This window comes from Salvia splendens, chromosome 5 (genome assembly GCF_004379255.2).
Source record: "Salvia splendens isolate huo1 chromosome 5, SspV2, whole genome shotgun sequence".
Taxonomy (NCBI): domain Eukaryota; kingdom Viridiplantae; phylum Streptophyta; class Magnoliopsida; order Lamiales; family Lamiaceae; genus Salvia; species Salvia splendens.
Genome location: NC_056036.1, coordinates 35,397,205 through 35,521,732, shown reverse-complemented (window position 1 = coordinate 35,521,732; position 124,528 = coordinate 35,397,205). Strand labels below are relative to the sequence as shown.

Here is a 124,528-nt window from a genome sequence, read left to right as displayed (position 1 = left end):
GTAGATAGACACACGGAATGACGGTTTTATCCTCGTTTATTTGTAAAAATTCCCAGTCTGCCCTCGTTCTCCCTAATTTGGGGCTGCCATATTTTGTAGCCGTCAAACCCTAGCTCCCGCCCACGCAATTAATTGAAAAGGTCTTCTCAAACATTGTGGAATCGCCGACGGTGACTGAAGGTAGAAGCTCCATCGAAGGTATCTCTACTCGGTTATCAGAGGTAGTATGCATTCCGTATGTGATGGTATCCAGCAATATGCACGTACTCGCCGTGCTGTTTTGAGCTTATGAACGATTTTGTTTTCCAATGGTTACATATGTATTCCTGTGTCATGACTATTGAAACCACTGGTCATCAATTCATGTCCTAAATGTGTATGCTTGTACGTATTCCTTTTTGTACTTTGATGTGGGTGAACACTGCGAAAGCTTATTCATGGTTTCGATATTGTTAACATGAGAGTTTAAATCAATCAAGTCTTCTTTGCCTTGGGTCCAACCGTTCAGGTTGAGTTATTTGTTGTGGCTTGGTTGGGTCAATCTGCATCCATACAATTTGACTTATTATTGTGTTTGTTAATTGCTTTCTTTGCTGCCTATAATACCAGGATCTTAGTATCACTATCGTTTGATCTAATGGCATCTCAACACCGTAGCGGTAATGACAATGATGGCAGTCCATTACCAGAGGGTAATGTCTTCATCTAAGCGCCATTCTTGTGCGTAGTAGCTACGGCCGTGATAGATAACTGCTTTTTCGGTGCAGGTAGCTCGGATATGGTTCCCAACAAAGGGGTATTTGCAGCTAGCGCAAGACGTTGTTGGACAGAACACGAGGAGACGATTCTTATGTCAGCTATGAAAGAGTTGGCTGCAACCGGTTGGAAGTCCGATAATGGGTTCCGTTCAGGTTATCTAACCCGTGCTCTGGAGGCACTGAAACGTGAATTTCCAAAAACTGATATTGTTGTTCACCCTCACATCAAGTCGAAAATCACCACCTGGAAAAAGAATTACTATTCTCTAATGCAAATACTTGACTGTAGTGGAGTTGGTTTCAATGCGGATGGTGACTACAAGATAGACATCGATGATGAACAATGGGCACAAGTTGTGGAGGTATAACTATTCAAATTTTGTAGGTTTATATAGTAGTATATGTTTATGTGTTGATTTTTACTTGCCCTTGTTTCGGGTGCACCAATAATATAGTTCATGTGCTTTGTTGATATTAGCATAGAATTTGTTATAATTGTCACATTTATAATTGGACGGTATGCTATTGGAGCATATTAGTAGTTATTATGGTGTTTGATTATCCACGATTATCTTCCATTTTTTGAGTCAATCAATAGTACGATGAGTAAACAAGTTTGGTAAATGTGGCTGACTATTAAATTTGCAACTTTAACTGGATTCGTTTAGATTTAATTTTCACCAATTAACACATAGAAGTTCACGAATGTAATGGTGCTAGTCAGTGGGGCAACGCACGTGCAAGCATACTATGTGGCACATTTACACATAATGTTCATGCTGCAGACTATCCCACTCATTCTTACCATATGCATGATCCAGTTGGCTGTACACTTTGTCATTGGTGTTTTTTGTTTAATGTGTTTTTAGAAAGACAGCAATGCCAAGTACATGAGGAATAAGTCGTGGCCAATGTTCAGTGACTGGAAGGAGATTTTCGGCAAGGACCGTGCGAATGGGCTTAAGGGCATGGACACCGGGGAGACTGTTCAAAAGATATATGGTTCTAAAGTTGTTGTTGGTGAAAGTTCATCTAAGTCTTCACCAATTACTTTAGATGAACTATTCCCCGATGAAGTTTTTCCTAGCGGTGTAGTGCCTGAGATGGTAGATGAGAGTACCTCGGCCCCGGCACCTGTGAGAGTACCTACGAGGGTACAAAACAAATTACCAAAAAAGAGGAAGGCCGAGGACAAGATGGATAGTGTCCTTGCTTTGATGAATCCCATCCATGAAGACACCAACGAGCGACTGAAGGACATATCTAACCGAATTGGTTATGAGTTTGATCTAAGCACAAAGAGAACCGAGGTCTTCAACCAGCTGAAAGGCATGCCCGGGCTGACCATCAAACAACAATTTTATGCGGTAAAAAAGTTAGTAAAGGAGCCCGAGCTTATGGATCTGTTTAGGGGATTGGATGACTGGGCACGCCCGGCGTTTGTGCTTGACCTCCTTGAGACAGATGGAATGATTTGAAATTGGTTAAGTATGTGGCTTTTGTGTGTATTTTGTTATCTATCGTGGTTACAACATTATGCTATGTAACTAATTAGGGTGGCTGCATAAGTATGTACTATGGTAACTACATTTTTTGGCGTTTCACTTTGGGATGCATAGCCATATTTTGTATAAATGGATTATGACTATTATCACTCCAATATTTGATAATTTGATTCCTATATAATCTGCACTTGATGATGTTAGGTGATGCGAACCATTTTTGGGCGCATTCTAAAATTATATCACACACTTGTGCCATGCAAAATACAAGTACATAATCCTCTTTGCGGCGTTGCATCTCACACTTGGGGTGCATTTCGTAACAACTCAAAAATTTTGACTTTCGAAACACCCTGTCGGGTGTGAATCGAGCGCGCGTGAGGAGACCAGAAGGGGCAGAATCTCTTCCACCCGGTCGGGTGAATTTGTTAGTTTAAACATACACCCGACCTGGTCATTCAATTCTACCTGAATTGGATTGCCTCAAACGATGTGATTTTGTGGTTTTACATATGGTATTAATTTTGTCTGACTTTGTAGCTAAATATGGCGTTGATTATTACATAACTAAGAAACATGAACCCAAAATACCAAACATTAAACCCATTGATCAAGCATTACAACTAGTTCGCATGAAAATTTGCCATGATCAAATGAGAGTAGACAAATCTCATTGTCACCTACTTTACGATAAGGAGGTTACTACTACTGCATATAGCTAACGTAATTAATTCCAACGATATTAAGGACGATCAAACCACACATGAAATTGGACATTAAAGGCATCAACGAGCTTGAAATGGCAACGCACCCCTTTCACCAGATTGTTCTCTTGTTTGAATCGAGCCCAGCCATGCTTCACCCATATCTTCCTCGAGTTGTGTTTGAGAGTACATAGCCACATCCCCCCATCGGTCACCAGATGCACGCCCGCTTGGATTGCCCCCATCGGGATATGGCGTTGCCAAAAGCCATATGGGATCTCAAGGCTGCGTTTGATGTTCGTCGGGGTGAGCGAAATGACGAATGTAGGGAAGCCGTCGATGTTTAGTACCCTACTGTCGTCCACGTAGTCGTCATCCACCGTTGTTTCAGATTCAATATCCGATGGCACGTAATCATCGGAAGTATCGATGTCCGCAGAGTAGCTACCTTCCACATCGTCGTTTTTAATAACTACAAAGAATATGAGTTTATGTATTAGCCTCGTATTAACAACGTAGATGATTACAAGTGAGTTTACCATCCACGTCTCCCTGCGGTGCACAATTCGTTGCCATATCAAACCGCCTAACATTGAAAATACCAACACCCACCAAAGTGAAGATGAGATGATCGTCGTGTACGACTCCGGTAGCACGAACAAAATCTCTACATCCAGAGGTGAAGTAGAACCCATTGTCAAGCTTCAGAATTCGCACCCTATATCGTATTCCATTCGGCCAAACGAGCCTACAGTCGAACGGTAGGTCATGCCCGTGAATCCCGACGAATTCGGGAGGTAGTCGCTGCAAGTTATTACTTGAAGTGAAAACAACAATCGGACCATTTCATATGTAATATATCAAAATAGAAATCCACATACCATGTCATCCTTGCATCGTTGCTGGTGGAACACCTTCATGAATGCAGGGAGTGTTTGGTAGTCCGGGTCCTCGTCCGCCATAGCTATCTGAGTTGAAGTTGCACTTGGCTTTGCATCGGCTAACACTTTTATAGGCATTCTTCCCCTGTCAACACCTACCCCATTTACTACTATGAAATAAAATTTTCCATTGCAAGGTCTGCAAAAACTGTGGAAGGGGTTGGTTTGGAATTGATGAATGCATTGAACCGAGGCGTGTATCTATACGCGTACATGGTGGTGGAAGAAGTGGGGTCTTTATGATATGGTTGTGCATTTACTACAATGAATGCGTTAGACTATGGCATATAATACAATGTGAGGGTTGTTTATATTGCAATACAACATAATGAATATTAGCATCTAATATAGCAGTTACAGTTGTGTCGGCTAAATCGGCTAATATGATATGATTGTTAGAACTAGGTTGATAATGTTCCTTACGAGGGAATCCTTCCATGTGCCCAAGAAATACCCAAACTAGTGTTTGATTCCAATTTTTAGTTAAGATTAACAAAGATAAGTTGAGCTAGCCACAAAAACTAGGCTCAAAATGGATTTTGATGGAGAGAAAAGAGGTGAGAAGAAAGTGTAAAGAGGGAGGAATCCTCTTTAGGAACCTATGACCTCCCTCAAAAAGATGAAGGCAATCCTAGGCTACTTTCACCCAAAGCAAATACTCCATTGGCTCCACATTCATGACTACACAACCATAAATGCATACCTATACTTGATCTAGTCTATTAAACATAAACCAAGAAACCTAACATGTAGGAATTTGGATAAAAAATCTCACAAGGGAGATGCTCTCAAAGGAGTCTTCATAATTTCATTCATCCAAGTCTGCCAAATAAAGTCTTACAAAATGGTATTTATACCTAGGGTTGGAATCCCAAGACAATGGGTTAAAACATAAGAAATTTGGCTACAAAAGTTGAATCGCCCGGCCGGGCGTTTTGGACATGTGAAATCGCCCGGTCGGGCGAATTCTCTGGACTCGTCGCGGCTTTGTCAAACGCCCGGTCGGGCGTTTTGGGAGGGTGCGTTCGCCCGACCGGGTGAACTCTCTGGAATGTGGATGACACTCAGCGCCCAAACGCCCGATCGGGCGTTTTGGAGGTGTGGATTCGCCCGGCCGGGCGTTCCGTTTGACTCCTCCATTGCTCTCCCGATGAAGCTTGAAACGCCATCCCGAAGCTTTTGTCTCATAGATCTCGTGACGGACCTCCCATGCAGCTTAAGGGGAGTCGTGCTCGGGCCAGCCCGGGCCTTGGACCTCTCGTTCGTGTCATAGGTGGTTACATAAAATAGTGGGAGTACATTAAAATAAACAAGTAGGCGGATTTCTAATGTTTTGGAGGATTACGAATAGTGGGAGGAATTTGACTACTTGGAGACTACTTGGTTGTTGTGAAGATGTAAACATATGGCTCAACCATTGTTTAGAATAGATAGTGCATAATATAAACAAGTCAAGACTCAATACTTATCTATTCCACAAAATACGTGTTATCGATAAAAGGACATTTGATAGAAACAACTACATTACATAAGCGGTGGCTTTACTACATAATGGAAAGGGCGCATACCACAGTAGATTTAAGGTACCAAACCATAGAAACTAATAACATCGGCGCATCACACGATCAAATTCACAAGTTCCTCTTCAAGGCCGATCAAACCACACATAGAACTGGATGTCTTGAGCATCGACGAGCTTAAAATGGCAACGAACACCCGGGAACAAAGCGTTAGCTTCTTTGAATCGACGCCATCCATGCTTGATCCATATCCTGCCCTGGCTATGCTTGAGAAACAGCCGCCATGTATGTCCATCCACCAGAAAATGCACCACATTCTGCTGAGGCGCAGCACTGGCGTGGAGATTCCAAAAGTCAGTCGGTATTTCTATTGTGCGCTTGATGTTTGATTTGGTCAGCTTCAAGGTCCATGTGGGATACTCATCGTCATCACGAGCACCCCGATCGTCGTCGTACTCACTGTCCTCCGCCGACTCCGGTTCCACGTCGGATGGGGCATAATCATCCGAAGAATCAAAGTCGGGGTTGTAGATCTCTTTGTCGTCATCCTCTTCGGCCAACTCTAATATACAAATATGAGTGAGGGGATTAAATACATGCGAAAGTATCGAACTGAAAAAAAACCGAAAAGGTTGACCAGATACAGACGGGCGAGATCGCCGCATGGTGGGCAATCGGTCCCCGACTTGTATCTTTTTACGTGGAAAATCCCCACGTCGACGAGGGTGAAGGTAAGTATCTCCCCATGGGAAATATTATTCCCACGCCAGAAGTCAGGCCATCCAACGCAAAAGTGGCATCCACTAGCTATTTTTAGTAAGCGGACTTGCCATCGCGATCCGTTTGGCATGACGAGACGACAATCAAACGGTAGGTCATCCCCGTGTTCCGCAACCCATTGCGGAGGAAGTCGCTACAAACAAGATGAACTTGTTAACATAGCTCAACATAGCCAACACGGTTGTGTGAAAAAGTTGGGTTAAAAGGAACCATACCAGCTCGTCTTTGTTGTGACCTCCGGAAAACACTTTGATGAATGAAGGTAGCCTATGGTATGCGGCCAATGGGTCGTCGTCTGCCATTGATATCTGCAATGAAGAAGAACTTCGTTTTGAAATTGACTACCACATTTATTGGCCAACTTCCCCTATAAACACCCACCCCATTTACAACCATGACAAGATACGTCCACTGCAAAGGCTGCAAAAAGTGAAATGTATTGGTTTGCAATTGATGCATGCATTAAACGTATGCGTGTATCCAGACGTAAACAAGGGGTGGTAGAAGGGTGGACTTTATGACTATGCTTGTCATTCACAAAAATCACGCAAATTTGGAGCTATCAAATAGTTCACCGTACAGTTAACATGTCGTCATCACATGTGGTGTGCCACCATATTTTTTCAATAATCTATGCGGGATGGGGGGCTACGTGCCAGTGGGAAAAAGGGATAGGAACGCACATTGATTCTTCATACATAAAATAATGGGAGTAGGACTTAGGAAAAAAATTAAAGGCTATGTAATATATTAGTCAATGTAAAAACTAGAGTTCTATTATTTAAGGATTATCTTATAGGCAAAATTAAAAGGATTACCTTAAATGGAAAAATATAAAGGGGTGTCGAATATTGTCGGCTCTGCATGTGCTTGGATTTTAGTAAATGTAAAAATAAGGTACATGAGCTCATATAATTCGGAACAAATTTAATTGACAACAGATGGTATGCAAATTCAAGGTTTTTTGTATTATTCCTCTCTTTAAATAAGCTATGAAACATACGATCATATATATTACTATTCCACAAGCTTTTTATAAAATTTTGAGTAAATAATAAAATTTCCACAGTTTACTATAAACATTGCACTAAGCAATGGATTTATACATGGTTATTGTCATTTGTTAGTCGACATCTATTGAAATGGACATCTAGCTCCAAATTAATAGATTTGGTTGATGCCTAGTAAGCTAGCAACCGAGATCGGCGGAGTAAGTCATAGTTTGCAGGATATGACCTTTATCTAACTTGTTGTAATTGGTATAGTAAAACCATTTATGAAGTTTTAGAAGCGGTTGTTGCCTGAGCTATTACATAAGGTGTAGTGTTGAGTAAGTGAATAATTCAACTTCAGAGCCTACCTCTAATCAGCTTTGAGCCATGAACCAGAACATCCCTCCGCAAGCGATCTTCTTCTACCGGGGAAAATGGACGGGTGCGATGGATACGTTGCTTCTCTCAACTTTGATCAAACTGCGAATTGGGAGCCGATCGAATGATGACTCGGTGACTGATGCGATGCTCAATAAGGCATGTGAGGTAATTAATATTCGCTTTGCCGCTGAATTAACCTGTGCGGATGTTGTCAGTCGCTTGGAACTACTCCGGGTACGCTACCAGACCTTCAACGAAGTTATTAGCACTCCGGGGGTGCGTTGGGACCTTGACGAAAAGCTGATCGTTGCGGACGACGCAACATGGAAGTTGATATTTCGGGTATGTCATTGGCGTGTGAACCGTGTTTTCATTATCAAAGCATGAAACATCGGGTAGAAGTAACAGAATCTAGCTGTTATCCATTATTTGCAGTCAAACCCGTTCGCCGGAGCATACTATTACCGTGACGAGGAAGAATATAGCCGCTTGACCACCATGTTTGGGCTGCAGGGGGGAAGACGGAGAAGTCGCGTGAAGTGATAACCATATCCGACACCACGGAGCTGATCGTGATTATTGATTCTCCAGTACCATATGCACCTACTCGAGGGAAGCATCGTCCTTCGACGGCTGATCCGGAAGAAGTGAATTCGCCCTTCGTCGATCCATGTACAATGGTTCGCCGGAAGCTTTTTAATGTGCCGTCGAACAATGTTGATCAAGGGTCGCCAAGCATGGCTGCTGGACTTGTTGGAAGCATGAATCCAAGTCTGATGTTGCCGGTGAAGCAGTTGTACTCATCGCCTAAAGGATCATCGTGCGCGTCGTGGAGTCCGGCAGCTCCATCGCGCGAATCAGCCCCTTAACCATCTACGTTGTCCCCCGATCAGTCTTGATATCGTATTTTGGCATAGTAATACGGTGTTTCGTATTTGTAGTTGCCGAAATGGTTTTCGAATGTAGATGCAGCTTGTGTTTCATGTTTTGTCGACGGGGGGATGTACAACCGAGACTGGTCTTTTTGGCTTATGTATGATGCCTATTTAATTGCAGATGAAATGCAATGTTACTTTAATATTAATCTTGGCCCAACAATGCATCAAATATCGAGCTTCATGTCCTAAGTTATCTCACAAATAAGAATTCAATATAAACCATTTTGGGGGCAAGCAAGTTATGCCACAGTTCAATTCAGTAATACATAGCTCACGGATTTCGGACGATTGATGAAAACCACGGCAATCAAACGTTTGGCCTATGAGCCCACATCGCAGCAGCAAGGTCGTCCCTCTTCTTCGTCCACATTGGTATTGGCGCGACGGTAGATATAGTGGGCACCAAAGGGTCATCGAGATCACTCTCATAACCGTCTTCATGTTGACCGAGAACCAATTCCTCGTACGGATCCACTTCCATATGAGTGCGTATAAAATTATGAAGCAAGAAACATGCAATTATCAAGCCCGTTTGGACCTCGATAGGATAGAAGCTTGGGCTGCGAAGTATCCCCCAACACATCTTGAGCACAGCAAACGAACGCTCAATCACGTTCCGAGCTTTAGAGTGCTTCAAGTTGAACAATTCGTCGGCTGTTTGCTGTGCTTGGGTTCCATGACCCCACTCCTTCAAATGGTACCGAAGGCCTTTGTACGGTGTGATGAATCCCTCACTGTTGGCATACGCATTGTCGCAGAGATAATAGCAATCTGAAAACGGGACAGAATGTGAGATGGTGAGGGTCAAGCCTTCCCACTTGACTAGGGCTGGCAAATCGTGCGGATTGGGTCATTATCGGGTCAACCTGATAATGACCCAACCCAATAAGGCATAACCTGAACCCGACCTGTTAAGGAAACTGTAAATCCGAATACGAACCCGACCTGCTACCTTCAAATCCGAACATGACCCGCACCCGACACGAACCCGTTATCGACACGATATAATATGGGTTGACACGACACGATAACAACCCGAACCTGATATTACACGATTAAAACCTAATATTACACGATTAAACCTTAATTTTAACCTAATTTACACAATTAAAATTCATTTTATACTATTTAAACCTAATTTATAAGAAATTAAAAAAATTAAATTAATATATATTTTTTTAAATAATAATAAAAATAATAATATTATTTCTTAATGGGTTACCCGTATCTGACCCACATCCGACCCGAACCCAACCCGAAATTATCGGGTTCTTAATGGGTCAACCCGATAAGGACACGAATCCAATAAGACTTGAGCCCAACCCAATAATTTCGTGCGGATTCGTGTCAGATTATCGTGTCGTGTCGAAAATTGCCAGCCCTACACTTGACTAAGATATATGTCAGAATGCTTTACCTTTGGGTACTTTCAGCCCGAGAGGCCGACTGATTGCATCGCGTAATACCCTCGAATCACCTGCTGAACCCTCCCATCCTGGCAGTACGTAAACGAACTGAAGCTGTCGATCACACACGGCAAGTGTGTTTGTTGATACTTGCCCCTTTCTATTACGATAACGTGGTGTGTCAGAAATGGGCACTCGTACGTGTATGTACGTCCCATCTAGCGCTCCTAGACAACCCTACAAGCATATTTTGGTAGAGGAGAAAGTTCATTGCTTGGAAAAACATAAAGAGTATAGCGATCTCGTGTATTTCACATACCTTAAACCACTTCCAACTTGAGTCCGTGCAGTCATCACCGACCGGTTCAGGTTTCACTAATAACAGCTCATGCAAATTGAGCACCCCACGGAGCACCAAATGTGTGTATTTAGACACTGTTTCAGAAGAACGCGTGAAATCATGGCCAACAACCCGAGTCTTTTTGTGGTGTGCTAGAATGGACAAGAACATAGCAACTTGTTCCTCCACAGTGACGAATTTTTGGTCTACTAATCCAGCCCGACAATGCAGAATGCGACATAATCTTCCGAAAGTGTTTCTATCCATCCGCAGATTGTCTATACAGGAACGATCAGAAACACGGACGAGCCTATCCAGCTGCTTGACATGAGCAGGGATGGAGTCAATCATTTCCTACGCCGTACCTCCTCCACCCCATTTTCTTTTATGTGCACTGGATCTGGCCAGTGTGATAACCATCATGATAAGAAGCATGTTCGACTGATGGTTTCTTAGTATTTCCTCAAGCAAAATCAGCAGCTCGGTTGTTTCCTTTTTATCGACCTATGAGCAATGTAAAATGTGACTGATCATATTGATTCGGACACTATAGCAGCATATCAAATGCCATATAATCATAGCATAAATCACTCTACAATGTCATCACAAAGACATAAAATAGATGCATAAATCAACTACACAAGCATACGGACTTCAATAGCATCAGTAGCAGCATCGAATCAATCAAATATATGCAACAAAATTCATGTCCTCATACCACATATGCATATAACAGCATACATCCGGGCACATTGGAACACATTGCAAATGCCATGGGTGCTGAGGAGCAAATTCATACAGAAGCTTAGTTACAAACCCACAAATTTATATATTCAATCGCTCTATTATGACCTCCAACATCGATTAACAAACTCACTTCAATCGCTTCACCAACAACATGGGAGATCGATTCTATATAAACAAAATCCTTTCACACTCGTATACATATTACACCCACCGGGATGCCATTTAGCAACAAATCGTGACCATAGATACTCAAGAGCATAATATTGTCACATCATACATACAAAACACCATATGTGTTTATGCATCGCGGTATACATTTCTCGAGTTCAAAGTGTTGACGAACTGACCTTCTGAGAAGTGCCTTGGTCGGCCATGGCTCCTCACCAATCGATTTACCCAGGTGTTTCGTTTGCGACCTATACGAATTAACACAAACGCAGTGAGAAATTCGAATTAGGTTAAACCCATCTCATTTGTTAAACAACGACGCAAGCAACAAAGCCACAAACGATTTTCGTGCTGCAGTGTCTCACCCAACGCGTCGCCGATCTGCACTTGACGGATGAATGTTGAAGTAGTAGATGGGAGGGTGTAAATGAAGGGTTATTCAAGTAATTTGGTTGAAATTCGAAATATTCAAATAGTTGATTGTGGACAATCGCACGATGAACTGCCGATTGAGTTATCTGGTTTTTTGTTTTCCATAACTCACTCTGTGTCGGGTATTGGGATTCTTGATGCGGGTCACAAAGATTGCTATCATGGAAACCAAACATGGAATGAAGGGTAGATAGAGATGACTAACTATGGCTAACATGGAAACCAAACGAACCCTAATAAGTAATAGGAGTAGTATAAGGATGAAACATAGTAGGAATCAATGAGTCAATAATAATACTAATATAAAACCCTCTATCTCATTAAAAATGAAAAGTGTTCTTTTTTGGATTGTCCCATTAAAACTGTAACGTTTTCTAAAATGAAAATAACATCTCTACTTTTTCATCTCTCTTATTCTATTCTCTTCTCATTAACTTACAAAACAACACTACAAAAAATCTCGTGCTGAAAAACAAATGTTCATTTCTAATGGGACGGGGGTGAATAATTTTGTACACATTTATACTCTAATTCATTATTGTTCATATTATATTTTATAAGTAAAACTATACAATTATATTGTTTTATATGGGAGTTGACCTATATATTAGAGTAGAAATTTCAGTATGGGGAATTTTGTACTAATTATTTTGCCAAGATTACGTAGATCGATCAAGATCAATATTTGAAAGATGTCAAATATCATGGGACATGTCCTTTTTTCTTCTGTCCAGAATCCATCATTTGTTTTCATAACAATCATTTGTCCCATCTGTTATTTTATATTTCACTTTATTTATTGTCATATTCTATTTAAATTAAACGTGCAATCTAATTAAAATATATAATTCCTAAAAATTAATTATAATTAAACAAAAAATAAAGAATATTTTTTAAATTACTATTCTAATTAATTTATTATCCTCCAATTTTACATCTCAGTCACAAATTTCAGCCAAAATCCACTCACAATTTATTTTTTTCATTTCATCATTTATATTATTCTCTAATATTTTAAAATAAAATATGCACTGTGGCCTCGGTTCATTCCACGAACAGCCCATCCATCCTTGTCTTGCAACCAAATTTTAGTGCCTCCGAGGCAGCCGCGGGCACAAATGCATTATTGATGCCCTTCAAATGTACAATATATTCGAGTTGTGAATATGAATGTTTATCCTTATTATATTAATTGAAATGTATTCCGCCTCATTAATCTATATTTACTAATATGATTCGCTCAATTGATTTTCTAAATACAAATGTAGTTGAATTTTCTAACTTCACAAGTTGTCCAAGTATTTGGTGAGGGCCACTTTTAATTCAGTTTACTTCCAACTAAAGTCTTATGAAATGTTTATAACGGCCCAACCCTGTAATCCTGTGAGGTCACTTCTACTCTTTATTATACTTTGGTGATAAAAAACGACATTCATCTGTTCAGTGGCGGACACAGGATTTTGACGTTAGGAGTCCAATATATTGATAACAATTGTTGGGTTTTTTTCTTGTCGGTGCAACCGAAAATTACAACAAAGATGCGCATGAGATGAGTAATGGGATAGAAATAATTAAATGATAGTATGAAAATTCGAGATATATATATGTTAATTTTTTAAAATTATGAGTAAATTTTGAAATAAGTTAAGTAATGAAGTATATATACTTTTTTGTGTGTAAGTTGTAGAAAAATAGAAAAAACATCACAAAAAATAGCAAAAAAAAAAGAAATAATCAATTATGAATAAATTTTGAAATAAGTTAATTAATGAATTAATATAAAACATAAAATGTTTTTATGAATAATAGTTGTAACTTGTAAGAACATCACAAAAAATTGCAAAAATACAAATTTAAAAACAAAGGAATGAAATAATAGTTGTAACTTACTTGTAAGCTCCATGGGAATCGAACACAACACAGGCTGATAACTTGGTAGGCCTTGAGGCTTACCACTTGGGATACTAAGTCAGTACATAATTTAAATGAATACATAATATATAGTGGCATTTAAAATTATTGGGGGTTTCATGGATCCCCAAGACCCTTAATAGGTCCGCCACTGCATCTGCATCTGTTATTTTATTTAACTCCAGAGAAAGAAGTATATATTTTTTTTGTTTTAGCAAGTCCTATACTTCTAGGTTTTACCTATCATTAGATCATTTTAAATAGAATTATTAAATCGAGTTAATTTGGTCATTAAATATATTTCATTTCATTAATTATTATTAAAATAAACTATATATCCTATCTTGTTTACAAAATAAAATCTACTTTTTATATTTTCCACTGTATGTTTTAATAAAAGATTTAATGATTAATCAAACATTATTACACCCTAGCAACACGTAAACCTCATTTAAATAAACCTCATTTAAATAAATTCCCTGTGTAGCCATCGTAAATAATTCTCCGAGGAAATCCCCCTTGTAGTTGCAATCCAATTCTTCGTCAAAATTTTGCTAAGAAACTTTTAAACACTAACTACATGAACACGATCTTATATCATATTGTCTTATAAAATTAAATCTCATTGTTGAAAAATTATATATCAAAAAGTTGGATAAGTCCACTAGAATATGAAAAACATGTTTGAAGGAATAATTTAGTTTGGAGGAAATATTTAAGAGGACAATTGGTGGAATTGGTGGAATATATGACATATAATTTGGTAGATGCTATGTGGGCAAACTAAGAAGCACTTTATTTTTCGAACTTTTCAACTTTTACAAAATGATATTTCCTCTCATTTGCGTTAGTAAAGTAATTTATTTTTGAAATATAGATTAAGAAAGATATATTAAATATATTAAGTAAAAAGATAATAAAGTAGGAACTAGAGAAAAGTGGAGAGAATAATGTTTGATTAATGCAAAAATGACTCAACTACGTAGAATAGAGGGAGTACAACTTACCCATATTTATAATCCTTACTTAATCTAGAATTCTCTACTCAATTCTAAAATATTCTATATATTTAGATTTTTCTCTATAAAAATTTAAATATTTAGGTGAGTGATCAATTGCTAACTCATCATTTAATTGCTAACTACAATAAATTTAAGACCATATGATTTTAGAAATCTTGTGGTCTACAATTTGACATGTGTAATTTCATTTTTCATTTTTTAATATTAAAAAGATAATAGCAACTATCAAATTTAGGGTTTAGAAACACAATGTCAATACAGTGTATGAAATACATCAACACAAAGACATGACAATGTCAATACAATTTCATATTAACATTGTACAAGCATTGTGTTGACATATTATATGTCGTGTATTGATATAAAGCTGTTAACGAAATTTATAAAAAATTTTGATTTTTTTTCAAATTTTGACATCGGAACATATGCAAGTGATATCTCGTTAGAATCCTTAAGAAATTATCTTTAATTTGATATATGTTGTGCGAAAAAATAATTTAAATCGAGAAAGTTATATGCGTTTTAAAGTTATGAGATAATTTTCAAAAGTTAGTTACAACTAGATTTTTTAAAATTGACCTTAATACCCTTATTGGCGTTTTTTTTATCGTATTGACATTCCGGACTGATGATCTAGGCCCTTGATTTGAATATCGAATGACTATTATTTAATTATAGTTAGCAATTAAATATGGAGTTAGCAATATAACACTCCCCTACTAGATAATATCTATATTCTAGAGAAATATATGTTTAGATAATTGTATTAAAGTATGTAGATATTCTAATACCTAATTCTAGAAAATTCTATTAAATCTAGCTAGATACTTATATTGGGGTATGATATATTGCTAACTCATTCTTAAATTGCTAACTACAACTAAATGATAGACATTAGATCTTTAAATCAATGGCCAAGATCATTCAACCCCGAGTATCAATATCATGCATAAAAATGTCAATTAGGGTAATAATATCAATTAACAACAAATTAGTTATAACTAAATTTGGAAAAATATCTCAAAATTTTAAATACATATAACTATCTCGATTTAAATTATTTTTTCGCACAGCTTATATCAAATTAAAGATAATTTTATAAGGATTCTAACGAAATCCTACGTGCATATGTTTTTATGTCAAAATTTAATAAAATTTTTGTGGATATTCATAAATTTCGTAAAGCAACTTTATGTAAATACACCTTACATAATATGTCAATATAGTGCTTGTACAATGTCATATGAAATTGTGTTGACATTGTCAGGTCATCATGTTGGTATATTTAATACACTATATTGATATTGTATTCTTAAACCCTAAATTGATAGTTGTAATTATCTTTTTAAAATTAAAAAATTAAAAATGAAATTACACATGATAATTTATAAACCATTAGATCTTTAAAATCCTATGATTTTAAATTAATTATAGTTAGCAATTAAGAGATGAGTTAGCAATTGATCACATCCATACAATAGCATATACATATACTTATTAAATTGTGGATCTTCAATGTCTAATGAGTTGTGGACTTTTTTATGTTTCTTAGGATGCATCAAAATACTAACATTATTAAGGATGACGATCAACAAGTTAAGGATAATGCAAATAATAGTAATAAAAAAAAGATTTTCAAAACAAAAAACAAAGTCGGATGCGGTATACCCGACTCGAGTATCGGGTAATACCCGACACAGTGCGAGGCGGGTATCGGGACAACAATTTCGTTCGAAATCGGGTGCGGGTACCCGTTTCGACACCCCTAGTATAACTCACTAAATCTTGTCAGAATTTTAATTTGGGTTGTTGATACCGTGTTGACATTTCCTATTAATGTTATTTTATAATCTGTTGACATCAAATCATAAAATCTGACGGTCTAGATCATAGTTTGAAGTTTGTACGATATAATAATAAAATCTAACGGTCTAAATCATGGTTTGAAGTTTGTACGATATTTAGAGTTTGCATTTGATACATCCATAATAACTTAATAGCCTAAATTTAAAATATTATTATAAATCTAGTTTAAACTTATCTCTATTGTCAATTTTAACTTTAATTCAACTTGTTAGCAATATAGCTCACTAAGTCTTGCCAGTATTTTAATTCGGGCTATAAAATAAATTCTTACTACTATATTATAGCGGTGAACTATAAAGTTACAATGTATTCAAAGTATGTTGTATTCTATTGAGAATAATAACTCTTTATAAAAACAAAATGAATGAATAGAGGAGTATTAAATTGGAAAGCTTGTGATAGAAGGTCGAGCACGTGGAATGGGCTAAGATATGGAGTACGTGTATAGCATTGAAGAAGAAGGAGCCTCCATTAATTAATTACTGCAACTCTCTTTAATATGATCCTCATATTAATTCCCTTCTCCATTTCTTTTTTTTTCTTCTTCTGCCGACACTTTATACACGCATGCATACTGCATTTTTTTCAATTTTATTTTCATTAATAGTATTTTCATAGTATATTCTTTATCAAAATTAATGTGCACCTTGAAATGCTGAATAATGTCAAACAATTTCACGGCATCTCCTTAAACTATAAATGTCCCACAAAATATGGAAGTGAATAAAGTCAAATGAGGATTCCCAGTAAAATAAATATATTAATTTATTGTTTAGAATAGTAGTAATAATTTCGGGGTAAACCCTCAAGTGAGAATTTTGTTTCTTCCATCGTCAATTTCACGTTTTCACTGCTATTTTATAAAGAACATTTATTAGGTAAAAATAAGAATGGTCGCATTTCAATTGATCCTATATATATTGCTGCTGTAAACTATATTTGTTCAGAATATGTTATAGTATTACTGTTTTGTTTACGTAAAGAACTAAAAAACATAGATTCTAAAATATATGTCGATTAAGTGATACTTCCTCCGTACGCGAATAGGAGTCCCGTTTTCCCATTTTAGTCCATCAGCGAATAGGAGTCCCGGCTCACTTTTACCACAAATGGTAATAGGGTCTCACCTTCCATTAACTCATTCCACTCACATTTCATTTAAAACTAATATAATAAGTGAGATCTCTATTCCACTAACTTTTTTCCACCCACTTTTCTTAACATTTCTTAAAACTTGTGCCGCCAAGAAATGAGACTCCTAATGACGGAAGGAGGGAGTAGCATGTTATCTATAGAATAAAAATGAAATATTCTTCTAGATATTTCAATCTAATTAATAATTCACGAGCTATCAACACATCTTGTAATTATGTACTGGAGCTTGTGAGATCTATATATTTATAAATCAAGCTTTAATTTGTTGTGATTGAAAATGAATCGATTTAGTGAATACCAGCGAGATTTAGATAAGTTTGAGGCGGACTCGAGTTTAGTTAATTCAATTCAACTAATTGTTTAAGATTTAATAGCAATTAAGGAATTGAAGAGTATCCACCGCCAAATTTAGTGACTATTTTATGTGCTAGTTTAAGGCACATCGAAAGATGGACATATGACCGATGACTGAAGTTAAAAAGCAGGAATCGAACCTCTGACGATTTAGTTAAAAATGAATGAGTCTCATATCACTCGATAACACTCCTTATAGATTTAGGGGTGCATTTTTTGATGAGTTACAATATGGTCAAAACAAAAAAGGTGGCGAAGAACAATAAGGTAACCGTTCATAGTATAAATAATGAAATTGACGTATTGACAAAAATAAACGTTCTATCAAAAATCACTATAGAAACACGGAAACAGAAGCAAGTAAACAAATTGTTATTTGAGTGTCTTTATTCACCGTAGAGAAGTAGTCCCACAACAACTTACAAAACAAGAATCGAATGGCTACTAGTACCACTTAGTGCTGAGCTTTATTTTGCATGTATAAAATGTTTGAAATCAATATTGAGATTTATTAAAAATTAATACTCCATGTTATAAGTACGGGGTAGTTGAAATTACAGCAAGAAGTCAATATTAGAATCTAAGCACTGTCATGTCCTTGGAAATGAAGAGGAAGATGGGATTATTGTTATAGTATGGAATGAGATACCATCTGTTTCTAAATTATTAGTAAATAATTAAGAGAATTGGTGGTGGTACTATTTTTGTGTAGGAGCATATATGTGTTAGTTATGAAAATATGTTAGTGACTTGTATAATTTGTGTATTTTTTATAACAACAATATATATAAGATTTAGGATATAATTATGTCGGTAGGATAAATTTGTAGATTATGCATATTATATAGTAGTATACAAATATTTTATACTTTATACTAGATGAATAGATGTCCGTCGGTGACTTCGTTGTATTATATACACCATTTAATTGAAATAAAACTATTTACAGTCTTGCAAAGAGGGGTATTGACATTTCATTTTACCAAAAATTTCCAGCATTAATGTGATTCGATGTTCTGATTTCTGAATCACATACACACGCATTTAATGTGCATCTTATTTGTTTTGATATAATTTTTGAGATGCAAGAAGTGAGCGAGATTCTATGCATTATCTGATTCTGATGTGATATTTGTCATTAAGGGCATCCACAATGGGACGGATATCCCAGTGAACATCCCGACGGACTTCCCTAAAACACCTTCTGTCACGTCATAAGGACATCCAACTGCACTGCTACGTCATAAGGACATCCCACTACACAATGACGGACATCCCCAAGGACATCCCGACGGACATCCACAAAAAACAATAAAAGATCAGGACGTCCGCCGGGACGTCCGTCGTGTCAACGCAATGGCGGATGTCCCGACGGACGTCCCGGAAAGCCTCGAAACTCCGGTGTCCGAAGCAGACGTCCGTATCCGTATGCATGCTGCCTAATGGCGGACGTCCAGCGCAGATGTCCGGCACGTCGGTCCGACGTCCGCCGGGATATCCGCCGTTGTGGATGCTCAAAGAGAGAATAGCAGCCTCTTCTTTCTCTGATCCTACCTATTTTACAAGGCATTCCTTATTCAACGAAACAACACATTTAAATAATATTGAAATATTAATACAAAGCACTGGATGTCTCCTCTTTATTAATTAGTTCATGGATTTAGACAGCTAAAACACTTAAGGACTAATTTTTTTCAACAAGACATTCATACTTCAACAACTTTCTCCTTTTTTTAGTATATGACTATTGACATTTAGGACTTTTTGTTGGGGAATAAAAAGAGTATACAACGAGTTCACATGATACCAATTTCTCCTTTTTTATGTTTTGCTTCATACTATCAAAACTGAATTAGACATGATTAATTTATATAGGTATTATTTCGTTTTGGATTCCTCACGATATTTTAATTTTTGAACAATACCAGTATGTATAATTAATCATAACTTATGAGCATTGGTCCTGTATGACAAAATTAATGTAAATTAATTCGATCTCATTTAACCTGATGTCAATTTAACGACGCCAATTTCTCCTCCTCCTTTTTCTCTCTCTTTCTTTTGCTTATTAAAAGTGACTTGATAGGTTTGCATGATTAACATGTAAATACTATTTGTCATAATATGTTATTGGGATAAATACACGTATGATTAGCTATGACTTATGAGCATTTGATATTATTATGATAAAATTAATCTCGATTAAATCGATCTCAGTTAATCTCGTATCAATTTAATGGCAACTTGACATGTACCGATTGTTCCTAATAGTAAAAAAAAATCAGAAAACATGATAATATTATTTGTGAATTAATTAAAGTAGAGGAAAATATATCCGTGCGGTCATAATCAGAATAAAGCGAGTTTAAAAGGGCAGAAAAAGTTGATAAAAGGCAAATGAAGGGTGTGGAGTTTGTACAGGATAAGCATATGAACCCTTTTTCTTTTCATAGCTAGATAAGATTCATATGGTTTTGTGCATTGTGTAATATGCATTATATATAAAATTACTGACATAGTATAACCATTACTATTACAATAAAACTTGTAATTCACATATTTTGTTTTACATGTATGCAGAAAAATTGACATGAAAAAATAAATCGAATAGCAAGTGAAAATGTAAATTTGTCAAATATTCTAGTTTGGGGCACTGAGTTTTCACATTGCATCTAAATTTATTGGCTAAAGCCAAAATACAGTATGTGCCACAAATGGTATATGGTTTTGTGAATGATAGTACTAAACATGTTCTCATTTACTCTCCAATAAATGCATTTGTCAGATTAATAATTTATGATTAATATAAATGGAGTGTGCAATGCAAATTATATATATGTTAATAATTGCTGTCTTTACCCTGTAAATGGGGAATTATTAACCTTTTCATGAAGACCACTCATCATCATATTGTGGAACCTTCCCTGTCTACTCCCTACAAACTTTGTCAAGTTAATAGCGGCAAATGTTTGGTGACGATAAAATTAACGTAAAATACATACCCATGGAAAAAGTATATCTCACTTTAAATACCCATTTATCAAAAATATCTCGATCATAAATTTATTTTAATTTTAAACTGTCAAATTCGTGTAAAAAACTAAAAAGTACTATGACATGTCCATTTTCAGCACAAATCTTAAACCTAAATTTTGCGTAAAATTTCATAACTTGGAAAATTTTCCTACTGTCGTCACGCAAAAACGTCGCCTAAGGCCATCCACAACGTTGTCACTTATACGTCCCTTAATCATCCCTTAATTACTATTCATGGGCCCCACTGTACTTTTTTACTCCATCTCTTAACTAAGGGACGGAACCTGCAACCCTCTGTCACTTATCCGTCCATTAAATTACTATTCATTCAATTTCATTTTTTTTAATTTTTTTTCCAACATATTCAATTAATAAAAAACACACTTCATTAAAAATAATATAACATTACAACATAGAATTAAAAAAAAATTAAAAAAACATAATTCAAAATCCTAAAAAAATACATAATTTAATTTCCTCCGCCAAAGTTTGCCCAAATGTACTCCATTAGATCATCTTGGAGTTGGGCGTGGGCGGTAGAGTCACGTGTCCTTACCCGAATAGACAATCGTTCTTGTATAGACGGATGCACTCCACTTCAAGGCGGACTACTTGCGGTTGAGCTTCCGGGGGCTTCAGGGTCGAACCAATTTCCCGCCTCGGGTAATTCGTCTTGGACAATCATGTTGTGCAAGATTATGCACGTATACATGATGTCGACCATGTTCTCCATGAACCACGTACGAGCCGGGGCTTTGATAATGTTGAAGCGCGCTTGGAGAACCCCGAACGCCCGCTCTACATCCTTCCGAGCAGCCTTCTGCTTCTGCGCAAAAAGCGTATGCTCATACAGATCCATGAGATCGATTAAATTTGGGGGAAGAATAAAAGAGAGATGATTTGAGATGAAAATTGGAGAGGAAATGAAGATGATTTTGGAAGAATAGATGTGTAGTTGTGTGTGAAACGAGGATGAATTAGGAGTATTTATAGAGTAAAAACAAGGAAAACGGCTATAAAAAGGTAATATTACTCTTTGCCAATTAAAATTTTTTTTTAATTTTAATTCGAATTTAAAAAAAATAATTTATTGCGTCAGCGTGACGAATCCTACTCGCGAGCCGGCGAGTGGGCGTCACGCATGGCCTGGGAGCTCGCCACGTCGCGGGAGCGCGTGGCGAGACGTCTCGCAATGGGTCTCGGAGGGACGGGCGATCCTGCGGGATGGTGACGGGACGAGACGCTGCAACGCGTCCCGCCACCGTTCCGTCACGAAGGAACGAAATACGGGCCACTCGCGTAATGCGTTGCGGGTGGCCTAAAACATTACAGGTTTGGTGAACATTTGTGAATAACAATGTTTATGACAAACAACTTTATCCAAAGAAAATAAGATAACACAGTGTTTTTTTTGGTCATATTTTTGTTTATTACTCCCTTCGTCCCATTAAATATGCAACATTTACTTGCTGGCACGGAATTTTATGTAGTATTGTTTTGTGAGTTAATGAAGAGAGAGTAAAGTAATTGAGAAAAAAAAAGTAGAAAGAATATTGTTTCCATCTAATTCGGAAAAATATAGGAAATGATAGAAAAAAGTAGCAAAAGGGGATATGATGATGAAAAATCACATGGGTTTGGGGGAATCATAAGAAATTGGGTTCAAATCTATAATCCCACATCAATTCGGGTCCAAGTCAAACCAAAAAGTAGCAATGAGTATCGGGAAAAGCAAGCCACATTATTAAAGCAAGATGAAGATGGTGCTCTCCACTATATCTCAAACTAACCAAAATAATAATAATCATCATATACTATACCTCATGCAAAACAGCTGTGTATGCATAATGTTTACAGTGGAAATGAAATTCCTTCAACTAATCAACAAACACAAATCTTGAAGAACCAACACCTAAGTATTACCATTTTCCGACTGCCAGTGCCGTTTAATCTAGGAGGCACAAAAACATCAAGTCGGTAAAATAAGAACAAAATCCCAATGGATTTGCCAATACTAATATTAAAGCTTTTCACCCTTTGAGATAAACTAACAAAAAAAATTAGCCTCCAACCAACCCCTCTAGTTGGATTCTGTTACAAACACAGATTTAATGGAGGAACAACCCACAACTACTACAAACCTAGTTTGTTATTTCCTGCTGTGTTAGTAAAAATTACAAACTGCACTACCCATATATCAACATTTACCACACTACTCCCTCATATCTCTACCTTCCACATTAGCTTATCAATGGTGGTAGTAGGCTGAGCCTTCTCCAGCGCTGCAACTTTCGCACGCTTACCCAGCTTCCCCCTCTCCTCTACCGGGAGCTCACACGTTTCGCTGATTGAGGCCGACCCCAAGTCAGCAGGCGGAATGAAGCAGTCCATCGACAGACCTGGGATGTTGAAGGCGACCTCCTCAATCGTCCAGGCTTCCTCCATCCTGGTTTTGGTGTGGCTCATCGCCATCTCCCCAAACCGGAAAAGGGTCACCACAGATTGCCCCGAGTGAGCTATCATGATCCCTTCAACGGGCCGATAGTCATCCAGGGACGAGTTGATAGTGGTCTCCCAGTAAACCGCATCGCCACCATTGGATTGGATGCGGGTGAGATGGGAATCCTCCATGTGAATCAGCAGCCCTGTCTTCTGGCTGAAGTAGCCGAACAGGACATGCCTTATGATCTCAGCAGGCCCCTCGCTCCTCGCCTTGAGCGTCCGAGGATCAGCAGCAACCTTCAGAATGAAGCAGTCTTCCCCATTGATGTTCTTCTCCCCAATGCAAATCGAATCAGCAAACATACTAGCAGTCGTTCTTGGATCAAGCCCCTGCATATGCAAACATCAAGGTCAGTAATGGAACACTCAGTGCGAATACGATCTGATGCCCACTATTTTCACCTGAAGGGAGCGGCGAAGGGGCCTAACCGGCCCCTTGGCCGTGTGAGCGCCGAGCCAGGGCGTGTGCCTCCAAACCAGCTTCCCATTGCAGCCAGCATGAACCTTGCTCCCTCCCACAGCAAGCTCAACATACCACATATCGGGGCTCATCTGCCATAGCACGAATCCGCCTGATTCAGCAGCTCTACTCACATTTCTGTTCTTCACTACTTTCGTCGCTGTTTCAAATTCAGAAGCCACCATCTTCACCTTCCCCATCGCGTAGGCATTCCTCACCGCGTTCTGCACTTTCTGCCCGCCTGAAGCAGCAGTATACTGCTGCACTATATACTGCGCCGATGAAGTTTCCTACCACATTGTCAAAACCTAATTAGAAAATTTTAGCACACCAAATTTTCAACTAAATCTCAACAATGTGCCAATTATTTCATCACCAGAGAAGATAAATCATAATTTCACAGAAATTGATGAAGGAGAACACGTACAATGGGTGTATCCTTGATGCTGAGATGAGGCAAAGCGTCCATGGCGCAAACGTGGACCGGAGCGAGCGGCGCCCCCATTACTCCGAGCAGCAGCCGCAAATCAGCCCTCCTGGCGACGCCGGTGCTCTCATCGACAGCTACGGACGGGTTCCGAGTGAGCTGGCCGCGCATCCACTGGCCTAGGGCGGAGCCGAGCCGTTTGGAGTCGCCGGTTTCGTCTCCGTCCGGATCCGGACCCTCCATTAGAGGCGTGAGCGTCTCCCCGACGGGCCTCAGGCTGCCCGATCTCGCAATCAAGGAGTCGGAGTAGCTGGAGCCGACTTTCCGGCGGAGGAGGCCAGACATCGGCGATCTGCTCCGGCCAGGACTCTTCCCCCGCGACCTCGCCGGAGATAGGCCGCGCACCACGTCCTCTAATGCCGAGAAGAATCCCTGGCTCTGCTTCCTCTCCATCTTCCTTGCCTTAAATCAAATATGTATATGAATAGTGTATGTAACGAAATCAGACCACGACTGCCATTTCGGCGTGAGATGTTTTTTTCTGTTAGCAGAAGATGGAATTTCGGCGGCAGTGAGAGAGAGAGAGAGTGATGACTGATGAGTGTGTGTTTTACTTTTTAGTAATTAGAGTAGAAGTTGGGAGTGATTGAATTGAGTAGAGAAGTGTGAGGGTTATTTAGAGAGAGAAAGTAGTGAGAAAGCGACTGGTGGAAGGAGTGCTGCTGCTTTTTCACACACACTGGTGATATGAGTGTGAAAGGTGAGGCGGCCTCAAATGTAAATTTACTAACATTCGAGGATCTCAATTCAAATATCTTATTCTTCTTAACAAAATTGCATAACTATGCAATTGGGTTATATAATTACCTAAATATATCTTATTTAAGAATTTTTTTGGTCGGATTTAATACTTGTTGTTTGATGCTATATTTATGTATAGACAAAAATATGTTTGATACCCAATCGTGATTTTGCCATTTTGTATTTAGATGATTCCATTAACCCCACTCAAAATAATAAATAAGTTTTAAATATTATACACGTGGACATAGAATATAGTTTTAGCATATGGATTGAGAAAATCATTAGATATGCACCACAATAAAACATATACTACTACATGTCATGATTTTTTTTTGCCTTTCGGTTCATATATATTTTGGCATGTCATAATATTCCAAAAAATTAGATAATTGAAATTTTATGAATATTTTATTTCAAATTGAACATAATTTTACTAATTTTTTTTATTTAAATGATTGTTTGTTAATGTTTAAATATCATTAAACGGAAATCTATAAACACGAGGTGTATTTTCACGTATATATTGTTTAAAATAAATATGCGAAGCTTGTTAGAGTATCTTTGTTTAGGAAATCATGTATTGCCGAACATTTGTTCATGACATTGTAAAAATGTGTCTGGAGATCAATTTCATTTTATGAATATATCATTTTAAACTAAGGTTGAGGTAGCTCAAAAAAATCTAAATCAAATTTGAGAGCATCTCCAATAAGCACGGACATCAAATAGCCATCAAATAGCCTTCACACTGCCACATCATCAGCACTACAATTCTCCTGCCACATCAACTGGACATCAAATAGCCCTCACATAGCCTTCACACTACCTATCCACATCACTAATAACAATTATATAATTTAATTTACACTTGTATCAACATACGGAATTTAATTTACGAGACAAATACGGGAAATTCGAATAATACTATTAAAATTTAGAAAGTATATTAATTTTAAAAAAAAATTACAATAATTTTAAAAAAGTACAAAAATTAAAAAGTACAATTAAAAAAGTACAATATTTCTATATGGAAACATAAAACATTCAAGGATATCTCTATAAAAGAGAGACAACCTAGAATGATTTTTGTCCCACATCGAATGTGAAACATAAAACATTCAAGGATGTCTCTATAAAAGAGATACAACCTAGAATGATTTTTGTCCCACATCGAATGTGGAACATAAAACATTCAAGGATATCTCTATAAAAGAGAGACAACCTAGAATGATTTTTGTCCCACATCGAATGTGCAACATAAAACATTCAAGAATATCTCTATAAAAGAGAGACAACCTAGAATGATTTTTTCCCACATCGAATGTGGAACATAAAACATTTAAAGATGTCTCTATAAAAGAGAGACAACCTAGAATGATTTTTGTCCCACATCGAATGTGAAACATAAAACATTCAAGGATGTCTCTATAAAAGAGAGACTACCTAGAGTGGTTTTTGTCCCACATCGAATGTGGAACATAAAACATTCAAGGATGTCTCTATAAAAGAGAGACAACCTAGAGTGGTTTTTGTCCCACATCGAATGTGGAACATAAAACATTCAAGGATGTCTCTATAAAAGAGAGACAACCTAAAATGATTTTTGTCCCACATCGAATGTGAAACATAAAACATTCAAGGATGTCTCTATAAAAGAGAGACTACCTAGAGAGGTTTTTGTCCCACATCGAATGTGGAACATAAAATATTCAAGGATGTCTCTATAAAAGAGAGACAACCTAAAATGGTTTCATAATTCGCAAGCCCATTAAATATATATGGGCTATTACGAATTTCTTGTATAAATTTATTTGTAAAAATTGTTTTTAAATATTAAAAACAATTTCCATAAATAAATAGTATTTTTAATTTTTTTTTTAAATTCGAATTTTTAAAATTCGAATTAAAAAAAAATTAAAAATTTGACGCCGGTTTGGCGCCGATCAGGGACTCACAATGGCGCCCGTGAGGATCGGCGTCGGAACCGGCGTCAGCGCGGGAATCGGCATGGCGACGCCGATTTTGACGCCGATTTCGCCCACGCCGGTTCCAATGGTTCGGCGTCAAACCGGCGTGGGCGAAAAATCGGCGTCGCGGTGGTGACGCCGGTTATTGGAGATGCTCTGATAGAGAAATAAATTTGGCAAGTTGTTATCTTGCACTGTAGATTTTAGTGGGAATAATTACATGTTCCGCCGTTTGTATTTTTGTTGTAGTCCACTCATTCCCACCTGAGTTAGATTTATATTCACATTTATGCAATTGCATATAAAATGGATTTTAACGTATAGTATCCTAAAATTGTGCTTTTTATTTGAATATATATAAAAGTACTCCAAAATTTCATTCTCTATTGTCTTATGTATTTTTACAATGTCATTTGGATCCAATTAGGATTTATGATTACCTTTTTATATTCAAACAGGATTTTGTTTAGTAATGAATTATTATGATTGATTATTTTAAATTGGATTTGTTCAAGCATTAACTTTTAGTAATGAATATGGAGTATTAATTAGTACTCTCTCCGTTCCACTATACGTGAGATGCCTTTTTTTATACTCGTTTTGAAAAAATGATATATTTAAAATAGTTTAAGTAGATAGAACGTAAAATAAGAGAGAGAATTATCTACTGTGCACAATCATATATTTATACATTAAAATTTACACATTAAAAACCTTGTTATTTATAAATTTATTTATTCTAGCAGCATATTTGAAGGGCGGTGAGAGTATTAATAATCTATACTACGCACAATTATATGTTTGCACATGGGTCAAGTCAAGTGTGTGTTGCTTGTTCATATAGTTAAGTACATTAGTATTAAAAAAGAGCATAGACAAAAGGTTCTATAAATTATAAGTTGCTTCCAAATGAAGGATCCTCAATTAGATTGTTTTATTTTGTTATTACATGTGAAAAGCAAAAGTGTCTACACGAATGGTACAATGATATGTTCGAATAAAGTCCTTCAACACACGTTACACAAGAATTTATTTCGAGACGATATTATCTACTAGTATAATATATTTTGATCTATCCCATAAAATAATGCATAGTAAAAATTAAGTATTTTATTTTATTTTTCTATAAAAGGGAAATTGCTCAAGTCATTCAAAGAGATGAACTTTAAGGGCATCAGCAGTGGGGCGCCCTATGGCGCGCCACGTCATCAGTTTTATCCTCCTATCTCCCCACTTGCAGTGGGACGCCCTAAGGCGCGCCCTATAACGCGCTACATCATATTTTTTTAATATTTATAAAATCCATACGAATTTAAAAAAACTAATAAATTAAAATACGAATTTCAAAAACTTCATTTCATTTAATAAAAATTAATACATTACAATGCGAATTAAAAAAAACGCAAACTCAGCGACGGCGGTTACTAGCCCACACTTCTTCAATCATGTCGCTCATGAGTTGCGCATGATCCTGTTGGTTGCGCATTGAGGTCTGTCTAGATAGAACCTCATTGAAGCCTAACGGTAACCCTCTATCGGGTGTCTCGGTCGACGTGCCGGACGAGCTAGATGCACGGTCATCTTCATTCCAATCGGTGATGCTTCCGCCTTCATTCTCGACTATCATGTTGTGCATGATTATGCACGCATATATGACATCGGCGATGACTTCCTTGTACCAGGAACGAGCCGGCCCTTTCACAATTGCCCACCGTGATTGGAGCACACCAAATGCCCGTTCGATATCCTTCCGCGCCGACTCCTGCTTTTGCGCAAATAAAACCGTCTTCTCACCAATTGGGCAGCTGATCGTCTTTAGGAAAACTGGCCACCGTGGGTAGATGTCATCGGCCAAGTAGAACCCCATATGGTATTGCGTCTGTTGGCAGTGAACTCGATGGTCGGGCCGTTGCTGTTACATTGCTCGGTGAAGAGGGTGGACGAGTTGAGGACGTTAATGTCGTTGTTCGACCCGGCTACGCCGAAGTAAGCATGCCAGATCCAGAGTCGATGGTCAGCGACGGCTTCGAGGATCATCGTCGGGTGGCTGCCCTTGTATCCACTTGTGAATTGGCCTCTCAACGCCGTCGGACAATTCTTCCACTGCCAGTGCATACAGTCGATGCTCCCGAGCATCCCAGGAAACCCGTGCGTCGTCTCGTGCATCTGCATCACACCCTGGCAATCAGTGGCAGTCGGCTTGCGCAAATATGCGCGCCATCGGGCGTGCCATCGTCCGCCCCATTGCGGATGGCCTAAGCACAATTCTCAATTTCTCATCCATAAGGAGAAAAGTCTCCGATCATATGGAGTCTATTACGTTACGATCCAAAATTTATAGTAATATTCAACAAAAATATGACCTTTCCAGTTGCGACGACTCCGAGTTCACAAATGGACTATGTTAAAGTTAATACTCATATGAAAATTGTGTGCCATTATTGAGATACTGGTGTGTCTAATATTATAAATATTTGACTAAAGTCTCAAAATGGTCCTTACATATTGCGATTTTTTGATTTTGGTCCAAAACATTATCTTATGAATTATTCGGTCCCTCACATTTGAAAACGGGTCACATTTGGTCCTTTTTGGACGGTTCCGTCAAATTTTTGACGGTTTTAATTACTGAGTCACAAATCCGTCACTAACGCCGCCTCCACCGGCCGCATGTCTGCCGGCGAGCTGAACACCGTTCGGGTCGGGCTGGGCCAAATCAATCACCTTCACCGGCGGAAAAATCTTCACCGCGCACCAGGATTGCAAAATTAGGGTTTGGACAGCTCCAATTTCCCCCAAATTGAAAAATCACCTATTGATTTCAACTGCCTATCCGCCAAAAACTACGTCAAAATCCGCCGCCACAACTATAATTTATGGATCCAGCACGCCGACGTTGTCTCCGGACTAGCCGTCGACGGCGATCGCGGCGAGCTCTACTCATTCTCATGGGATAAGAGCTTCAAAACGTGGAAAACATCTTCCGGTATGGCTTGCATTGACTCCATCGGTTCAGATCATTCCGACGTCGTGAACGTCGTCGCCTCCTTCGGCGGAACCGTCTACACCGGCTCCGCCGACGGGAAGATCAAGGTGTGGAGAGCCTCCGCCTCCAACGACAGGAGAAAACGGAGCTTGAAGACGACACTATTGAAGCACGATTCGAGCGTGAATGCTCTCGCGCTGACGCCGGATGGGGCAGGGTTGGCCTCCAGCGGCGGCAGAGTGATTCTGGTTTGGGAGAGGAGAGACGACGGCGGCGACGATGAAGAGATGGATTTCTTCGTTGCTTGCTGCTTGAAAGGGCATAAAGGGGCGGTGTTGAGCTTGGTTTGTGTTAGTGACGGATTTGTGACCCGATAATTAAAATCGTCAAAAATTTGACGGAACCGTCTAAAAAGGACCAAATGTGACCTGTTTTCAAATGTGATGGACCGAATAATTCAAAAGATAATGTTTTGGACCAAAATCAAAAAATCGTAATATGTTAAGGACCATTTGAGACTTTAGTCTAAATATTTTTAGATATGAGTTCAACAATAAAATTAATGTTGGAGACGAATATTTGTTTTGGTCGATCTACTAAATGTACTTGTTATTTTTTTTCACTTACGTAAGATAGCATAAAATCGCTGTACAAGACAAGACAAGACAACCAAACATCCAGTTTACAAATTAGATGATCTAGCTCATTGATCATCCAAATATCCAGTTCACAAATTAGATGACAACCAAACATACAGTTTACTAATCGATTACCAATTCTTAACTGTGTACGATTTCAATAATTTGATTATTTTTTCAATATTTAAATGACTAGATAGATAGTGCTTCAATTTGTGGGCCTAGGCCCAAAATCAATAAAATTCAGCGTTTTTTTAGTGATTATATTTTGGGGGTTTAGGGTTTATGTGAGTTCTGTGTTCAGGTTTTAGAGATTATAATTTGGCGTTTTAAGGTTTATTACTTCCTCTGTAAATCACAATATTCAGTTGTAGGCTGTACCGTATCTTTTGTATTCTATCTTTTTTTATTGATAAATGGAGATTGATTTGGAAAAGCTTCCATTTGATCTCGATTTTCATCCATCAACTAATCTCGTTGCCGCCGGTCTCATCACCGGCCACCTCCTACTGTGAGTTCAGTTGCACTATCCAATTCTCTATCATATGAATTTTGTTGCTGATGAATACTTTGTCTCTATGCATTAGGTACCGTTATGAGGCAGAAGCTACGCCTCAAAGGTACAATTTTATAATTGGCGAATCAATATTCTCAATTTCATGTGTTGGTTTAGTTAAATTTTTATGCTTCTGTTGATTATCAGGCTCCTGGAAGTGAATGCTCATACCGAATCATGTAGAGCTCTCCGTTTCGTCAACGAAGGGCGTGGTAATTTTTGTTCTCTAGTACTGATTGTTGATGTGTCACTTTTTTTCCGTACAGTTTCATCTACTGAAATTGAATTTCGTGCTCAGCTATAGTCACCGGCTCTCCAGATTTTTCCATTCTTGCAACAGATGTCGAAACTGGTGCGCCGATTTCACGCCTTGATAATTCTCATGAGTATGTTTTTATACAAATATTTTTTTTTCTCATTTATGAGTCTATTAACATCCATCAGAGATGTAGAGTCACTTTTTCTGAAACTAGAATGATCACTTGTCAAACATGTAGGTCTGCTGTAAATCGAATAGTTAACTTGACCGAATCTACCATTGCTTCCGGTGATGATGAAGGTTGTATCAAGGTGAAGTTCCATACACCTTATGACTCAAAAGTGTGTATTGTAGTTGTGTGCTATATTTGTTGGGTGTTTGACACTGCTAAATGAATTGTGCTTGTTTTAACTTATACTAAACTCTGTAAAACTCTAGGAGCAGCAATTGAGTGATGTATTTTGGTGGTTTTAAGTTCTCAAAGTTGATCAAATATTTTCAAAACATAAATGCTACTGTGTAGCTCCCTCAGACTGGACATACTTAAATGCATTGGAATTTATTATCCTATTTATTCTTGTCTGAGTCCAGTGAAATTTGCACCCTATTTTATTCCTAGTAAAATCACTTTTTGATCAGTCTGAGACTCTGAGTCCCTTCTAGCTTCAACCTGGAATATTTGTATGGACTGTGCATTGTTATTTAAAATGCAATCTGTCCCCTGGCACCAACTTTTACATCAAAATCAAGAATTCTGCTCCTAGTTCTTCTTTGTTCGAGTAAACAGAGTTTAGCCATTGATATGTTATTGTTAGATTCACTTTCTGTTTCAGTGATAGAATGTTGAGTCTCTATTTATTGGTAGGGAGAGTGTCATTTTTGCCAAGTAGCCAACTGCTGAGACATTCTCTTTTAACTGTCTCATGAGTAATGAAGATATTTTCATTCTTCTTCGTACTGCTATCGCAGGTATGGGATACCAGGCAACGTACTTGCTGCAACACTTTACATGTTCATGAAGAATATATTTCAGATATGACATTTGCATCGGACTCCATGAAGTTGATTGGGACAAGGTAGTCTTGTCCTCTGTATGTGTGCATGTGTGTGTTCTCACAAACTTTTGTCTGTTGAAGTCCTGCAAATGTTATTTTTTTCGCTAAAATATAGGCCCCCGTGTTTATCAAGTGTGTTCTAGTTGAACTTATTGTGATATAGGGCAGGGTCCTCCACATTTTTTGTCCTTTTATTCTTTCCTTTCGTGTTTTGGGAGGCAGGGAAGTAGAATCTATTGATTTCTGAAATTTTGTTACCATTTTCCTTCATTTCAGCATTCGGCTCTGAAACCAAATTTCATATGCTGGGTGTAGACAGCCCTATTTTCATGTTAAGAGAGAACATACTATCTATCTTCTATTTGCTTCATAGTTTGAATCTTTTGTTAGTTTGTTGCATTGATGCAAATTCATCACATGATAACATTTTTTCTACTACATCCAATGCATGGGATGCCGACCACTTAATGGCATTTCCACTTCTCTTATATATTCTTTTTCTTTTATGAAATCTCTTATAATAGTGGGGATGGCACTTTATCTGTTTGCAATTTAAGGAGCAATAAGGTATGTTCTTTAACTTCTTTTAGTATTTGGTCATTTTGATTGTATCTTGTTGTCAGTCCCTTTATCAATTACCATTTGTCAACAAATGAATATGGGTTATTATTGTACATCAGGTTCAAACTCGATCCGAGTTCTCTGAAGACGAGCTGCTTTCTGTTGTGATTATGAAGGTTGGTCTTAACTTCCTGTAGAAAGACACTCACTGATTTTGCTTTTATTATTATTTTAGTGAGCGATGAAACATATTTTTTATATCTTTCCAGATTAATTAATATTTTGATATGCTTAACTGTTGCATTTCACTTTCCCCTCTTTGGACTAGAACGGTAGAAAGGTTGTATGTGGAACACAAAGTGGAACATTGTTGTTGTACTCATGGGGATTTTTCAAGGATTGCAGGTATATTCTTTTCCTAGATGTCTATTTTTCTGTTTACATGTTTAAGTCTTAACCATATTTGTATGGAATAGAGGACCCTGCACGATCCTTTTTTACTTTGGTTTGCATTAATTATTTTAGGCTGATATTGATAATAGTTTTTTATAATTAGCGATCGTTTTGTTGATCTCTCTCCCAACTCTGTTGATGCCATGCTAAAGGTAAGTACTTTCATGATGATCTTTTTCCTTTTTGCAAGTTCTCTTCTGCTTCCTCAGTTTGTCTTATGAAATAATTCTAAATCTGAAGCTTGATGAAGAGAGATTGATAACTGGTTCAGAGAATGGAATAATCAGGTGAGGGTTTTGTATAAAACCAAACAATTGACATTTTTCAGTTTTAAGGTTAACTTATATTTTCTCTTATTGTCTTGATAGCCTGGTGGGTATACTGCCCAATAGAATAATTCAGCCAATTGCTGAGCATTCCGAATACCCTGTGGAACGTCTTGGTATGACTTCATTCCTTTTCCCAAACTGATAATTTGAAGTTTTAAGTTCTTGTAGTCAGAAGCAAACCAATTCGATAATTCTTTTGCATTTTTTGGTTATCTCTCACTGCTAATTAGTTGTCTTGAACTGCAGCTTTTTCTCATGATAAAAAGTTTCTTGGTAGCATATCCCATGATCAAACACTAAAGGTCAGGGTCTCTCTACATCACAACTGCTGTATTCATAAATGAAAATCTACGTTTGGTTTATCTATCTATTTTATCTGTATATAGCTTGTTTTAAATGTTGGATTGCATAATCTATGTTCTGAACCTACTATGTAATGTGAATAAATATAGCTTTGGGATCTGGATGAATTGCTGCAAGGATCTGAAACTATCATGGCAAATCGTTCTGCTGCTTCAGATAGTGATAGCGATGGGATGGACGTTGATGCAAGTATCCCAAAACCTTCTAAAGGTAAGCCCAATATCGTTTATTCGTATTTCATTTTTCAATTTATAGAGTGCAAGGTAAAGTTCTTGAATTTTTCATCTTTGGTAGAATTCGTTTTATTTGATCTTAGTTAGTGTTCTTGGAGCCACGCTACTCTGTGTGTGTTGTTGATGCATCTTATAATTAACTGCATCACTTTATTTGGATTGAGAATAGCTAATCTTGTTGAAAATAATTACTACAAATATCTTATGAACTAGTGTGCTCTTGGTAATGTTTGCAGGGACCAAGAGGAAAAATATAGGCAAGGGAAGCAAACTTGACAATTCAACCAATTTCTTTGCAGAAATGTAGAATTGTGGATTTTGTGACAATCTATTTCGAGAGTTTTTTAGTTTCATTTTCTTTTATGGATCTATTTTAGAGGGTATGTATGTTGAGGTTTGAGATGGCGCTCGGGATATGATTTTAAGTTTTGCACCTATAAAAAAATACCTTATTTACGATGTATTTTTTTAGTAATTATCTTATTTACAATATTGTTATGTATAAAAACAAGACACTGTTGTTTCCCTCCGTCTCATTATTATAAGCAGCTCATAATCGTTTTTGGGACCTTCCAACTAAACTGAGTCAAACTTTTTTGGCAAAATATAACACGATTACTCTTTCTTACTTGGTTATTTTGAGCTCATTTATTTTATTTTATCTACTATTTTATTTTCTTTCCAAAGTCTTTAAATATTAGTAGTATTTATTAAATTTTGTATCCAAAAGAACCTTCACTTATAGTGGGATAGAGAAGGTATTAACATGAGTATGTGATTCAAAACTGATGTATGTAGAGATTATCGACATTAAATTTATAGTTATACTCCCTCCATTCATGATTTATGGTCCAACTTTGACTTGGCACACAATTTTAAGTAGGGATATTGACCCCTAATGTCATGGAACTTTTAAAAAGTTAGTTTTTTCCATAAATTTTCAATTTGACAAATAATATCACGAACTTTACCCGAGTTTATTATTTATTACCAACGAAAAAATTCTGGCTATAATATACTTTGAATATCTTTGGTTTTGTTGTATTTCTCTAGTAGTAATATAAAAAGTATTAATAGTAATTTAAATTATAAAATTTAATTAAATTTTAGTCAATCTAGTAGGTCTAAAATTAAAATATTTAATTATATAGTAGTCCCTCCGTCCCCGCTAAGATGACACATTTCTTGGCCGGCACGGGATTTTAGGAGTTATTGATTAAAATCTTTAATTGGAGAGAGAAAATGTGAGTGTAAGTATTAAAATAGAGAGAAAGAAATATGAATATTTTAATAGGAGTGAGAAAAAGTGATTGGGTGTATTAATTGGAGAGAAAAAGTTTCTAAAGAAGGTAATGTGTCATTTTAGTTGGGACAATCTAAAAAGGAAAACGTGTCATCTTAAGGGGGCCGGAGGGAGTATATTTTTTAATTTTTTCAATTGTAAATATTGTTTAAAATTAGAATATTAAATTATGATTTTTAAAGTTTTTTCACTTATCTTATACGTGTACAAAATGCTCCATCGACTTAGGATGCTATTTAAAATGATGCATTTTATTAAAATTAATATTTTTCTTCTCTTATTTTAATGAAACAACATTGTTTTAAATATACCAAAATACGAAAATTAAAATTTCGTAATTTAATATTATATTTCAAATGTTATGTGATTATTTGACTAAACTTTGTGAAATAAGTAGGAAATGTACGATTTATGAAAATATCATTTATATGGCATTTTTAAAGAATTTTAGCAGCTTATATAAATTTCTATTTCCGTCCCTGGCACTACACAAAGGAACAAAATCCAAAATTTTAAATTTATAAACTCGTCCAAAATATATACTAATAAAGAAATTGTCAAGTTTTGAATTTTGTTTGAATAAGAGCTTAATTTAACGCTATATTTATGTAAATAATAATTTAAGCAATAGTATAAACACTCTTGTGTTGGTGAAAAAGGATACATGGTGGTGTTCACAATTAGGAACGGCGCATTTGGAAAATTTTGATGTATTTGTTGAAAAGATTTCATAAAGATAGGATATAATTATGTACATATAATGTGTGTGTATGCATGCAGACGATTAAAATCTTAAGTAAAACCCTAAAAACGATCGGTTTCATATTTTGTGGTAGAATCAAATCTTCTGCGATACAGCTTCCCATATATTATATATATAGCCGCCTTCCTCTAAACTTTAAATTTCACCATTAACTCTTAATCAAGAAATTGCCTTTGCTGCTCCATCGGTTACCATGGAACGTCATGATGATGTTGATTGGTTTCCCTCTCATGAATTCACCGCCATATGCCCGGAAACCTTCTGCCGCCGCCGGATGCCTTTTTCGCTAACCCCTATCTTCAATCGGATACTGGAAACCATTCTAATTCCACTTTTTTGCCCTTCGGAAACCCAAATTCTTCCCCTTTCCTCTCCCTCGGCAACTCCGATTTCCACATCAGGGAAGCTCTACTCGAATCCCAAATCGCCAGGCTCAGCCTCGGCCAGGCCGCCGCCCAGTCATCATATTATCAAGCGGCAAATTCGATGGGGATGGAGAGGTACTTCGGGGGACGTGGCGGCCGCGGCAGAGGGCGAGCCTGATCTGAGGGGTTTTTATATTTAGATTTAATTTTACATGGATCAAAACCTTTACTATAAATGAATAAATATATAGTATTTGGTATTGTTTGATTGGCATGACTCATTATAATTTAAGATTAAGTTATGGTTTTATTGTTTCTCTATTCGGCAACCGATAATATATTATGGAATTTGAAAATACATTCAAAATTTTCAATTTTCATTTTGCAATCCAGAAGTTGTCTAATGTTTATGTACTGTCTAGCAATCCCCTTAATCATAGTTTTAAAGTTAGATTCCCTCAAGTATAAATCCATTTGTTTAAAGTTGTTAAATAATTAAAGATGTTTTTATGATCGCTATCAACATCCATCTCTTTATCTTTTATCGATCGAAGATAATTATGACCATTTTCGTTGCCAAATTAAATCATTCTAAAGTCCAACTCAACTCGAAATTGACATTATCAATACAGTCTACTAAATGTGATTACGAATTAAGTAAAACATAGTATATACTCCTACAAAAGGCCAAAAACACCAAATTATTGTAATGATAAGTGGGGCATAAGCAATTTGACCCATCTCATATATAACCATAATCCAAGTACAATTTATGTTTTGTCTACGCACTATTGCGTGAATCTAATTACTAATTAACGAAACCTTATAACAGTCGCATATATTAATTCATCTCGTTATAAATAATTGTTCTTGTATATACACGGAATCAATAGTTTAAAATAGTTTTTGCGAAAACAGCTTATGTTTACATTCACGGACCAAAGCTGATTAAGATCTGTTTCCGAATTTATGTTTACATTATTATACTAGTTTATTTTTAATTCACCGATGTCATGATAAACCATTAATTTGACGCAGTTAATATACGAGACATCTATCTTTAGGAAAGTGGGGAAAATCATAGCCATTCACATGCAATACACGCCGATGACATTAGACATGCACAAACCGAACCGAACTGCTGGTTCGTAACCTGGAACAGGCGCTGCGGTTTGAACTGGCAAACGGTTCAGCGGTTCAGACGGTTCGGTTCAGGTTCAAGAATTTGAGAAACCGGAACCGTCGGTTCGCCGGTTCGAACCAGCAGTTCAACGGTTCAAGTAGGTTTTCCGGCTAGATCCTAGGCTTTGCATGCTTTTCAGGTGTAGTGTTGCATAGATGTGGTCAGAAACCGCCGATTTTTCATCAGAAACCGGCGGTTTTGGTCAGAAACTGTGGACTGAACCACCGGTTCAACCCTAAACCGCCGGTTTCAATTTTTTTTAAATCAAATTTTTTTTTTCAATTTTTCTCCTATAAATACTCCCTTCCCCATCATTTCTACTGTTAGGATTGGTATACTGAAAAAATATATTTCGAGCATGTTGTACGAATACAATTGCTTGTATACAATAAACTCTACAATCCATTTTTAACCTAAGATGAGAAGAAGTAATTTTATCGCATTGGTGTTTGCTTATGCATTTATAAGATGTTTCTCAAACATTTAAATGTATAAGAAGCAAACAAGTCTAATTCTTCTGCATAGTAGACTGGTCGTGAATGACGTTCACAGAAGGTGACGCAGTCAGTTCTTTGCAAAAGAGAAATAAAATTTCACAACTTAGATAGGCTTTGGCTACCTATCATGAAAGGTTGAAGTGTCAGTTCGCATGTTTCCTTACCTTAGGAAATAAACGACACTGGTGTAGTATAACACTGAAGGATCTAACAGTTGAGATAAGTCTTTCTTGCTATTTACTGAAAGACGAGGTCTCAGTGATTGTTATTTCTTAATCATTGTTGGCATAACATTGGGCATACGATATTGATTATGCACCACTTTGATTTATCAAATAGTGCAGATTTTTCGCAATCCAAGAATCCTGATATCTTGGGTAGTGGTGATCAATGTCTAGAGGTGCTAGTATTGTTTGAAGGGCTTGGCAGCAGAAGCACATACAAATAAATCACATAATAATTTCGATCAATTCAACGGATTATTTAGACAAAATCTATTCGCGTAATTATCACATGTAGCATGCTCATAACTTGAATTAAAACATGTTTTAAGATTAATTGAAACCTAAAACATGCTTTTCTACTGAATAGGAATTATACCTTCTTAATTCTCCAAAAAATCGTAGTTGGCTTGCTACTTCTCCATGTGAAGGCGTCGAGTACTAGACCACAGATCTTCTGACTGGTTCCCGAACTGTATTTCAATATCGATCTCACCGAGATACTAGGACTTGAATAAATAGCTAGTTTTTTTTTTAAGTGTTGTATTCCAAACGGGCAAGCAATGCAGCAATCAAACTTGCTGCATAATTTTTTTAAAAAATTTATAGTACTATTTCTAAGGCAGTATGAACACATTAGCCTATTTGACATAAAGGTATCTTAAGGTATCTTAAATCACCACATGCTCCGATCTCCAGACAATCTGACACGAGGCTCTCCTCTTTCTGCATCGACAAGCTTCACCAAATTCTAGGAAAAAGGCAAAGACTAGGAACCAACCAGTCTCATTTCTTTCAATAATGATTCCAACACTTGATGAACACTTTCAAACTCACAACACGATGCAGATCCAGCGACAAACTCGTGCACAATGCCACCAATCTTGATCCAACTACACCCTGGCTGCTTGGCGACGCCTTTCTCCCTCATAACCCCTCTCGTTTTCATGACACGACGCCATTGACAATCTGAGGCAAACGAGTTGGAAAGCATAATGTAACCAGCAGAATTCATGGGATCAACCTTGACAAGATCAGTGGAGAGAGCCTGAACCAGCTCCAACCTATTGTGGAGCACACAGCCAGCAAGCAGTGCGCCCCACACAAAGTTGTTAGGTTCGAAAGGCATGGAGGCGACCACACCAAGTGCTTCATCAATGAGACCAGACCGGGCCAAGATATCAACATAGCAAGCATAGTGCTCCAATTTAGGGATAACTGAATTGCTCCGGAGCATCCCTTCAAAAATTTCACGCCCTTTATCTAACAGACCAGAGTGGCTACACGCACACAACACTCCAAGTAGAGTTCCAGAATCAGGATGCAGAGAAAGCTCTTGCATCTTGGAGTAAAGCCTGAGAGCCTCATCACCCTTGCCATTGACAGCAAGGCCAATGATCATGGCGTTGAATGAGACCACATCCTTCATGCTCATCTGCTCAAACACCCCCCTTGCACCGTCCAAATCCCCACATTTTGAATACATATCAATCAATGCAGTAGCAAGATTGACATTTGATGATAGCACACCCTTCTGCCCTCCACTCCTCAAGTATTCATGAACCCACGAGCCAAGATCCAAATCACCGACCTCAGCACAAGCAGAGAGCACGTTAACCATGGTTACGTGGTTTGGACGACAGTTATAGTCCTCCATCATTGATTTGAAAACGTCCAAAGCCTCCAATGCACAACCATTTTGAACATAAGCACCTACGATAGAATTCCAGCAAAGAACAGTCTTTTTTCCATCATCAGATATCTCATCAAACGAATTTCTACTATTTTCCACATCTCCATATTTACCATACAAATAAACGAGTGCAGTATTCACAAAATCGCAGGCTAAATCACTCCAAGCTGCACTCTTTACTAACTGTGTCAATGAATTCACCCATTTCTCAACTTGATGAGCAGTGAGGCTTGAACACGCAGACAATACACTAACCATAGTATCACTTTCAGGGCACAAATTCTCCTTGAGCATAATCACAAAAAGCTCCAAGGCATCACCAGCCAACCCAATCTTAGCATACCCAGAAATCAAAGAAGTCCAACAAGAAACCAAATTTCTGTCAGGCATTTCATCGAACAGTTTGCGAGCAGAGCTCAAATCCTTCACCGCCTTGGCGTAAACCATCAGCAGTCCATTGCAGATTAAAGGATCACAAATGAAACCATATTTGAAGACATCAGAATGCACTAGCTTAACAGTATCCCCACCGATAGCGCCTCTAGAACACGCCTTGAATAGAAATGAAAATGTCAAATCATTGGGCGAAATTTGGCGGAATTTCAGCTGTTTATACATAACAAAAGCGTTCGAGGAAAAACCCTCCTCGGCTAACACTCTGATGATGGCGTTGAAGGGGAAGATATTAGGGTTCCGCAGATGATTGAAGACTTTGAGAGCGGAATTGGAGGGGTAGCGGCCGATGAGACGAGTGGCGATGAGGTCGTTCTGGTGTGCGTGGAGGAGGAAGACGCGAGCGTGAACTTGGAGAAGGTGAGCGCGAGGGATGGGGCCCTGCAGCAGGCGGGAGAGGTCGCTTGTGGGGTTATTTGAAGAGGCGGAGTGACTGAGTCGAGGTCGAGGATGATGGAGACAGAGCAAACGACGTCGCTTCAGGCAAAGCATAGTCACTCGGACGAGTATCGGATAGTATATTTCATTGTTGATTTAAACAAAGGTGAAAAACATTCATAACAATAATAACACATCATATATTAAATATTTAAATATATTCCACCTAATATCCTAGTTGGAAAATATCAACATAACATGAAGAAAAAGATAAAAACAAGAAAAAAAGTTATAAATATTTATTTTAAGTTTTACTATTTCCGAGGTCTTTTTTTTTGTTTTTTTTCTTTTATTTTTTCTTGTTTGATTTCTTTCTTCAAGTTATGCTAATATTTTCCAATTAGGATATTAGGTGGAATATATTTAAATAATTAATATATAATGTGTTATTTTATAACCGAAAAGTTAACGGTTCCGTTAAATAGGAATTAAAATATATCGAATATAAAAGTTGGAGTTACTAAAACGGAAAAATTGTATAAGGATCTATTCAAATAAACAATCAAAGTACAAGTACTTAAGGAGGTGTTTTGCCAAAATTTATTCTTTAATTTAGCCTTACTGTATAAAAAAAATTGTAAAGTTCTGTCGCGTTCCATAAAAAAAATTTGATATAAGATTTTGCTAGTACTTTTTTTTTCCAAAACTCTTTCATGGACTGATTATTTTATTGAATAAATTCGTGATTTCGTTACAAATTTTAAATTCCAATGTATGATAAGCAAATTCATAGTTTTCATAAGAGCATCCGCAATGGCGGCGAGCCCACCGGCTAGCCGATCCCTGGTGCTCGCCGGTCCGCTCGCCGAACCATTGCAGCTGGTGAGCGCCAAATCGGCGAGAAAAACGGCGAGCGCACGCCGGTCCTCGGGCGCTCGCCGATCGGCTGGCCGCCATTGCAGGCTCCCGATCGGCGAGCGATCGGCCAGCATATATTTTTTTAATTTTTCGAAACACTATATATACGCGATCTGTATATTTATATTTCGATCTCAAAATATTGCAAATTAGTCCTTCAACTTTTGGAAATTACGTTTCGACCCCAGAAGGGGCGCTGCCCCTTGGACCCCGCTACTCGGGGGCGCTGCCCTCGAACCCCCGTCTAATCATAACGAATTCAAATAAGTGTACACTCCGCACTTCCAACTTATTTGATGTCTCATTATGATCATATTGATCAATCAAGTTAATCCAATTACACTAAAATATCCAACAATTTGCACGTTATTTTCATTCGCATCACTTGTTTTAATGTACGCCTGTATTATCCTGCACAACATGATTGTTGAAGATGAAGGTGTACAACTGACTAGTTGGGCCAATGACGATGCTGATGAAGTCGGCCGCCTCAAGGCACATGCCGGCATGCGCCAAGTGGATGCTCATATTCGACTCCAAAAGGATTTAATTGAAGAGTTGTGGGCGCAGAGGACTGCACGTCGTTAGATTTTTTTTAATTAATGTAATTTTTTAAATTAATGTACTTTTTAAATTTTTAATATTATTATTGAATTTTCCCGTATCTGTGTCGTAAATTTAATTTCGTATTTTGTGTGATTGTTAATTATTTGTTTTTAATAATTTTGTTTATTGTGGCTGAGCTATGGCTGGGCTATTGTTTGTCCAGTTGCTTGTCCTGATGATATGAAATGAGGAGTTTTAGTGCTGATGATGTGGCATGAGGAGTTTGTGGCTGGACTATGACTGGGCTATTCTTATCGGAGATGCTCAAAGGGGAAATTTTCAATTTACACGTATGATAAGCGGATTCATAGAGATTTTATTTTACTGGTTCGGAAGCAATGCATTAAAAGCGCTTCATAGTTTCATTAGTTACAAAATCGACGTTTTTTAACTTGCGAAGTTAAGGGGTTGAAGATTCTGTAGCTAGAACTTGAAGTAAACAAAACCCCTACTTTGATATTATTCAGTCTTTTACACTTGAGAATTGAGATGTTGAATCCACCCAAGGGTTCGATACAAAAGAAGATGATTTACATAATGACATATACAGAGACATGAAGAAAATATTGAAGACAGTTATTGTAGATATCTTTTTTTTGATCAACGAGGTTTCCACCAGAAATCACGTGCTGATTTGCAGGCATCTTGAAAGATGGGACGGCTGACAACTGTTGATATCTCTTTAAACAAAGTGTTGGCCACTGGAAGTGTCGTTTGGTAATGAAAGGAGCTCCACAAGTTGGAGTCGGTATTCTAAGCCCCTCAAGTAATGTCCCAGCAGCATGCACCTAAAAACACACATATCACATTCCTATTGTTACTTCCCATAAACAAACACCATCTCTTGTTCAGGTCTATCATATTTTCAATTAGTAAGATTCATGAACATGTCTGCTTTTGAAAATGAGAAATGGATAGGAGTGAAATCATGGTCGAAAAGCTCTCCCAATATTCAACCTGAAACAGTGCGGGGGTTGTATATAACAAAGAATCCATTCATGTAAATAAATGAAAACAAACAAGTGTATATGTCCTTTGGATTTTAATGTCTTGATGTGGAAGTAGGAACAGGTAGAAAATATGTACTTACCAGAATAGTAAACGAGCGAGGTAATCACGTGGCAATGAGACAAGAGGCTGAAACTGAAGAGAGGTGTTCTCGACAAGGTCAATGCAATCTCCTTCGACTACACTATCTACGGTTCCTATAGTAGTGTTGTTAGCCAGATCAGGGCCTTTTGAGTGCATCTTTGGAGAAAGCGTAGCCAATAGACCATGTACTACTGAATGCATTGTATCTTTTAGTTCAGGCGACGTTGGTTCTGATAACTCTGCTACCTGTTCATTACCAAGATGGGGCAAGCACATATAACATCAAGAGAAGAAAGAAAAGGAAAAAAGAATGATGAAAGCAACCATGAAAATACTTTATGAAGCCTGTCTTTCTTCTATTTAAAAAGTGGGGGGTATATAGCTTTTTGACAATATTATGCAAGCAAGCAATAAATTTACATTAGAAGATCTCTAAAATGTATTTCTCTCTCCCAAGATTAATTTTTCTCTCTAAAATGATACTAATGATCAAGTACGAAGGTATAAATACATTAAACTTTACTGTAGGCCAACATACACTTGATTCTGATACATAAAAGAAAAGGCATGCATTGGAAGCATAAACGAACTACTAGCCAACAAAAAAGGTTGAAAAGTGATAGAAACTATAAAGTCTTCAATGAGGTGGAATGAGTTGCTTGCTGGAGATATTAAAGCTATGACGGCCATTGATATGCAATTTATCAAAACTAATTTAGTTCACTATCCTTCGAAAGTAATCGAAGCAAAACATGCACTAGTTCATAGTTAACAGTTGTTAGTTAGTATATGGAATAATGGAAGCCTCACCTTCTCAGGTTGCAATGATCTTAAATAATCCAACAAATCATTTTTTTCTTCCCCAACAAACTGCTGCATCTGAAGAGCTGAACTTTTCCTCTTGACTTCATGGAGTTCCTAAGATTGGTGAAATATCAAATAAAATTTCAGAAAACGAGAATAGGCCTCAAAATCTTCAATCAACAAAAAGGCATCAAAAGACATAAAGAAAACCAAAACTATTAATTTTATAACCCACAAACACAATGGAAACAATGATAAGACTAAAATAATTCAAATACATATATCATTGTGTCTTATATCTTAATGCATAATGAGGGAGATAACTTTAGAATACCAGAAGCAAGGACAACATGATTCAATCTATCTATCAAGTTATTACAAAAGCAATAGACGAAGATAAGTATATATTATTATATAAGTAATTAGATTCTATACCACAATATATTCATGTCAGAGGATGGACGTGGCATGGTATTCTACCTCTAATTCTTTACTCAAAGAAGGAAAAAAGAGGCGAAATGAATAATTACAATTTGAAATATTTGATGTTCCTGTCATGGACATTCAAAAGGTTTGATATGAACAAAACAAAAGGTTCAATGGTAGAGTAAAGACGGTTGAGATGATAAAACGAACGAAAGGACAGACCACGTTGTGCACTAGGGTCCAATTGGATACACAAGCACAGGAGCTGAGTGACCGCGGACCAGGTGAGATTGAGCATGAGGTGGTGACTCGTGACGGGGAGCACGGGTCGGGGTATGAGTGGTCGGTGAAATTAGGGTTTCTGAATTCTAATGCAGTGGGCAGTGGTGGAGCATGTGATGGCATGGCAGCTATACAGGAAACGGGGGCAGAATAGCAGGGTTTGAGGGAATCAAGGTTGTGCGTGAAACTAGGGTTTCATGTGATGCAGACTGTGGTGGACTGAGTGGCAGTGGAGAACAACTGGGGTGAACTGTACAATGAGGAAGTGAGGATGGAGGTTAGCAAATTGAGGGCAAGGTTGTTTTGATGGTGAGGGAAAAACAACCCCTTACTCTCTCTTACTTTATTCTCTCTTTACCTCACTACTTTATTCTCTGTCCAATTATCTCAATTAATATAATTTCTTAAATCTCGTGCCAAAAAGAAATTGATCACTTGAGATGGGACGGAGGGAGTATTTAGTTTTGTACCACCCCTTATATATGTGCCTTTTGTTCAAACAGGATACTTGTGCTTAAGGCTCCAGGAACCTTTGTGCCTCAGGTGTACCTTGCACCTTTAATAACTATGCTCCACCGATGCATCAAGAAAATAAGACAACAGGTTTCCAAATAAAGCTTAAATAATAGAAACATGCTACAAAATTATTCCTAAACATTTCCAGAGCAACCAAGCTGTGATGTAATGGTAAGACATATTCTGGAAATTGGAAATTATACTTCGTTGTTTTATAATGTTCAGAAAACTTTTGGTGCACATGCTCAACTATATTCTTCAGTTAATCCTAAAAGACCAGCTGTCAATGTTTCCAAGATGACAGCAAGTATCAACTAGAAGGTAGGTCAATCAGGGAACATGAACTATATCCATCACAAACTTCTAGAAACATACCTTTTTAACTGAAGACAAATGAGAATGCATCGTCAAAATGTATCTTCGAGCTTCAGGAGTCATCTCACCAAAACCCGGTATGTTACATGTCCACTCTTCAAACGCATCAGATGGTGACAATCTCTCTTGGGTGTGGTTTCCACACTTCCCCTCTTCGTTCAGTGCCTCCTCAGCTTCAAGTTGCAAATCTTCATTTTTCAAGTTATAGGTATTTCCTTCATATATCTCAAGATTCCTTTCAAGGCTGAGCCTATATTCAGCATTTCGAAGAGTGTACCTGCATGAAACAAGAGATAAATAGGTAACAACTAGAAGCATCACCTATTTATACATGCAAAGGCAGCTACCTTAGCAAGGGAAGTTTCAGCAATCAATCTATACATTCTCTTAAAATGAAACATAAGCCAGTACATAAATGATGTTTTAGATGCTAGATAAAGCCATTTTTTATATATAAAAAATTGTTCTGCAAACATAATGTATTCAATTTGAGCGTTTACTGTTTAGTTACTCAAGCACATAGCTTGCTTGCTTCATGTTTTTATTAAAGGGATATTGACACCTAATATCATGGAACTTTTAAAAAGTTGGGTTTTTCCCCCGAACTTTGAAATTGACAAATAATATCACGAACTTTACCCCGAGTTTGTTATTTCCACCAGTGAAAAAATTCCGGCTATATTAATAGATTGAAGAACAAATTTGGAGAGTGTGCTTCAAGAAAAACTATTCTCAAAGATTGACAATCTTGAAACACCCGAAGTTGTTGTCGAGAAATTATGAAAAAAATCCTTTATCATGATATTATTTTCTGGAATTTTTTCATTTGTGGAAATAAGAAACTCGGGGTAAAGTTCGTGATATTATTTGTCAATTTCAAAGTTCATGGAAAAAACCCAACTTTTTGAAAGTTCCATGATATTAGGTGTCAATATCCCTTTATTAAAATATGCCACAAAATTAAGGAATAAGCAGTTTCATAAATTGCATGAACAATGTCCTCGATATGAATGATGCAAATTTGGAGTGACAGAAACTATATGCATAAAGCACTATATCTTGGAATAGCACAAAGGGACTGTCAAGAAACTGGATACTAGGTACATCATTCCTCATTCTTTCATCAGTGTTAAGTATGCAAACTGCATTTTGAAGCATTTTTACAGCATTCCACACGTTTAAGGTTTTCAATTTTGTAGACAATAAGCTGATCAATATAACATCAACAAGAGTAAGCATACCCTGTCATCATTGAGGATATCAACAGCTTGGAAAGAGATTCCCACAAAGCATCAATCATCACTTGAAATTGCTCTGATGGCAGTAAACCCAACATGCCCGATATCGTCCTCTTCATAGCATCTATAGTGGTATTTGAAACATCCTTCTGAATAAGGCTCACGTCCAAGGGCTCTATATCTCGTATTAAATTAAAAAGGACTGATTTCTGAAAGGCACACCATCATTTAGGTTCGGTTCCAAGTTTTTCCCATTGCAAGGAAATCTCTAGCATACTAAAGTTTGAGTATATAATAGCAAAATGAAAATTATCTTCAATTTTACACCCTCATTACAAGCTTCTACATCAAGGAGAAAGCCTATTGCTAAAATACTAGTTCGCCGAGATCCCCGACGACTAACATACAACTTCGCAAGTAAAGAACTCTAAGTTATTTTTCGTATAAAATTACGCCAAGATATTCCAAATTGACAAAAAACTAAGCATACAAGAGGTGAAATTCAGAGTTTTGGTTACCTTCGAACCCGAACTCTCGTCACCGGCGTATAACCAATCAGACGAAGAAGGAGCTGAAGATGCAAACACTTGGATTCCCGATCGACGGAAATTACCAAATTTTGCGGTAGGGGTAAAACCTAGAAGAGACAGGGGAAGCGGTAGAATACGGCGGCGGAATGAAAGGGAGAGAGGATGAGGGGAAGGAGAACAGGAGAGAAAAGAGGCTAAAGTTGCCATGAACAACCGATCCACGTTTCTCACTCTTCTTCTCTTTCCCCGGGCCCTCTGGGCTGCAAGCCACAGTTTTTATATAAATCTCCGATAGAGTCAAAACGTCGAACAGGTTGTGGGCCTCATACGAAAGTGGCGGGCAGGACATGTGAGGTGGCGCAACGGCGGGATTCAGCCACACGTGTGCAATATTTGGGCCCGTTCGTCTCTTACCGCAAATATTCAGCCACGGTGTGATCGTGCTCCTGTCGGGCCCAATGGGCCGACTAACAACTCATAGTCAAACTTAAATAATGTATACGGTTGTATACCAATACCATATTAGATTGACAAGAGTTATTATTACTCCCTTCTGTCCGTCATTAAATGTCTCATTTTTTTTTTCATCTGTCCGCCAATAAATAGCTTATTTCATTTTTACTATATTCAATAAGTGGATCCTACAATCAACTAATTCATTTCACTCACATTTTAGTATAAAACCAATATACTATATAAAAATTAGGTCTCACATTTCATTTCTTAAAACTCATGCCAATCAAATATAAGACATTTAATCATCGACGAAGGGAGTATATGATTATCCATCTAAGACTAAATTGTTGGATTATTTTAGTTGGATAGAGTGACTATGACTAATTATTACTATTATGATTATTCATCTAGAATTATGTTGAGAGATTCAATCTTATGTACTATCAAACATAATACTTACTACATATCATGAGATGTAATTTTGCAAAATGCAAACTGAACGACCCATTTATATACTACGTCTGACAGCGATTAGTAGTTATGATGAGTTCCTACTAGTTTTAAGAAATTAAAAAAAATAGATAGAAAAAGATAGTTGAATGTGGTTTCATTTGTAATAAAAATATAAGTAAAATAAGTTAATAGAATGTGAGACCTACTTAGTACTCTATTTATTGTAAAAATGAACAAGAACTCCTAATCACGGACCGTACTAAAATTATAAACTGAGTTTTCACACCATCAAAACTTCACTGCAACCGATCATATATGGAATTTGAAAATACATTCAAAATTTTCAATGTTCATTTTGCACTCCAGAAGTAGTCTAAGACCATCCACAACGTTGTCACTAAACAGTCCCTTAAATTACTATTTGCGGGCCCCACTGTACTTTTTTACTCCATCCATTAACTAAGGGACGGAACCTACAACACCTCGTACCTTAACCGTCCCTTAAATTACTATTCATTCAATTTCATTTTTTATTTTTATTTTCAACCAAATTCAATTAAAAAAAACACACTTCATTAAAAATAAAATAAAATTACAACATAAAAAAATACAACTTAAAATTCAAAAAAATAAAAAAAGACATAATTAAAATCCTAAAAAATAAAAATGACATAATTTAAAATACAATTTTACAGAAAATAAAAAAAACTACTCCGCCGGCGAATCATCCCCAGGAGGCGGTGGAGGTGCACTGAAGCCGTGAGGAGGCGGAATGCCAAGTTGTGCCGCCATAAACGCAACTCCGTTAAGCCAGGCTTGGTATTGAGCGGGCGTAAAGCGGGAAGAGTCCGCCATTGTGGCGGTCATGTACATGGTCATAAGGGAGTTGGGGGGTCCCCCCGAGCCCGAGCCCGCCTGGCTTGATTCGGCTCTGCCCCTCCTCCCTCTAGTTGCCCCGGAATCCCCTCGGAATCGTCTGTCGGGGTCTCAACCTCCTGCGAGACAAACTCTTCTGGCCCGCTGCCCGAACGGCCCTCACCAGACGAGTATTGGCCACTCGCCGTGTGCTTCGTGCGCTTCGACGTCGAGCCCGTGCTGGACCGCACACCGTCGGCCCACCTTTCCTCGTCCTTGACGACCTCCCAAACATCGACATATTTGAATTGTTTGCCGGTGTCGTCGAAGTAGACTCGCAAAGCCGACCTCAGAATGTCGGCTCCCGTGGCTCCGCTTTGGTAATGAGCCACTTCATTCTTGTGGATGGCGCAGAATCGTTTGACCTCTCTGTCGACTCGGTCAAAGTGAGCGCGGAGCATCTTATAAGTGCGGCGGCGGGTCTTTTTCGGCTTAATCTCGTGGTAGACCTCGGTGACCTTTTCCCAGAAGCACTTCCGGGGTTGTTGATTTCCGACGATGGGATCGTACGAGACGCTGATCCAAGCGTTGTACACCGCCAGCGTTTCTTTGTGGCCGTACGGATGCCAGCCTAGATCCTCCTCCTCCACCTCCTCGGCCTCCGCCCTAGAGCTTCCCCGGCCTCGGTCTTCTTCCGGAGTGGGTTGAACCGGATAATCCTCCCGAATCTGGGATAATCCCTGCGAATACCGCGGGGCGGAGGGACGAGCGTATGCATCAACATCAAAATTGGGTGGTTGGTATCCCCCCGGCGTCGACGAACCCTGGGTGCCGGACGTCGACGAACCGGAACCACTCAATGTGTTGTACATGCTCCCCCAGTCGCCGAACGCGTTGACATCCCACCCGCCGGAGCCGCCACCGCCGGAGTTTCCGTCGCCGGACATTTTGTGATGAGATGTTAGATGAAAATTGGAGAGGAAATGGAGATGATTTGAGAAGAATAGATGTGTAGTTGTGTGTGAAATGAGGATGGATTAGGAGTATTTATAGAGTAAAAAAACAATAAAATAATAAAAAAAGGAAAAACGACTATTAACGGTAATATTACTGTTTCACATTTTTTTATTTAATTCGAATTTTTTTTTAAAAAAAGAATTATTGCGTCAGGGTGACGATTCCCACTCGCGGGACGACGTTGACATTCCCCCCAGTGACAGAATTTGTATTAGGCGTTGACATTGACATTTCCCCAAGTGACAGAATTTGTATTAGGCGTTGACATTCCCTAGTGACAGAATTTGTATTAGGCGTTGACATTGACATATGAATCACATTGCTAACCGTTGATTACTTACAAGGAGTGTGTAGGATTAAAGTTTGTAGTTTGTATTATAGATAGGGGTTTGTATTTGATCACACCTCTATGATCAAAGTATAACTAATATTAAGTGTATAAGTAGAGAATAAATCTCAACCACACATTATCTTAATCCAATGACTAAACTAAAATAAGTAAACATTTTTAGTTAATAAAAACTGCATGAGGTATTTTAAGAAATCAAATTTGTGCACCATTGTACCATTGTGCACGGGCAGCAGCAGCACCCCGCCTCACACTCCCCCGCCGTCTCCCCCATCCTGCTCGTCCGCTTGCTCCTTCTCACTCCACAATCTCTCCACGTCTCCGATGAAGTCGTCAGAAGCGGCTGCCTCCGCGTTGCCCCCGCCGATTCCACTGCCTCGACTCTCGACATTAACGGAATAATTCTCCGTCATCGCAGTTCAAAAGCGAATTTTTTCAGTCGTTTACAAACTCACGAAGGAGCATCGCCTACTGTTCATCATCGGCGAAGATCAAAAGGCGACTCCGATGGTCGACGTTCAGCGAAATTCAGAAAGTGACAAATTCGGTAACGGTATGGTTTTAGGTAAAGTTCGATTCATTTAGCTTACATCTTTAGCTTGAATTGGTTTATCTTTAGAAATTTAAATTGAATTTGTTTGCAAGTTGCGTTAAAATTTCGAGGAAGAGGCTCTGAGAGTGAAGAAAGAGATATTATTGTTTTAAGCAATCCTCAAGTAAGTATTCAGCATATATCTTGTTCTGCAATTGTATTCTTCCAAGTGTATACAGATCTTACTACGTTTTTTATATCTGCAAGGAATCTAAATATGTAAAAATACTAATTTTAGGATTTTCGCAAATTGCTTATATCTGCAGAGTTCTAATCACACCTAAAAATTGAAAAAGGACTTAAAATTCCAAAAAAGGTTAAGATTGTGCTGCGTGTGTCGATGAGCGACGAGAAATCCCGCTCCAAAGCCCTAAAAATCTGCGTGGGGACATGGGGAGTGGAATCAACGGCGTTGTCGGGGGCGGAGAAGGATCAGGTGGTGGTGGTGGTGGGAGAGAGCATCGACGCGGTTGAGCTCATGCGGCAGCTGAGGAAGGGCGTGGCCCACGCGGAGCTCGTGAGCGTCGGTGAGGATAAGAAAGAAGATACTAATAAGCCCGCCGCCGCGGTGGTGACGCCGGCGAATGTGACGCCTGTTGTCTGGTCGTACCCGCCGCACTACGTCGGGTACAACAACTACCCGATTTACGAGAGCTCGTCAAGCGACTCTTGCACGATTATGTGAATTGAATGATATTAGTGATGTATTTTGTTAACAACAGTGAAGTAAAATCATGCTAATAGTGATGTATTTTGTTAACAACAGGGAAGTAAAATCATGCTAATAGTGATGTGTTTTGTTAACAACAACGAAGTAAAATCATGCTAATAGTGATGTGTTTTATTAACAACAGTGAAGTAAAAGCATTCTAATAGTGATGTGTTTTGTTAACAAAAGTGAAGTAAAATCATATTAATAGTGATGTATTTTGTTAACAACAGCGAAGTAAAATCATGCTAATAGTGATGTGTTTGTTAACAACAGTGAAGTAAAATCATTCTAATAGTGATGTGTTTTGTTAACAACAGTGAAGTAAAATTTTACTAATAGTGATGTGTTTTGTTAACAACCGTGTAAATTAAATGGAAAAAGTGGTGTAATAGATATATTTTTGTAATAATTTTGTAATAAAGTATGAGTAAAATGAATTAATAGAAAATAATGTAAAGTCTATTTACCAAAAATAACATGAATAAAAGTATGAAATAAAGTTTTAAAACTCCCAATTAAAAATTAATAAGAATAAATAAAAGCTAAGAATCCAATTAGGAAGGTATGGGTAGTTAAAATAATCATAAGAAGATGAATATTTAAGCGATAATTAAGAAGGATGTCAATTCCAGTTGTTATCATATTATAGCTATGATTAGACTCCATCCATCCCCACCAACAACTGCCAAAATTATTTGCTACAATATTTTGTATATTAAAGCATACAACGAATCAAATAATAATCCTGAAATATTTATAAATCAAGTATATTGACAAAATTTTAGAAGTGTAATCTTAAATATGTTATTTTATCTATTTCACTTTTCAGAATGTAATGATGCTTAAACTAAGAATAATGTGTAAAAACATAACTGCAAAATTTGTTTAATACACATTATTTTACTTCACTGTTGTTTACAAAACACATCACTCTTAGCATTATTTTACTTCACTGTTGTTTACAAAACACATCACTATTAGAATGATTTTACTTCACTGTCGTTAACAAAACACATCACTCTTAGAATTATTTTACTTCACTGTTGTTTACAAAACACATCACTCTTAACATGATCTTACTTCACTGTTGTTTACAAAACACATCACTCTTAGCATGATCTTTCTTCACTGTTGTTTACAAAACACATCACTATTAGCATGATTTTACTTCACTGTTGTTTACAAAACACATCACTCTTAGCATTATTTTACTTCACTGTTGTTTACAAAACACATCACTCTTAGCATTATTTTACTTCACTGTTGTTTATAAAACACATCACTCTTAGCATTATTTTACTTCACTGTTGTTTATAAAACACATCACTCTTAGCATTATCTTACTTCACTGTTGTTTGCAAAACACATCACTCTTAGCATGATCTTACTTCACTGTTGTTTACAAAACACATTACTATTAGCATGATTTTACTTGTTTACGAACCCATCTATAATTGATTCAGAGCTTCTGGGACTCTGCGATGCATTAGGCCCTGAGGACGATGATGAGATCCGGAGGTAGGTGCATCGTGTCATTCTTGCTAATTGATTATGTGTTGCTGATTTTTGCCTATGTTTTCGCAAGTGTGGCTTCGACGATGAGGCTGCAATCTGAGGGAGGTGAGACTGCTCTCTTCTTTCAGCAAAATTCTTCCGCGGCCAACGTTTTCGCTTTCAAGATCCAAGACAAGAAAGGAAGAATGCATAGGTTCATTTCCGGTGAGTTTTTCAAAACTAGAAAATGTTTGCATAATGATGCAACATAGGATTCGGCTTAATTGCAAGTAGACAACTCTGATCATCGTCATCTTACTGATGATTCTCACATGTCGGAGCTCATGACGGCTATCCTTCAGAGAGTAGGAGCTGAGATTAATCGCAACAACCTTCCACAGATTCTGGTAAACTCACCACAGATTTGAAAGGCTACTCGGCTGGAAGGTAGCACCTCATCACGAAAAGAAAATTTAGTGACGACGCAGTGATTGTGAAGGTTTTGGGAGCTCTGGCGGCGGCGTAAATGGCGGTGGTGGCGGCGAAGGAAGAGCTGCAACAGCAATTCACCGCCATTTTGTGTGATACTAATTGATTTTGGAGAAGAGGGAAGAGGAGAAGAGGAGAAGATGAGACGCGGTTTCTTTCAAATGAATTGAATTTGCAATGATGTAACCTAATTTTGATGGTCAATGACCATTATACCCCCGCTTGGTTATTGTGGAGTAAATTTGTGAGAGGGTGAACTAATTTCTCCTTTAAATTCTAAAATTACATGTATTAATACTAGCCCTTGATTTTCTTAATCTTGTGGCTGTGATTTGTTATCTAGTTATGTAGTTAGTGGGCACTTGCCCTATATCTTGAATCAAATTTTAAATAAAATACTTATAATGAGAGAGAGAAAGAGGACATAATTTATCAATCTGTGGGTTCAGATTGTTTTGTTATTGGGCAGCTTTGACGGTCGTATATCAATAATCCAGACTTTACTTTCAAGAGGCCGAAGAACTCATGTTATAAAAAAAGACAAAACTAAATTCATTATTGGATATAATTAATAATATTGCTCGGATTTTCCACTGAAACGAAGGGCCTTTTAATTTTCTAGCTAGTCATGAAGCTGCTTGTTCTTTCAGAAAATGTGTATTAATTGCATTCACATGCTCTTTCTAATACTCTGTCTGCCAAGATCTAATGCATTTGAAAGCTTATACTTTAATGAATAAATAACAAAGGAATTACGAGTATATTATTTCAATATATTATATATCTATGCTGAAGAGGCAAAATGCATTTGCCAATTATCGGTCACAATATATTACTATTACTGATATAGTGTACAAATCAATTGCCTATGAAACTTAATTTGTTTCGACTAAATATTTCTTAATTATAATTAGTTTTAATTTTACCCAGCAGTCATTGACATAAACCTTTATTTTGCTTTGTCTGCAATTCACTGGTAAGTCAGTGGCTTGGTGAATCACATTTTGTATGTGCTTACTTATGAGATCTGTTTTACCTTGTACTTCATAAATTTATCCATAGTTTTTGGAATATCATTACATATTTGACAAAGTGAGGAGACTTATTATAGTGGCATAATTCCTAACTAATCATGAATGTCCAACACCATGTCAAGTCGAGAAATAAAAAAATTAAAGTTAGATGTGAAAGTCTAAACTATGGAGTAGTAGGTGACCCAAAGATGACTAGGAAATAATACTAGTAGAGTGCTACTCAATTATTAACAAATCAAATTTTAATTTCAATTTCAATAACAACCCATGTTGGGTGCACTAGTAGTCTAGTACTTATGCTACTAGCCTGGTATATATGCAGTACTCACAAATATGTTGGAAATTTAATACTATAAGTTCAATTAGAAGGTTTAATTTGGGTGTGTTCTGCAGAAGTTTCATGCTTAAATATGTAAAGTTATGCAACAATTTAAATGTAATGTAAATAAAAAACTTTACATGGTATATGTTTAATGCATGGCATGCACAAAGCCAATTTGATCAGCCCACAAAAAATTTATCTCATTTCATCCTTAAAATGCATATGCTATAATTCAATAGCCGTTTGCGACGTATAATTAATTAAAATCAATGGAGTACTACCCATAATGCATATAATTTATAACAATCTGAGTCAAATACCTTCAATAAATCTAATATTTAGATGACAATTAACAGTCTAAGGGCGTCGTTAATGGATGTTTTTGGAGGGGTGGCGGTGGGGAGGGGGCACTAGGAATCAAGATAGGCGAGAGGGATGGTTCCAGTTCCAGGTGGGGAGAACGACGTACGTGAGATGTGCAGTGGTTCCTGTCGCTCTTTATTTTATAAATTTAAATTTAAGATGTTTTTAAGTGAAAATTAATTTTTTAAATTGGACAAATTTCATTTACATTCCCCTCAATACACAAGGTTGGTGTTATATAAATAAAATGCAAGTCAAGAAGAAAATAGAGACAACATGTGAGTGAGTGAGTGGCTATTGTGATATCAACACAATAAAAATGCATTTGAACATTTGAGTTTTTGATAATAAAATCCCCATTTTGGGGAAAACTAAGAAATCCAGCTATACAATTTCATTCATGAAACGCAATTTAGTTAATAACATGTTCCATTTTTAATATAACAATAATGATAAGATAAATGAAGAACATTATTATTCGTGTATTGAAAAAGGAGTATCTAGGTCTCACCATAATTGTTGCTTGGACGGAAGAAACAGTTGAGTGCATTGAAGAAACCCAGATTACATCTCTTTCGCATGTTAACTGAACCATTACAAGACCTACCATCGCTTTCTACTTTACAAACCTAATCACAATTAGTACAAAAATCCCCAAAGAGAACGAAGAAACAAAGGAATCTTGCATTAATTGAGTTGTGATGGCCAGAATTAATAATTCCCCTACCCTACCGGCGTCGGTGTGGTCCCCAGTGCGGCAAGGAAAGGCTGAAGTGCGTGGAGACGACTCGCGAGTCGAGAAGCTCCATGATGGGCGTGAAGCTCACGCACCTCGGCACCTTGTACTGGTTGATCGACGCGCCCCTCGAGATTGCGTAGTCCATGAGCTCCTCAAACGTGCCGTTTCGCACTACTCTTATCTCCAGCGGCCCGATCGACCCGTCCGCCACCCTGCACTGCCGGTACACCGAGTTCATCGCCTCCTCCATCTCCAAACAGCACCTCTCCAGCACCCCTGCTTCGGGGGCCCGCCCCAGCAGCTCCCAATACACCACGTAGTGTCCCGGGATGGTGGCCGTGTCTGCGTAGCTCGTGTACTCCACCACGCTCGTCGTGTTCAGCAGCCTCGACGCCCTTTCCACCGCGGCCTGCAGCTCCGCCTCGTCCGTCTTGTCCGAGTCGATGCTCAGCAGCACGTTCTTCCTCCGCACGAACTGGAACTGCGGCGCCTCGTTGTGGAACCCCGTCACCCGCAGGATGTCTCCCACGCGGTACCTCGACAGCCCCGCGTACGTCGTGATCACCAGCTCGTACTCCCTCCCCACCTCCACGTCAGCCAGGTCCACCAGCCGCGCCGCCGCCGCCGAGCAGTTTTTGTTTTTGTTGTTGTCATGAGGCAGGAACTCGAAGTAGGCCATGTTTGGCATGATGGTGTAGGAGACCTCTGACGGGTTGCACATCGGGTTCAGGTTCAGCCCGAAGTAGCACTCCGACGATGCGTACATCGTGCACGCCTTCGGCAGCCCGCCGCTGTAATAATCCAGCGTCGGAATATACTGCGCCATGGCGCCGGTCACGATCACATCGAGGTATTTTGTGTTGGGCCAGATTCTCGTGATGATTCGCTCCCAGTTGTCCTCGGAGCACTCCGAGACGATGAAATCGGCGAGTTCCGGGTCGGGTCGGAGAATCCGGGTCATACAGTGGCGGATGGACGGGTCGGTGACCTTTGGGTTGAGTGACCCGGCCCGGATGTCGTCGGCAAGCTGTTTCCAGTTGAGCTGGAGGAAGCGGATGGCGCGGAGGAGGCCGGAGGCGAAGACGGCGCCGACGCGGAGGACCTGGTGGCGGTCGTAGAGGCCGCAGAGCATCTGGGTGTACATGCTTTGGAAGGAGTCGGGGCAGAGGATGGCCTCGTTGGGGCTGGTGTAGACATTGTAGGGGTCGTGGGGTCGGGTTTTGAAGTGGTCGCTCTTGTAGTAGCTGGTGAGGACGGGTCGGGCCACGAGCCCGCTCGGTGTCTTTGTCTCTGACTTGATGAACAAGAAGTAGAGCCCTTTGCCTTTGTCTAGTCCACTCACGTATCTGTTTCATTAACACATGCATTTCCTCATCAATTCATTATTCATCACCGAAAATATATTTAAAAAAAGGAAGTTGAAATTGTGGAAAATACTCACAGGTTCATAACAGGCATGAGAAGGCTGTAGAGAAGCTGGCGACGGTCCAATTCCTCTTTGATAGTCGGCATGAGTTTTCTCTCACCAGCTGAAGTTCCAGAGCTGGTGAGGAATTCGGAGACAGGGTGAGAAGATAGAATTTGGGAGCGATCTCCGTCGGCGATTCTCTGGATCAAGGGGTGGAGATCTTCGTAGGTGACCATGGGGATTTTGGATTTGAAGGTGTGACGATCGGTGGCTCCGTCGAGGTTGAAGCTCTTCAGATACTCGGTGTCGGCATTGCGGGCAAGGATCTGCGCCAGCACATTTTCCTGAACGGAGTCGGCGTTGCGTGTCATCTCCTCTATGAACTGAAGGGCCTTTGCGTCCTTTTCGCATGCCGGAGGGCCCAAGGGAGACGACAAAATCGAGTCAACCGCCATTACTTACTAATGTTTTTTTTTTAATTTCTAGAGAGAGAAAGTTTATGTTTTGTTGGGGGAGAGCTATTTCTTTTAATTTGTCAAGGAAAGATGGTGGTGGTGTACCCAGGATTGCGGATATATATAGGGGAGCAATGACGACACGTCAGCGCAGCAAATAAACGTGCATTGTAAGATGGCGCGGGCGGATTGAAATGTAAAAAACGGGGAGGGGACAAGGTGGGGCCCCGACACGTAGTCTCGGATGCAATGCTGGGGTGACAGTGGGGCCCAGGGGGGGCACGTCAGGCATCCAACCAAGCGGCCCTTTTCCGGTAAAGATGTTGGGTCCAGCGACGGTCTGCCGGCGGCTTCGGCAACTCCCACTGTTGCAGACAGCCTTCGTGACATTTGCATGTTTCTTTAATTAATTAACCGAAATTTATACTAACATTAACTAAGTATATATTGCTATTTGTTTATTTACTGCATTATAGAGGGTTGCCTCACATTAGACTACTACCCCTACCTTGCTTCCAAACTTGGACAAAGTAGTAGTTAGAGACTAATTAAATTATAGTAGTGATATCTTTTACTAAAGTCAGTTAGTAAGTGATTCACTAGCTCCTTCTGCTATATAATGAAACAATTCACATCACAATTGAATATTTGCACATATAATTATGTATGTGACTGGAGATGGACACGTATATAATGTTAACTTTTCTTAACTTGATAACTTCTTAATGCAGTGTATTAAAAATGTCAATACGAAATTCGTGTTAACATTTTGAATATCAATGTCAACACAATTTATTAAAATATGCTATCAACTAAGTTTATGTTGACATTTTTAATATACTGCGTTGATGAGTTAGCAGAGTTAACAATGTATCACACCTCTAAGATATTTTTATATGAAATGGACAAAGTAATAATGAGTGGGTTATAATATGTTTAATTTGGTTACATTAAGAGTTGGTGCAGCTAATGGTATGGAATAGAATACATTGATGCTCAGCCTAAAATGGCAGTGTGGGGATACGTATCTTATATCTACCCATTTGTATAGGTAAAGGTCAGAAATATCAATGGGGCAGAGTCATGTTCACCACATTTTATGTTACTCTCTCTAGCTAACTACTTAGAGTCACGCATTAATGCATATCTTAGACAGACGAGATGTGACAACTAATGCGTTTGTTAAGCAACAGAAAATTGCTTTATGCGCTTTAATTCGCTCATCACTCGTCCCACTAATCTACATGCTAATATCAACTGTTGGATTAAGTCTATATATCCTGCAACAAATGGATGGAATAGCCCTATAAATTGACTAAATCATTTTCACCTTAAAATTATCAAACATTTGTTTAAAAAACTTTAGTAGTTTCAGTTTTTCCTTTAGTTATCCAATGACATTGAGCTTGATTATTTCGCTATATATTCTCTTGATTATTTCGCTGTATAGCTTTTCGACCTTTGGTTATAGATGTAGTTTGGATTCGCTTTTAATTTGTGACTTAATTTTGTTGCGTTGCCATTTTAGTAATTATTTTATTTGTTTATTGTTATTGGAGGTCTTTTTGCTATCCCTTGTTGTTTTCTTGCGGTAGTAGTATAATTTTGTACTCCCTCCGTCCACTAATAAAAGATCAAGTGAGTGGAATAGTATTAGTTTTATAGTGAAATGTGAGTGAAATAAGGTTAGTGTAATGTGAAATCCATTACTAAAAGTATTTAAAAATAAATAAGGCATTTATTGGTGAACCAACAAAAATGACAAAATAAAACGTTTATTGGTGGACGGAGTGAGTATAATTCTCGCATAAGTAATTCTATTTATGGGTATTTTGGTTAAATTTTTGCAGTTTTATCTTATCTAAATTGTTTGTATTATTCAATATTCTTGGACTCACCAACCTTGAACCTTTCCATAAAGAAACCGCAAGGATAAACTTTGTTAATGCCATTGCGCAGGAACCGAGCTAAGAAAATTTAGATTAGTTAATTACTATAGGTTTTTTTTCCTGAAAAGGGGTAATAAATCATTATACGTGTAGTTTCTCTAATTTTATACTGATGGGGAAAATAAAATTAAATAAAAAATTAGGGCGTGATAACTGCATTCATGCATACATAGATTACACAAAGCAGGTGGCCGTCTATAGCGGTATCATTTGTTATGCGTTCCTTTAATTAGGTGGCGCTTTCTAACCAGCTTAAAAATTAATACAGTCTTAATCGCCAAACTAATTAAACACCACTTTTATAATCCAAAATCTTGAAACTCTGAAATTAATAAATATTAACCACTATTCCATTGACGTCTGACGAGACTCTAAACAGCGTGTAGTGCTGTTTAGAAAACACTGTAGTATATAAATATAGATTAATATTAATTTAAAATAATATAATACTAATAATATGTTATGATGAATTTCCAGCAGAGACAATCCACTAATTCGAATAAAGGTTTCATTTATTTTACTCAGATCTCGGGAGTAGATTGTTGCTTGAATAATTAGAGATTCGAGTTTATCGTTACACGACTTAATCTTTTTCATTTATAAGTAAAAAATAAAAAAATGGAAATAAAAGGATAAACAAGTGAGGAAGGCGAGTGATTATTAAAAAGAGTGGTGTCGATTGTACAACTACTAGTCTAAAACTAACTTAGACAAGACTAATTATAAATATTTAACAACTGCAATTATATATGTATGCGATTATTTAATAACCGCCCTAATAATGCAACCGACTAATCACAAAATAAAATTACAACATGTAATTGTAGCATGATCTTTGGCTTGGCCAAGAAATATATATACCTTTGAATCCGGGCTGCGCTTTAATGCACATGATTGTTAAATCTAGATGAAAGATAGTAGTAATAAATTTAATAACTGACAAAAGAGCCAAACTATTACTCAATTAATGCATTTAGAAATTGGGATTCAATTACAAGCTTGTTGTCCTTAATTTTTTATTTATCACTATATAAGAGTGAATATAACTCATAAATGGTATACAAGGGATATCAAATGAAGTTGTGCCGTAAATTTATAACCAGAACTTTTCGATGCGAGATCATTGACAAAATTCATATTCAAATACCAAATTCGACGTCTTTCAAATGCGGAATAGTTTTTTGGAAGGTTTATTAAAAATGAACATTGGTGGAAGATATTAAAGATGATGTGCTCGAGGAATATGTACATCTTGAAATTAGTTGGTTCTTGTTTATTTATCCTAATCTATAACTTAGTTTTTTTATGAGCTATAACTTAGTTGATGTGTGCTTAAGAAGCCACTGACTGAGGTACAAACTTTATTATTGAGTGATAATTCATGTATCATATGTAACTAAAATAAATAAATTTAGTACTACTACTTTATTTAATATGGTGATAATCCAAGCTTCAACTTAATTATATAACTCATGAATTAGTAACTAACCAATATTATTTCTATAATTCTTATATTGTCCATAAAAGTATGCATGTGACAATTCACAAAATTTAGTCGTTGGTTTTACATTTTATTTCCATGGGTAGATCGAAAAGAGTAGTACTCCCTCCGTCCCTTAAAATTTTGCACAATTTGACCCAACACGAGTTTTAAAAAATGTAATAGAAAGTGAGTCCTACTTTTATATATTAGTTTTAAAATAAAATGTGAGTGCGAATGAGTTAGTGGAATGTGGGGTATACTACCAAAAATGGTAAAAATGAAAGGTGATAAATTTTTTGGGACGAACGAAAAAAGAAATAAGTGAAGTGACAAATTTTTAGGGACGGATGGAGTACTACAAATTAACGAATGTGTTCGTCTTATTTTTAAAATCCACGTGGGCTGTGATGATCAATAAAATAAGTATTATGTAGTCTTCATGCTACCGTACAAAAAAGTTCTGGAAATACGATTGGATTATGTAATTCGTGGATATGAACAATGTCTAGCTTTACGTGGCATATAGTAATTCGGTTTTTTGTGACTTAACTATGATAAATTCAATAAAAATTGGTAGAAAAGTCAAATTAGATTTTGTCCATATTTCAATGCAAATCCCATTAAGGAAATACTTTCAACTTTTAGGTAATGAATATCAAAGCGTGCTTCAACGATTAATTACTCCTTCATGCACGCAAGAACCTTTCTTGTTCATATCAAACACGACAACATTTTAACCTTATGTTCATATGATAATATGATATGTTTACTAGTCAAATGTCAAATGCTCAACAAATTTAAATTTTCCACTATTACCTTAGTTTTCTTATGGTTAGGTTATGGGGGAAAAATGGTGCAGGTAATTTGGAAGTTTGACTTATAGTTCAAACAAAAAACTCAAACATATGTTTAATTTATGTATTTATTGTTTTATGCAGATAATGGGTATTATTGGGTAACATATTTTATCAGCTATCGCATGATTCGCATTTACGAATGATCGTCACATTCATAGATTTAAGAATTTACAATGTTTTTATCCACGGATATATTGGGAACAAATGACATTCAGATTATAAATTTTGATTTACTTTTGGACAATATCATGGTTTTGATCAAACCATGCAATGATGTGAATTGAACCATAACTATTAATTACATATAATTGTCCTATGACACTAATTTTCGGTGATTATGTGGTACTTGTTTAATGAGATGATACTTATGTGTCGCTGATGTGGATCAAAATAGAGTCACAAACCAAATTCCACATCGCGGTGAATTGCGAATCGCATCCGCAATCATGAATCGAAGTCTCGGACCCCAGATAAAAAAAAAGCCCTTAAAATTTAGATGTAAAAGATGCAAGAAAAAGTCCTAATATTGATAAAAAAAAATGATGAAAACGACATCTCAAGTCTACATAAACGCCATCATTTTGAAGAATCGGTATTTTGTGCACGCCAGAAGAAGATAAAGTAAGAAAGAGATAGAGTGTTGTTTTTTGACATAAAAGAAAACGTCTCACTTATAGTGGGACGACTTAAAAAGAAATACGTCCCACTTACGGTGGGATGGTGGGAGTACAAATGTACAATACAAGATGTTCTATGCACAAATTTGCATTCATATTTGGAGAATCCAAGTTTAATGGTAGAAGTGTCATTCAGCGTAAATAGTACTTTATGCTCATAACTACTTAATTATATGATCCATAAAGTGCACATTTTCTTTACACAAATTACTACAAAGTGCCGAATAAAGAATACTGATTTCTTGATGTTTGGCTGCTGAATCAAATTTGGATAGTTGACATATAATCGTAATCAAATGACCAAATTGGAACTAGCATTTAATGACACATTTTTATTGATCAGATGTCGATATCGATATAGGTCGTGTGGAGTTTTATTCGAAATTGTTAGAACATCAAACCAATTAAGTCATCGATGCTTATTATCACCTCTAATTCATTAATACGGAGTATAATATACACATGCTTCCATTATGTATGTTTAATCAATATAAAGCTTGTTTTCCCATGTTACAAATTTGAGCCGTGATGATGACTAGAAATATTAGGACCGAACCAAGTTATGCAAAATTAATTTACGGTTTAAACCCGTACAATATTTTAATTCTCATTTTACTCTACATATTTGTACGTGTATAGGCACTAGCATACTCTTAAAATTATTACTACTATTTTATTAATTCATTATGTATGCATAATAATCACGTTAAGAATATCTTAAAACTTGAAATTTACCATAACTCTTTAGATTTATACATATAAAAGTAGTAATTTAATGATAAACAACGAAAAAAAAGGATTGATTAGAGAACAAGAAAGGTGCCAGTGTTCGTTTTTGGCATTTTAATGTTTCCAATTAGTGTATAGAAAGTTCAAGTTGCCGAGATTAATCAACAACTAATTTAATTTTTTTTAAGTAAAACTTATCAATCAACATCATCTCCATAATTCATACTACTATCTTCGGTCACATGATATTCGCAGTTTTTATTCTCGGTCCGTGCGAACTACTTGCACCATTTAAATTTAAGTAAGAATATATTATAATAATGAATTCTATAAGATATTAGAATTAATTAAGTGTTTTCTTATTATAAAATGTTCTCTTATTATACTTAAAATATTAATTTAATTACGCTAATTATTTCTAATAATTATAGTAAAAAGAACAATTAATATTGACTTTTTAAATAAATAAATGACTATATAAATAAAAAAGTCCGTGTCAAACCCACACACGCAATTAATATAGCGTTTAGTACTAATAGATATATCTAGAATAGTGTACTTATAAATTTTATGAAGAATGACCAAACATTATAAAATTTTGTAATTCCAGTTGTGCCCCTATGGCACATCAAGGTCATTTTCATCTTTCCAAACGTGTAGACCAAAAGCCAGTTTCTACCGACAATTAGGTTTTCTTCCTCACAATAATTCCAGCAGTCGATATTTTAGGGCACACGAGTATGTGACAGATACATGCAACAAATAAATTGTGGACGGAGTATTTATTAATTAAAACACACCATATTCAATACAATTCCAATACTAAACTGCACTTCTTTCTTCTTCAAAAATCAAATCCAAATTATAAACTATATCTCCGTACAAATTCCAAAGCACATACTATGATATTTTTATATGCAAAAGCAAATTGTGTAAGCCAAAATTGGCCAACAACAAAAATAATAATAGTTCATAATTAAATACACAATAATAAAAAGCAAATGCACTATTTAAAATCACTGTACTAGAAAAGTAGCAGACAAATAAAGCATATAAGCAATACGCATTTCAGTGGCAACCAAATCCACAATAGAAGTAGTCGGATAACCACAAATAACAAAAAATATCCTAAAATCGGTAATGATAAATAATGACTAAATCATTGACGACAAGCACAATTTAGTTGGTTATATGTTTTTATTCTATATGATAGGCTGGGGGTTGAGTCATGATGAAGTTAAATTAGGAACAATTATCAATTCTCCTTAAAAAATCAATAATTATTTCATTGATGTTTTTATCGATATTGTGGATGCGACTATAGAATTTTAAGATAATCAATAGTTAATAATCGAATAGTAACAAAATTGACCTTGTCAGTTTTTTGAGGAAAAAAATTATCTAGACATATCGCTTTGCAAAAGAGATGAGAAATAATTATAATAGTAAATAAATAATGGTGAACCAAATTATTCGCTTTGAGAAAAAGATATACTTGTATCGTACTGTACTGCTGAGGAAAGGTGGAGCAATATAGAGTGGTCAATGGAAACTTCTCATCTCACCATTTTTAATGTAATTTAATCTTTTTTTGTAGTTATGTTTTTCGTTGTATCTTAGTAATAGTCAAAGGTCAAATGACGTTTTGCACTTGAAGGATTTGAGGGGCAGTAGGAAATATCGCAAGAGAGGAATGAGAATCCCTATTTTTCCTAATGTTGTGTGGAGATATTCCAATTATTACGGATTTAATCTAAAATATGTGGTATGATACGAGAATATCTCTACGAATATCCCATATATCTATTATTTAGTTTAGTATTGATTTAGCATATCTTTGCATATATTTTTAGTATCTTTATTTCTTATTCCCTAAGTCAGAGTAGTCTTATAAATAGGAGATATTGTATTCTTCTATTCCAATCAAGAAATATGAAATTATCTTTTTAGCTTTTATCGTATCTTATCTTTTTGCAATCCTAAATCTTAGTTTGATCGATCGGCAAAGCTCCGGCGACTGCCTTTTATCGTGTTAAGGGAACTTCACCCTTAACAATTGGTGCCTTTTATCGTATCTTATCTTTTTGCAATCCTAAATCTTGGTTTGATCGACCGGCAAAGCTCCGGCGACTGCCTTTTATCGTGTTAAGGGAACTTCACCCTTAACATGGTATGTCAGTTGTATATTATACAAAATCATTAGTATTATGTGAGATGCTTATTTTATTCTTATTAAAATATTTAACCATGATATTTTTCTCAATTATTTTTGTTGATTTAGATTTGAGATAAAATTATGTACGATTTATAAGTTTTTTTTGCAAATTCGTATATCACTAATGAAAGCCGTTAGAGCATCTCCAATGCACGGATGTCCCATTCGGACTTCCCAAAAACACCTACTGCCACGTCACTAGGACTTCTCATCCCACTGCCACGTCACTAGGACTTCCCCTGCACAATCCGCTCTTCTCATCGCCCTTCCCACTAGGACTTCCCGCAATTAAAAAAAATCACAAATTCACAAATAAAGCAATTTACGTTTACGGAAATAAAATTTCAACATGAATACGAACGGGAAAAATTAACAACTTCATTAAAAAAAACATACATGATTCGAAAAAAAATTACATAGTAATAAAACAAAAAAAAATAATCACATCAACGTCAACACCTCCGCGTCCAAACCTCTTCGATAATATCGTGCTGAAGTCGTATATATAGAGTTTTAAAAAAAAAATACCGGACGTCCGACCCACGCCACAATGGCGGACGTCCGCCCGCCCGTCGCCCGGACGTCCGAGGACATCCGACGTCCTTACGGGACGTCCGTATCCGAGTTGCTTCGTTACAATGGCGAACGTCCCGGTCGCCCGTCGCGGATGTCCGACCGGACGTCCGCCATTGGAGATGCTCTTATCCACTTTAATATGAAGAATATAGAGTATTAGTAGTATTTTAACTTCCAAATCATACATAATTTCCCCTCAAATTTAAATTAATGGTACAATTGAAAAATATATAAATTTATGCATACAATTGACTATTTTATAAAATTGCAAAGTTGACGAGAATTTGATTAAATTTTATAATTTTTTGAAAAATTATCTTTAATTTAATAGTTTTCAGGATGTTACAAGCCATCTACAAGTTAAGTGGATCCCGGATAACTAGTTCATCTGTTTTAACTTTCAATATAATGAATTGGAAATCATAGTTTTTTAAGCTAAATGTTTAACTTTATTATATCAAAATTTTCATTGTACTTAGTATAGAGAGCAATTGTATTAGTAAAATTTATAAAGTTAGGACTAATATTCAATCAGTGTCTAATAGTCTAACTCTCTGCCGCTACATCTGATATTAATTAGTACTACTATAATATTTATACGTATATAGTATATAGGTTCTAGATACCCTAAAAATAAGAACTAAAAAACATATCATTTAAGTAATAAAATATTAATTTTTAATTTGTTAATGTGATAATTAACTATTACTCCGTATGTTTTAAAATTATGGAATAAAACTTTATATTGATATGATGTGTGCCATTTACTGAAATTCGCACGTGTTTAAAACTTTATATTGTTATGATGTGTGCCATTATGGAATAAAACTTTATATTGATATGATGTGTGCCATATACTGAAAATCTTGTGTTTAATTAACAGTAAACTTTATTTTGATTTTGGTCAAAAACTATGGGTGAATTATTTGACATTCAAAAAGGATTTTCTTTCTCTTGTTTGCTAGGAAGCTTCTATGTCACTTCCGCCCCTCCCACTTTCTTTTATTAGTAGTGTCATCAAATTATTTTGTGCTTTTCTACGCCTCTACAATTGTAATAAAATAATCACCTTAAATTGTTAAATTTCTTAACTACTCAAGTATGGTAAATGATATTGTTCCCTTCGTTCTCGTCTAATTGAGACGATTCTATTTTGGCACGGATATTTAGACAGTGATATTTAATTAATTAATTTATTAATAATAAAATAAAAAAGAGAATAAAAAGAAAAAGAAAAAGAAAAAGAAAAAGAAAAAGAAAAAGAAAAAGAAAAAGAAAAAGAAAGTAAGAGTGAAAATAAAGTAAAAAAGAGAAAGAAAGAATAAAATAAGAAAGATGAGTGAGTTAATTATTGCCAAAACAGAAAATGTTTCAATTAAATGGTCAAAATAACTGGTGTGAGATTTATAGACCAAATTAGTCATATCTCCTAAGAAAAGTTATTACATGATCCATAAGGAAGTTCAAATTTGGTGGTGGTGGAATTACATATACACTTCACTAATAAGAGTCATCACTTTGTTGCAAAAGTAATTTAATTTACTCATTAATTTGTGTCGTTACAATAAACAATTTGGATTATAAATTGTCCGAACTTGATTATGTTATTCCATAAATAATTAAAACATTGATAAAGTAACAAATTAAATAAATATAAAGATTTTTGTAAAGTCACTGGACTTTATTGGGGTTATAGTTTAATATTTTTCATGTCAGTGATGCTTCGTTTTATACTAACACCAATGGCAGTGACCAATTATTACATACCTTTCAATGTAAAGCATGTTTGTGTGAAACATGAATTTTCTCATGAAATTTTATTAGTGTGATTCTTTTATCTATATAGTTGCTTTCAATCCCCAACAAAGACCGACAAGAATGCTTTTCTATTATCAATTTGAAATTGGTCATGCAAATTTTTTTAGTTCCATTCCATGCATCTTATAAAGTTTATTGTAGGTCATTTTACACATGTTACTGAAAAAGTGCAATGTCGTTATTAGAAATTTCCTGAATAGCAAAGATTTTTAATTTCATTTATTAACTATATATTTATTTAGCATTTTAATTTCAGTTATTAAATCATGTATTTATATTTTTTAATTTTAATTATTAATTTGTGTACTTTTATTGCATTTTAATTAAAATTAATAATTTATACATTTATTATTATTTTGAGTATTTAATTGTAATAGATTAATTAGTTATGCATTTATAATATGTATTTTGAATGAAATTGTAAATTAATGTGAGGGGCGTGAGGAGGTCGGAGGTGCTTGGGGAGCTAATGTCCATTCTGGAAGTTGTGGTCTTGACAGAAAAAGAAAAAAAAATAGTAACGTGGCGAGAGTTGTGACGTTACGGGAATCCCCTTATGTGAATTCTCCTTAAACCAATTACAATGAGACTAAACACAAGAACACACAATCTAAATATCTAACCACCAAACAACAAAACATATTTTTAGAATTATTATACTAAATATACATGATTATCAATATAGAATTTTCGAATATATATGTATAGAAAATGGATAATGACACAACTTTTCTTAACTATACCTGTTCGCAAATATATTGATATCAATTGACACCACAAAACATATCAGACTCAATATCAGTTCGTTGATTCATGAATCTGACTCAATATTAATAACCGTTATATTTTGTGATGCTTACCTGATATTAATGTATCAAAGAACTGATAGTTTGATAAAATTTCAGTTTTCAAAGTTCCTATTTAAAAAAATTCTCATTAGGACCACTCCTTATTTATTTAAAGATGTAAATCAACATTTACAAATATTTTGAATACAAAATTTCATATTCGTTTAATCAAATAAGAAATCCAAAATCATGAATCCCAAAATTGAATATATGAAAACCACGCCTGTAATGAAAAGGTGCAAAATGCCCGGGCCTAGTATTGGGCCTGACCAGGTATAAATCCTTAGTATTTGGGGCCTACGAATTTGTTCTTTAGTTGGCCCGATATCAGCACAATGAAGCCCAATAAAGTCGATGCAATCAGTTTCTGTATTTGGGCCACGGCCCACAGGTCATGTTTGCCCACTCTCTTTCTCTCTCTTTCTTCTTTGCGAGGGAACCTCCAACTTGATAGTGTTGCTGATTTGGAAGATTAAAGCGCGCATACGATCACACACACACACACACACCAAATTAAGAGAGAGAGAGAGAGAGAGAGAGAGAGAGAGGCGGTTTCACATTTTGTTTGCGGTGAGAAGCGTCTCTTCGGGTAAGCAAATTTTCCAAGCCATTAGCTTTATCTTCCGTTTCCTCTGTCTCCTTTTTTTTATAGGAGTATGTATTATAATTTTAATCTCACCTTGTTTCCTGGGAAAAAAATACGAAATCTTAGTAAAATTGGTTGAAAGATCCCTGGCTTCAACTTTCAGCTGTCTTCTTATATGTACTTTATATGAGGCGGAATGTTAGTGTACTGAATCCTTTTGAATTTGCGCGATTTGTTTGGATTCAAGCATTTGTCTGTGTTCATAACTTAGTTGTGGATTCGAAAGTAACGCTCTTATACCTTTTGTTCCTATTTTCAATTTCAGGAACTAGGGTAGTGGGAAGTTGCATGGGAAGTTTTGGTCTTCTTGTAGCTGTGTTCGGAATAGCAATCCTTGAAAAGTATTGTTTGCATTGAGATTTTTTGGCGACTTGTCAACATTGAGATCAAAACATTTTTTGTAGGAAGCTAAGTTCTACAAGTAGAGGGCTCAAAGTTTTGTAGCTATTGTGCGTATGCGAATTGGAGAATTTTAGTTGTAGTAGGCAATAAGTGCCAATTAGGGGTCAAAAGCTTTGTAATCTTAGAAGTTGTAATGGGTTTGATAGATAATGGGGCTGCACAACTTGAGTCTAACATGTGTGAACAGTCGAATTCTCCCAAAGATAAAAAATCTGATCCACCATACGACAGTCGAATGGATCAAGAGAGATGTGTCAGCGAACCAATGGAGCAAAAAGAGACTAATGAATCTCAACATATTGAAAAGATATTAGTTTCAGCACAAGAAAAATCACATGAGACTCGAGAAATAGGACTAGCTAATGGAGAGATTCCCCATAATGAGTATACAAATGACCAAGAACCAACATTGGAAAATATGAGGATACATTTAGATTCTAAATATTTGGAGGTTGCATCCCAAAATGTGCTCAGTTGTCTTGAAGATATAGGTATTCCTCCTGGAACAACTTCCATTAATCCTGGCTGTGGAGCGCAAGTACTGCTGAACATAGAAGCTACTAATGATTCTGTTCTCCTGGAAAATGGTGATAGAGGGTCTCTCCAGGAACATCCTGGCTGTGGAAAGCTAGTACCGCTGAAGGTGGAAGTTACTAATGTTAATGATTCTGTTATCCTGGAAAATGATGGTACAGGGTCTTCCACGCAGCAAATAAAGAGAAAAGCTAAATTAGAAGGTCCATCAAGTACCTCGTGGCTTTTGCGTTCAAGATCGCAAGAAAAACTAAAGGCTCCTGAGCCTGTTGCTGTTGAGACTGTCAACGAAGGCAGTGCTAATGTAGAAAAGAAAAAGAGGGGAAGAAAACCAAAGAATATGCAGAAAACTACTGTCAGTGAGTTCTCTAGGAAAAAAAACCATCTAAGATACTTGTTGCACAGGATAAACTATGAGAAAAACTTAATTGATGCTTATTCTGCTGAAGGCTGGAGAGGGCAAAGGTAATTGTTGTATTTATTTGTATACTTTTTTTTTGCATTATTTTGTTGAAGCTGTTTTCAACTGAAGATGTGGCCTTCGAAGCAATATATTGACAGTATCATGATTTAGTATCGAGATAAGATGAAGTTCTGTTGAATTTAGCCTCTATGGTTGGGAAATTTAAGATATAATACCACCACTATTCACTGGTTATTTACTCTTCACGGCAGACATGGTATTGTATGATACAATAGACAATAGTTAAAGGGAAATTTTGCAGATCAATAAATGATCCCTCCGTTCCCTCATAGTTGAGGCGAAACTTTTCGGCACGGAGTTTAAAAAAGGGATGTTGAGTGTGTTAAATAAATAGATAAACAAGTAAGAGAGGGAAAAAAGTGGAGAGAATAAAGTAAAAGATGAATAAAGTAGAGAGAATAAAGTAAGAGAGAGTAAAGTAAGAAAGAGAAAAAGGTTACTACATATGGAAACGACTCAACTATGAGGGAACTTTCCGAAATGGAAAAATGACTCAACTATAAGGGAACGGAGGGAGTACAACATCTGTGCGCCATTTTTCTGTATCTTTCTTTGCAGATCAATTGAAACTTAGGCAGATCATGTTTGCTTGTCAAATTTTATTTTACTTCTACACGACTTCTCTTTTTTAGACGAAATCTTAGTATCTTACTTCTCACTCTGGATTTGCAGCTTGGACAAATTAAAGCCGGAGAAGGAGCTCGAGAAGGCAAAATCCCGTATTTTGAATTACAAATTGAAGATAAGAGCCTTGTTTCAGAGCCTTGATCAGTCGCTCACTATGGGAAAGCTTCCAGAATCTCTATTTGATGCACAAGGAGAGATCGACAGTGAAGATGTATGGACGACGTAGAATACTTTGTTCCTTCTCTATATAACTTGCGCTAAACTGGAACTTGCTCGCATTGCTTAATTATAATGAAGTATGCAAATCTTGTCCATGCAAGATATATATATTGCACCAATTATGCAAACCTCTCTATTCTGTTTCTTGAAACCTTCCCAAAGAGTGCTTGAAACTGCTTACCAAATCATCTATGTAGAAAGTGTATAGAGAGTATCGGGCTTTGGGATTCAGTCTGGGAGTGGTAAAAATATATATAGGTTGTTACCTAGGTCATATGTAATCCATTCTTGGATTCTTCATGCTCTCTAAAGTATTTTTTGTACTGTAGATAGACTGGGAATAGTTCTTGTGCATATCATTACAGCCAAACAAAGGCAAAGATTAGAAAATCCTATTGTTACTCAAGATCCTTATTTGAGATTATATTGTGTTTGTTTCTGAACCTTTTGCTCTTGTTTTCCCATGAGTATGGGATGCTGATATGTACGGGTTTTGGTCTCATTAAATATATTGACACAAACTCTCTTGCTAAGAATTGCTATGCATGCCATTCCGCTTATGATACGAAAGTAGTACTATCTAAGGGCTGACACTTTGCTTAAGGAAAAGGGTACTTTTAGTTTTTTTCCTAGAGTAATGCTTCTTTTCATGGTTATACTTCTCTCAACATGAATCGGCGTCGATCTTTATTATTCAAAAGGGACCTATAAGAATCTTGTGCTGTACTTCTGGGTGCAGATTTTCTGTGCAAAATGTGGCTCTAAGGATCTGACTCTTGAGAATGATATCATTCTTTGTGATGGTGCCTGCGAACGAGGATTCCATCAGTTCTGCCTGGAACCACCTCTCTTAAAAACAGACAGTAATATGATGGCACTGAGTTGATTTTGTTTCTCTTATCATTTCCATATCAAGTTGTTGACTTTTATTTCGTTCACTTTTTTTGTGTGTGCATACATAGTTCCTCCAGGTGACGAAAGCTGGCTTTGCCCTGGATGTGATTGCAAAGCTGATTGCATTGACGTGCTTAAGGACTTCCATGAAACGAAAATTTCTATTATTGACAGTTGGGAGGTCTAGTCTGCCCCAGATATATTTTTCTGTAATTGTTGAAATTAGTTGCTCATTAGTCATTGCTCCGATTTACAGAAGATATTTCCTGAAGCTGCTGCATCAGGAGAGAAAATGGATGACGGTTTTGGGTCATCATCAGATGATTCTGAGGATGAAGAATATGATCCTGATAAGCCTGATAGTTCGGAGCAGGTTGAAGGAAATAAGTCAAGTCCAGATGAATCTAGCTACTTTTCTGCCTCTGATGATTTGGGTGCTTCTGATAATAATGAAAAGTATCTGGGGCTTCCTTCTGATGATTCAGAAGATGATGATTTCAATCCCTCTGCTCCAAATCAAGATAATCAGGTGAAGCAGGATAGTTCAAGTTCTGATTTTAGCTCTGATTCAGAGGATCTTAGAGCTCTGATTGAAGATGATGAGACTGCTACTAGTGAAGATCACAGGAAAACTTCGGAATCAGCACATCACAAACAAAAGTCCCAAGGCTTTGGTGAAGAAATTTCCTATGTGGGTAGGAAAAAGAGGCAATCACTAAAAGATGAGCTATCGTACCTTACAGAGGCTAGTGCAGAACCTCTATCCAGAAAAAGACATGTAGAAAGGCTGGACTACAAAAAATTAAATGATGTCAGTCTCTTATTTCTCCCACTTATATCTTTTATTATACACTTGCACTACGTTAGATGTTTACACTCTGTAGTGCGTCATTTTATTTGAGTCTTATGCAAGGTTGCTTGCATCTGCATCCATTTTCATTGGATAGTAAGGGGATTCTGAGCATTTATGGCATGAATTCAGATGAATCCATTTATTATTGCTTGGTAGAGTCTCCCTATAGAGTTATTCACGTATGTTTTTACAATACGAAACTTAGGACTTACTTAGATGTCATTCTAGTTGCATTTAATGATCATGCTAACCCAAATGGAAAAAGTGTTTTGGCCAGATATATGTTATTTCCTCTTTCATGAGGCTGGATGTTTAGACAATATTCAGAAAAAAATAGGACAGGTAAATCTAGTAAGTGTTGGGAAGGATATTCTCCTGGACAGTTTTAAGAATCTTAGTGTGAGACTACTATTTGTAACTTCACCAAGGAATATGCTACTCTACTTCTTTTAGCTTCTGCTTTCAGTACCTGCACCAACTATTGATTTTGGTTATCTAGTATATTTATTTGTTATCAGTAATACTTATGTAATTATTATTTTGGAGAATCTACTTCAGTATCTGACTATCTTTAACTTCTGAGTATCAACATCTGTTAAATGGTAATGTCGGTAGATATTTTATATGCATATTCCATATTAGCTATGAGAAAGCCCAGTATCTTGGTTGTATTCATCAAGAGGGAAAATTAAGTAACATCTTGCTACATGAGGTTTAAGGACGTACACTACCGACTATATTTCTCAAGATAATGGAGAAAGTTGGAATGTCAAGAAGATCTTCTTAATTTACCATTTATCAATTTCTCAACTCAATGCACCCATTATTTACACCTTTCTTGCTTTTTCTTGCTTTTTCTTAAGTCAAAGAAGCAACTTTTAAATGTTACCTTTCTCGTAAGTTGGAATTGGTAACCGTCAGTGGGAGAACATAGCACATAACCTAGTTATCCTGCATTTTCTTGATTTTTTTCACATATATTGAGGCTGGTTGGTATGTTGAATGCTGAGAAGTTTTTTAGACTCAGGTCTAGGCAGGTGGAGAATGTTAAAATGTCTGGTAAAAAGCCTCAAGTCTTTTCTTTTTTTGTTAGTTGTAATGTTGGAGGAGAAGGCTGTGCTTGATTAATAGTTATATCATGGTGAAGATGGAAAAAATAGATGCTGTCATATAATCAAGTAAACAACATGGATAAATTGGAAGATGGAAGTGAAGGAGGTTTAAATGGACAAAAAAAAAATGAATCCTTCCTAAACAGGGGAAGCCCATATCCAACCCTGCTCTTCACCATGAAAGACTGCAGCAAATATTAAAGGGATGCTTTATTTCAGTTTAGATTGACCAAATATGTCAAGTTCTATTTTCAGACTTTTAAGCATGCGCATAATGAATTGCTAAAAGGAGAACATCGGTTGATGCTAGAGGCAGGTTATTTGGTTATTGTTTTAGTTGATTCTCTGTGGGTCAAACAATAATTCACTATTACAATCTAGCTGGATGAGGCTGTATGTCATCTGATTGGGTTTGATAAAACTCCTAGAAAATACATAATGTTCTTCCATTCCCCTGATATGGAAGAAGTGTTTGCTATTGCCTATATGCGAAAATCCTCTTTTCCCCTTACAATTCTTTTCCTAAATCTCTTCTTTTTCTGATGCGCTTCGTTAATATATACTTCCTCTGTCCCATTAGAAATGAAACGTTTTCCTTTTTGGGTTGTCCCATTAAAAATGAAACGTTACCTTAGCGGATTAAAATTTTTGTCCTGCTCTTGCGTGGACTTTTGTAGTGATAAAGTAGTTTGTTTTTCATCTTGAAAAATAGATGGACCAAAGAGACCTTGCTTGCGAATTTGACTCACTAAAACACATGATATACATATGATGCAATGACACTTTTGTATGTGGAAATATCTTGAATGTGAATGCTAAGTGCTATTTTACATTAGTACCAAGTTAAAATCATTACGGGTTAACTGGTAAGTTGAAGTTGATTGTGGATAATTTTTGCAGGGAAGTAGATTTCTCATATCAGCCAGAGAAATTTTTTGGCATTACGTGATCTTAATCAGCTTCATATTAACTAAACAATTTTTTCTTTAGAATGGGTTTTTGTTTAATGATTCTCATTTTGAATTGTATGGTATTCCAATTTTATTAAATCTCTGACATTCTTTCTCTATTCCTTGCTACCTGCTGCGGCAAATGATGATTTGATTCTCAAAGGAAACATATGGTAATTCTTCTTCTGATTCAAGTGACGAGGATTTCGATGATGCTACCATCACTAGGAAGAGGACGAAAACTGATCATGATGAAGTGAAGTTTTCTGTTGAAACTGTTGTTACAGCGAGTAACACAAACAAAGAGGATGAAAACCAAACAGTGAAGAAGCGTAATTCTAAAGGGACCCGGAGAAATAATTCTGATGGTTGTGCTAGTGCGAGTGCTAAAAAACCAACTCCTAAACGGCTAGGAGAAGCTGCAACACAGGTAGTTATTTAATACACTAATGCTTCTCTAAGCATTAATAATGTCACAGCCCATCTAATTATAGCATATGTAATTTGTTCTATATTTCGAGCATTTTCCCTCTCTACCCCTAGGGTAGGTAAAATGTAATCAACTACCCATCTGCATATGATGAATTGTTCCAGCCATGGATGAACCTAGAGGGAAGTCCAACTGCCAAGGCGGAAGTTGGGACTCACTTAACTTTGACCAAGTAGAGGGGTTTTTAGTATTCCACAATAAATTAAGGGAAAAAATTCTACATAAAATTTATATCCAATACATTGTTTTTAAGATTTGTGCTAGCCTTCATTATTTTTTCATTCTTAATCTTCGCTGAATGCATTTAGAAACTTATCAAGATTGACTTTAAATCTATGTATACTCAATTTAAGTTTTTTTTAAACACTGCTGTAATATCTTGCATTTCACATATCTTTATTTTTCTTTAGTTTTAGGGATTTCTGACGGTGATTTTCGATAATGGATCTGTGTTGTTACAGAGATTACTTGCATCCTTCAATGAGAACCAATACCCTGACAGAGCTACGAAAGAAAACCTGGCAAAAGAACTAGGGCTTGAAGTCCGACAGGTCTGTCCATGTTTTTATAGCCTGTATTGGTTTCTAGTTAAAGCAGGTTTGTGTTATTATTATGCTTCTTTGTTATATTTAAGCTGAATTTCTGCTTTGAAGGTTGGTAAATGGTTTGAGAATGCACGTTGGAGCTTTAATCACAGACCACGAGTGGAGTCGGATTCAGCTGAGAGACCACCTACTGGTACTGATGGCACACACTCCCATCAAAACACAGAATCAAGTGAGATCTCAGCGCAGAACCATATTGCAAAACTGAGAGAGGAAAATTTGGTAAATGATACCAGTGGAGATTCTTCAGGAAAGCAGGCAACTGAAAAAGAAGAAAGGTAATTTAGATCTGGCTCCAGGTGACGAGAAGAATGGGCTAGGTGATACGCAGAGTGCGCAACTTCATAGCAGCAACGCTGTTTCTTGATTGTGCAATGTTTCTTGCAAAATATCTTCAACTTCCATAGAACTCATCACATGATCTTGTTGCTTTGTGTCTAAACAAGTGCATTGTATCTCCCGTTTAATGTTCAATGCTCATCACCCCGAAATCGAAAATGGTGCTACAGTTCAGCAGCTGGGCCCTGGTGATCCTCCTGCCTCATGGATCCGAGCAAGTTGAGGTTGTTCTCAACCCAGTGAATTGTGGACTTCGTCCGGCAGTAAGGAGTTGAAGCTTCACCCGGTGGTACGAGGTGGTGATGAATCTCAAGTTAAAGCTCAACTTATCTTTTCTATTTATGCGTTAGTAAAATGGTTATTAACTATTCCAATTTTGTTATATAAAAAATTAATATCAGCATTGATAAGGCATGTAAAACTTATTACGGACTGGGAGTGGAGGTGAATGAATAATTATATTTGTTTATCTCATTCAATAGAAAAATAGATATAAATGGCAATTTATTTGTTTATTCACCTCGGAGGTGAATGAACAATTTATTTTCTATTTAGTCCTCCTTCAATCCTCAGTTAGTAGAAGAAACACATTTAATTGTTTGAAATACATATAAAAGGCATATTGACCCCTAATATCATGAAACTTTCAAAAGTTAGGTTTTTTTCACGAACTTTTAATTTGATGAGCAATATTACGAACTTTATCAGAGTATTATTTTCCACTGGCAAAAAATTTTTGAATAATATCATGATACTGATTTTTTATTTCTAATTTTTCAACAACTTCGAGAGCTTCAAGTTCGTCAATATTTGAGGATAGTTTTTTGTGTTGTACATCCTCCAAAATTGTTCTTTAGTCTATTAATATAGTCGGAAATTTTTCGCTGGTGAGAAATAACTAACTCGGGTAAAGTTATTTTCCAAGTTGAAAGTTCGTGAGAAAAACTCATGATATTAGAGGCCAATATCCGTATATAAAATTGTTCTTTTTACGCATATTTATTGCCCTATGTATTATTTTCAAAATCACATAGGAGCAATACAATTCCAGTTAGAAATTTGACTGAATTTATATAGTGAAATACTTCCTCCGTCTCATAAAATTTGTCTTAGTTTGACCCGGCGTGGATTTTAAAAAATTGTTTAACTTTGTATTAAATGGAAGTGTGTAGAGGAATAAGATCCCATATTAAGAAGATTAAGGGGTGTATTTAATGTTTTTCAATTAGGACAAACTTCATGATACAGAGGGGGAGGGAGTATAATTTAATTGGTAATTAGTAAGTCGATTTCTCTCTAATTAATAGGAGTACGTAGGAAGTTGGAGTCAGCTCTTCTAATTTCATAGTATCTTTAATTAGGAATTTTTTCTCTTTAATTAGGAATTTTTTCTCGATCTTCTAAATTTAATTATTCAAACACTTTGAGGACTTGGAAGAGTGTGTTGTTTGTACTGAAAGCGCGTGTGCTGTTTGTACTGAAAGCGCGAGTCATGGAAAAGTCAAAATAGTAGTTTTTTTATTTTTTTATTTCTCTAAGTAGTGTTTTCAAGTTTCAACTTGGAAGAGTAAAAACAAGCATTCATCTTCTTGTAAAAAACACAAAAAATTAATCGGGAATGGAGTGGGAAAGTGACGAGCGGGAGCTGAAGGCCGCCGGCGCTGTGCCGCTCGGAGGCGGACGCGTCGGATTCCTCATTGGCGGTTGGGAGATCGAGACAGCCAAGCGTTCAATTCTCAACTCCTCTCTTGTCCAGCAGTACTGTCTTATTACCCTTCTTTATTGAGACTTGCTTGAAACTATGATAATTTATCTCTCAGTGAACTGCGGCAATTTATCCAAAAAACAGTTCACAGGCCCAAATATTTATCACGAAATAAGTTGTTCTTGTGTAGAATGATTCCATTGTTGTCTTTGCTTTTATGCGGATGAATTGTAAATGTTGTGACATAATTTTAGTTTTTTGATCGAGCTGGAAACCCTAACACGTTTAATTCGATAAGTTATACAACTTTGATCTTCAAATTCTGGTGCAAGATGCCATCTTTATGCGATTTTTCTCTAATTGAGCTAGTGCAGCATTTTCTAGTAATGGTGCGTTCTCTATGATTGAAAAGGTCATCATTTTTACATTCTTTTCACATGTTCAGTACAGTAGCATACATAATTTCTCCGGATAGAATGGAATTTTTTTTCACGGGAAGCCCTCTTTCTCTCATATTCACTCCATTTCATGAGAATATTATCATGGGGTATTGGTGTGATAACATGTTCCTCCCTTTTCCCATGTTTTACATCCTAATTCCTAAAGAACAAGTATTAAAAAATTGTGGGACCACTAAAATATGATAAAAATTTCCAATCTTTTCTTATGATTAATTTACAACTAAAGAGAACACAACATCCTAAGGTGAAACCATCAGAGTGGAAAATATATTCTGTCGGTGGCCAGCTAGATATGAACTATCGCTTCCTGATGAACTGTAGTATACTTTTTCTAAGACATAACTTATTTGCCTCAAACATTTACAAGCTTGTGTACCCGCAGATGGGAAGAGAAACTTCAGACAACCCATTTGCCAGAGATGGTTTTTGGTGAGAGTTGTTTGATTCTTAAGCACATCAACAGTGGCATTACACTTCATTTTAATGCATATGATGCTCTATGTGGTTGGAAGCTGGAAGCTTTGCCTCCAGTTGAAGTTCCCGCAGCTGCTCTTTGGAAATTCCGGTGGTATGCATTTTCATATGCGGAGTATTAATTTAATCTTTGTACTATGATGATATATTGACTTTGTCATAAACTGCGATATACTTATATATTAAAATGTTATGACCTTGTTTGACGTTTGAGTTGGCTAGAGAACGATTGTAGATTTAAACTGCGATGTACTTATATATGAAAATGTTATGACCTTGTTTGAAATCTGAGTTGGCTAGAGACCGATTGTAGATTCAGGAGAAGTATTGTTGGGTCAATTCCTATAATTCTATCTCCCTACTTCCAAATTTGAAACCTTTGACTTATTTGGTGTACTCAAGAATGACCTAGTGAATGTGTCCTCCTGGAAAATATATCTATTTAGTCTTTTTGTTTGATCACTTGAGCTAGGAGTGATCCTAGATAGATTTGAAACTTGTCTCCATATTAGAAGATTTTGATTGTTATGAACAATGTACTCCCTCCGTCCCAAGATAAGTGACTCACATTCCTTTTTGGGACGTCCTAAGATAAGGGAGCAATTTCCTTTTTTGGTATTCTCTCTCTTACTTTTTCTCTCTACTTTATTAACTCCCTTACTTTATTCACTTTCCACTTTACTAACACCCCATTTCCTTAAATCCCGAGCCGAAAAGTTTGTGCTCACTTATCTTGGGACGGAGGGAGTATTTGATTGATTTTTAATATAAAAAGAAAGTGTCTTGGCTGAAAACTGATCACTGAGATGATCATCTTCAATTCTTCAGACAATTCAGAAAACCTAGTTTCAGTAGTTTCCTCATCTGGTCTGCTCAAATTTGATGAGCTTGGTGGAAAGGTTGATTAGTAAGACCTTGAATGACTAGAATATTGCTCAATTTCTATAGCAGTGTGCTATGTTAATTCATAAATTGTTCGAAAGAGAATAAAAAATCTAACAATCCTAAAAGACAGTGTTAAGCTGGATCATTTTGCTAGAAAAATTTGTTGTTAATGCAGTTGTAACTTTTTAGTCAGTCCGTGGTAAGCATTTAGTTACCTGGAAGGCCCAGGGGGAGTGTCCCAATATGTTTTCCTTTTGGTGGATGGTTCAAGTGTTCTCACTATCCTCTTAAATTTTTCTTTTAGTCCAACTGTCCAAGAATGTTAACTTGTCCAGTGTTCTTTTTTGAAATAATTCTATCCACTAAAGCAGTTCTAAAACCTCTCCTGATAAATGACTTTTTAAATGATCGAAGGCAGAATAGAAATCAATACTTGTTTGCTAATTGGTTAGGGTATTGAATGAGGGGAGTTCTCTTTTTGGATTGGTCCTAACCTATTCTGTATCCATATCTTTAGCTTTACGTACTTGCATTCTTAAAATTTGGGCAATGGTTTGTTGTTGGGACAAGCCTTTATTATTACTTGTTTAATGTAGTACTATTAATTATTAGGAAAAATCTCACATCGTCAAGCATTGCAGTGCTATGACTTCCATATTTGGATAATTGGATTAGATATTATACAGCCCATTCTGGAAATATTTAATGTGAGAATCAGTCTATGAGGTTGAGACTTAAGGATGGTAGTTTATCCCTTGGTACCACTTCAAAGATGATTATCATGACTTTGGCCAGTTACATGTGCACGTGCTCTACAAATATTTGGTTGACATGTCTCATTTTTGATGTGGTTAATACCATTTATAGGTCAAAACAGTTCAGGCAGCATATTGAATGTCAATCTTTATCTCTGCATTGAGGAATAAAAAACCCAGACTAGGGCCCGACTTAGCTGTTCAGCTGAACAGCCTGAACTGATTGCCACTTTAACTTTATGATTTCTCTCACTATTCCTCTTATCATTATTTGTTCTAAATCCAACAGCCAGCCTAATGATCAGGTGATACTGGATTATGACTATACGTTCACAACTCCATACTCTGGTAGTGCTGGTGTTGAAAAAGGTCCCGAGGTGTGCCTTCTTCTCTGATGCATCTGTGCTTTGTTTTCTTCAGTAGAGGATTCATAGATTTATTGGGTTTTGATGCTGTCATTGATTTTGAGATAGCAAAGGAATCAGTCATTTTAGCCACTTTATCTCTAATTCTTAGCTGCTTACTTTTCCTCCTAACATGCCTGGGTGCAACTTTATATGAACTCCCTAGGAAATGGAAGGCCTTGCGTTTTATTATTCATGTATATGTTGCAGTCTGCATACATTACTTCATTTTCTCAATTAAATCCTTTGAGGCTGTGTTTTCGTTGATTAGTCTGGAAGAGGATCTCCTGGAGAAAGTATCTGCAGTCCTCATTGGGAAGATTGCGAGGAACAAATTGATATGGTTGCATTATCAGCTAAAGAATCCATTCTATTCTATGATGAGGTATGTAATAAGTTGGTGTGTTCTTCCAGGAGCTTTTACACCAGACTCTAAATAAAATTCATTTCTGATATAGAATTTCACTAGCTATGGCCAACACATTTAATTTATCAACAGGTCGTATTGTATGAAGATGAATTGGCTGATAATGGCATCTCTCTTTTGACGGTGAAAGTGGTAAATACTTGTCTTTAGTAAATTGTTGTTTTCTTTATTCCCGTATGAATGGACTGATGGGTTAATATTGCAGAGAGTTATGCCAAGTGGATGGTTTCTTCTCCTGCGCTTCTGGGTGAGCCTGTTTAAGATCTCTCACGTGTCCTTGAGCAGACATCATATTAATTGCTAAAAGTTCTCTTTTATTTCTGAGTTCCCAGAAGTGCTAAACAAACTTACTTTAAATACTTCCCTTTTCCTTTAGTTCTGATCTATGCTAGGGTGGTATATTTTTTAGATCTATGCTCGGCAGTATATTTTTAGACTCAAGTATATAGATCATGTGTGTTACAACTCTTTTTTCTGTGATTATTCACTCTTAAGCATTGTCTTACAGCTCAGAGTTGATGGGGTGCTCATGAGATTGAGGGACACTCGTATGCATTGTAGTTTCAAGGAGAGTACAGAACCAGTTATTCTACGAGAAATATGCTGGAGAGAAGCCACCTTTAAAGCCTTGTCATCTGTGAGTGTTATTCTATTTTAGTTAATCAGTTCAGAAATACTACCTCCGTCCACAAAAAATTGACAATGTTGTAAATGGCACGAGTTTTAATGCAATATTGGTAAAGTAAGAGAGGGAAGGAAAATGTGGTGGAAGTAGTGTAAGTGGATTGTGGGGCCCACATTTAGAATGATGTGTATGATTAGGATTGGTTCAAAACTTTTTATTTTTAGAATTAGTCTAATTTTGGTGGATGGCCCAAAATGGTAAAACTTGTCTATTTTTTGTAGACGGAGGTGGTAATGTTTTCTCTTAGTTGACTCTTAAATTCTGGAAAATTTTCTTGAACTTTTTTATCGCCTTTCTTGGGTCTAAATTTTGAGTTTGACTCATGACATTCGTTAATGCATTACTTCTTAATCTGGATTTTAGCTTATACGTCCTCAAATTTTAAAAAAAATTGATATTCTAAACTAGTTTTGCACTCATATTTATAAGTTCATTCCTTTACCGTTTCCTTTTTCTCATTTTGATGTTACTCTATGTCTATTGTTGCAGAAAGGATACCCTACAGATTCTTCTGCATACAGTGATCCTGGTACCATCAGTGAGAGGCTCCCAGTGGCCATGCGCAAAACCCAAAAGCTTATAGTAAAATAAATACTGTAAGCTATATCAAGACTTTAGCTTTATTTAAAATTTTAAATAATAACTTAAGAAATACTTGTCTATCTTCTTGAAGAATTAAGAGCAATGTGTAATGTAGATTTCGAACTTGTTTTGAGGAAACTATACCTATTTGATGTGAAAGTTTCGCTTTTAATTATTCTGCTATGGTTTTATGCTCTTCTTTTATTTTTAAATGATCTCTTCAATATTTGGTAAAGGCATAGGAGTCACTAGTCAGTGGGTAATTGAAAGAAATCAGAGTCTGTGTTGCATGTGTGTGGTTTTCTGATAGAAGTAAAGGCTAGAGACTGACGAACAAGAACATATACGAACATATACTGGAAATAAAGAATTGAAAGAACATGATCTGGAAATAACTGAATGGAATTAACCTAATGAAAGAAATACAAGAAACTAATCCTCATGAAGGAGGCCACGGTCTGGAACCGCCCAGATTAATGATCTCTCCAAAGATACGCTGCTCTCATTCTTAAGTGCTTTTTATAATAATCCTATATCCCTAAAATATCAAATCAAATCCTAACTAATTAAGTAAAATAAAACCTAATCAAATCCTAACTAATTATTAAGTCTCTCTGTATCCAAATCTTATTCTCTATCATTTTCTTGTTAGGAAACATTACATAAAAAGGACAAATATAGTGAGGCATGTAGATAGTAGTCTGGATAGGAACATGACTAGACTGTAAGAGAGAAGATGAGAGCTCTGCCTGTTTTAGGCGCTCAGGAATGGAAGCCCTAACTTCACCCAAAAAGCTAGCTCAAAAGTGGAGGCTTTTTACTTAAGTACCCACCCATAATTGCTTATGGGTTCAATGTGGATTGTAACAAGCATTAAATGCCAGATATCCAAGGATGGCTCACACTTCGGGGAGCCTTCTATCAACCCAGGCAGGTCGCTTTTGGGTGATTGAACCAAATTGTTAGCTCTCAAGAATGGATTCCCTAACACCACTCAAAGAGGGAGGATTGGTTGCCACTTAAGTACCCACCCATATTTGTTTATGAGTTTGATTGGGATCATAACAGCCTGGCTATGTAAAAGTCTAACAGATGTTGATGTACGTCTTCTGTAATATCTTTAGTTAATCACATCAGCCATTGCACATAAGAGGAATGGTTGGTTGTTTACAGCTTAGCTAATCATGAAAGATACTGATGACACTTGCTGGTGGAGCCAATAATTGGCGTATTAGTAATACCTAGAGCCCTGGATGTTAATTTTTGTTGACATCATTAGAAAAGTGAGATGGTATTAAGTCCTGACTTTCCATATTCATTTACTCCCTGGAAGATGACAGACTCATCAGCGAGGCTTTAGAAACTTAAGTGCGGATAACAGTATGCCTTGACGGATGAGAAGGAAAAAGGAGCCAATTAAGAAATCCTCTCGGCAAACCCTCACAGCTCTTCAGTTCTCCAAAATATCTTCAAATGATCAGATCTATCAACTGAGTTTCTGAATTGGGGACTAAGTTTTGGTTATATATTTTCTATAATGTCTCCATAATAAATTAAGGATACACATTCCATTTGGATGGGTCAATTATTGGTGGTTCTGTAGGGGAACCTGCACAAATAAGGGGAGGTTGTTCTATACCAATTCTTATAGTGCTGTTCAAGGAGTTGATAAACCAACCCCATGTATTTATCATCTAGAATGATCTAGCTTCTCATTTCTATGGCAATCTCATAATTTTGTGGTTAGGGATCCACTGTTGGCTTGCTTTGCCGCTTCTCTAGCTGTAAATTTGATTTTCTCACGTTCAGTCTCCTAAGAACAATCCTTTTTTATTTATCCTGATAATTGCTATCCACCTGCATTACGCTTGATCTTTAGACTATCATTATTGTGGCTCAGAGAGGCTAAAGATTGATGAGTGTATTCATTGTTATCGATTTCCACGATATATTCTCTCCCCTAAAATATGTTTTGGGTTAATGTCATAACTTGCAAGTTTGTGTGTAATCATCAATTAAAGTTTTACTGTATTTAGATCTTTCTAACCCAATTTTCAGTCGTCTGAGGGTGTAGTTAAGGGGGCATATGGCAGATTACCTGTGTATATTATTATGTAAGAAACATAGAGAAAAGTAACAGTATATACTTGGATTATAGAACGTTCAGTGGTGTTTTATGTTTGGAACTATTCAGAGTCTTTTAGAAATGCAAAATTTAAGTGGATATTTGATCAAATTAAATGAGTTTCTGGAATTTATGTGATCAATTATGGAAACAACTGCTGCACCTAGAATTTTCAATCGGATGCTTTAAAGAAACAATTGTAACAAGGAAACAAGGACGCTGATATGGCTAAACAGATGAGGCTGCTAACACTCTTCTTTCATTATTTCACACACCCAGTAGAACATAGTGGACGTTTGACAGGGAAACATGCAGTGCAAGACGTGCTTAGGGAATAGGATACAGGTTTTAGGTGTCTACTATCAGATTTGCAGTCTGTAATTTATTGTTATACTCACTAGATTACAAATAAAGAGCAGGAAACTAAAAATATTGAACTTCAGCAATTTCACATTGAGCTTTAAGTAGTCACTCGTATCTTCTGGAAAATATCTAGAAAGCATAGGTTACAATAAAATCTATAATACTTGCCCTCGCCGAAACATAATTTTTAAAGTTTGAGATTTAAGTCGAGCATAGTTGAGTTGGATGATTTCTGCTCTGGTTGTTGAGGTTCCGGTCTGAAGCTTCCAGGCCACATCAAATCTGCTGCTACTTCCAGTGTGCCATGCTGCTGTGCTATTCCAAATCTCGTGTTAGCCTCACCATATCTGGCTACAGTCATATTTTCATCTCTGCCAGGTTTGTGCACATGGGAATGGGTTTGGACCCCAAGTGATCTTAACATGGAAGTGCGGATAGTCATGGGCAGGGCCATCATTGCCATCTTTTTGTGCAACTGATAATGTCGTACTGCGCCTCTTTCCCTTTTGTGAGCATTTTGGTGTCCACCCAATGCCTGTGAGCTGTAGAACTTTCGCATGCAGAAGTTGCATGAGAAAACCTTGGCTGAAGCAAGTCTTGATTGTACCTCAGATTCTCTGGATGCTCGTGATGGTTCCCCTCTGAGGCTCATATTCAACTCCTCTCCTGGATTCAGTTGTGGTGTGCCTTGATCACTAGTTTCTTCAGTTGGCATCTTAGTTTGTTGTAGCAGTGAATTTCTTCCTTGCAGAAATCTCCTCTTCTCATGCTCAGTTCACTTGTTGGTGTTGATTGCGAAAGCACAGTGTTGAATGGATGTAATCTGTTGAATCCTTCTCTTGATTCTCAAATGGTTCTATAAATGAGGGATGGAATAATTTGAGACTGACTAGATGAAGCATAGTTGTATAAGACATCTTAGATCTATCATATGTCTCATCACTGTCCCCACTAGGTGATGCTTGGGTCTTCCGATGGGGGATGATTATGTCATCTTTAATTGTTGCTTCTGTCAAGTTTGTGATTCCCCACTCACCATTTTTTCTCCTTATCTGTTAAAAGCACTTCAACTTTAGTTGGTTTATATTGGATCAGTTAAAAGTAAACTAATATTACCACTCCTATGACATTTCCACTTACGGTCAAGTCAAATCCTTAGATTTTCTTTTATGCCTTCCATGATATGATAACGTCAAATTTATTACTACAACTTTATACGATTATGGTAAAGAATTCCTGTATGATGTTATCTTGATCAGCTTTAGAAAATCTGATCTTAAACCAAAAGTCATTGGAATCGATATCAGCTATTATTCTGATCTCTTGTGGTAGCTTTTCTTCCATGTTTTTCACTTAGGTTGACGTTAGTTTCTAAAAGCTCCTAGGTCAGGTAGGTATGCAATATAATAGAGATGAAACCCACCTATAAAATGTGTTCCCTCCATAATGGAAGTGTGAGTGAATAATAAGATCGATATAGTATATAGATGTGGGGTTCTAGTGGCTGCGGAGTTATATTGCACTCTGTGTTTTTTATTTTTTATCCATGAAAGTCTCGTTGAAGGTGGTGGGCATGGAAACTTGGCAATAATGTTTGCAACAGTAGGAAAAAAAGAGATTTGTGGGTATCTGAAGCAGTAGCTGTTTAGTTTTATATGAGAACATGAGTATCAAGGTGGGTGTGCCTCGATTCTGGGGCTTCTTGGCAGGTCTTGCGCCTTTCTGGCATTTACTGTGCACTACTGTGTCCTTTGAACTAAAACTTTTGACCTTGTTTGTTAGATAAACTTTATTTCCCATCTTCGAATGGCTGATCACTCAACTTTATGGTGTGGTGAGTGTGTCTTATGCTACTCGAGCCTCTAATCACACACACACACACACACAACATATCTTTCTTATCCAATGCCGAGATGGTGTCCACTTACTATGTGACTTGAGTTCTAGGTTGTTAGTTTTTTAGTACCATTGGGTTATGAAACTAGTGGTCTAACATGCCACTTACAAGCAAAGTTTATGTTCTTGGCTTGAAAATTGAAAATTTTGACTGTTTAGCAATTTGCTTTGTGATTCTTGTTACTGCATTTGGGAAGGATCGGAAATTTTATGTACCGCAAGTGTCTGAGGGGGGTTCGATGGTCCTATTATGGCAGGTCCTATTTTGCCTCTACAAGGCAAAAAGTTGCGTGCATTAATGAAATTTTACTTGTGGTATTGTAATATCAAAGTTTATTAATCTTCGATTATGGCTTATTGTGTGCCACTCCCTCCTTTACAAATTGAGATGTTGATTTGAGGGGCATGATACAGATGCCGTTGAACTAGTTGTCTTAGCTTTCCAGACTTGAAAAGCTAACCAGAAAGAAAAAAGGAGAGATTAGATTCTATGAACTATTATGTGGAAGGAAATGAGATTATTAGGTTTTGATTACGTCGAATAAAATAGGGATATACTATTGAACATAAATCTGGATATGGTTTTGCAAAGTCATCCCAATTCCTTTTGTAGTTCCATGACTTGATGATAAGGTTGCTTTGCACAGTTGAAAGATCTGAAAATCGACCTCGAGCATGAAGAATCTTGAGTTACCCCTGAAACACACAGATCCTATGCAATGTACCAGTTTGAAAAGGATGCTTAAAGTACTTGTGTTTGGCCAACTTAAGCCTCTTCTCATAGAATAAGTTTGATGCTTTTAATTACTATACCAACTCGTGGCATGTTACATAGGTTTTGTGTGGTCCCGATATTATTGGTCATTCAAGGACCACTTACACATGTTGTAGCTCCACTCGAACAATATGTTGAACGATATGTGACGCAACATGATATTTTTCTTCTTAACTCGATGGATTCAATGGCATTCCTTCATGTGCAGAAGATGTTATTTGTTATTGTTATGAACTCAGGGCTACTCGTCTCTTTTCTTCAGTATGTGTTGCATCCAGCACAATGCTGTTACGCGTAAGATGTGATGAAATGAAATACGACTGATGGAAGAATTCGGGCGACCAAGGAAATATCATAGTCCATTTGGGAAACTATTTTCTTGATCAAATCCTCGTCCCAATCGTGAATGAATCAAGTGGAATGCTTTGACAGTAGTAGTCCACACTGCCTCTAATTGGATTTTTAATAATCTTGACATCATTCAATATAGTTTTCAAGACCAACAAATAGACCAAAATTGTTACAGCATAGTATAGGGATAAAGGTAGTGAAAATTGAGTGTGCGGGCAACTACCAGTAAAACACTATTCAGCTGCCTAAAAATGTCTTTAATTTAGACTCTACTTGAAATAGGCTAAACTGGGAAAAATGCAAATTATTAATTTAATTTCAATTTTTCCCCAAAGGGGAAATTCCTGCAAAACAACCTATTAACCAAGTCCAAGATTTGAGCGCACTGGCATTTCCGGTCCAAATATGTTCAGGTACCTGCAACAATGTAAAACTTGATATATTAGTGGGAATGACAAGTGCAGGAACTTCAGGGTTTACCTAAAATAATTGATATTAGGTTAGAAGAACATGAAGATGTCTGCTTAGAATAAGCTTGTTAAGTCATTAGTCACTTCAAGAATCATTAGGGTGTTTTCCATCACTAATGCAGTAGAGCTGAACAGACATCCTAAAGGCGACAAACTAAGCAACAAATCCCAAAGTACTTTATTAGTTCTATAAAAAGGGCTCCATGTCATGCAAAAGTCCTACAAGCAGACAAGCCCATGTCTCATTTCTTTGCCCAATTTTCTCTGATCTACAATTGCTAAAACAATAACCCATCACACAAGGAGTTTGCCAAACTAACGTTCATTCACAGGTTTTTACTAATACGTATATCTTAAATAGGTACACAATGTGGGGCATATATAATTGGTAAGTACTAATGATAAGTCTAAATAAAAAACCAAATAATACTCGATTCTCATGACAAAATCAATAAATGCAGCCTATAAGAAAAGCACAGAAACACACAATTCTATACCTAAGCTCTACATAGAAAATTATGATTATGTACATGTCTGACTAACCATAGCCCCCCATGGGCAAAAGCATAATTGGGTAAATAACCGATACGATAATGGAAGTTAATATTCTTTCATTTATTGATACTTCACTATTCATTCTAGTTCCTAGTTCCTAGTTCCTACCACTTTTCTACTTACCGTTTATGTGGTTTTGACTAGTCAAAGATATAAACATTAATCATGAATTACACAGGTCCAACAATGAACAAATAGATAATATCCACATATAGCCACTGCATTTCAGATTCAGCTATCACAATCCTAAAATGAAAGTGAACAGAAATGTTTCACGGAGACCACACAATCTTTCTTTGAACAATGGAAGCTAGAACCAGGGCCCAGGGGAGCTTCCATTAATTCGTATCAGATAAGAAAGAAAAGGTTGTAAATTGTAATCTTGATCTACTGACATTACCAACTGAGAGTAGATGAGGAAGTAAAATAGATTATCACCTTGCGGCAACCGAAGAATTGCTTCTATGCACAACCAATTAGTATTGAGAATGTTATAACTTAGAGCATTGTAGCCTTTTTGGGCAACTCAAATTACAGACTTAAATCAATAAAATAATTTCTGAAAAACCTATATATATAAACCAAGAAAATTAAAATAAAACATTTTCGAGCAAGGGATGACTAATCGTCCTACATATATCAGTAATAATTTCCTTATACACTAAAAGATGCAATTTAAATGATCATATTCAGGTCTACATTCTTGGGTATATCCTTATTATTTTCCCAAAATCCTCATGATACTTATGTAACAGTTAATTACAACTGAAATATATCTTCAATCCCAAAAGACTTAATACTAACTAGATCACAACATGCATATGTTAAAATAAGTAAAAAAGGAAAAAAAGAGGGATAGATGCATAGTAGTAGAAAATGCATGTAAAGTGTAAACTTAACTAGATCTATTAAATATCAGCTACTACTGGATATGTTTATGTTGCATAGTCAGTTTGCATAACTGGATATGTTATTATGTTTATGATACACTATGCTACTATTGAACAATAAATGGTTCTTGAAATAGTATATTCCAATTTATTCAAGTCCGGCCTTCTTTTAATGAAATATCAGCTAACCTTACCCTTATTCAACTCCTGTGACCATCATTAAATTTCAATTACTGAACTTCTTATCAACTAAAACTTTATAACGTGAAACTAAATGATAATTACACCATTTAGTTCGGTAAAACATTCACATATAGCACCATCTGTTGGGCAACTAGAGCAACACAAGTTTTTCAGTTTATCCACATGCATCTACCACAAGCACACAGTAGCATTAGACTCACAAAGAAACTATTAGCGATCCTGACAAGAACGGCAGAGGGTACCATGGGACAGCTCACAGAAAGCTCGCACATTGTCAGCCAAATGAGATGTCAACCGTGTTCCTGCCACTGTCCTATGCAGTGACAATAGCGACTGGGTGCATCCCAGTTCCCCCAGTGTGCTGCATCAAATTATCAAACTAAAAGCATTAGCAAAAGAGTAAGCGAGTAGATAAATCCCCACACCACAATGAGATGTGAATAAAGAATAATCACATTCCAAGGACAACCTTCAGCAGGCACTGAAGTTCAACTAGTAATAATTCAATGCGGCATTTTCTCGCTGATTGTGAAATCCTAGCAACTAAGGCTTCAAATTGGTTAGAAAGTCTGGCAAATTGATGTTTCTCCCGGAAAATGAAACGAAATTCTCGTCTAGGAAAGCGGAAAAATCATACAAAGATGTGAGAAATATTTCTTCATTTATCCAAACTTAGAAAACGTGCGAGAACATATGCAACGCCGGATTGAGAGACTGCTCCCTTAAAATTCGAAGATACAATTAATTAATGTGGGAAAGGACAAAATTTAAACCTGGGATTGGAGAAGGAGAGGCGACGTGAATTGAGGCGAGAGGAAGAAACAGGAGGAGAACGCAGGGTGGCGTGTGGCAGCGATGAGCGGGGAGTGGAAGCCCTAGCGGCGGACATCAGCGATCGGGAAAGCGAACCGCGCCAAGCCATTGTTGCTGCTTCCTTCGTGTGGGGGAAATGCGAGGGTTTTAGAAAATGATACAGTGCTGTTCAATGCACGGGTATACGGAAAAATCGGGTTTCTGGGGCAGTTTACATTAAAGATAACGTAAATGTACCCATTTTGTTATCTATTCCACATATGGGAAAAACGCCAATGCAATTGGCGTGTCTTTAAGTAAAAACGCCAATATTAATGGCGTGTTTACACGTTAAGACGCCAACGTAGGTGGCGTTTTATACTTGTGTCGTATTTTGGGCGTATTCTCTCCAATTGCAATTACGTTGAAAAACGCCAACTTGGTTGGCGTGTATTCCTGAAAAAACGCCTTTGTAATTGGCGTGTGTATTGTAGTAGAAACGCCAACTTGGTTGGCGTGTATTCCTGAAAAAAACGCCTTTGTAATTGGCGTGTGTATTGTTGTAGAAACGCCGAGCAGATTGGCGTGCTTAAGGAAAGACGCAAACACGAGTAGCGTGTTTACTGAAGTCGCGAAAAACGCCAACCTGAGTGGCGTGTTTACTTGTTTTGCGAAAAACGCCAACCTGAGTGGCGTGTTCACCTAGTCGCGAAAAACGCCAACCTGAGTGGCGTGTTTTCACAGGCTGATATACCAGCCGTGCCTCCCCCAAATCGCGAAAATCTCACAATACACACACTTCGCGATTTCTCCAAGCTGCGCGCCTCCTCTCCGCGAAATCGCCCCCCTCTCCGTGATTTCGTCCTACATTCATCAATCGGTGCTATTCTTCCCCAAATTCATCTATTTTCTTCGGTTAGTATGCTTACATTTTACATTATTAGAGTAAGTGGTGGATAGTTAGCTAGGGTTTGTAATGTGTTGTGAATTGAGTAGAAATATTATGCATTTTGGATTGGTTGAATGACATTATTGTTGATTATTATGTCGGATTGTTTGGGTTTAAGTGAATTTGTGTATAAATTTGATTATAAACCTAAACCCTAGGGTTGTTATAGCTAAAAAATTGGGCAAATTGTTTTGGTTTATGTGGGTTTTGGTTGATGTATGTTGATTAGTTTGAATTGTTAAATTTGTTTATATTGTTAGGTTTGTCAAATTGAAATTGGACAAATTGAAATTGTTAGGTTAGACAAAATTGAAATTGGGCAAATTGAAATTGTTAGGTTAGGCAAAATTGAAATTGGGCAAATTGAAATTGTTAGGTTGGACGAATTGTTAATTTAAATTGTTAATTTTGTGTAGGTGAATTGGATTATGATTTTGAATGTGCAATGTTGTGTAGGTGAATTATTTGATGTTGGTGTTCAATTTTGTGATATTGGATTAAATTGTATCTAATTATTGAAATGGTGTATGGTTGGTTATTGTTGAATTTGGATTATGAATGTTGTGTAGGTAAATTATGGCATCATCTTCAACCTCTCGTCGTCGGCTTGCATGTGGTCCTGCGGATCCATCTGTATTATATTTTCAGAGACAACACGTCTCTAACAACATATGGGCAGGAGTTCCATCCGAATATGTACGCTGCCGACGATATGAAGGAATAATTTGGGATGTTCCCATCCATCAATATGTCTTGGCAATAGTGGACCAGATGGGGTTTGGGGGTATATTAAGGTGTGGTAAACCAAAAGACATTGACCACCATCTTATCACAGCTTTGATTGAACGTTGGAGGCCAGAGACTCACACGTTTCACTTTCCAGTCGGTGAAGCTACTGTGACACTGGAAGACGTGGAGGTCTTATGGGGCCTGAAAGTTGATGGAGAGGCTCTGACAGATTACATCCCCCGACGGAAGTGGGATATTGGAAGGACAGGTGTTTGGATTTTCTAGGATTCATACCGGACGCATCCGAGTTGAAGGAAATGGCTTTTAAGCAGACAAGCTTATCGCGTCAATTGAGGATTGAGCTGTCTGGTGACCACGAACACAACATATATGCTCAGCGGGCTCGTATCTATTGTCTGCTATTACTTGGTGGTCTGATGATCCCCAACGGCTCCGAAAATAAAATTCCGTTCTTCTACCTACACTTTTTCTTGGATATAGAACGATGTTCTACATATAGCTGGGGTGGTGCGACGCTTGCTTGCTTGTACCACAATTTGTGTGAAGCGGCCGTTGCTAAGAGGACGGATGTAGGGGGAGCCTTAACTCTATTACAGCTTTGGGCTTGGGAGAGAATCCCAAATATTAGACCGAGGATGCTAGATCCCGTGCATACAGACTATCTACCATGTGCAAGCGCGTAAGTTGTTCACTAATTCATTTTTTAAGCTTAATGTTCATCAATCTTCGTGTTCTTCGCTCATAATTTAAATTTTTTAGATGGAATGGTCCGGCGTCATATGTAAAAGCACCCGGACATTGTATTGAAAATTTCCGAGATCAGTTCTCCTTGATGCATCCTAATCAGGTACTTCATATACTTATAAATTGTTTTTTGTTTTTATTGAAATTATTTTGAAAAATTTGTATCACATGTAGTTTATTTGGAGGCCTTATCTCCACCGAGAGTTGCCGGAAAGTTGTGATGCCGGTCGTCCTATATGGATGTCGATAACAACGCTTATTTGTTGGAATCTGGCTGAGCCACACCTGCCACACCGAGTGTTGCGCCAATTCAGGATTGTCCAACCGTATATCCCGGATCTCCCCCGGTTCCACGGTTCTGATTTTTTGAAACAAGATCACCGTGGAAAATCTGGTCGGAATTGGGTTCAATGGCACGCCAATTATATACAGGAGTGGGACAACATGCACTTTACGACATGGACTGATCTGGAGGACAATACTGAGCCTGTTGCAACGGAAGAATATATGAATTGGTTTCGCGACTCATTCTGAACAAAAACGCCAGTCCCGTTGGCGTCTATTGAAGCACGCCACTCCCATAGGCGTGTTTCAATAAAAAACGCCACCCAAGTTAGCATTTTTAGCTGATCATTTGATACTTAAAACGCAATTTTACTCAATATATAAGTAAATACAAATATTACCCAATACATAAGTCCAAATATTACTAAACACAGAAATCCAATATTACACAATGCATAAGTTCAATTGTCTCGCCTTTTCCGCATAAAAAAGCTACGGATACCCTTCCCGATTCTAGCGGTTGAGAGTCTAGACGGAGGAGTATCTTGCACAACTACATTCTCTAAATCAACCCCGAAAAAATCGTCTCGCACAGAAGACCGAGGTGGAGAATGTGGGACATCACTGAGACCGATGTCTTCGCCTGTACCACCAGTGTGGCTGACAGAATGACGACCTCGAACTGCAGATCTTGGTGGAGGTGGAGGCATAAAATCGTGATCGGCATCATCAGTATGACTGACAGAATGACGACCTCGAACTGCATATCTTGGTGGAGGTGGAGGCATAAAATCGTCAGCGGCATCATTTACCAACTGAGTATCCATCCTTGAAAGAGCATTCGGGCAGTTGCGCCTGTCGTGACCTGGTTGGCGACAATGTTTACATCGGCGTCGGGCTCGTGGCTGGTCAGCTTCACGGACATCCATCTGATTAGGAATCCTAGTAGCACGGTATCGACCGCGACTTTTAGGCATTAACTGAGCTCGTGAACATTGCAAAGTCCATTCAGGCACGACCCAATAATCTTGGTGTCTGGGTGGATTGAACACCGTAGAATATTGGTGTACCCAAACACTTGTGCGGTATACGTGATCAACAAGCGACAACATGTTGTCGTTTCTAAACCGCGCAACTGCCGCTGCATGTGAACATGGAAGTCTCCACATCTGCCACTTTTGACATTTGCAGTGCGACTCCAAGTACTTTACCTTCCACTTATTAGCGCCCTTTCCACCAATTCGACGCTTTGTTTGAACCACATAATGGCCTGCAATTGTGTTGGGTGCTCTCACATTATGTAATTGACCTTTTGCATCATTTTTGCATACCTTTTCATGCGCCCACGGGGTAAGTGGTGTGGCACACTGTGTTGATGCAATTGACCGGTCATTGAACCATTCTATTGTCCTCCAGAATATCATATCAATGCAAGCTTTAATTTCCAATAGGCCCAAAAATTGCCATTTTCACAAGGAGACCATTTTCCCATCGAATTTCAAAATTTCGGTAAATCATTTAAAAGTCGCCAAAATATTCTTACCTCTTCTTTCGTGGTTGGGCGTGACGAGTTGTGGTGTTGAGCCTTCGATGTTTAACACTTTAGCCAATTAATGCAATGATAGATTTTGACTCCAAAAGACTCTTGGGTCCAGAGCAGAAAGAAACTGAGGCTCTGATACCAAACTGTCACGACCGCCCTTTGGGGTTAATAAATACGGGCGATCGTGATTAGAAGAACTTAGTAAACAGACGAAGGAAACTAGGGTTTCAATAATGAGTTTGACCAATAATTAATATTTAATAAAAATGGGCCAAGAGGTTGACATTATCCAAATAAATTAGGTTCAAAGCTAAAAGATTGATGAGTAAAAACAATGTCTCAGCGGAAGGGTTCAAGAGAAAGAGTGACGTCATGTGTGGAGACACAACGACACTCGTAGATCACAACTAACCACCAATTGCTCGTCGCCGCTCAACCTGCACATAGGGAAAACACATGCAGGGCTGAGTACTATAAAAATACTCAATGGGCTCATGCCGAAAACATTTTAAATAAAAATTGGTATTTTATCATGCCATACTTAAGTAACCATCGGGGTTTAGCTTTAGAAAGGCCCGAGGCACTAAAATCATTTCCCATAGTAAAAGTCGACTGATCAGTCATTTTCCCATAGACGTTAGCCATATCTGCCAATACATGACTTGGAATGTGGCCACAAACCAAGCCACTAGACCGGCCAGCCCGTACGCTAGCACACGATCTACCATAGGTGTACACTAGTCCAAGTAGGGTTTGCGGCCCTACGAGGACCCGAATTCGATTTATATAACAATGGCGCATAGCCATATCAGATAGGCACGTTAAAACACAAATCACGGCATGATAAATACAGTTTCATTTCCATCGATAAAATATTTAGGACGTTGTCCTTATTTAAAAGAAAGCCCACCTCGAGTGCTTAATTTGAAATTATGTTCTTTCCCTTGCGATCACGATTCCCTTGCGATGATTCACCTTTAACAATTTATATAACACATAAATCAACACACTTTCAAATTAAATAAATAGATGCATGCCTCCTAAGCAAAGTTATTTAACTCGTTTTAACTCGGTTTTCGATTATTCGGCGGCCGCTTACGCCCCTAATTCCTCCGTTGGCTCCTCGTATTTTCCTCAACGATATCAAAATAAAATCCCCAAAAATATAAAGGTGTGTAATTAAATTAACGCAACCACTTCCCTCGTATTATATTTATTTCGAACTTATGTTATAATTATTCATTCGTTGAAATATTCTGGAATTAATTAAATAATTCCCCACAATTAATTTAATTATTACTCAAAGATTCAATTAGTTATTGGCCCAAGGATTTAATTAAAAGCCCAAGACTTAATTATTTTCTCCATCTTATATCTTCAATTACAAATTAAACCCAACAATTAAAAGGAGCCCACCTTTACTAATTCATCCAATTCTAATTAATGAGGCCCAATCATTTTAAACCCAAAGCCCCAAATCTTAAAAGAACCAAGGCCCAAATCTTATTAAGACAAAAGAGCCATTTATTCACCATCATCTCCACGCCTTTTTTTTTTTCTTTCTCTCTCCCCATCTCTCTTCTTCCCCCCTTCTTCTTCTTCTCTCGACGAAAAAAAGATTTGCAAAAGCTCGACGCCTCCTCCGACTCGCCGTCGCGCCATCGCGCCGCTGCTGTCGTCGTTCGTCCAGCCAGGAGATGCCGCCGCCGTCGTCGTGCAGCCGTCGCCGGGAGGGGCCGCTGCCCGCCGCCGCAAGGAGCTGCGACGCCAGCCCCGGCTTCGCCTCCGCCATCGTCGCTGCTCCAGCCGCCCCAGCTCGCCGCCGCTGTTGTCGGCTGATACCGCACCTGCCCGGCAGCCTCCGAATAGCCCCGACCGACTCCGATGCAAACCCAAACCAACCCGATTCGCCCCGACGTAAGTTGTTCATTGATTTCATGAATTAAAGTCTGATTCTTTGATTCAGTTTGCTTCGGTTTATGCGATTTGAAGATTGAATTCAGATCGTGGTTATTGGTTTGATTGTGCGATTTGATTGAGTGAAAACATGCTATGCTGTTCATGGATTGAAAAAAAATAGATTGGGGAAAAGAGATTTACCGATTGTGAATGAAACAAGGACGAAACGACGTAGGGCCTTCTCTCCTAAATTTGGCTTTTCTCAGTTTCTGCCGGAAGGAAAAATAAGTGAGTTGATTTCAATCATGAAAAAATAGAGGAAATTTGTAAGATTACCTTGAGTAGAAGTTGAAAGAATGAATGCTTGTTTTCTTTGTTGCACAGAACGGATAGAAGAAAGAAGATAAACTGTTTTGGTGATTTAAATTAAAGGGAGAGGTAGTTAAAGATGTGGGAGAGATTTAGGGAGTGAGGAGAGAGGGGAGAAACGGTTTAGACGTGTGAAATAGGGTAGAATTCGATTTCTTCCTTATTTTGATTTAATTGAATTTATTTGGCATTTGTTTGCAGATCACGGAGGAGGATAATATCTGTAGAATCTTTAATTAAAAAAAATTAAAGCCGATTGATGGCCAAATCAACCGGGAAAATAAATTAAGTTGGTTTAATTCACGGTCCTTTGTATTTTATTTTAATTTGTGCAGTCCGCAATTTATTTATCACGGACTGGATTTTATGTTATTTATTTAATTTATCGGATCCAACACGGAATTGAGTCCAATAAATATTCCTCACGGACAGGAATTAATTAAATTCGCGCAGTCATTTATTTCTCAAATCTCTAGTCCAGCAACAATTAATTCACCGACAATTAATTCACAGACTTTGCAAAATAGCATTAAAAAAGTAATTTAGGGTTCACAAATTAGGTTTAGAAAAATGGGGCGTTACAAATAAGGTGATTGTGGATCAAGAAAGTCGGCTTTATCAGGATCTATTACGTCCTCAACCGCATCACAATTGTCACTTTCCCCTAAATGCACGCCTCCAGCTTCAAAATCTTGTGTTGCAGCAAAATATGGTTCTTGGGCTCTCGTAGACGTACTAACATCAAAATCTTGTGTTGCAGCAAAATATGGTTCTTGGGCTCTCGTAGACGTACCAACATCATAACTTATGACATGATGACTATGATGTTGAGTAATTGCCGAATACTCAACATATAATTCAATTAGACCTCCAATAACCATACTCTCACTAAACATTACTTGCATGCATACTTCGTCTAGTAGAACACCTACAAACGTGACTCCGGCTCCAAAGCATATTGTACGTTTCCATATTATTTGAATGTTGTTTTCATATATGATTATCCCCATCCTTTCAGAAATTTTTTCCACAAGCTCATCGTACGAAATTGTTTCATCCAACATAATGAATCCTTTAGCAAATGGAGGATCATACGAAATAACTGCTCCGGGAATTATCTTTCCACCCCAATATAAATTGACACACCACGTCATACTATCTGCAATAATGTAAAACACAAATAAATATGTATTATTTTTATATTCATCATTATGTAGAGTGAGCCAAATATGCTAAATAATAATTCTACACAATAATAATTCTGCACAATATTTCAACTCAATTCACAACCAATTACAAACCCTAGCTAACTATCCAACAATTACTCAAATAATGTAAAAGATAAGCATACTAACCGAAAACAATATACAAATTTGGGGAAAAATAGCACCGATAGATGGATGGAGGGCGAATTCGCGTGGAGCAGTCTACCTTGGATAAGAGTGTGTGGGCTGAGTTTTTTGCGATTTGGGGGAGGAGAAGGGGATATATCAGATCTGTATAAAGCCGCCAATGACAGTGGCGTTTTCTTTGAAACACGCCGACCACGTTGGCGTATTTTATCAAAACGACATTCTACCCGGCGTTTTTAATTGAATAAACACGCCAACGAAAAAGGCGTTTTCTATTATACACGCCAATGCGAATGGCGTTTTATACTCAATACTGTATTTATAAAAAATACGACTAAAATACGTTGCAATTAAAAGACGCCAACGTAGTTGGCATTTTAAACTAAAACCCGCAATTGTTGTTGGCGTTTTTACTTATAGAAACGCCAATGCGGTTGGCGTTTTTCCCATATATGGAACAGATAACAAAACGGGTACATTTTCGGGTATACATTATACTTCTACACCATTTTTCAATATTAAAATAATTTAATTTCAGATTTTGATTATGGAATCATTAGTTTGATAATTATACCCAATGTTGCTCCAATACAAGATACCATCTACTCTATAATAAAAAAATGAAACAATGTATAATTACATACTTTCTCTTTGGACATATTTTGAGATACACATAAATTTTAATACATACTAATTAATAAATATAAATAGAGATAAAAAGAAAAGGCGATTAAAGTATTATAAGTGGAAAATGAGTTTATCACATTCAATAGAGAAAAAATTATCAAAAATAAAAATATCTTTTTTATAGGACCAATCAAAGAGGCAACATAATACGGGAAGCACAAATGAACAACAAGAAGAGGAAGAGGACGATGTGCAACAAGAATTACAAGAGACTGAGTGGAGGGTCGCAGCCGGAGCGCGAACCATCCCCAATGCAAGATGATTCAGTTGCTCTCCGAACACAGCGTCACACTCAACGCCTAAAACATCTTCAAGATTAGAGCATCCACAACCGTGCTCTTGCCAGCGGCACGGTTGTGGGCCAAACCCCACTTTTTCTGTCTGCTCTCTGGAAATAGCACAACAACCACAGCTGTGCTCTTCCGCAAGGACGAGCACAATTCAATTTAAAATTCAATTAAACAAAAACATTTCCATAATATGAAAATTCATTAAAAAACCGAAATAACATTACAAATTACAAATAAATTTAAAAAGACATAATTAAAAGCCTAAAAATTTAAAATTACATAATTAAAATCCTAAAAATTAAAAATTACATAATTAAAATCCTAAAATAAAAAAAACCACTATGCGTTGCTGAATTTCGCCCACATGTGTTTGATTAGGTCTTCTTGTAGCTCAATGTGGGTTCGGGTATCGCGCATTGTGTGCCTTGTCTCGATCCTCTGGCCCACCGTCGTATGCACACCTTGGCGTGGGGGAGACCTCGGGTTGAGCTTCCGGCTTCATCCTCATCGTAGAAGCTAGCCGCCCTCGGTCCTTCGTCGGTTATAATCATGTTGTGTAAGATAATACACGTGAACATGATGTCGGCGATATTATTGACGTACCACAGCCGAGCTGGGGCCTTCACAATGTTGAATCGGGCTTGAAGGACCTCGAAGGCTCTTTCGATGTCTTTCCACGCGGACTCTTGACGCTGCGCAAAAAGAACCCGTCTCGGGTCGTGCGGGTTGCTGAGCGTCTTCACGAAAGTCGACCACCTTGGGTAGATACCATCGGCGAGATAGTAACCCATGTGGTATGCATTTCCGTTGACGGTGAAGTTGATCGCCGGTGCTACACCATTCATCACATCATTGAAGAGTGGTGAAGAATAGAGCACGTTCAAGTCGTTGTTGGATCCGGCAACGCCAAAATATGCATGCCAAATCCATAGGCGGTAGTCGACGACCGTCTTAAGGATAAGTGTTGGGCCTCCGCCTTTGTGACCGCTTAAGTGTTGCCCCCTCCAAGCAATCGGGCAATTCTTCCACCTCCAATGCATGCAGCCAATGCTGCCAAGCATGCCGGGAAAGCCATGGACTGATTCGAGAAGATGAAGCAACCTTTGACAATCATCGGTGGTGGGTACCTGATAGGCTAGTTTTTGTCACTCTGAAACGATCACTTTTTCGCACTTATTAGTTGAATATTTGCATGAAAAAGATGCTTTTTGGCAGGAAATGAATGGAATGGTCCGACTAGCATGCTAATGGAATGGATTCTGGATTACATGCAAAAGTAGAGGCAAATTGGATGCAAATTTAGTAGTTTGAGAAGGAAGGAATCCACAAGACACAAACTGCCCAGTTTGATGGATTGGCCAGTGTCCGAGCAATGTTGACATTTATTCAAAGTCGCATTTGAAAGCAAAGTTGACGATTCCTTGTGCTACCAACGCCCACAAGCGACACTTTTGAAGACAAAAGAAGCCAACTACCATCATGGGGAGTGGATAAGACTTCTACAACAGATTGGTTGGAAGATGTGTAACAAAATCAACAAAACTTATCTTTTGGCCTAACTTTTCAACCACCCACTTTATCACTTTAGCTTTAGTTAGTTTTAGTTTTCTCTCTCTAAGCTTAGTTTTCTCTCATCCTTGAAGGAAATTTCGGACCAAGGCAGCCATTGCCACTTTTGCTCACCATGGGGTGAAGCTTGTAGTTATGTAGTGTTTTAATGCTTTGAATGATCTAGTTCCTTGTTTGTACTCATTTTCCAGCATCTTAACTCTCTAGTTAATGGTTGTTGGAGGCTGATCTTTAAGAGCTTTGGTGTATTTATTTCTCTAGTTTGAAAGCATTTACTCTTAGTTCTTGTGTTCTTGTGTTCTTGTTTAGAGTTTAAATCACCTAGATTAATTAGTTTAGCATGTTTTAAGTTTAATATTTGTTGCTTAATTTCATGTATTGTTATTCATCCTCCATTGTTGTTGTTTTTAAGTTTATTTCATCATGTTTAAGTGCTTTAATTTTCAGCTTTTCATTTGGTGTTTTCAAGGCATAATTAGGTAGTTAACTTGTTGATTGTGTTTCTCTAGCATAGTTAAGTGTTTAGCAGCCTTCTACTTAGTTCCTTTTGCTTCTTTTACTTAGTAATTTCCGTGACAAAAGCTGGTTTCTTTCCCCTTGTTCCTTTTATTCTCGAAAATGTTATTTTACAGAGTTCTCGCCACTGTCCTGATCTTGCTGCCAAACTGCCCAGTTTATCAACTTGCCCAGTCTGCGTTCCAGTTTAAATGCTTTCTTTTACTTGTATATTATTTTCCCTTTTAGTTCTCAATCTTAGCTTAAGTGTTTTTGCATTCCGTAGTTTAGTTCCCACCCCCAATTTAGAGCGTGGCGGCATCGCCAAAACCAACTCCTAAGTGTGGAAATACATAGCGGATGCTACCGTTCCTCGTGGGTTCGACACCCTAACTTACCATATGCTAATTAATAGTATTTTGGAAAGTGGGAACTTATAAATCTTGTTGAATAGGAATGGACGCGCGCCTACGACACGCGTGTAAAATTCCTTCCTCTCAAATGGCGCCGTTGCCGGGGAACGGTGTTGTTGTCTTGTTATGTTTTTCTACACTTAGTGTATATAGTTTTTGACTTGTTTTTGTTGTTGTTGTTTTTTCTCTTTTTCTTATTTTATTTTTTAGTTTCAAGCAGGTCCTCTTCCCCAAATTTTCTGTTCGATATCAAAATTGTGAAGACGACGAAGAGACTGCGTGAGGAAGGTGGTTTGAGAAGATAAGCAGGGCAGTTCTTCGAATTGTCCAGTTCCACAGAATGGCCAGTTTGAAGAGTCAGAAGGTTTGGAGGAAATCAATTCAAGAGACAATGATGAGAGTGGTGAGCCATTAAAGGGCAACATGGATTATTTCACAGATCCTTACGATCATGGATGGGGTGATTACTCCTATTTTGAATGGACCAATCCGAACCAACAATATGAAGGTCCAACACCACAAGTACATCACCAAGCTTTCCAAGAGTCCGATGGAAATCATGTTTATTGGCCTCCGGATCAAAGTGATTTCTCTCCGTGTTTCCAGCCACAAGAATTCGACCAATATCAATCAAATCATCAGCCAATTCCACCAAAGTGCTTAGAAGAAATGATGGAGGATCTAATCACATCCCAACAACTCATGCAAAGAAACTTGATGGACAATTACAGTGTGGTGCATGAGATGCAAGATGAACAATATGAGCAAATGATTAGTCTTGATCATCTTGCACACCAAATGACACAATTGGCGACATCCATCAATGATATGCGTGGGAATGGTGGAGGAATTCCGGCTCAAGTGCAACCACCAAGGAAGGAGATTCTTAATCAGATTACCTTTAGGTCCAAGAAAGAGTTGAAAGCTTCATTCGACAATAACTCAAATAGCGGACCAAGGGAATCATTGGAACAGGGGCTCAGATTGCCCAGTGCAACACACTGCCCAAGTCAGGAGACTGCTTGGTTTGAAGATGAAGAGGATAGCGATGAGGAGATTGAAGTGAACATCATCATTCAACCCGATGGGCCGACACCCATGCATTTGAGACCAGAGGCGGCCATCATGAAGTGGTGCAACAAATTGGAACGTGCAAAATCTGCCAGTAACCTGCCCAATCCAGACGAACTGCCCAGTCAGTGCAACCTGCCTAGTTTGAGGGCAGAAGAGGAATTGGTACCGTTGGAAGTTCGGTTACCTAAATTGGAGTTGACGCCACTGCCCACTAACCTCAAACATGTCTGCTTTGGGAAAAATGACACTCCACCCGTTATCATCAATAGTAAGTTGGAAAATGGCCAATGTGAGAAGTTGATCAAAGAGTTGAAAGGTCCTGACTTTTTTGAAGCCGAGTTGTTGCAAGATATGTATCAATTGCCCTTCATTGAAGAACAAGTTGAGATCGAAGAACTTAATAAATGCAAGTTGTTCAGCACTCAAAGGCTTAGTAGTGAGGAGATAGAGGCTGAAATAATGACTTGGTGCAAGAAGAGGAATCACACGAACCCACCTGAGAGATGTAAACTCTCCGATCCAAAGAAAATGCCCAGTCAGAATGAACTGCCCAGTCCAAGAGTGGAGAAAGAGTTGCTACATTTGGAGATTCATCTACCTAAATTGGAGCTGAATGCATTTCCTTCCAAACTCAAATATTTGGAAGAAAAGGAGATCATTCCCATGATCAGCAATAGTAGCCTGGACGAGAGTCGAGAGGACAAGCCAATCAAAGCTTTGAAGAGGCATAAGGAGGTGATCGGTTGGACCTCGATCGACAATATGTTGTGTATAAGCCCCAATGTTTCGATGATTTACATGAGTTCAGAGAAGAGTTCCGAACTCTATAGGGATCCTAAAAGAAAGTTGAATGCATCTACTTGGAAGGATTGGAAAGCAAGATTCGACGATGCTTTTTCGGAAGAACACATGTATCCTGCCCAGTTTGTTGAGCTGGGCAGTCTGGATGCCATAGTGGGTAAAGTAGTCGAACCTGAAGGAACCGCCAAGCCAGCACATGAGCCTAGGATCGAAATCCAAGGAGGCAGCTGCACTAGCTCCGCTACCACCTGTCACATCAGCCCTTACCCCCCGCTTTGTACGGGGGAGGTGATTTCTATCCAACCCTCTCTTTTATTTGTTGTATATATGCGTTATGTGTGTGATGTATGTGTTTACTTAAAGTTTTATGTTTTTATGGCCTTGCCGGCCTTGTTTTGCATGTTTTGTGGCTTGTCGGCCATTATGAATGTTTTGTGTTGTTAGTAATCTCTCTCTAAACACTTGGTCTACTTACTCTCGAGCAAGCAACGCCCAAGTGTGAGGAGGGGGTTTGTTTTGTGTTGTTCTTGGTTTTCTAAGTTTTATGTGATGTGTTTCTTTTTCCAACACTTTAGCCAAACTTGCTTGAGGGCAATCAAGGTCTAAGTGTGAGGAGGGGTTTGTTTTGTTATTTGGTCGTGTTGTATTGTGTGGTTTTTGTAAAGTGTTGTATTTTATCTTATTTGTAAGCCTTGATGCATGATTTGGTAATGATCCCCCTATTGAATCGTAAAAAAAAATATGACTTGCTTTGTTTTGAAAATCTATTCATGAACTTGTGGTTTTGATTGAATGAAGTTGAGTACGATGGAAATGTGAAGCACTATCACTTGCATAAAAGCCCATAAATGGTAAGGTTCAAAGCCTCAAAGTAGAACACTTTCTACATGTTTTCGAGCGTGGAATGACATTGCATTGCATGATAGTTGATATCCCTTGGTCACTATGGCATAAATAGAGGGCACTAGAAAAAGCCAAATTGAGCTTTATTCTTTGTGATTACATCAACCAAAAAGAGCTACCCCTAGTTGTCATTTTGAAACCTTGAGCCTACATTTCTTTTCAAGTTAGAAAATGGTTTCCCCTCTTGTGCAAAATAAATGTTCTTAGTTACTCCTACATGATGACCCCCTTTTAGAAAAGAGATTGCATTTGTGAACATCCAAACAAATCTGCCTCCCCCACAAAAAAAAATAGTGGCTATCATGAAAAGAAAAAGAGGAAGAAAAAAGAAGAAGAAATGAAAACAGAAGAAGAAAGAAAAAGAAGAAACAAAAAAAGAAGAAAAAAAGGAAAGAAGATAAACAAAGAGAAAATGGCAAGGAAAGAGTGGGAAGGTAGATCGAAGAAGAAAATGAAAAAAAAAAGATAAAAAAGAAGAAGAAGAAGAAGAAAGTGAAGTGCATCTCTAGTTTTGGTTTGATAATAGGTGATTATGTTTGGAGTTTCTAAGTACCCTTTTGGAGAATAAGCACAAGTTTTTGTTGAATACACTCAATAGCTTAGGACCCCTAGGATCTAACCGACAATATTTAAATGGTCCAAAGCCCCATTACATCCCGTAAAAGACCCTCTTGAGCTACATGTGATAAAGTGATATCTCCTTGATTGCATTTTCATCATTATTCTTGAGAGAATTGTCCTTACAATTAGAGAGGGCTAGAGAGTGAATCTTTTGCTTGTGATATGTGCTTAACTATCTTGATGAGACCGACGGTTGGAACCACATTGTTCGATGAAGATAATTATGTTTTAAAATCTGTTTCAGCTTGGTTCTTGGGGGTATCATTACGCTTTTCATACAACTTGCTTGGTTTGTCTTTCATGTGTTTCTCGAGTCGTTGTGTGTGTTTGTGTTTAGTAAATGTCTTAGTGTATGTGTGTGTCTAGAAAGTAGAGGGGAGTGACTAAAACTAGCAGTTGAATGAAAAGTCCAACTATATACTTGGGACAAGTATGATCCAAGTGTGAGGAGGTTTGATAGGCTAGTTTTTGTCACTCTGAAACGATCACTTTTTCGCACTTATTAGTTGAATATTTGCATAAAAAAGATGCTTTTTGGCAGGAAATGAATGGAATGGTCCGACTAGCATGCTAATGGAATGGATTCTGGATTACATGCAAAAGTAGAGGCAAATTGGATGCAAATTTAGTAGTTTGAGAAGGAAGGAATCCACAAGACACAAACTGCCCAGTTTGATGGATTGGCCAGTGTCCGAGCAATGTTGACATTTATTCAAAGTCGCATTTGAAAGCAAAGTTGACGATTCCTTGTGCTACCAACGCCCACAAGCGACACTTTTGAAGACAAAAGAAGCCAACTACCATCATGGGGAGTGGATAAGACTTCTACAACAGATTGGTTGGAAGATGTGTAACAAAATCAACAAAACTTATCTTTTGGCCTAACTTTTCAACCACCCACTTTATCACTTTAGCTTTAGTTAGTTTTAGTTTTCTCTCTCTAAGCTTAGTTTTCTCTCATCCTTGAAGGAAATTTCGGACCAAGGCAGCCATTGCCACTTTTGCTCACCATGGGGTGAAGCTTGTAGTTATGTAGTGTTTTAATGCTTTGAATGATCTAGTTCCTTGTTTGTACTCATTTTCCAGCATCTTAACTCTCTAGTTAATGGTTGTTGGAGGCTGATCTTTAAGAGCTTTGGTGTATTTATTTCTCTAGTTTGAAAGCATTTACTCTTAGTTCTTGTGTTCTTGTGTTCTTGTTTAGAGTTTAAATCACCTAGATTAATTAGTTTAGCATGTTTTAAGTTTAATATTTGTTGCTTAATTTCATGTATTGTTATTCATCCTCCATTGTTGTTGTTTTTAAGTTTATTTCATCATGTTTAAGTGCTTTAATTTTCAGCTTTTCATTTGGTGTTTTCAAGGCATAATTAGGTAGTTAACTTGTTGATTGTGTTTCTCTAGCATAGTTAAGTGTTTAGCAGCCTTCTACTTAGTTCCTTTTGCTTCTTTTACTTAGTAATTTCCGTGACAAAAGCTGGTTTCTTTCCCCTTGTTCCTTTTATTCTCGAAAATGTTATTTTACAGAGTTCTCGCCACTGTCCTGATCTTGCTGCCAAACTGCCCAGTTTATCAACTTGCCCAGTCTGCGTTCCAGTTTAAATGCTTTCTTTTACTTGTATATTATTTTCCCTTTTAGTTCTCAATCTTAGCTTAAGTGTTTTTGCATTCCGTAGTTTAGTTCCCACCCCCAATTTAGAGCGTGGCGGCATCGCCAAAACCAACTCCTAAGTGTGGAAATACATAGCAGATGCTACCGTTCCTCGTGGGTTCGACACCCTAACTTACCATATGCTAATTAATAGTATTTTGGAAAGTGGGAACTTATAAATCTTGTTGAATAGGAAGGGACGCGCGCCTACGACACGCGTGTAAAATTCCTTCCTCTCAGTACCCGAAGGAATTCATCACCGAAGGCTGAACGAACGCCATCGCAAAAATTTTTTAGACAAAGGATTCCAGTGGACTCACCGATATGCAAATACTCGTCGAAGAGGTCAGGTGAAATCCATTTGAGGTTTTGAGTGAGAGATGAAGGTGTAGATAGTTTGTATGAGAATTATGAATGAGAGATGATTTGAAGTGATAAATGGATGATGAATGTGTGTATTTATAGATGATTTTGGGGGGAAAAAATAAAAAAAAATTCAGAAAAACGGGCAAAAAAACGGCCATATTTTTGAGATTCGGAAAATATATTTTTTATTTTTTTATCATTTTTAAAAATTAAATACCGAATTTTTAATAAAATTGTTTTTCAAAGGCAACAGCTATGTCGTTGCCCAAACACGTGCCGCCTCGTTGCCTGCTAGCTGGCACGGACGTGCTCTTCGCAGCGAGCAGCGCGTGGCACGGACGGACGGACGCCGTCCGTCCACCGCTGCGCATGCTCTTATGTTTAGTTTATTTTATTAGTTAGTTATCACTTTTAGATCTTATTTTGGAGGTCGAATCACTAGGGCAAGTTTAAATGGAACGTTTTGTCTCATTAACACGTAAGAAATCTAATAAAACAATTTTTATTTTTCTCCTCGACAACTAGGGTTTGCTCCAAAACTCTAGTTTTAATTCTCATTGATCGCCGCTCTCAATCTATACCGCTTTCACGGGCTTGAATTCTCTCGTTCAATCTTTCAATCCCGCTTCGTAGCCGCGAAGCATGAATCGATACAAGTAATCTTGTATTACAAAACTAGTGATGTTTTCAGAGTGAGTAACATTGTATTGTTGTTCTCTTGTAACCTTCAGAGTTATTTATAAATGCATTTTCAGTTATTCTTTATGTATTCAAAATTTTAAAATAATCGTTTCCTTCATTTACATACGAAAACTACAGTTGGAATGCAAAACTATTCTTTTACTTTCAAAGTTAGGCGAGTATCTCGTAATTTATAAAATACCTAATAGTTAAAGAAAATAATCAATATACATAAAGTTTTCAACTTTTTGTATGTAGTTATAATATTTTGTCATGAGAGCGTTTGTGTATCAAGTTGTCAACTTTTCAATTTTTAATATTAAGTCCAAAATTCGAGCTCAATAGGGCTACGGGCCAACCTACATTTATTGCTTAATGGGTTTCAAAATTCGAGCTTAAATTATTTCTCATAATAATGGATCATGCATTTTTGTTTGAGCAGAGTTTTAATGCATAATTGGTAAAAATAAGAGAATTTTTTTTTAAATATTGTTAGTGAAGAATGAATTTCACCTCATTAGAAGGAAAAAAGTTTTAGTTAAAGTTTTACAAACTAAAAGTGCATACTCTTGTGCGACTGATAAAGTATTGTATAAGAGTATTTCCAAGGAAAGGTAAATGAAAAGGTATAAAGATAATTACTGTCATATTTATCTTTTTTTATATAAAAACATATTCTACGATAGGAAAGGTATTTGAAACGTATTATAACAAAAATACCAAACTTATTTGGGAAGGGTATTTTTTAGAAGGTATACCGAAAATCACGGTATACCAGGTATTTTTTCGATACAATAAGGCCGATATTTCGGTATTCCAATGTTTTCCCACCCCTAATTCGAACATAATACAAATTACATTAGTTATTATTACTTGTAGAGTTAGAAATTGCTCTACCAGTATTTCGCTAAATGTATGTAGAAGTACTATATACAAAATCATACATCATGCAAATAACATTAATAATTATTTCAATATACATAGTTTCCCATATTCTTCTTAGAAAATGCATGTTACAACTAATTAACAATTATTTGCAATTATAGATGGCAGATTGACAATTACTCATTGAAGGTATGCAGATTAAATTATATTGACTGCATAATCAACAAGTAAATTATAAATGGAATTATGCTTTGAAGGTATGCAAATCTCTCATCTTTAAACCACCCACACTCTTCAAGTTCTATATATTCCGTATATATTACTAACATGTACACCGCAAAATAGAAGGATAAGAAAATAATAACTCTATGAATTCAGCCATGAAATTGCCCCATTTCATCCTTGTCCTAATCATCCTCCAAACCCTCCACCATCTTCCGGCCATCCTGGCCGTGAAATACGTGGCGATCAACGACGCAAAGAACTATCCGGGAGGGAAGCGGTTCGAGAATGAGATCGGAATCCCATACACCCTAAAGATCATGGAAGAGATCAACAACTACATCTATAAAATTTTCCAGCAAAAAAATGAATCCGACAGGAAACCGGTGGGAGTCGCCACAGTTTTCATCCGGCAATACAACGGGGCAGAGGCCATAACCTACGGTGAGACCGTCAACGTCAGTGCACTCTACTTACAAGGGTACCAAGGCAACCTCAAATGGGAGTACACATCTCTCCTCTACCACGAGCTCACGCATGTTTTCCAGTGGAACGGCGAGGGGCAGGCGCCGATAGGCCTCGTTGAGGGGATGGCCGATTACATGATACTTGTGTCCAACTATTATCCCAAGGGATTCGCAAGTCGCGGGATGGGGCAGAGGTGGGATCAGGGCTATGATTTCACCGCGAGGTTCTTGGAGTATTGTGAGGGGCTTAAACCAGGGTTTGTGGCGGCGTTGAATAAGAAGATGAGGTATAATTTTTCAGAGAATTTCTTTGTGGAGTTGTTGGGGAAGCCGGTGGCGCAGCTCTGGTCTGAGTATAAGGCTAAATATGGGAATATCAAATAATTATATCATTCAACTGTTTTAAAGGAGAATAAATTGAATAATTGAAGACCGAGGAATTATATTTACATGGATATATATTGATCCTGAGTTTTGAAAGGTGATGATAGGCTTCGCGAATATAATTGATGTCAAATATATATAGATAAACAAACAAATTATATTGTGCTTAAAAATGTTAAACATGAAAAATATATCAAGAGAGATATTTATGTAAAAGATCCATAACACCTTTATCTTGCCGGAACCACTACATAGCTGCAAATACAAAAAGTCAGTGAGAGTTGCTTCTTTCTTAATTCACGCAATATGATAAACAAAATATCGCAGACTGATCAAGAGGACATCGATCGAATGATCAAAACGATTCCTAAGCTCTATCTACGCGTCGTCGGGTGTGCGATCTAGAATGGAGAACCTTCAAAGCCTTAACCCACGATACTATTAAATCCAAGCCCCTTAGCTCAAGTGGTTGAGGAGGGAGGCAATGATACCGCGCCATCCTAGAGGTCACGAGTTCGACCCCTGGGAGGCGCATCTTGGGGATTAATTTCCCCTGGGGGGTTCTTGAGTCCTGGCCTGGACCCAGGCCCTGGGGGAGATAGGTTAACGACGTCCCCTTGATTGGGTTGATAGGTTAACTGGTCTGGACCCGTGCTTGGGGAAAGGTTGGCTGACTCGTTCCTTCCCATCCCGACAACGAAGCGCGTCTCGATGGTAAGACGCTTCACCTCGGTTAACGACGTCCCCTTGATTGGGTTGATAGGTTAACTGGTCTGGACCCGTGCTTGGGGAAAGGTTGGCTGACTCGTTCCTTCCCATCCCGACAACGAAGCGCGTCTCGATGGTAAGACGCTTCACCTCCGACCGTTAGGCCGGGGGTCCGAGTCACTTCTGGGGGTAGATGGGGAACCATCGTCGATCCTCCTTTAAAAAAAACCCACGATACTATTAATTAATAAAGGGAAGTAAGGGTCGAATCCCACAAAGATGAAGTTGTTTCGGCATATGTTGTTGACATTTTGGGGATGACTGCTGCCACGCATACAAAGTGGGTTAAGATTTATCCTACTTGACTTGGTGAACTGAAAAGAACTTATCTAACTGATCAACTGGACTTAACTACGGGGAAACATGACTGAACTACTAGCACTCCTAACTAGACCTGCCCAAGGTTTATCGAACCGACGGTTAAAACTAAAACGATAACCGCCGGTTACGGTTTCAAACCGAAACCGTGAAAATTTACCCGAACCGAAACCGTCGATTTTTGAACCGTGGTTCGGTTCAGGTTCAAAAAATTTTGAACCGAAACCGTGCCGGAACCGCCGGTTCTAAACTGGAACCGTGAAAAACCGCTGGAAAACCGTGAAACCAAGCTGAAACCGTAAAAAATTGCCGGTTCGGAATGGTGAAAAACCGTAAAAAACCGTCGGTTCGGAACCGAAACCAAAACCGACGGTTTTGGAACCGTAACCATAACTACGAAACACCCTCGCGGTTCGGTAGTTTCTAAAATCAGAACCGGCGGTTCCGGAACCGTGGGCACCTCTACTTCTGACTGATCAATCGAATCTGACAGAAAAAAATGAAAAGTATACTGCAGCAGCGAAAAAGGAACTGGACCACTACCTATTTAAAGTGATGCAAATAAAGCTGAAAGGAAACGCTAAAGGTGACAGAGACCTACTACACTAACTAACTACGACGTCTTTTTCCCCAAACAAACAAGCTAAACTAACAAATCAACAATGGCATATCCGAAACAGAACATGTAGCGAAAAAGAGGAAAACTACAAATTAACACAAGATCCATGCAATTCAACCGACTAAACAGCAGATGAAACAGTAACTACCATATTTCCATGCTAAGGTAACGCACGTAAACTTAGATCTAACGTAAATCAAACAATAAACCACTAAATCTAAGAATTCAAACGACGATTAAAACAATACGAACCTATATCCAAGAAATCTAACGATAGGCGAAAACAGTAACCATGAACGAAACGAAATCAAACTCTGAAACTCTAGATCTAACCAAGCATCCGACAGAAAACTTCATTGCACCAAACATTTCACAGAAATTCCAAATCAAAACAGAAAATCGGATTCAGATTTAAAGATTCAACCACAAACAAACTTGCAACAGAGATTTAACTAAGAAACTTAAAAATAACAGTAGATTCAGCACGTGTATCTCGAAAACAAAACTGAAACAAGATGAAATAAGTGTAGCGGCTCCTCGGAGCTTATGAACATCAAACGAACAGCTGACTCTCGCTAACTAGGCTCTCTCCCTCCAAGTTAGGATGTAGAGAGTGTGCTTCTGGTGGAACTCCTTCTACCTAGCTTCCTTTCTCCATGACTGTATCTCTCTGGTGCAGAATTCTGGAACTGAGTGTGTGTGTGTCGAGAGTTTTGACTCTCGATGATCGATCATGATTTTCCTTCAGGTTCCTCCTCCTTTTATAGGACGGCTTCAGCTCCAATCCCTAGGGCATACCCTTCATGATTCAGCATTAATGCCCTTGCAGAAGAGGACAACTTTGCATTCTCTCTCCTCTGACTCATCTTTTTTGCAGCTCCATCGTGAATTGATCCTCTTGATCAATCGACACGGTTGCTTGACATGGCCACTTCATCTTTCGCCCTCTTGGTCAGCTTGCTCCACTTCTGGTCCATTTTTCCTTCTGTTTCGACTTGATCAAGGCGCATATGTACTTAGTAGATTTTCCATCCTGCACACTAAAACTCAACATTTTCTAACATCATCTCCCCAACTCAGTACATTAACCACCATCAAAACTATGCATGAAACGAGCTTTATCAGTCAGATATAAATGAAATCTTAGAAACTTCAGATGAGCTTACCATACCGCCTACGGGCCTAGCCATCATGGTCGGAAGCGGATCATACATCTATAGGAAAGTTCTATAAAGCAGAGAGGTGAAACATTAGATTCACTATGGGGAAGAGTCCAATAAATATGGATGACAATTGCAGACAAGAGCCAAATCCTATATCTTCAAAAACGTTTTCACTTCTACTTTTTCTAATTATCACAAATAGAAATAAATTTTTTTCGCTTCCCTAATTTATCATTAGAAAATTCATAATAGCATTATTGTTATTTTTTTCCAAAAGTCATTTTTTTTGGGTAAATGAACATATATTTAAAGGCTAAGCTACGGAGAACATAAAAAATATTTTTTATTTTTATATATGTATAGATTTAATCCAAAGTTCTTACTATTCATGGCTTTAAATGCAATTCCCCCTATAACAGTTTGCGCCAACATAAAAAACAATTGAGATTTTTCATTCAATTTTTTGATGTGCTAGTATTCCACGTTCTCAATTCTTTTTTTCGATTTTCTCTGCTCTTTATTTTTCGATTTCAGTCCCTTGTATGTAGTTATATTCTAGTTAATATTTTAAACATTTAATAATCAATTATCTCATAAATAATATGATTATTTGTTAATAAATATTAGTATTAATATATTATTGAATTTATAGCAAGACACTTGTATAAAATGAACATAAATTAGGAATGAATATTCGTTAATCTATTATCGGTTAACCAATAATTGAAATAAAAAGTCGACTTTTAGCTACCGATAACTGAATTATTCAGTTTCATTTCGATTCCAACTATAACTGATCTCATTTGGTTCCAATTATCTACCTAGGGAGTAGGGCAGTGGCGGATCCAAGATTTTAGATTTGGGGTAAGATAAATAGTTATATCAATTTAGACTTTCAAAATTCATTTGATCTTTTAATCACAATTTATATCTATATTTTTAATATACTTAATTATATACTATAAAAATGGAAGTTCTTATATATTTATATTTTATGGATGATTTATTTCAACTTTTGCAGTATATATTATTTTTGCAAAAAATATGTCAATTATTTAAGCAAAGTTTTAGTCTGTCTTTTAAAAAGTAGTAGAAAAGATACAAATTTAAATTGATTAGAATGAGCAGAAATTTTAAAAATGCATTAAAATGTTTACAAGTGATCAAGAAATAATAAAGATAAAAAAATGTATTATAGAGAATCAAATAATATTTTATAAGAGAAAATTAAATACATTAGATATTTTGGATGTGAAAGAAACGAAAAGATAAAATTATTACATTAGTAAAAATATTAATACTACAAGAGATGTATTATAGTAAATCAAAAGGAGAAAAAAAATAATTGAATAGAGTGGTAGTAAATAAAAAGAGAGAACAATTCAAAGAAAATAAAAACCATTCATGAAATATAACACGGGAAAGAAAAAATAGTGACTGAATAAATGCATATACATTAAAAAATTAGTGACTGAACAAATGTATAGTACTATATTGAAAAGAATAATGTGCTGGTGTTCAGGGGAATCAATCTCGAGTCTCCCGAATGGCAAGGCAATAAGTCTACAACTGGGCCACTACTCATACTTTATTTTGGGTGTACACTCGTACCCCTTTGTACCAACGTAGATCCGTCACTGGAGTAGGGTGTGACTGAATATGGCTAACCGATCAATTAATAAGCTCTAATATAAACACTGTATGATCGACCATGCTAAGTACTCCATCCATCCCTTAATAATAGACCACATTTGCCATTTTGGGATGTCCTATAAAAATAGATCAATTTTATTTAAAGAAACTTTTTTCTCAAAAATAAGGTGAGTCTCATTCTCCACTAACAACACTCCAATCACTTTTTGTCTCTATCTATCTTACTTTAACCAATTGTGCATTAAAATCTGTGTCGTTTCAAATGTCGTCTACTTTTAGAGACGAAGGGAGTATATACTATTACTACTCTTTCCGTCCCTGAAAATTTGTCACCTTTCACTTTTACCATTTTTAGTAGTGGACTAACTCATTCACACTCACATTTTATTATAAAACTAATACATAAAAGTAGGACCCACATGCCACTAACTTTTTCAACTCATTTTCTGTTACATTTCTTAAAACCCGTGCCGGGTCAAATGGTGACAAATTATAAGGAACAGAGAGAGTACTATATATAAACACAAATAGGTAAACTACATTGAATTTTTTTTTTACATTTTCCTCATATACATCTCCTAAATATTCAAGAATTAACTACCATTTACATGTGCACATACATGGATGCTTGTCAATTTCCACATTTTGACTACACAATCAACACCATATTGTATGCAATCTATCACATTCAAACTTTCAAACCACACCCTCCTATATACTCTCCTCAAAATATATCCCACAAAATAATACACAAAACTCCGCCATGAAAGTCCCCTATTTCCTCCTCCTAGTCCTCCTCGTTCTCCCTCGCTGTGAAATACAAGGCGATGAACGATGCGTTAAGCTACCCAGGAGGGAAGCGGTTCGAAAAGGAGATCGGAATCCCATACACACTAGAGATCATGAAAGACATCAACTACTTCATCTGGGACATCTTCCAGCAATACAACCAATCCGACCGGAAATAAGTCGAAGTAGCCACGGTTTTTATCCGACAATACGACGGCGCGGAGACTATAACTTACGGCGAACAAGTCAACGTCAGCGCCCTCTTCTTACAAGGCTACCAAGGCAACCTGAAATGGGAGTACACATCTATCCTCCACCACGAGCTCACGCATGTTTTCCAGTGGGATGGCGAGGGGAAGGCGCCTGTGGGGCTGGTGGAGGGGATGGCCGATTACATGAAACTGGTGTCGAACTATAATCAAAAGGGATTCGCGTCGCGGGGGATGGGAGAGAGGTGGGACCAAGGGTATGATTTCACGGCGAGGTTTTTGGAGTACTGTGAAGAGCTGAGGTCAGGGTTTGTGGCAGCGTTGAATAAGAAGATGAGGCATAACTTTTATGAGAATTTCTTTGTGGAGTTGATGGGGAAGCCGGTGGCGCAGCTCTGGTCGGAGTATAAGGCTAAATATGGAAATATCAAATAGAGTGACTAATAATTGTTTTGTATTGCAAAATATCATAGTAAATGGTTACACATCCAAAAAGCTTTCAATATGACCTAGATGTTCAATATTGCAACAACAAATTAATTATAGCATAATATTTGAATTCAAATGCTAAATATTATCCACACTTCACCATTTATACATGAAGGGTCCTCTGCGAGAACTGTGTGCGCTTTTGTGCTATGTCAAGCTTCGCAAATCCAGAGAATCCATTAGATCACGAGGTCTAGGAACTCAGAGGATCTCAGAAGTCTCGGTCGTCGGACACACAAATTCCGCCTTCAAAACCCTCAACCCGCTATACTATAAATTAGTACAAGGAAATAGGGATCGATCCCACGAAGATGGATGCGTATGAATGCACTTAGGTGATTCTGGAAAGGTGAATTGGCTGCTGCAACGCAATTTTGGGTTGAGGAAAGCTATTACTAGACTTAGGAATAAAATATAACACTAGACCTAGGAAGCTGAAAACTACGTGCAAACACGGATCATCATCTCAATTTCAACACCTCGAGTAAACTTCCTTGACCTAGTAAACGACTACCTAATTTAGCTAGACAGAAAGTAACATGCCGTGGGGACCATCTTCCAAAAAACAGCAAAATACGGATTAAAAGCTGTAAATAACAAACTATGAATTTAACTAACAACGACCTGCTTCTTGTTACCTGAATTAAACGCGAACATGGAGAAAACAGAGTAATAATCTAGATTCAAACAAAACATACAGATTCGGTCGTCGGAAACTGACTATTAATCGGAAACAACAGATCTACTTCTACTAGACGAAGTAAACAGAAAACAGAAATGAAACATCAAACTCATGCACAATCAACCCACTCTGCTTCAGATCCAAATGTCGGGCGCTTAATCCACTCCGGATCCAAGCAATCCGAACCCGATTACGACTAAAATCAACTCCATAAACTCCGATCCAGCAAATCTGCTCCGATCAACGATAATCCATCCACGATTCTATCTCAACTCCACAGATCAAGTGCGAAAAGCATCCATTCAAGCAAATAACTATAAACTCAGAAACAAACATCATCCATACTCGAAATCAACATCGCCTTAACAGAAAATAGAAATTGCATAGAAAGGTTCAACAGTAATTCGACAGTCAAACAAGTCGAGCTTCGAACAGCGAAGCTCGGTGAAATTCGCAGCAACAAACGGAAATGAAAGCAGTAATTATTTCTTTGCGCTACGTGAGGATGGTGTTACACAACAACTAACTGAAAGTAAAACCCAAACCCTCCCGAATTCCGAAAACCAAATGTGTAGAAGTGTGCGAGTGAACTGAGAGCCGAAAAAAGATAAGATCAAAATATCCTTTACGAGTTGCATGCTCTCTCCCTTATATAGATGCAGAGTTGATCTTCTAGAAGCCTTCGCAGAAATCTCTGTTCTGCCCTTCAGCTTTAGCGATCTCCTCCGTCTAGTCATTTTTTCTTCATAATGTTCACTTTATCGTCGTATCTCCTTCGCCTTGTAATTATCTTCCTTCTTCATAGGTCTGGCGATACCTTCTACACACCTGGCTCAAAAAGATGTGTTAGACCCCGTAAATGCACGGAATTAATCCCTTAACCAATGCATGAAATTAGACTTATCAAACTGCTCACACTTAAACCATACTTGTACTCAAGCCTGAACGACAAGAAAAAGAAATAAGGCGAATTTTGATGCATGATTATCCTATGACCGACTCTACAGACACAAACAAGACACAAACTCCTAGACCTAGAGACACTACAGACTCACAAAGAGAAAACAAACTCTTAAAGAAAACAAAAACAACAAAGCATGAACTAGTTGCAACTTTTGGGCAGTCGTCCCCACAAGCTTAAGGTCTATCCGATTCGTCTACAGTCTTCAAATCCTCCCCTTTCCTTCTTCTACCTAATCGGTCTGTCAGTTTGTCAAGATAGCCTATTGACTTCCCAATTGTTGGATTCACTCGATCTCTCATTCCTCACCAGGGATGTTAGGATCGATTCACTCTTAAGTTAATGCCACACCACTGATGCTTCGGGTTATGAGAGTTTCTCCTTCCTACAGTCCCCTTTTTCTTTTAATTACTAGGTCAGGTTACTATTGCTTCCTGCCCTTAGATTTCTTTCACTTTTCTTTTTTTTTTCTCTATACATTTTTTTATCCCCTGGACTTCGTCCAGCTTATACCTTCGAATTTAATTTTATTTTTCCCCTGGACTTCGTCTAGCTTATACCTCCTTTTCCTGGACTTCGTCCAGCTTATACCTCATTTTCCCTTTTTGTTTTCTTTTTTCTCCTTCAGACTCTTCTCCCTAAGCACTCAGTGGCGACCCCCCTTGTTTTTTTTGTTTTTGTTAGCTCAAAGTGTTTAGGCTTATAACTCACTCTTATAGTGGGGCTTCACAACTAGGTTATCTAAGGCATCCTCTATCGTTCTTACTTCATTCAAACCGATGTCAGTTTATTAAGGAAAAATACCTCAAAGTTGACATGCATCCTATCTTCAATTGCTCTTACTAAGGGAATCATGCCTTATTGTATTCACTAGCTCATGCGACACACAAATAACACACAAAAACCTAGACCTAAAGACTCCTATTCACATTAACACAAACTCCACACTCCCTCCCCCTCCCACTTCACTCAAGCTTGTCCCCAAGCGATCCCAGTGGAAGGGGGGAAACATGGAAGTATGAACAGACCGACAAACACAAAAAGCACAACGCACAAAAAAAAACAAACATGTATAAGCAAAACAAACTTCTCACACTTAGACCGAGCAATGGGCTAAGTGGGAGAAACTACAACAGAACAAAAAGCCAAAACATGCCTTAAAAGAAACACAAACTTCTCACACTTAGACCAAAGATTGGGCTAAGTGGGAGAATGCACATATAACGCAGACATATATATACATCATGAGGCATGCTGGAAAAACAAACGCAAAAACACTAGTTCAAAACAGCAAATATATAAACATATACAAACGGAAAAAAATGAAAAAAATAAAAACTGAAAAGTAAAAGTTACTTGGTCATTAGGGGGTCTCAATTCGGGGTCTGGCCCCCGCGGGAGCCAAACTGGGGTGGAACATAGGGGCGGGTCACCTTCACTTTATTCCTAGCCGGCGACGCCGGCTTTTCCTCTTCCTTCTCACTCTGTTTCAACACATTCTTCTTCACAGACAAGGGCTTAGATGCGGACGGGGCTAACATGGGCTTGGAAACTGGTGGGGGCTGCTGGAGGGATGAGCTCTCCTGCCCTAGTTGCTTGGACACGCTGCTGGGTCCAAAGGGCAATTTCTTTTGGGGCTCGGGAAACTTCTTCTCCATCCACTGGGTCATCATCATCATCAACTTAACGGCTTTCGCCATACGATCATTCTAAGCGGATGACCTCACCACCAGATCAATAATACTGTCCCTGAGGGCCTTTATCTCTTCCCGGTCTCCGCCGAGTTCTTTCCTTATCTCGCCCATCTCCTTTTTCATTTCTTCATAATCCACACTGGCTACCGTTTCAACACCATCATGCTCCGTCTTCACCTGGGGTTCCATTCGTCCCACCTCATAGAAACACACATCCTTCTCGTGCATGTAGAGTAAGCCCTTGTTGAAGAAATAACCAACGCTGAATATCTCTGGGGGCTCGCACATGACTCTCTCGGGCGCGGACTTGGCTATCTTCATTATCGTGTTGCGTTGGAGGCTCCGAGAAGATGACATGTATACATGTGGCGGGAGGGATTGGCGGCCATTTGATGACAAGCCTGAGCCAGCCAATAGCCCAAGTGTACCTTTACTTCTTTCGCCATGCACCATGTAAAATAGAGGTCAGCAGTGGTTAAGGCAGAATTGGAAGTCCCCATCAGGTTGTAGCTTATAAACGTCTGGGCAAATCATAGGATGCGGTTCTCAATATGGAAGCTTTTTGAATAGCTGGTCTTGAATTGCCCCACCTTAGGATGGGTGACAAACTCCCAAGCAGACTATGGCTTAAACCCGGGGGTGAACTTCGGAGCTCCTGCCATGCGTTCGTTCCAAATGCCCTCATCATCCTCGGCGCGAGTGAACAACCCCATCCGTAGGGACCACTCCCTGATACTCATCTCGTGCTCCTCAGTAAACAGCCGAAAGGTGATCGAGTCCGCGTCAAGATCGGTGGTGGGTTTCAGCCTGAATGTCGAGAAAAACTTCCGTGCTAACACTGTCGGCACTTCCGCAGTGCTATGTTTCAATAACCACTCAAACCCAATAGCACCAATGTATTGACGGAACTTTTCGTCTGAGTCAATCTCCTGCAATTCTTCCGAATCGTACTGTTTCCCAGATTTCGCTATCTTACCGCTACCGCTGCGCTCCTTGTAGGTTGCTGCCCTCTTTGGATCCTCAAACTTCTCCTTCGCTTCGAGTAGCCCTTTTGTCAACCAGACCTCCGCTGGCTCGAAGTTCAACTCTTCCTTTTGCTCATCCATATCCTCTTCCTCGGACTCACTAGCCGGAGTAGGGCCGACCTGTTCCTTAGCGAAAAGAACTTTTGTTGGGGCTGGGAGTGGAGTTTCAACAGACTTGTCCGTGGCGGTCTTCTTGGACTTCTTGGTCTGGGTGGTAGCCGCATGCTTTCCTTTCCTTTTACGTTCCTCTGCCAAGCGGGGTTCTTCTACCTCATGCTCCTCCTTGCTAGACCCCGGGACCTGCTCCTCTTGTCCGCCTCCTGTCTCTGGCGCAAGGGATTCCTCTGCTGTATGTCGGGCGAGATCATCGATCTCGTCCCTCAAGCTCCTTCTGGCCCTAAGTCTGGCCTCTCTCTGATCCACCGGTGAGTCTTTATCCTCTTGATTCTCCACCAGATCTACTACAAATTTTAGCCCACTTTTCTTGGGCACCGAAATTTCTTTCAGGACGGGGGACTCTCCTTCCTCAGACAAACCAAGGGCCCCCCCTCAATATAAACAGGGGTTTCCCCCTCAGCAACTAACTGATCAGCAACAAGGGCTTCATCGCCCACAAATTTCTCCGGGGTTTCCCTCTCAATCACTACTCCTTCAGTAATAGGGGTTTCCCCCTCAACAGCCTCGTCATCAAAAACTAAGGTTTCCTCCTCACCAACACCCTTCGCAGAAATAGGGGTCCCTCCCTCAACAACTTGTGCCTTTCTCTGGTCAACAACCGCCATACGCTCGAGTTCTACGGCTAGAGCGCCCTCATCTTCCTGTTCATCGCCCACCGCCGCGTTTCTCTCCGGCGCGCCGGTGGTCGACTTGGCTTCTGCATGTAAATTCGCGGGTTGAGCCGTCGAATCTTCCGGAATCGTCGGCGGTGGTGGTGCTGCGGTTGTTGCGGCGGAAGGTTTGACCTGTTCCATCATTGCCGAGAAAAGGGCGAAGGCCTTCATTGCCTCCTCTGCACTTCCAAACTTCTTTGTTAGATCCGCCATGAACGCCACTGCGTTGGAATCGGCGGATGTGGTGGGGTTCCCTGCTTTCGGTGTGTTCTCCATGATCTGTATCTGAAAATTTCATAAGAACTAGGGAGAATTTACGATTTGGGTTAGATAAAATGCGGGTACTGAGAGAAAATTTAGGGGAGATTTAGAGTTATAGAGAGAGAGAGTTCGGTTTTTAGAGATTGGAAAATAAAAAGAATAAGAAAGGAAATTGGTATTTTAGGTAATGATGGGAACGGTTGCAGCCGGTTGCAGGCGTGATGTAAGCAACCGTACACCTACCCGTAAAGTGAAAATTTGAATTTCAAAAGTTTGACAACTTCCCTCCCAAAATCCGGTCCGAAAATCTTTCCACCCCCATGTAAATGCTATTCTCCGCAATTTCATACTTAGGAAAAAAAAATGAAACGCCAGACTCCCAATTCAAGGATTCAACATGGGACAAAACAATTTCCCTAAGAAGTTTGGTGTTTCGAAAATATTTTTGGAAGATTAGATTTTTTTCTTTGTTTGGCATTTTTTTTATTTTTTAAAAGCAATTAAACTATTTACACTTTCAATTGAGTACTCTCGAGATCCCCTGGTTCAGTGTATAGATTAAAAATGCATTCCCATTTATCTGACCTAGGAATTCGCTCGAAGGCCAACAATAGTGTATGGCCCAATCCACTTG

General features: G+C 37.6%; 14 protein-coding genes and 3 long non-coding RNA genes across 18 annotated transcripts; 7 read left to right on the top strand and 10 right to left on the bottom strand.

Annotated features, from left to right (window-relative positions):
* Positions 1-3,002: 3,002 nt before the first annotated feature.
* On the bottom strand, positions 3,003-3,926 carry LOC121804197 (B3 domain-containing protein At4g01580-like). The gene is made up of 3 exons (XM_042203725.1): positions 3,846-3,926; positions 3,504-3,768; positions 3,003-3,436 (listed from the first exon to the last, which is right to left on the bottom strand). The coding sequence occupies exons 1-3, from the start codon at positions 3,924-3,926 to the stop codon at positions 3,003-3,005; spliced, it is 780 nt and encodes a 259-aa protein (XP_042059659.1).
* A 1,624-nt stretch (positions 3,927-5,550) lies between these two features.
* On the bottom strand, positions 5,551-6,507 carry LOC121804195 (B3 domain-containing protein At3g06220-like). The gene is made up of 3 exons (XM_042203724.1): positions 6,421-6,507; positions 6,074-6,338; positions 5,551-5,987 (listed from the first exon to the last, which is right to left on the bottom strand). The coding sequence occupies exons 1-3, from the start codon at positions 6,505-6,507 to the stop codon at positions 5,551-5,553; spliced, it is 789 nt and encodes a 262-aa protein (XP_042059658.1).
* A 2,316-nt stretch (positions 6,508-8,823) lies between these two features.
* Positions 8,824-10,613, bottom strand: LOC121804194 (putative nuclease HARBI1). Its single transcript, XM_042203723.1, has 3 exons — positions 10,242-10,613; positions 9,934-10,159; positions 8,824-9,287 (listed from the first exon to the last, which is right to left on the bottom strand). Exons 1-3 carry the CDS (start codon positions 10,611-10,613, stop codon positions 8,824-8,826), a joined length of 1,062 nt encoding a protein of 353 aa, XP_042059657.1.
* A 12,323-nt stretch (positions 10,614-22,936) lies between these two features.
* Positions 22,937-25,077, bottom strand: LOC121805473. The gene is made up of 3 exons (XM_042205344.1): positions 24,343-25,077; positions 23,858-24,205; positions 22,937-23,785 (listed from the first exon to the last, which is right to left on the bottom strand). Exons 1-3 carry the CDS (start codon positions 24,793-24,795, stop codon positions 23,174-23,176), a joined length of 1,413 nt encoding a protein of 470 aa, XP_042061278.1. The 5' UTR covers positions 24,796-25,077; the 3' UTR covers positions 22,937-23,173.
* A 5,738-nt stretch (positions 25,078-30,815) lies between these two features.
* Positions 30,816-35,009, top strand: LOC121804855 (WD repeat-containing protein 55-like). The gene is made up of 15 exons (XM_042204553.1): positions 30,816-31,248; positions 31,325-31,357; positions 31,441-31,505; positions 31,592-31,679; positions 31,791-31,863; positions 32,522-32,628; positions 33,132-33,174; positions 33,288-33,344; positions 33,497-33,573; positions 33,725-33,773; positions 33,862-33,908; positions 33,990-34,063; positions 34,197-34,252; positions 34,403-34,523; positions 34,783-35,009. Exons 1-15 carry the CDS (start codon positions 31,154-31,156, stop codon positions 34,851-34,853), a joined length of 1,056 nt encoding a protein of 351 aa, XP_042060487.1. The 5' UTR covers positions 30,816-31,153; the 3' UTR covers positions 34,854-35,009.
* A 4,384-nt stretch (positions 35,010-39,393) lies between these two features.
* On the bottom strand, positions 39,394-41,530 carry LOC121805301 (pentatricopeptide repeat-containing protein At3g12770-like). The gene has a single exon (XM_042205107.1). It carries the CDS (start codon positions 41,514-41,516, stop codon positions 39,648-39,650), a length of 1,869 nt encoding a protein of 622 aa, XP_042061041.1. The 5' UTR covers positions 41,517-41,530; the 3' UTR covers positions 39,394-39,647.
* Positions 41,531-43,362: 1,832 nt separating this feature from the next.
* On the bottom strand, positions 43,363-48,460 carry LOC121805152. Its single transcript, XM_042204937.1, has 6 exons — positions 48,178-48,460; positions 47,663-47,868; positions 46,422-46,698; positions 44,829-44,936; positions 44,017-44,264; positions 43,363-43,714 (listed from the first exon to the last, which is right to left on the bottom strand). Exons 1-6 carry the CDS (start codon positions 48,394-48,396, stop codon positions 43,609-43,611), a joined length of 1,164 nt encoding a protein of 387 aa, XP_042060871.1. The 5' UTR covers positions 48,397-48,460; the 3' UTR covers positions 43,363-43,608.
* A 3,247-nt stretch (positions 48,461-51,707) lies between these two features.
* Positions 51,708-52,207, top strand: LOC121803546. The gene is made up of 3 exons (XR_006051064.1): positions 51,708-51,884; positions 51,965-52,035; positions 52,178-52,207. It is a non-coding gene; the product is annotated as an uncharacterized LOC121803546 (long non-coding RNA).
* Positions 52,208-52,251: 44 nt separating this feature from the next.
* LOC121804193 (disease resistance protein Pik-1-like) lies at positions 52,252-52,596 on the top strand. The gene has a single exon (XM_042203722.1). It carries the CDS (start codon positions 52,252-52,254, stop codon positions 52,594-52,596), a length of 345 nt encoding a protein of 114 aa, XP_042059656.1.
* Positions 52,597-56,806: 4,210 nt separating this feature from the next.
* On the bottom strand, positions 56,807-59,027 carry LOC121803159 (probable indole-3-acetic acid-amido synthetase GH3.1). The gene is made up of 2 exons (XM_042202859.1): positions 58,506-59,027; positions 56,807-58,410 (listed from the first exon to the last, which is right to left on the bottom strand). The coding sequence occupies exons 1-2, from the start codon at positions 58,925-58,927 to the stop codon at positions 57,054-57,056; spliced, it is 1,779 nt and encodes a 592-aa protein (XP_042058793.1). The 5' UTR covers positions 58,928-59,027; the 3' UTR covers positions 56,807-57,053.
* Positions 59,028-70,547: 11,520 nt separating this feature from the next.
* On the top strand, positions 70,548-78,788 carry LOC121805623 (pathogenesis-related homeodomain protein-like). Its single transcript, XM_042205552.1, has 9 exons — positions 70,548-70,668; positions 70,991-72,126; positions 72,818-72,983; positions 73,731-73,854; positions 73,954-74,066; positions 74,142-74,696; positions 76,964-77,230; positions 77,752-77,841; positions 77,944-78,788. The coding sequence occupies exons 2-9, from the start codon at positions 71,261-71,263 to the stop codon at positions 78,175-78,177; spliced, it is 2,415 nt and encodes an 804-aa protein (XP_042061486.1). The 5' UTR covers positions 70,548-70,668; positions 70,991-71,260; the 3' UTR covers positions 78,178-78,788.
* Positions 78,789-79,789: 1,001 nt separating this feature from the next.
* LOC121802895 (TIP41-like protein) lies at positions 79,790-84,787 on the top strand. Its single transcript, XM_042202583.1, has 8 exons — positions 79,790-79,992; positions 80,783-80,968; positions 82,804-82,891; positions 83,190-83,303; positions 83,418-83,477; positions 83,551-83,592; positions 83,854-83,982; positions 84,520-84,787. Exons 1-8 carry the CDS (start codon positions 79,853-79,855, stop codon positions 84,619-84,621), a joined length of 861 nt encoding a protein of 286 aa, XP_042058517.1. The 5' UTR covers positions 79,790-79,852; the 3' UTR covers positions 84,622-84,787.
* A 2,245-nt stretch (positions 84,788-87,032) lies between these two features.
* On the bottom strand, positions 87,033-87,926 carry LOC121803444 (zinc finger protein 1-like). The gene has a single exon (XM_042203109.1). It carries the CDS (start codon positions 87,813-87,815, stop codon positions 87,288-87,290), a length of 528 nt encoding a protein of 175 aa, XP_042059043.1. The 5' UTR covers positions 87,816-87,926; the 3' UTR covers positions 87,033-87,287.
* Positions 87,927-90,192: 2,266 nt separating this feature from the next.
* Positions 90,193-93,308, bottom strand: LOC121802590. Of its 2 annotated transcripts, none has more exons than XM_042202278.1 (3): positions 93,015-93,308; positions 92,442-92,602; positions 90,193-90,539 (listed from the first exon to the last, which is right to left on the bottom strand). In XM_042202278.1, exons 1-2 carry the CDS (start codon positions 93,161-93,163, stop codon positions 92,452-92,454), a joined length of 300 nt encoding a protein of 99 aa, XP_042058212.1. In that variant the 5' UTR covers positions 93,164-93,308; the 3' UTR covers positions 90,193-90,539; positions 92,442-92,451. The 2 variants fall into 2 exon arrangements, with proteins under 2 accessions (XP_042058212.1, XP_042058211.1); XM_042202277.1 differs by having other exon boundaries at positions 92,484-92,602; positions 93,015-93,301.
* A 3,433-nt stretch (positions 93,309-96,741) lies between these two features.
* On the bottom strand, positions 96,742-99,767 carry LOC121802594. The gene is made up of 4 exons (XR_006050815.1): positions 99,540-99,767; positions 99,405-99,472; positions 98,215-98,279; positions 96,742-97,741 (listed from the first exon to the last, which is right to left on the bottom strand). It is a non-coding gene; the product is annotated as an uncharacterized LOC121802594 (long non-coding RNA).
* On the top strand, positions 98,517-99,974 carry LOC121802593. The gene is made up of 2 exons (XR_006050814.1): positions 98,517-99,221; positions 99,774-99,974. It is a non-coding gene; the product is annotated as an uncharacterized LOC121802593 (long non-coding RNA).
* An 11,766-nt stretch (positions 99,975-111,740) lies between these two features.
* Positions 111,741-112,433, top strand: LOC121804192. Its single transcript, XM_042203721.1, has one exon. It carries the CDS (start codon positions 111,741-111,743, stop codon positions 112,431-112,433), a length of 693 nt encoding a protein of 230 aa, XP_042059655.1.
* The last annotated feature ends 12,095 nt before the right edge of the window (positions 112,434-124,528 follow it).

Coding starts and splice junctions, on each gene's coding strand:
- LOC121802590 (XM_042202278.1), bottom strand. CDS start 93,163: ATGGCTTGGCGCGGTTCGCTTTCCCGATCGCTGATGTCCGCCGCTAGG. Junction 92,603..93,014: donor CTCTCCTTCTCCAATCCCAG/GTTTAAATTTTG, acceptor AATTTGATGCAG/CACACTGGGGGAACTGGGAT.
- LOC121804197 (XM_042203725.1), bottom strand. CDS start 3,926: ATGGCGGACGAGGACCCGGACTACCAAACACTCCCTGCATTCATGAAG. Junction 3,769..3,845: donor AACGATGCAAGGATGACATG/GTATGTGGATTT, acceptor AATAACTTGCAG/CGACTACCTCCCGAATTCGT. Junction 3,437..3,503: donor ACCGCAGGGAGACGTGGATG/GTAAACTCACTT, acceptor TATTCTTTGTAG/TTATTAAAAACGACGATGTG.
- LOC121804194 (XM_042203723.1), bottom strand. CDS start 10,613: ATGATTGACTCCATCCCTGCTCATGTCAAGCAGCTGGATAGGCTCGTC. Junction 10,160..10,241: donor CAAGTTGGAAGTGGTTTAAG/GTATGTGAAATA, acceptor ATATGCTTGTAG/GGTTGTCTAGGAGCGCTAGA. Junction 9,288..9,933: donor CGGGCTGAAAGTACCCAAAG/GTAAAGCATTCT, acceptor TCCCGTTTTCAG/ATTGCTATTATCTCTGCGAC.
- LOC121804855 (XM_042204553.1), top strand. CDS start 31,154: ATGGAGATTGATTTGGAAAAGCTTCCATTTGATCTCGATTTTCATCCA. Junction 33,774..33,861: donor CTGTTGATGCCATGCTAAAG/GTAAGTACTTTC, acceptor CTAAATCTGAAG/CTTGATGAAGAGAGATTGAT. Junction 34,253..34,402: donor CCCATGATCAAACACTAAAG/GTCAGGGTCTCT, acceptor GAATAAATATAG/CTTTGGGATCTGGATGAATT.
- LOC121803444 (XM_042203109.1), bottom strand. CDS start 87,815: ATGCCAACTGAAGAAACTAGTGATCAAGGCACACCACAACTGAATCCA.
- LOC121805152 (XM_042204937.1), bottom strand. CDS start 48,396: ATGGCAACTTTAGCCTCTTTTCTCTCCTGTTCTCCTTCCCCTCATCCT. Junction 47,869..48,177: donor ACGAGAGTTCGGGTTCGAAG/GTAACCAAAACT, acceptor TGTGCCTTTCAG/AAATCAGTCCTTTTTAATTT. Junction 43,715..44,016: donor CTCGCTCGTTTACTATTCTG/GTAAGTACATAT, acceptor GTGTGTTTTTAG/GTGCATGCTGCTGGGACATT.
- LOC121802895 (XM_042202583.1), top strand. CDS start 79,853: ATGGAGTGGGAAAGTGACGAGCGGGAGCTGAAGGCCGCCGGCGCTGTG. Junction 79,993..80,782: donor AACTCCTCTCTTGTCCAGCA/GTACTGTCTTAT, acceptor GTGTACCCGCAG/ATGGGAAGAGAAACTTCAGA. Junction 82,892..83,189: donor GTGTTGAAAAAGGTCCCGAG/GTGTGCCTTCTT, acceptor TTCGTTGATTAG/TCTGGAAGAGGATCTCCTGG.
- LOC121803159 (XM_042202859.1), bottom strand. CDS start 58,927: ATGGCGGTTGACTCGATTTTGTCGTCTCCCTTGGGCCCTCCGGCATGC. Junction 58,411..58,505: donor CTCATGCCTGTTATGAACCT/GTGAGTATTTTC, acceptor TTAATGAAACAG/ATACGTGAGTGGACTAGACA.
- LOC121804195 (XM_042203724.1), bottom strand. CDS start 6,507: ATGGCAGACGACGACCCATTGGCCGCATACCATAGGCTACCTTCATTC. Junction 6,339..6,420: donor GTCACAACAAAGACGAGCTG/GTATGGTTCCTT, acceptor TCTTGTTTGTAG/CGACTTCCTCCGCAATGGGT. Junction 5,988..6,073: donor ACCATGCGGCGATCTCGCCC/GTCTGTATCTGG, acceptor TTTGTATATTAG/AGTTGGCCGAAGAGGATGAC.
- LOC121805623 (XM_042205552.1), top strand. CDS start 71,261: ATGGGTTTGATAGATAATGGGGCTGCACAACTTGAGTCTAACATGTGT. Junction 72,984..73,730: donor GAGAGATCGACAGTGAAGAT/GTATGGACGACG, acceptor TTCTGGGTGCAG/ATTTTCTGTGCAAAATGTGG. Junction 74,067..74,141: donor CTATTATTGACAGTTGGGAG/GTCTAGTCTGCC, acceptor TCCGATTTACAG/AAGATATTTCCTGAAGCTGC.
- LOC121805473 (XM_042205344.1), bottom strand. CDS start 24,795: ATGGAGAGGAAGCAGAGCCAGGGATTCTTCTCGGCATTAGAGGACGTG. Junction 24,206..24,342: donor GCATCAAGGATACACCCATT/GTACGTGTTCTC, acceptor ACAATGTGGTAG/GAAACTTCATCGGCGCAGTA. Junction 23,786..23,857: donor CCCTTCGCCGCTCCCTTCAG/GTGAAAATAGTG, acceptor TTGCATATGCAG/GGGCTTGATCCAAGAACGAC.
- LOC121804192 (XM_042203721.1), top strand. CDS start 111,741: ATGAAATTGCCCCATTTCATCCTTGTCCTAATCATCCTCCAAACCCTC.
- LOC121805301 (XM_042205107.1), bottom strand. CDS start 41,516: ATGCTTTGCCTGAAGCGACGTCGTTTGCTCTGTCTCCATCATCCTCGA.
- LOC121804193 (XM_042203722.1), top strand. CDS start 52,252: ATGAGCGACGAGAAATCCCGCTCCAAAGCCCTAAAAATCTGCGTGGGG.